Here is a 143,128-nt window from a genome sequence, read left to right on the forward strand (position 1 = left end):
TCGTTACAATATACAACTATATTTTTTAGGACCTTGTCCATATTGGAGTAAGGCAACTTTATTTTTTTAATCGATGTAAAAATATCTGGATATTTTTTCAACTGTGACTTTTTAAAATGTGGTTATATGTGCCGATAAAAAAAGTCTATAATTTCCTTCAATTTTCATAAAACGCGAGTTGAAATTTTTAGATTTGAAACTAATAAATAATTTCCATTTTTATAATAGTTTGTCTTGAAAAAATCAATCAAGAGGTTTATAAAATTGGTATTTTATTATTAACATTATATTTAAAGTAAAAGGGGACTTTTGTGGACATGGGGGACAAGAATAGACCACATGATTAGCTTTTTTTTTCCTAGTCAAATTTCCTCTGTGAGATGTCGTAAATCGGTAACATTAACGTACAGTTAGAAAAAATAGGACCACCCCGAATAACTTTTGATATAATAATCGGATCTTCACGATCTAGGACTCCATCTTAATAGTTCGAATGTGTGTCCTCAAATATGCTAATTAATTGGCGCAGATTATATTATATTTTAAGTTACGCAATCAGATACAAAAACATGCTTCCTCTGAATAAACATAACTTTTGTTCCAAAGTTTGGATTCCCAAATGTCAATTTTATTTTTTCGTATTTCGCCATAGCTCGAGAGATTTTTAAGGAAATTTAAAAAATTTTGTACACAATTATAAAATTCTTTTATCCGAATTTAATTCCATGCAAAAAATAACTTTTAGTAATTATTTATTATTTTTCATTTCATAATAGTCTGAAAAGTTTGTTAAGCTATAACCACATTAATGATACACGTTATTATCTATTTTGAGGACAAATCAATTTCAAATTTAAGCATTACCACTTGCTTATTTAATAGTAGAAGCAGGGCCGAATTAAGATCCAAAGACCCCCTAAGCACTTAAAAATTTTTGATGTTCCTTAAATGTAATTAAAAACATCAATACGAATATAAAATCTTTTTCTTAAATAAGTAAATTAAAGAAAGAAAATAATAAATTTATATCACCGTCAAATTTAAAGCTTCTTGCCGAGGATCTGATGGAAATCAAAATTTTTAAATTAATTCTTTGAAGGGTTATTACTTGTGTTGGTCATTATAAGCAAAAGATAATTTAGAAGCGACACAGTGATTTCGAATTCGAATCGTAACATAAAAAATTGTACTACAAACGCTGCTTGAGAATCTGGACATTTGCATTGAAGTTGCCATTAGAGTATTGTTCTTTTGCCAGATGTTACGAAGTATGAAGTAAGCAAGTTCAATTTTCTTTTTTTTTTTTTTCTGATCTCCTTCTTTAAATTGTTCAACCTGTATTCCTTTATTGTTTAATTAGAATTACATACATTTGCAGGCTTATTTGCTCAATTTAGGCTAATAAACCTTTGTCAAGTAGAAGAAGAGATAGAACAATTTAGAGAAGGACATAACAAAGAATACATCCAGGGTTACGGTGGAATTCGAACTCGCCACCTCTACGCTTTGCACAACATTTCATTGGAGATAACGCTCGGCAAGGGAGGCGCCAACTTGTATTCCATTTTATAGAAGTAGCAAGAGGGTGTACGCGCGTTGCTTTAATCCTACCATCAAATCTAATTTTACAAGAAACAATAAACTTCTTAAAGTCATTCTTAATAATTTAGATTTATTGCTATACTAAGAAGTTAATGAAATCTTACAAATCTTACTTAAATTAAAATATTCGATGTGATTCTTTATTTCTTCAAAGCAAATATATATATATTCTTAGAATAACTGCCCACGGTGCACTGATCGTTAAGACCCGGTTCCCTGCAGATCACGGAAGTCAAGCATCACCGGCTGCGGTCAGTGCGCGGGTGGGTGACCACTTGGATCAGTCTGCGTAAGGACAAAAGGGTGTGCGATATTGGTCCTCGTTAAATTGTTCTACCGTAAAGTGCTAGATTTCACGTGTAGGTCGGCGGGCTATCGAAGCGGGGGTATCATCCCCTCTGTAAAGGATCAAAATACTGAAGGCATGTTTTTGGATCATCCTCGGGAATGTTTCTCAGACCGTCGCCAATAGCCCATTGCGCAGCTCTAGTGTGTCGTAAATGAACTACAACAGCAGCAACAAAAATATGATCATTAATTTAGATTTTAGGAAGAATTCCGTATTTTTGCTATCTCGATTTGTTTTTCTGTTTTCAACAAACACTTGATGATAGATTGCGATTTGATACCATGAAACTTTTAAATATAAAAAGACGCTGATCGGGAGAAAAGGTAATTGATAATTTTTAGAATTTGAGGACTTATTTTCCTCAAAGTTTTTCAGCAATAAGGTTATAAGGTTAGTAATATTGGTTAGGCAACTTAACATTTGTCAGCTGTCCATTATTATTTATACCGACGAAAATCGATTTTTGGATTATGCTGATAATCCTTCTGACCTGTTTTAAGCAGAACCTTTATAGTTAATTTAGTCCTTGTAAGTACACTATTTTCGTTTTTTAGCGATCCCGCAGTTTACTGATTTCAAAGACATGGCTACCAGTAGAACACCTAAGTCAAGCATCACTGACTGCGGTGGGTGACCACATTGATAAGCCGGGGGTGTGCGGTACTGGTCCTCGTTAAATTGTTCTATCGTGAAGTGCTCGAATTCACGAGCAGGTCGTCGGGCTACCAATGAAGGGAAGCCATCCCCTCTGCAGAGCATAAAAATTGCGAGGCATGTCTTCGGTTTATTCTCAGGGATGTTTCCCAGAACGTCGCCAATAGCCTATCGTGCAGCTCCAGTGTCGACGTAAATAAAATACCTACCTACCGTTTTTGAGTGTTGAAATGATTTAGCAAGTCAGGGGTGCAAATCTACCAACGATTTCAGTTTGTCACCCAACAGCAAAGTCACTAAATTCTATGGCTAATAAAATAGTTATTCTAAAAAAAAAATTCTGCTTTGAATATATGAAAAATTCCAGCGAATATTTTAATATAAGTAAGACTTGAAACATCTCATTAACTTCTTAATACAGCAATACTAATGATGTCTTAGCATCTGGGCATTTTCCTTTTTTATGATACGAAGACAAATCAGACGCCTTCGTAAACTACACTTTTTTGGTACTAAGCTCACAGTTGTCGAATTGATCTTGAGCCTTAGTTCCTGCTGCATCACGGTGGAGAAGGTCGCAGGATCGAGCCACGAAGTTTCAACCCAATTCCACCACTTACAAATATGCAAGTAACCGAGTGATCTGCATAAAAACTTTATTTTGAAATATAAAAAATTGCACCGCAGTGTCATGTTGTGTTTCTATGTCTTATAATTAAACAGTCATGTACTACTAATAAATATTCGTTGTACTTATTGGGTGAATTTGGATTATAAACGTGTGATCATCTTTATTGTAGTTTGGGGCTTCAGCTTTCAGACTTTTCCAGTCCCAGAATTTTCTGCGGTTAAACTTTAATGCGATACGACTTTTCATTATATAAATCTAAGTTATTAAGAATGACTTTAGGCAGTTTATTAATTCTTGTAAAATTACTTTTCATGGTAGGATTAAAGTAGTAATGAGAGTACATCTTCTTGCTACTTCTATAAATTGGAATACAGGTTGAACAATTTAAATAAGTAGATCAGAATAAAAAAGAAAATTGAACTTGCTCTCTTTATACTTCGGAACAATTGGCAAAAGAACAATACTTTGATGGCAACTTCAATGCAAATATCCAAATTCTCAAGCAACGTTTGTTGTAAAAAATTTTATGTTACGATTCGAATTCTGAACGACTGCATAGCTTCTGAATTACCTTTCGCTAATAATGACCAACACAAGTAATATAACTGTGACCATGGGAAGAAAATCTATTTAAGTTCTCCAGCCACCTCGTAGCGTGCTCTAATTCAAAAGTTTAGCTAACTGAGTATTGTCATCTCAATACGCTCTTACGAATTAACCTTCTAAATTTTAGGAATTTTAGCTACGGCAGCTTTAGCTATATTTGGTAAGTTTTATCTTTGTAGCTCTATAGAATTTTTAGTAGTGTAGAATAAAATTTGGATTGTTTTAGAATTTTCTTTTATTAAAAAATTACTATTTTTGAATTTTTAAAGAAATTGTGATATTTTAATTTTTAAAAATTAGATAGGAAATATTAAGCGATCTAAATTTATCTAAAATTTACTGTAATTTTTGTTCCATGAGTTACAGTTTTAATAAAACTAGTGTTTGATTATGTCTGCGTTAATAAAAGCCGTTACTTAGAAATTATAATATTTTTAACCATTTGATCACACACTGAATTTTATTAAATTCATATTCTGTTTTCTCACGGAATGCCAAACGATATTTAATGAAGTTTGGTAAGCATTGCTTTTTAAATGTTCTAAAATAAATGGCCTAAACATTTCAAACCAACTTCATTTTTAATTCAATAACATAAGTAACGCTCATAAACAAAATATTTGAAATAAATGATATTTTCAAGTGAACTTATACTCGTAAAAATAAATGCGTATTCACTGTCGAACACACATTGATTAATGCGATTGTGCGTAAAAAATGAAAAGAATGAAAAAAGTTAAAAATCAGTAAAAATTTTAACAGATCAAACAAGTAGTTGAATCGACAAATTGTTAAACTACACTTGTGTAAAGTTTTCGTTTATCTTGTATTAATTTCTAAAGTTAAGCGCAAATTAATTTGTATAAAAACTTGTCGTATATGACATTGAATATTTTAAATGCGAAATTTTAGTTAAATTTTAAGTCTGAATAATTAGTTATTTTGCTTTACCGTAAATGAATATTTTTAGATTTATGTGAAATTTAAAATTCTAAATATTTCTGTGTCATTATAGGTTAATCGGCAATTGCATCTACAGTAATTAGAACCGCGCATTACAGACTGGATTTATCGACCACGCATTAAAGACTGGATTTATCGACCACGCATTAAAGACTGGATTTGTCGACCACGCATTAAAGACTGGATTTGTCGACCACGCATTAAAGACTGGATTTGTCGACCACGCATTAAAGACTGGATTTGTCGACCACGCATTAAAGACTGGATTTGTCGACCACGCATTAAAGACTGGATTTGTCGACCACGCATTAAAGACTGGATTTGTCGACCACGCATTAAAGACTGGATTTGTCGACCACGCATTAAAGACTGGATTTGTCGACCACGCATTAAAGACTGGATTTGTCGACCACGCATTAAAGACTGGATTTGTCGACCACGCATTAAAGACTGGATTTGTCGACCACGCATTAAAGACTGGATTTGTCGACCACGCATTAAAGACTGGATTTGTCGACCACGCATTAAAGACTGGATTTGTCGACCACGCATTAAAGACTGGATTTGTCGACCACGCATTAAAGACTGGATTTGTCGACCACGCATTAAAGACTGGATTTAGAGCAGTTCCTATCAGTAAGAGTATTTTATCCTTCTAGGATCTTCATTTCAAGACACTCCCCTTTTTATCTATCAATAGGTTACTCAATATTCTCTCAAAGTTAAATATTTTGTTAAAAATGTTAGATAATCAGATATGTATGATTTATGCAACAACGTAACTTTTTATCCTGTTATATTCAAAATTTTACTTGTTTTGTGTAAAATTTAGGTCAAAATTCTTAAATTTTTTAGCTTCAAAGTTAGCCGCTCTTTTTAAAGTTTATTTAAATGCAGTTTTGTTACAACCTATTTAAAGTATTTTAATTAAATTATTTTAAAATATAATTTGAGAACAGATTATTGCGAGAGAAAATTATTAGCATACTTATGAGCAATTAGAAAACTTATATTTTGATCTCTTGGTTTCAATTGAAATTTTTATACGATTAGAAATTTAGAGGTTGAGATTTTAAATCTGGTATTACACTTTACTCGTATTTTCTTTATCGCTAAATTTTAAAATTCTAAATCCCTCAATTTTATTTTTTAAAAAAATTACAACTTCAAATTGAACGGATAAGTGACAAATTTACTGGATGTTTCAAAACTGCGATAGATATATGAGAACTGACAGTTACTATTCAAAGCAATGCAGTAAATTATATGTAAATTCTACGTTCTAGGGATAATCAATAATATGGTAACTATACCAAATCTTTAATTTTACATTGATAGTGTCGGATGTCATATGGTTTGTTACGGAATAGTCACCTTGCTTTGTATAAGTTTGAATATCATAATAGATTTTAATACTTTGTTATATGCCAGAAATAATTTCAAGCATTATTATTTAAAAACTTGTTTGCTTAAGTATATATCAATATTGTCTAGCCTCAAAAAATATAATTGTGTGTTAGCAAATGATTTTGGTTTCCTATTGAAATTTCTGTTAAACCAAATATTTCAGGAAGTTTTCAAGAAATAGTTGATTAGTTTTTACTACTATAAGAGTCGGTGCAAATTTTCCAGAGAAGAAAAAAACTTTCACTAATAAACATGTTATATTCATATCTACAGATCACTTTGCGACTGCTTTCACACGCTAATTATTAAAGTATTTTATCTGTTTAAGCATTATTATACAAAAGAATTTGCTAAAAAATTTATTTTTCAAAGAATCTGGTGAAAATCTCCTGCGTATGAATTATAATGAACGAAAATAAAACGTATATAGACATTGTAGTATTTTTTTTTTTTTTTTAAAAAAAGACAAAATACCGTTTGTGTTAACTGAAGTTTAAGAGTACTCTAGATTCTATTCCTTCTACACAGTGTAAAAATACCTTTAACTTCATAGTCTCGGGGCATACAGTTCAACTAAGTGGTAAACTGGGTTGTATATTTGTCACTGTTTTTCGAAGCAGACACTCTATGATCATATTCATTAAATATTCTTCGTTGCTAAAAAATTTAATATTCGTGAATCCAGTTAAATAAAAATACTTTACACTCACTTGAATAGTATTGTAAGTTAAAACAGAATAAAGTGCATTATTCAAATTGGGTGTCTTGTTACTCTTAACAATGGAATTTTCAAAGCTCTATATCCAAATTCCTTTTCAATGAATTCTTATCTTTCAAATTTATTTATTAAATGATGCATTTTAATAATTTTCTGTTTTCATGTTTCGTTTAAAGTGTAATTTTACTTATTGCTTGGTTTCTAAGGATGATTGCGCACAAATATAAATAAAACAACCTATATAACTTAGATTCAGCCCATAATTAAACATTGCATATGATACTAAACACAGCGTCATCTGTTTTCTTAATTTCTGCAACAAAAAAATTTCAGAGGTCTGAGAGGAAATTAATTCCTTTTCGGTGATACAGAATTCAATAATTCTAATTTAATGTAATCACTTTTAAAGAAAAGTCTAAGCGTTTTAATTTTAAATTTTGCGAAGGAAAAATTCTGGATCATTTTTAAGAAGAGTATGTGGGGAAAAAATGTTTTTAAGTAAAATATTTAATATTTTCTATCCTAAATACGCACAACTTAGTTTTTACAGATTTTCTTTTCTCTTTTTTTTTAATATCACTTTTAAAAGTAGTGTAATTGTATTTTTCATGTCTATTATTGTAAATTAAAAACAATTTTCGAGGATTTAATTTTAAAAAGCGAAATAAATATTATTTTATCGGGAATTGTAATTTGAGAAACTAGTTAATATTGCTTAAAATTAGGAAGAAACTGTTTAAGACTCAGTATTTCTTCCAATATGGTATTCATGAAATCTAAATTATTTTTATTTACGTTGGAATATTTCATTTCTTTCGCATTGCTTGTGAAACATCAATAAAATATCTCAGTATTTAATTTTATTAAAGATAAGAAACTACCAAAACGGCGAGTAATAAAATGAATAAGTATTTTGGAAAACCAATTATTACAGTAAGTAGATGACTTTGATACAGGTATTTTAAACTGGTATCAGCAACACTGATGATACACTGCTAAATACTTTGATGCTAATAACATTGACTTTTACTAAACACTAGCATTAATACTAATAATCTTAACACCGAAAAGTATTTAGGAGTGTTGTCAGTAACATGAGGGGTCTACAACTATCTCAAATATCGGGCATTTGGTCGCTACTGCGTCTAAAAACCTATAGCAGGCCCAAAAAGTGAAACAAAAGCAAAAGTCTTTAAGGCTATTTTATGTTCTAGAGCATGCTGGGCTTTTAAAAATTTATACTGATTCCTAGAAATTTGTATTTTTGTAGACCCCAGAATATGAAACGAGACAAATTTATAATCTTGCAAATAATATGCTATGAAATGTTTTAATTAGTTTTTTATATAAAGTATACAAGGATGTATACAGTCTATGTAAGTAGTGCAAATGTGTAACAGTAAGTACTTTTTTAGATGCAAATCAAGCAATGCAAAAGAAATACTTATTCTAATGTAGTTTAAAATAACGCAATACTTTTAATATGAAATTTGATAAAATCTAGTGTAATATGGCTTCAGGTACGAAAATAGTGTTGGAAACTTCCAGATTATGAAAATTTTTTATCGGAGTAATTTTTTATAAATGGAATAAAACATGGGATGAAATAGCCCGGGAATTTCATCTTGAGTTTAATTCCAGAAAATAAACTTTTCTCAGTAAATTTAATTCTTACTTTGATTATATAATTAAATGTATTAATTTCAGTATGTTATTGTTAATAGTAACTAAATTTATTTCTTCCCACAGACAGTCCTGTTCAGAACTTAATTTAAATGATTTTTAAGAAATTAAAAAATTCACTTCTTACTGATTTTACTTAAGAATTTAGTTATTTCAATTTATTTTCCACTGTTTTCTAGTTCTAAGCTAGCTTATAACAACCGAGTTCTCAACGGAGCAAAATTACATTATTAAATTCTTTGCTAGTTTTAATTTATCAACAGTTTAAAATTTTAAATTAAATGCAGTAAATGTATCTAAACAAGTTGAATCAAATATTAAATTCAGGGATCTGTTTACGAAGTAAAGGAGCAATTTGTAATATTGTATTTCAGGAATTTTCAATATGAGATCTGAAACTTCGCGTTCATTGAAAATATTATTTTTATTTAACCGAACGTAAACGTTGACCAATTTAAACCTTAGTGTGCAATAGATTTTTAAGCTAATTTTAGTTATTTTCTAACCTAAAATATTTAAATCTATCAAAATAGTTCGATTTTAATTCGATTAAAAGATAATTATATCATAAAGTAGTTTGAGTTCGTGGTGAAAGAATTTAGATTACATTAATTTAAACATTTCTCCCATTTTTAAAATATGCTTTAAATTTTATAAAGATATAAATTCGTTAAGATTGGAATTTTGTCTAACATTGTAAATTAGTGACAAGTTTCAAAATGAACTCTCCTTACGAACTTCAGTTATCACAAATAAAGTATTTTTGTCTGCAGATGTATGGATTAATTAAATGATACTTGAATATACAGCACAATGGCAGTATAAACAGATATTTTGTGTTTAAAATTTCCTCTTTGTATCTCATATTTTAAATTTGAAGGAAATCTTAAATTATTTAACACAATGAAGTTGTAATTCCTAACCTTTGTCCTATTTAATTTTTATGCTTATAAGTCTCTTTTTAGTCAAAATCAATTTGTGTTAAATTACTATTTTTAATATACATTTTTTGTAATGTTATGTTTCTTTAAAAATAGCACACTTCCTTAACGAGGACAACTTCAGCAGAAATGAGTTCTCTAATTTGTTACGAAATACTGAAATCCGTTCAATTTCTACAGTGCATTTTTATCCCAATTTCATATATACTCTACAATCTTAAGCCTATATCCAAAATACTTAAGGGAAGTCACCAATTTAAGTTTAAGAAACACATTTTTACCCTATGTAGCAAAAGGTGACAATTCGGTCATCTGCTCGCGGAATTCTGAAAATGCTGAAACAATCAGGGTTAGTTCAAATATAATAAAAATTAAATGAAGGTTTTCAGATTTTTAATTTCCCATTGATAAGAAAGCTCAGTTTTAGCAATAAAATTTTTAGTGGCTCTATATGACTTTAGGATACAATTAAAATTGTGTAAATATTTATTTTTTACTAAACCAATCGGGTTCCTAATAGGATACTGGCAAATATACGCGTTTGAATAATGCTCTAGAAATGTGACGGGAAAGAATAAGCTGTGGGTAATAAAAAGTATAGTATTTTAATTGAAGAAACTAAAACCAAATGTTTTTCATTTGACCCCTACTGATTGATTGATTTATTTGTATGTATTGCTATGTTTCTAGAATGAAGTAAAAGCAAATTCTTAAAATAGTGGTACTGTTCGTTTTCGAAAGGAATATACTACACCAGGACGATTGTCATAGAGAATGAGTAATTTGGTTGTATACATCCTGAAATAAGCGCGGCACACGTCAAAGACGGACACTTTTTTTTTCACTACACCCATGCATTTATGAAATCGAAGTAGTCCTGACGCATGCGCAAATGTGCGGAATGCTTACCGATTAAAAATATACAATACTACCATTCCAGACAGTGGTAAACTAAAACTTTAATAAGCAGTTAATTTTTTTTTATTTATAATTCACTGGGAGTCTCGTATTTAAGACTGGATTTATTGACTGGGAGTAGCCACGCATTAATGACTGGATTGAGAGCAGTTCCTGTCAGTAAGAGAATTTTATACTTCCAGGATCTTTGTTCCAAGACACTCCCCTTTTTATCTATCAATAGGTTATTCAATATTCTCTCAAAGTTAAATGTTTTGTTAAAAATGTTAGATAATCAGTTAGATATGTATGATTTATGCAACAACGTAACTTTTTATCATGCTATATTCAAAATTTTACTTGCTGTTTTGTGTTAAAATTTAGGTCAAAATTCTTAAATTTTCTAGCTTTGAAGTTAGCCACTCTTTTTAAAGTTTATTTAAATGCAGTTTTGTTACAACTAAGTTTTTCAAAGTATTTTACTTAAAGTTACTTTAAAACATAGAGAGCCGATTATTGCTAGAGAAAATTATTAGCATACTTATGAGTAATTAGAAAACTTATATTTTTAATCCCTTGGTTTCTATTGAAATTTTTATACGATTAGAAATTTAGAGGTTGAGATTTTAATTCTGGTATTACACTTTACTCGTATTTTGTTTATCGCTAGTGGTAAATTCGAAGCAGCATTGATAGAATGTAATACTTGCGAACTTTTAATGTATTCAGCAAATCTTCATATATTTTAAAATTCTAAATCTCTCACAATTTTATTTTTTAAAAAATTACAACTTCTTCAAATTGAACAAATTTACTGCATGTTTCAAAACTGCTATAGATATATGAGAACTGACAGTTACTTTTCAAAGCAATGCAGTAAATTATATGTAAATTTCATGTTCTAGGGATAATCAATCATATGGTAAATATACCAAATCTTTAATTTTACAATGATAGTGTCGGATGTCATATTGTTTGTTACGTAATAGTCACCTTGTTTTGTATAAGTTTGAATATCATAATAGAATTTAATACTTTATTAGATTTCATTGTAAATTATTTCTGGCATATAACAAATTTTAATAAAAAACAACCGATTATTGACATACTTTTATTAGTCTATACGCAAAATGTTTTCAAGCATTATTATTTAAAAACTTGTTTGCTTAAGTATATATCAATATTGTCTAGCCTCAAAAAATATAATTGTGTGTTAGCAAATGATTTTGGTTTCCTATTGAAATTTCTATTAAACCAAATATTTCAGGAAGTTTTTAAGAAATAGTTGATTAGTTTTTACTACTATAAGAGTCGGTGCAAATTTTCAGATCAATTTGCGACTGCTTTCACACGCTAATTATTAAAGTATTTTATCTGTTTAAGCATTATTATACAAAAAATTTGCTAAATTACTTTTTCAAAGAATCTGTGAAAATCTCCTGCGTATGAATTATAGTGGACAAAAATATAACGTATATAGACATTGTAGTATTTATTTTTTTTTTTAAAAAAAAAGATAAAAATACTGTTTGTGTTAATTGAAGTGTATGAAAGCTCTAGAATCTGTTCCTTTCCTTCTACACAGTGTAAAAATACACTTTATAATTTAGTGATATACGGTTCTCTTAAGTGGTAAACTGGATTGCATATTTTTCACTTTTTTGAAGCAAACAATCTAATTCATTAAATATTCCTCGCTCCTAAAAAAGTTAATATTCCTGAATGCAGCTAAACTAGAATACATTAACTTGAATAGTAGTTTAATTTAAAACAGAATAAATGACATTATTCGAACTGGGCGTCATGTTACTCTTTACAATGAAATTTTTAAAACTGTAAATCCAAATTCCATTTCAATAAATTTTTATCTTTGAAATTTATTTATTAAATGGTGCATTTTAATAATTTTCGCTCTTAATGTTTCATTTAAGGTGTATTTTACTTATTGCTTGGTTTTTAAGGATGCATGCACGCAAATATAAATAAAACAACAAATATAACTTTCATTAGATTCAGCCCATAATTAAACATTGCATATGACGCTGAACACCGCGTAACTTTTTTCTTAATTTCGGGACAAAAAATTTTAAGAGTTCTGAGAAGAAATTAATTCCTTTTCGGTTGAGTATACTTTCAAAACAAAATATTATGAAATATATTTACAAAATTGTTTTAAAAGTGTCATTGTTAATATTTTTTGATGCAAAATTCAATAATTCTAATTTAATAAAATCAATTTAAGAAAAAGTCAAATAAGCGCTTCATTTTTAATTTTATGAAGGAAAAATTCACGCTCATTTTTAAGATAAGTATGTGGGAAAAAATGTTTTTAAGGGAAATATTTAATATTTTTTCTCCTAAATACGCACAACTTAGTTTTTACAGATTGTCTTTTTTTTCTTTTCTTTTTTTTTTTTTTTAATTTATCACTTTTAAAAGTAGTGTAATTGTATTTTTCATGTCTATTATTGTAAATTAAAAACAATTTAAGAGGATTTAATTTTAAAAAGCGAAATAAATATTTTATCGGGAATTGTAATTTGAGAAAATAGTTAAACCGTTTCTTCCTAATTAAAACCGTTTCTTCCGTTCCATCCGAATTATTAAGACTCAGTATTTCTTCCAATATGGTATTCATGAAATCTAAATTATTTTTATTTACATTGGAATATTTCATTTCTTTTGCATTGCTTGTGAAACATCAATAAAATATCTCAGTATTTAATTCTATTAAAGATAAACTACCAAGACGGCGAGTAATAAAATGAATAAGTATTTTGGAAAACCAATTATTACAGTAAGTAGATGGCTTTGATACAGGTATTTCAAACTGGTATCAGCAAAACTGATGATACACTGCTAAATACTTTGATGCTAATAACATTGACTTTTACTAAACACTAGCATTAATACTAATAATCTTAACACCGAAAAGTATTTAGGAGTGTTGTCAGTAACATGAGGGGTCTACAACTATCTCAAATATCGGGCATCTGGTCGCTACTGCGTCTGAAAACCTATAGCAGGCCCAAAAAGTGAAACAAAAGCAAAAGTCTTTAAGGCTATTTTATGTTCTGGAACATGCTGGGCTCTTAAAAATTTATACTGATTCCTAGAAATTTGTATCATTGTAGACCCCAGAATATGAAACGAGACAAATTTATAAACTTGCAAATAATATGCTGTGAAATGTTTTAATTAGTTTTTTGTATAAAGTATACAAGGATGTATACAGTCTATGCAAGTAGTGCAAATGTGTAACAGTACGTACTTTTTTAGATGCAAATCAAGCAATGCAAAAGAAATACTTATTCTAATGTAGTTTAAAATAACGCAATACTTTTAATATGAAATTTGATAAAATCTAGTGTAATATGGCTTCAGGTATGAAAATAGTTTTGGGAGCTTTCAGATTATGAAAATTTTTTATCGGAGTAATTTTTTATAAATGGAATAAAACATGGGATGAAATAGCCCTGGAATTTCATCTTGCGTTCAATTCCAGAAAATAAACTTTTCTCCATAAATTCTTACTTTGAAATATTTATTGCAAATACAATTTGTGCAGCAATAAACACTAAATTCGAAATTTTGCAATGTAAATATATTTCTACGTCAAATTTATGAATTTTTAATTTTCGTGTGTATAAAAAGTCCGTAGGTAACAAAATTTCTTTCTTGTAGATATAAATTTAGTGTTTCAAATGTCCATTAGTTTTTTTGAAAGAATGATTTTTGAATATTTTATTTTCATAATTAAAGTTTTCCTAATTACAAATATTTTAATTATGTCTTATAAATGTTAGCATGTAATAGTTTAGGGTAACTAATTTTTAACTATTTTTTCCCTTATAGTCTAATTTAGTTTCTAAAAGATAATTTTAATGATTGTTCAACAAATTCCCAATAATTCACTCCTTTCAGATTTTACTTTAGAATTTGGTTATTTAAATTTATTTTTCGTGGTTTTAGATAGTTCTAATGTAGTTCGTAACAAATTGGTGCTTTATTTTGCATTGTTGGGAACAATTACATATTTAAAATCTGCACGTAATATAAGAGATTTAAAAATTAAAACTTTTAATTCAATATAGCAAACGAGCATCTGAGCTAGTTAAACCAAATTTTAAATCTGGGGATCTGTTTATTAGGTAAAATAAGGAACAACTTTTAATATTGAATTTGGGAAATTTTCAGTACGACTGGGAATTTTCAATACTGTAACTTTGCATTCATTGAAAATATTTAATTTATAACTTAAAACTAAACTTAAATCTTGACCAACTTAAACCTTAGCGTGCAAAGGAATTTTTTAAAGCTAATTTTAGTAATTTTTCTAGTCTAAAATATTTATAAAATACAAGATTAGAACTATTTTGATAGTAAATAATATATTCTGTTAATTATAAAGTAGTAACAGTTTTAAAAGAATTTAGATTACAATAATTTCAAAATTTCTCCTTTTATTTAAAATAAGCTCTAAAATTTATCCAGATATAAATTCGTTAGCATAAGTTTCTTAATTATTTTAAATTCATAAGTTTTAAAATAAACACTCATTACATACTTCAGTTATCACAAATCAAGTATTTTTTGTCTATAGATATATTAATTAAATAGTACCTAAATATACTGCACACCGAAGCATAAATTGCTGCTTTTCGTTTTAAATTTTTACATTTTATCATTTATTTTAACTTTAAGGAAATAAAATCATTGAGTTATTATCATTCTTACGAGTTAATAAGGAATTTAATTTTGAAATTCGTAACCTTTGCCCGTTTAATTTTTATTCCTTTTCAGTCAAAATAAATTTCTATTAAAGTCACATTTTTGAACTTATATTTTTGTAATGTAGTGTTTTTATATTTACATGCTTACTTAACGGGGCCAATCTCTGCAGAAGTAAGGTCTCTTAATTTCTAATAAATACAGAAATCCGTTAAATTTAAACAGAACCTATTTATCCAAATTTCTTTATAGCTACTCTACAATGTTAAGCCTATATCCTCAATACTTAAAGAAAATCTCTAACCTAAAGTCAAAAAAATAAACTTTGACCCTATGTAGCAAAAGGTGACAATTCGGTTACAACCCATGCGAATGCTCGTGGAATTCTGAAAATACTGAAACAATCGGGGTGGGGTTACTACTAATAAATAAATGAAGATTTTAAAATTTCTAATTTCACAAGCATGCTCAGTTTTTATTAATTCCTAAGTAAAAGTGGCCCTATACAACAATACTTATACAAGTAATCACTTCAAGGCAAAATCGGGGAAACGTAATGTAAATTTTTTTAAATAAGCAGTGACGAAGATTATAAAGCCTCCAAAAGATAATTTTAAATGTCCTAAATTTTTATGTACTGTCAAGTTCCTAATATGACCTACTTACTGGCTTGAATAATGCTCTAGAAATATGAGTCATAAATATGATAATAAAAAGTATAATATTTTAATTTACAGAGAAATTAAAGCCAAATATTTTTAATTTGTTCCCTTCCTATCAATTCATTTGTATGCTTAGTTTCTGGACTTAAGTTAAAAGCAAATTCTTAACTTAGAGATTCAGTTAGTGTCCAAAAGGAAAAGATACTACTACAGGACGATTTTCTTCGGTACTAGGTAATAGGTACTTCCCGAAGAACGCGCATAGTACTACAAAGTAACCAAACTATTTCTCCACGCCTATTTTTCGATGAAATCGAAGTAGACCTGGCAAATGTGCATCCATGTTTTCCGATATACAGTATTAGCATTCCAGATAGAGGTAAACCATTTACTTTTTTTATACAAATAAAATAAACTACGCGTGTTAAAACTACTCTCGGCAAAAATGCATCACACGGTGTTGAACATTATGTGAAATTCAAATGTTCTAAAATTTAAAAAAATCGTACTTCCAGTTTAAATTTCAAGTGATTTTTTAAAGTTAATTCAAAATGTTCCTTAGACATTTAATGTTACATTAAATAGAAAGACTAGCGAGTAAAATAGCATGAATCATAATTTTGCAGTTTATTACCGAACTTAAGTTGAACTGAATTAACTTTTCTTTATGCTCTAATTTGTTCTCAAATTGATATTATTCTGTATTTTATACAATGTGTTATGAGCGTAATCAATTTTATGTGCTCATAACATTAAGATACTAAAATGCCAAAAATTCATGAACAGACTGCATTAAAATAAGCAAAATTTTTAAGTACATATTCAGCACAATAAAGTATAAAATATATATATTTTTAAAAATATTAGATTCGAAAACTTCCTGTAATTCTTACTAGAGTGTCGTTAAATCTCAGTGATTGCAACATTTTCGATTGTAGAATATAAATTCAAGTTTATTCATTAATGCACACTGCGTGGTAATTTAGTATAACAAAAATAAAATTATGGCAACAAACAATGTAAATAAAATTTGTATGAAATATAAGTTTATTTAAATCCGGTAATTTTTTTTTGTTTAAAGTTACATTGTGCTGAATGCAGTTAAAAAAAAATTTTTTTTTTTAATTAAAACTTTGATTTTGCATCTAAAATTTATTTTGAGGACATTTTTTAATGCTTAATTCAGTACTATTATTCATATAGTTCTTTTAAAGTAAATTTGTTGTCATTGTTTTTATATTTTACCCATATCTGTACTAGAACAAAACTGTTAGTAATCCGTAATGTAACAAAATCTGTTAACTGCTATTAGGCTAAAAGTAACAATTCGAACAAACCATGACAAAAAGGTCAATCAAAATCATTTAATAAAAATAGGAGAAAGAGATAATATTGAAGCCGTGGAAAAATTTCATACTAGTTTCTTATCGAAAATTGCAGTTGACAAATTTTGAATCCAGTTCTTTATTGTAAGACCCAAAAGATGCTGCATTTTGTTGTATTTTGAAATTACAGCATTAAGTGTAATTGTATATTTGGCTTAAACCCGAAAATTAATGTATAATTTATGAATTTAGAATTGAATAAAATTTATTATAAAGCGTGATGTTGTTTTTAGTGTTTCTCACTGAGAAATTTATCCTTCTTACATTGTTCTGACTCGTCTTTTGCGTACATAGTGATTGCTAGATGTTACCGTGTTACTTTAATGTTTTCAGAGTGAGCGCGAAATTTTAGCACTTAACTTTACTTGAGGGAATTTAAGTGCATTTCTCTTAACCTACATCGATATTTTGACATAAGAGGAGAAATAAATGTTTTTAATTTGTAGACCTAGTCTAATAATTAATCAGAGGAAAGTCTTGTAGGGTTAAGATAGTGGCATGACTTCTTCAATCCCCATAGCATAGCATATAAATGAATTTAGAGAAAATTAATTTTAAAAAGAAAAGGAAATTCACTGAACAGTTATTCCGTTAATTAACTTTAAAAAATTTTGATTCAAAACTGAAATACAATGATATTTAAAACGTAAGTGAGATAAAATTTTTGATTTAAGAAATAATCAAAGAAAATTTATTCATTTGAAAGAAAGTGTGTTAATTCATAGTTAAACAAAGTTACATGAATTACTAACTAAAGAAAATAAAATTTGATATCAGATTATAAACTATATTATTGGGAATCATTTGGGTAACATTCTGGAACTTTAAAATTTCAGAACGTAAAGAATTATAGTAAATTAGGGTACTTGTTAGTCAAAAACCCTTTCATTTACAGGTTTATTAGTCCGGTGGTATTCGCTGAACTTAAAGAGATCAATCACAAGACTAAGATTCATCGGAAAATATATTTTGCCTGATAAAGATAGTTCCTTGACAACAATATAAAGTATCAGTATGCGTCGGAACTAGTACTTGAATACATAAAACTCCTGTACTTTTTGAACTACAGTCGCACTTCTATTCCATTTTCCGATTTTTTTTCCCATTCTTCCATTTTGCAATTTTTTTTTCGAGGAACTCAGAACATTTTGGAAATTTTTACGTAAAATAACTTCTAAATAGTGAAGTGAGTTTTTTATTTAACGAACTTTTCTTTGAGATCCACTTTCCCTATTTCCCAAAATATTTCTGAACATTTCAAACTTGTTAAAGCATTTTATGGGGGATATTAATAATTCAAATCCATTTAACTTTTAGAGAACGCACTAAAATCCCTTTCCCTTTTTGTTTGCATTTCGAAAGAAAAACTCAGACAAAATTAGCGGATTCATGAGTAGCAATTAAATTTAAGAACGCATGTGGTAATGTATGTTTAAAATTAATTTTAAATTAAATGCAGTTATAATTTTACACATAAATTTAGCTTTTTTTTTAGTCGAAAATGTATGTATCTTGATACTGTAACACTGTATAATGTTCTGTTCTTGCTTTCCATGCAGATTTATGTTTAAGATTTATAAAACAAATAGTAAATACTAGTTTACAAGATAGAGGTGAATCAATTACTATTTTAATTATGTCTAGTGTTGATGAATTTAAAACCTGTTTTGTGTTTAAGTATTTTAAAAGTCGATTTTCTATTTAACGAATTTTCCATACAGCGAACTTGTTATCGGATTTAGCGACTTCGTTAAATAGATTCGTTAAATTCTCATTCAATCCATCATAAGAAATTGTACAGAAAAATTGCGTCACTTGTTTAGGCAGGGACCGATCAAGGCAAATTCAGGCCAAAGGCCCTCCAGATTTTTTGGGCTCTTTACAGAATGCTTGAAATTAAATTGCTGAAGAGTAGTCCTAGCAATTAAAAAAGAATCTATTAAACTGCATGATTCAAGAGAAACATTCTAAAAAATTTTAAAAGCAGACAATTGAGGATTTTTTTTTCGAAGAGAAAGTTAACGCATCTATATATTAATACAAAATATGTTATGTCAAAATAGTTTGGTGACCACAAGCAATTGATTTTAGTGATTTTTGCTAACAGTCACTGATTCGCTGAATTATTTTTATTGTAAGCTGTATTTATTTTTTATTTAGTATTTAAATCAACACAAAGCTAGCCCACCTTTCATTAGATATAAGTACAAGTTCAGCACGTATTCTAAGATATTAAGGCTGTTAATTATAATTTTTATTAAATACTTTTCAACACATAAAAAATATCCAAAAGAGCCAAAATATAGATAATGCTCATAGATAATTAAAAACTCATTTAAATAATAGTTTATTCAGATGTAACATTTTAAAAAAATTAAAATTCATATTTAATGAAAAAGTTATACTAAAAATATTCAAACATTTAAAAGTATTCAATACAATGGATTTCTTTAAAAAAAAAAACTTTTTAAAAAAAAAACATTTTTTTCAGCAATTTCGAGAATTTTAAAATCCTTTTCTATAGTAATATCTGATTCAACTTATAAGATAAAATTTTAAATAAAATTACTTAAAAACATTTGGTGGCCACTAACAAGAACTTTTGCTGCGTCACTAAGCTGCAATTATTCATTACGAACACAAAGCTAGCCCATCTTACTTTCGAATCTGATTAGTGCAATTTTTACGTGAGTTTCGTCATATCACGATATAAAGAAAATTTGAAATAAAGAAAATCTATTCTTTTTTTTTTAGAAAAAATGTCTCTTATAGTATTTAAAAGAAATAGTAATGTTGATTACATTTTACTAATTTTCGTGGCCCCTTAGAAATTTTGGGACCTAGGCCCATACCCACTAGGCGATAATAAGGCAATGTGTTTAGGTCAGATTCGTAAATACTTATAGTACAATTTTGTACTTAAAACGCTTATAACTTCTAAACTATTAGTATGATAGTTTCGACATTGATTTCATTCTTTACAGGGAGAAAAATACGAAGGAAAATGCGTCACTTGCCGTAGTTTTGTATTTCAGGTCTCGGCTATTCACTGACTATATAGGAGGTCTGTTACATTGGTCATTTGGTGATGGGATACTGTAAATTCAGAACTTTCTTTTTCGTGTCCGCGTGATTGAAATAATTATAACGCAATATCAAATTAGTTAAAACCATGTAAGAACTTAAAAATCGAATTAAAATGTGTAAAAAAATATTCCTAGAAGAAAGATATTTTTTTCATGTTTGCTTCGTGGTGCCCCCTTTACCTCTGGTGCTCTACGCACGTACTTAGTATGCTTCATGGTTAATCCAGCCTTGAGTAGAAGGCAACAAATTACACAAATCTACAATGTATTGATAGATATAATTTTGTATCGTGATCCGTCGCTCCTCAATTACAAGTTCCAGTGCACCAAACTTAACTTACAGCCTTAAACCTAAAAAAAAAAAAAAAAACACGAAGAGTCTACCCGGTAGTTACTATGAGTAATACCTCCTGAAGTATTCCTCTTTATGATGTTTCTATTTCACTGCTTTCCGGATGCTGCTTGGAAATTTCCACAAAAAGGTAATCATTCTACTGCAAATTATAATCTGAAAATGTTTTCTTGTATCGACATCGACAGGAAACATGCCATTTGCACCACAGTAAAAGGCACTGGAATTAAGAACTGCCTATGGAAGAAAGGTAACAATATGTGTTAATAGCTAAAATAAAAAGAATACTCATTTAATGAAAATATTAATTTGCATTTCTTTTGCTGTTTCCTTTTTGCGTTCGTATGCAATGACAGCACATTTTTCGTAGCATTGTAACTCCATCAAATTTTCTGAAAAAGAACTACAAAAGAAAATTTAACAAATCCTTTATAAAAATTTTAAAAACTTATGTTACATGATTAATCATCTTAGATTATGGCAACAGTATTCTCGAACATCGTGAAAATTTTTGAGACTCAGTCTTACTAGGGATATTTCCGTATCGTGATCTGTTGTGCAAACTACAATCGCCAAGGTGAAAATAGATTTTAAACTTGCAATTAAAATAAAAAGCATGTCGATGTTTGCCTTTGGGTGGCTACGAGTTATACACTTCTAGTTGGTCTCTTTTTGTGATGTTTTTTTTAGTTTCTTGCGGGCCACTGCCCGGAAGTTGCCAAGACTTGGTGATTATACTGCCACAGATCAAGATACGGAAATCTCCCCGTCTAGCAGATTAACCCAATACATTATTTAATGCGTAAAGGAGTCTTCATACCCAGTGGCGTATCTAGGGTATGGCAGGCATGGCGAGAGCCATGGGCGCATTATTTGAAAAAGACGCAAAATCAACCAACATCAACGTCTTTCTTTTTTTCAATTTTTCAAAATATTTTGATATTTTGCTTGTTTTAAAAAAATTAATTTAACATACATACAAATACAAATTTTAAAAACAATAATACAAATTTCAAAAAAATAAATAAAACATTGAAAAGAATCATTTAGAAAACTCTCCAGAATGCAGAATAAAAACTTCCAATGATCTGATCCTCAGATAAATCTTTCTTTTTCCCGTACCACAAGGAAAAAGACAAGATAAACATCTCTTCATATCACATTACTAGGTTGTAAAAGGCCAATTATCTGGGGATGAATAGAACACCTGCAGGCATAGAGAATAGCCCTTTGGTGGTGACAGAGGGCAAAGAGATGTGAAAACCATGGGGTGTCCCTGTCCAGTTTAGCCCAATTATCATACCCTAAAATGCTTGTGGATCTTAAATTTTATCAGGGGTGAAAATCACTTTAAAAAGCGGCTTTCGAATTTGTTGAATATACAAATAGAACCCTTGCTGTAAATCAGCGTAAATCCTTTCAAAAAGGGAGGTTTTGCCACACATGGTGGGAATCACTGTCACAAAACATTTAAATACTAAAAACAGGAGGTGTCTCTGCCTTGCTTAAACCAATGGTAATACTCAACAATGAATAAACCTCATCTATTCTTTTTTTTATGAGAAAAAAAAAGACAGCCATAAGTGTAATTTAAACAAAGTATTAGGATTTTCTTAAACTCAATGATTAAATTGTAAGTAATCATTTCTTATATATTGAAATCATGCTCACTTTATTATTTCACATTATATTTTGTAGCGATCGCTATACTTTCTAGCAATGCCAACTGCTCCACTTTCTCTAAAATATTTTATTCAGTGGTAGTTAAAAACGAAACCATGCAGAATTTAAGATAATTCGGGTAAAATTTATAATTCTCACCTGAAACAAAATTATGTTTCACATGATTTTTTTCAATAATTTATTATTTATACGTAGAAAGGGAAAATGGTTTTACATTAAATAGACAAAATGTAACTTTTGCACTCAATAAAAAATATTTTTCTATACGGAGCAGAGCAAGTTTGCATCTCTGTATATGTAGATTGAGAGGGGCGTTTACTACATTATAATATTTTGTTTTAGTATATAATTATTTTTATAAAACAAAATCATTTAATATGCACAATGATATTTTTGTAACAAAAAGTGAACTTCGTGTAATTAAATGCTCGTTATTGCATTATTATTAAAAACAATGTCTTAATGGGAAGAAAAAACGAATGTTAAAATTTGAAATGTTGGAAACATAATTTTTCAAGTTTCCTGAAAAATTATTGCAACAATTAAATATTTTTATGTAAATTACGTAGCATTGGCTCAGTTAAGCGTGCCAACTATGGAGAAATAGATTTCTTTTCACTCATTAAAAGATAGATTTTAGGTTTAAACACTCATAAAAGTTCAATTTATTTATTTTTAATTGATTAATTTATTTATTGAATGAATAGATTAAGGAACGTATCGTTAATTGTTCAAACTAATCTTTTTTTTTTTTTTTTTTTTTTTTTTTTTTTTTTTTTTGCTTTTAAGTCGCAGAAATATTATTCACACACAATTTTAATTTTAAATTAATAACTAAGCTCAAGTTTAAATAATTCTTTTGTTTACAAATTGAGAAAAAAAAGAGTTGTGAAATTTATCAAGACCTTACTTAGTATTTTTTTTAATTTCAAAGCATCTTATTTGTCCATTATAATTAAAATAAAATGGAAAAAAATATCATTGAGGCTATAATATATATTTTATAACTATCTATTAAAGCAACACAATAACAACAATACTTCTTTTTTTCATTAATTAATTCCCTTTATTTTAAGAAAATAAGAAAAAAATAATGATAAACATCTTATAGAAAAATTTGAGCTTGTTTATTTATGAAACATATGCATTTTTATAAAAATTCAAAAAGCCCTCTCTCCTCAAAATATTCAAAAGATTTATATTTCTCCTTTTTTTTAAAAAAAAAAGAGCATTTTAAAACTAATTAAATTCGATTAATTTTGGAAAGATTTATTCGGATAATAGCTTTGTCAAAAAATATCGATGGTTAAATCCTTTATTTTATAGATGAATTAATTATTTGTTGCTTGCAAACTGAAGTTGCATTTTAATGTAAAGGTTCTCGATTGGGTAAATTTTTAACCGCTTAAAATTTTAAACTTACTTATTACCCCAGACAATATTTAAATTTTAAAAAAATGTCTGTGCATCATTAAATGTTTAAACGAATAACCGCTAAGGCAAAAATTTACTTTATTAATAATTATGTATTTGTCGATCTATGTGTTAAGATTAAATTTGATCATATGAACTTTAAATCATTTTTTCTGTAAACGTGCATTTCGTCTCTACCTTCTTTCTTTTTAATATTTTCAACTAATTGCCGCTTGAGTGCAAATTTTAAGAAACGACATTTTTATTAACTAAGGTTTAACGTAGTAATTTGGTCACATAACACCCTACTTTGGTTTTAATAAACCGTAACTATAGAAAATTCTCAGAACTATTTAAAATCTTTAATAACAATATTACGTTACCTTCCTTTAAAAAGCATTTTATGCCCGCTCAAAATAATATTTTTTTTAAAACTAATTCTTCTAACAATTTTATTATCATATCTTTTATGGATTTTTTCAACAATACCCTTGGTACCTTAGCCATGGCCATGTTTGGAAAAATAAGATTATTGTAAAACAGTTTTAATATATTGCATTAATTCAGAATATTTCTTCTTAGAAATAAAGCTTTTGTCCTCCATTTTATTTATTTATTTATTTTGTGAAATATGCGAAAATTGTATGACAAATTCAAATATGAACAAATTGGAATCAATGTGTGTTTTTAACATTTTAATATTAGTGCAGATTTTCTAAATGTGTTTTCAGTTATTATTGTACTTTTGTTACTTTTTTGTCTCTTTACATAAAATACTTTACTCAAATTTAAAGGAAATATATTAGGGGAGGACCTGTTTTCTAGTCTAAGGTTCTGGGGAATACGAAGATCAAAAACCTAAATTCGATGAAAAAATGTTTTTATTAAGGGGAAGTACGTTTTTACATTTGATTTTATTGCTCAAGTTATTGTATGCACTAATTTCTATGGGTTTAAAGAAAAATAAAGTAACTTACAATTCAATCGTAATATTTTGTAATCTTCTATATTATATAAAACGCTAATACGTATGTATCAATAAAACCGATGATATTTCTTTTCTCGCGTTGGCAACAGTTTTCATTTTTAATTGATAGGCTTCGGTGCGCAAGAGCACGTAGTGAACATCATATGTCTAATCGGGTGAATTCTCAACGAATTATCAAAACAATTCTCACAAAATTATCTTCATCGAAGCCGATGCTTTACATCCGGCGTTCAGTACTATTTCATATTGTTTTACGACACATGGTTTTAGCCCACTGGTGGGAAAGACTTTAAAACAAAACTTACAAAAGTTACTTTTCTCAACAACTGAAATTTAGAATAGTGTGATTAAGAAAAATATGTGAACTGTTTGCAATTTCAAATTAATATTGAAATGCGCAGGTTTAGAATTGTCTACAGTGAAAAGTTTTCGGAACTTCAGTGTTCAAAAAAGTATACAAAAGCTAGACGTTAAGAACGTATCCAATGAGCGAGCAAAGCGAGCATCGGATTGCAAAGTAATCCGAAATGAACTGCGAAAGCAGTTCCGAGGGTTGGCGAGCGCCAGCGAGCAGGGGGCGAAGCCTCCTAGTTTAAAATAAAAGATTTAACGTTTCCCTATCGAACCATTAAAATTGTAATAATACATGATTATCTGATACTAATAATTAGGATTATCAAAGATCAAAGGTAATTCTTTTTCTAATTTACTTGACGGGTTCCAACCACCTTCGGACTTATGTGTATAAAATGATCAAACAAGAATTAAAGATAAGAATTTTTAATTTAAATATACAAACTTTTAATTAAATATTTAAATCTTTTGAATAGTTCCAAGTCTACAATACGATTTTTAAAAAAAATTTTATAATCCTAAAAAGAAGAAAAATTCGAAACGAAACTAGAATGTCTATACTTTAATTACCTTTATTTTCTTTTTAAAAATTTCAACCACGATGCCGCAAAAATATGTTCATAATAGTTTCCATTTCCTCTACCTACTTTAACATTAATTATTAACAATATCATTAAAGAAGATTTTTCTTGAATTATCACTAATAATTACTCGAGTTTAGAATATATTAAAGATAATAAAATTAACTCGATTGCGACTTTTGATTTCCAGGATCTTTTAAATAGCATTCCCCTTTTTAAACTAAAAGATGTCTTTTTGAATTATTACTATGATTTTAAAAATATCCTTAATTGCGATTTTCATTGTATTTTTAATAGCTACCTTAACAATGGAAAAGAATATTTTTTCAAATTGATGGAATACCACAAGGATCTAATCTTTCATCTCTCTTAGCTAATTTATTTTTGCACTATTATGAAGAAAAAAATCATGCACTTATTTTCAAATATGTTTTTAGATTTATTGGTGATTTAATTATCTTTAATTTTCAAGGCTATACAATTTTATTAAATAATATTTACCTTGCTCCTTTTATCTTGCTTTGTAATCATGATGATAACATTAATTGAAATTTTTTAGATTTGCGTATTATAGAAGAAGAAAATATCTGCTTTGTTGATTTAAACGATGAAAGAAATGATTTTAATGTAAATAAACTAATTACTTAGAATTTTAATGTTTTTAAAATATTTATTTAAATACCATGTTTAATCAAATGAATAGAATTAAAAAAACATAAAGTAATGTATTTTTCTCCCAAAGAAATAGACAAACTCTTCAAAAACTTGAAGAAAAAAAAAACAATTGATATCCAACTAAAGTGGTAAAATTCTATGTGAAATCCTTAAGTTAATTGTATGTTATTATAAATAAGTTAATTAAAAACTTCTTGGTTAATTTATATAAATTTTACCACGTGCAAATCTATTTCGGGCAAATCTGTAGCTTAAAATATATGCCAAACGGCAATTCATGCTTCTTACTCTCTCTTTTTCTTCTTAAATAAATGTTATTTTTCTAAAATCATTAAAATTGTATAATTAAATGTCAACCTATTAATTATTAACTTATCCAGAATAATATCAACTCGCGTACATCCATTTTCGAGCCAATCCTTGGTAACTAACAAATCAAACGCGCTTATATATATATATATATATATATATATATATATATATATATATATATATATATATATATATATATATATATATATATATATATATATATATAATATTTTAAGAAGGGGCGCCGATCAGGAGGATTGCCATAGGCGCCATTTTCTCTAGATACGCCTCTGTTCATACCGACTGCAACAGGAACAAATCACATGTTGCAGAAGTCTTATGCATGGGCACTTCTTCCCTTCTCCCGTTGTTGCAACTGCCAGCTATTGCCATCGCACTGGTTTCAAGAATTGGATTGAGTTTTATTTTCGCAGTTTTTGCAGACCCGGGAGCCAATCAGATTTGTTTTATTTCGCTACCCACAATTCTCAGTAAAGCGAAAATCTTGAATTTTACTTCCATCTTCATCTACAGTTTCTTTACGCTTGAGACTGACTGCTGTAAAATTTCTTTAAAGAAAAAAGAAAAGAAAACACGACAGAAGGTATTATCAACTTCTTTCAAGAATGTCCATGGTTATATGATGCTAGCAGAGCAGATTTTGCATCATGCGGTGTGAAGGTACTTGAAATCGCGTGCAACACAGGAGAAAAATCTTGTTTCGCATCACTGTTGCGTTCGGCCTGAAGCCTCCTTAAAACTGATTAGCAATTTTTAGCTTTACAGAACAGTAGACCCACTATTATTCATAGCCACCCCAGAGAAATTACATTATTGAATTTATCTAACAAGGAAAAAAAATAATAAAGTCTTATAAATCATCGTGAATTGAGTGCTTGCAAAATTGGGGAGACTTCCGTATCCTGATCTGTGGCAACTTCCGGGTCTTGGCAACTTCCAATCGCAAAGTCTTGGCAACTTCCGGGAAGCGGCCAGTGAAAAACTAAAAAAAAAAAAAAAAACAATACAGCAAGGGACCACCTCGAATTGTATAACTCGTAGCCACCCCCGGGCAAACATCTAACATGTTTTTTTTTTTTAAAATTTGCAAGTTTAAAATCCATTTGGCCTCTTGGCGATTTTAGTCGGCGCAATAGATCAGGATACGGAAATATCCCTGCAAAATTAAACATAGTAACGAATTTTCTTAATAGAAATTCTTTACTTACTGAACCTTTGCATGTGCATAGAAAAATATAATAATCGAGTGATTTTAAAAAATTAACACTTAGACAAACAAATGAATAATAGGAAATAAAATACTTGTAAAATCCGACATTATAAATATTTAAATAAGATTGGTAAATAACAAAAGACAACTCACGATTACAGATTTCACAGCGTGAGTCGAATGCTTACGGAACTTAATACAATGAGGGGTCCCAATCAAGGGGGAAGGTGGGCGCACGATGAGCCCACTTGAAGCTGGGGGGGGGATTTTTACACTAAATAAATATATCGATTCTAATTTAAAATGGAAAACACATATTAACAATTTAGTTAAAAAATTGCGTTTCGTTTTAGTTAAATTTTATCACCTTAAGAATAAAATTCATTTTAATTTTGTGAAGGCACTCTATTACTCCTGGTTTTATTCTTTAATTAATTATGGTGCGATAATATATGGCGGTGAATATAAAACTAATTTACTTCCCTTAATCTCAGTTCAGAATAAATGCTTCAAGATTATTAATTCTCTAAATATAAATAATTCAAGTGTAACTACTACCAATATATATACAAGAATTAACCTATTACCATTTCGCCATAATGTATTTTTTCGTATTTTACTCTATTTACACAACAATAAATTAATATGCAAATTAAAAACTAATGTGTCTGAAAGGAGACCAACTGAAATGTATGAGATTCCCCTCTTTACAAAAGAAATTTCACGAAAACAGTTTTTTTACTTAGCACCTAAATTATATAATAAATTACCATTTCAGTTGCAAAACATCAAAATATATTCTTCTTTTAAGCGTGCTTTATTTCAATTTGTGATGAACATTGACGATTTAGATCTCTATTTTTCACTTTAAAGGAAGCATTTGATTTTTTATACCAGTCTTGTGCCAATCCAAATGAATTTCTTATGTTACCTTTGTTATTTTTTTTATTTATTTATTTATTTATTTATTATTTTTTTTATATGGATGGGTGGTCTAATGTAAACAATAACAAGCGTCCTTAAACCGGAAGAAATTTAGAAAATTTCCGGTGTATCCCTCCGCTTATGTTATGACTACGAGGCGATGTGTGAACAAGCCTAATATTCTATGCAGTTTTGTTATTGTAATTTGGGCTCAAATCTAAACATAATTGTACCATTCATAAGAGCTTTCAGAAATGTATTGATTCTCAGCAGTCGTAAGGCCAAAAAAAATTTAGAAAGTTAATATCTCATTGAGAATAATTCTTAAGGTTTGCCATGTTTTGTATTTTATCCCTTATTTGACTACATTTGAATAAAATGTCGCCAAAAATATCTTTTTAAGTTAGCCTAAGTAGAAAATATTCTAATGATTATAATATTAATATGATAATGATGAAGTTTAAAGGCTGAAAGAAAGAACTCGGTACATGTGAAATACTGCAAAAGATATGATGCAATAGTATGATGGCGCGTTTTTTCAATCTCCGGCGTAAAAATATATCGGAAGCAGTAACCCGGAAGTCTTGAAAGAGCAATTTTACCACTAGCGCCACCACCCTTAGCTTTACACGATCACCCATCCATATACAGTTTCATGCATTTTTTTTTCTATTATTACAGTGTTCAACAATATATGACGTCTTATGATGAGCAAAATAATTTATGATTGTAATACCCCCTTTTTTTTCTTTCTTTTTTTTTTAATTTCTATTTTAAATTTATTGTATTACTTTTCTTTGTCGCCTGGACAGGATTTTCCTCTTGACGACGAATATATATTCTTTGTATTTATGTGTTTTTGTTCTCAATAAAGTTATATTTGTTTGTTTGAAAAAACGAATAGTCTGGGGGGGGGATTTAGAATTTACCCAAGAAGGCGCCCAAGAGCTTGGGGGGGGGGGGATGGGGGCTACTGAATACAATAGCCATTTACACGTGCATAATAACCAAGCAATTACAGTGTTCAACAATAAAAAGTTGAAAATTCAAATATTACAAATAAATAAACTTACTAAAACAGAGTTGATAACTACTCTAAATTTATAAAAAATAAATATATATATAAAGAAAGCACTGATTATTAGCGTGTGTTGCAACTGCTAGAAACAACGCATGACGAAACCACTAATTGGCTACAAAGAAGTAAATAATGTCGCCACAAGGAATAAAAATGGCAACCTTACACTTGTTGCCACCGGAAAAATAGGACCTTCATTTCTTTTTAGTTTTAGGCTAATTTCTACAAAAATCTTTAAAGAAAGGTAACCTTTTTAATGTTGCCAAAAGACAAAATATTATTCTACTCTTCAGGGGTTCCTATTTTCAATGAAATTCTTTAAGAATGGGCTTAAGGAACATTTTAGGTTTTAGAGGTATTGCCACAATTCGAGAGTACTTTTCACTTCCTTACGGCCTCGTCTTGGGAATCTGCAGCACTTAAACTTGATTGGGGAATTTCGAATCCGAATTTGTACGTATTGTTTACTCAAGTTTGTCGAATAGATGAACTTGAGAAATTATGCAGTATGCTTTTTCGGAACTTATGTGTATTCCTTCTTTACTCAATTGGTTCGTGTACTGATTATTATGAACTACTTGGAATTTCTAAAGATGCCGACGATCGGGAAATCAGAAAAGCTTTCAAAAAACTTGCATTAAAATTGCATCCTGATAAAACTCAGGTGAGGCACGATTGCCTTAAATCAGTGTCCTTTTTATTTATGAGTTATATTATTATTAAAAATGCATAAAAGGATAAATATTGCACTCTCAATGATACATATTATAAATTAATGTTGATAAATGCACATTTATGGAGTTATATTAGAATATTTATAGCAGAGTTTTAATGCGCTTATTTTTGAAAAATACTTGCGCAACGGCATACCTAAGGATAGTTTAATTAAACATTAAGGAAGATTTTCTTTTTCCACCTTCGCTAAATTGATGAAGAATGTTTCTTTGCCGATAGTGAAGAAATTTATCGACTTGGTTGCTTGTATGTTATTACATCACTCTGCCTCAAATTCAATGAACACTGCAGACAGCATTTATTTTTGGTTTGTTTTTGGGAGATATTTCCGTATCCTGATCTGTAGCCCCAACTACGATCGCCAATTTGCTAAATAGATTTTATAAACTAGTAAATTTAAAAAAAAAAAAAAAACATGTAAATGTTTGCCCGGGGGTGGCTACGCGTTATACCTTTCGAGTTGGTCCCTTTCTGTTTTTTTTTTTAAGTTTCTCGCAGGCCACTGCTTGGAAGTTTCCAAGACTTGGCGATTATTTAGCCACCGATCATGATACGGAAATCTCCCAAAATATTAGTGTTTGGAATATGGCTATTATTATTAAGTTTTTTATTATTTTTAATAAATGTATAAAAAAGGGATGTGAGTGCTATTGCTGGCTTACACAAAAAAATTTTTTAAGGTGAAGTGACACTGTTCTGTATATTGATATATTTTTTAGATTAAGTGCAATGATCATAAATAGCGCATTGTGAAACTAATGAAGTCGCTGTGTGCTGCTTTTTTAAGAATAGAGTGTAGTACGATACAAAAATTGGTAGTTTGTAACAATTCATGGTATCTAGGTACTTTTAATATGAATTTAGAAAATGTTCCTATGTCTTTAAAAAAATTTAGTGACAGTTTTTTTATAATAGGATTCTTAAAATTGTTAGAATTAAGGAAATATTGCTTATATATCAGTTCTATCTACATTGTTGTTAATATGCGTCACACAGTTTTTTAGTTAAAATCAGTGATTTTTCTACTAACTTTCACAAAATGGAAAATGTTATAAAACCCATTGAACCATCTCTTTCGACAGGAAATAGAGGACAATCGAAATTTAACGAAGCTATTTAATTGAAAAATAATGTTTAGATTATTAAGATTAAAATTTCTGTAATTTTTAGTCATTATAATGGTTATCATTAACTTAAATTTATATCCCACCCGAGACTGAAGTAAACAAATTCCAATTAATTATATATCATATTTACAAGTTAAGAACTGCATAGAATTCTTTATTAAAATGGCAGCTTCAAAAGTGAGTCAAGTTACATTTATATTACAAACAAATTCACAGAGTTTAGATAATTTGTAATTGAGTAAAATCATATTTTGCTTTCGTGCAATTTATGTCCGACACCAACATTTTAATCCATTTAATTTTTAACTTATCGAATCAGTTTTTATAAAACAAATTGTTTTTTGATAGGTTATGATGTACTAAATATTTGATATAAAAATTTTATAGTTATAAACTTATGTTTCATGAGGGAGTTTTTCCTGGAATTTTCTGTTCAGTTCATGGAATTGCCCAGTTCTAAAAAAACAAAACAATTAACTAATTTAATAAATAGTCACACATAAATAGTCATTTGATGGTCAGCTGTTGTTATTGCTGGGCTGTTGTAGAGGCTGGGAATCATGCTGAGGAATTCCATAGCGATTAAGAGAATTCACTCGCCTTGGCTACTCTATTCTGTACTGATTTTGGAGAATACATTGTCTTGGATTATCATTCCAGTGTTGTTGAGGAGGAGATATATTGAAGGCACTATTTTCATTTTTTTATAATTTTTAGCAAAACTTAGTAAGTTCTTCAACAGTACTTGGAGAAGCTATACTAAAAAAATTACGCAATTTCTCAGGTGTGTCTGCTTTAATGGATTCTAGCACAACTCCTTATCTACGTTTAGATTTTAGGACAATTTCCACTTCTTTGTCGCATATTCTGAAAATTTCTTTTTGAAGATGGCTTCATAGATAAGAAAAGTTCATACTTATCTTTCATGTAGTTTTTCCTCAAGCTTGGTCTATTGTATAAAAGTGCTTATTTTTGATTTTCTTTTTTTAAAAGCCCTTAAAGGTGCTTTTTTTATTGTGTGTTTTTAAAAAGTGCTTAATTTCCCTTTTCCAAAATGATATTTTTCCTTTACCATGTTGATTTTTGCTATGAATTATGCAGAAAAACGCTGTTCACATTGTTCTATTCAACGTCTTCGCAATTAATTCAAAACCCCAATCTATTTCTGCTTATCGTCAGACCGTAGCGTGTGAAAACGCCATTCGATTTACACGATTAAAAATTCTTGACAGTTGTCAAAAACAATGCCGAAAGTTTTTTTAAAATTTTTTGACATGACGGTTAAAACTGTCAGTTGTCAAAAACTTTCCAATCCTACCTAATTGTGTTTCTTTTAAGTGCTTAAAAATACTATCTGAGTACTTGAAAGGTGCTTATTTTTTGTTGAATAATTTGGCTATGCACCCTGTATAAACAATAGTTCTTTTAGCATGTACCGATGTATACACTTTATATTGCTATCCAGACACTATCTAAACATGTAATGTAAATTTTCCGATAAAATTTTTCGTGCAATTGTATGAGACCAATCCGAAGATCACCGGATTACTACTTCATAAGTTGAAAGTGTTTTAAGCACAAAAAATACAATTTTGTACCTGATCATATTTACACATTTTATAATGCTAAACGAACAAGTGAGGTACTGTTTCCTATTCATTTTTTCTCCTTTAATTGAGTGAGACAATACACGAATTTCAAAAACTATTAGTTCGATCATCTCGGGATTGGTATCATTCAATTTAGTGTGAAAAATATATTGTAATAACTGCCTTACTTGCCTGTTTAGAAAAAATTCAACTCTTACTCTAAGATCTCCCACATTTCCCTCAAAAAAGGGGAAAACGTACAGAAGAGAGTTGGGCAGTGTACAGGTATCATTTATATAACAGCATTTTTCCAAAAATGTCTTAAGTAGTACTTTTTTGATAAAAACACCTTTTTTTCTGCTATAACTACTGGACTATTAGATCAGAGTGCAAAAAAGGAACTCTACCGTTATATTTAGAAAGAAATTTCTAAGATAAATGAAATAACGTGTGAAATGAGTATTCGAAAGGGACGCGACCACTGATCAAAAGTAACTCGGAACAAAAATTTTAACACATTAGTTTTAAAACTTTGTATTTTAACTTTTTTCAGTCTATATTACTAAAACTAATATTGTCATACATGTTACCCTGCTCTAAATCTTAATGAGAAAAATTGTGAGAAATGTATATATATACAGTAGGGAACCGATTATCCGGAACGATCGGGACCATCGCTATTCCGGATAACTGATTTTTCCGGTTTTCTGAATCGATACAAAAAGCCGTTTTAACCCAACTAAAAACAAAACAAAAATAGTTGGAAATAATCTTAAAAAGAGGAAAAAACGATGAAGTAATACACTAATGATTATTTCCAAAATGATGGTAAGGTAAACATCTTTCAAAAAAGAAAGAAAAGTCCTAAAATCTTATGAGGAAAAAAATTTTTTTTTTTAAAAATGGTGGTAAAATTTATCGAATTTCGTCCCGGTTTTCTGATTTCCGGATAATGGGTTCTGTACTGTATATGTATAATAAGATAAAAAGGGGCAAATGAAATATGATGTTCCTTCTTTCCAATGAAATTTGTAGATAGGTCATTGGTCTCTCTTCCCTTTTCTTATTATTATATTATATAATTTTTTTGTTTTGTTTCAAAAAGTATATTAATTTTTGAACATTTTATACGCAAAACATTTTTGTTCCTAAAAAATATGCGCATAGTCACAGAGTTAAAAATTTAGTCCTATCAGCTTCTTTTCTCTTTCTAATTTCTTCTTTTTTCTATGGCAAAATATTTTTAAAAAATGTGTTGATTTTACAAATAAAAAGTTTAAACGTGTATTGATATATTCACACTGAAAATATTCTTAGAACCTGTTTACTTGAGCTTCTGGTGCTAGTCAATTGATAGCATAATTAAAAGAGTTTTTTTTGCATATATAATCGAAATAATTTTTGCCATAATGTTACATTTCTATTTTTAAATCACCTACTTTTAGAAAGGGGACAAATCTGCAAAATGGACATAAAATTCTCAATAATAATGAAAAAAAAGCTAAATTTTAAATAAAATATTTAATTTACTCGTAATGCAACGAGTTAAGAAGGAAAGCAAATCTGTCTATGGTGTAACAAAGGGAAGTTTTTTTAAAAATTTTTTTACAAAAATTGATTCGGAAAATTATAAATATAATCATAGTATCGCAGACACTATTAATTAACTATTAAAATTAAAATGTTTAAATGAAACATGAGTCAAGGTTATCAAGTTTTAAGATTTTTAGAAATTAAAAAATTATCGCTGAATGTCCCACACATTACAGGACTGGGAAAATTATTTATGACACTCTAAGGGAATGAACTCCAGTGTCAATTTTCTATTCATTGCAGTGATTTCGTGATGTTATGTTTAATCATTACAGTTGAACACCTTCATTTTCAATTCATGTTCATATATTATGTTCCAGATTTTATTGTCCTGCCATATAGGGCATGTAACCTCTATGAATTTATTACGGAGCATTCGTGCTGTTGTAGTTTGGAGCTCTGTAGACGCAGCACATTTATACCCATGCAATCCAGGGTCATTGTCGGGGTTGCTTCATTTGAAGGCCTCCTTTGTTCATGACAATCTATTAATTTTCTTGTACTGATAAGACACAGACTTATATATTCTGCAGATACCCCCTATTAGCGCGGGGTTAAATTAAATTCAACACAGTAAAGAAAAGCTTGCATTTAAATGTAACTTCAGTTTTCAATATTACTTTGAATAAGAAGACTTTTGTTAGTTTTCTCTTTTAAATTAAACTGAAAGTGAAACTAGTATATGCTCTAATCATCCCTTGGATGCCTTGTTAAAAATTTCACTGTCAAAAATTTTGCTATTGTAAGTCTTTTGTCACGAATTTATAAGCATAAGCTTTATTTTATAAATCATTCCTCCCCCAAAAAATCCAATTAATGCTTATTTTGTGCCAGTTCAGCAACATTTTTTAACAATAATTTCACTTTAGTATTAGTAGAATCAATGTATTTCCTACTATATTAAATTCACTGAGTATTTTCTGTTGAATCCTGGAAATGGTAAGGTCTAAACCCCTAAGTTACTTACAATTTCTTTAATTTTAATAATATTTTCGATTTAATTAAAAATATTCTAACAAAATTCTTGGCAAGATAACATGAGGTTTTTCTAAGACACAGTAAAATATGATTGATATTTCCATTTATATGCAAGGAAACTTAAGTAGTTTTGGAATTTGAGGAAAAAATGATTGTTATATTTTGCTCCTATCCCCTTAACTCATTTGACTGCTTTACAAAAAGGTAAGACATATTGAAAATATGAAATTTTAAAAGTATATGAACATTTTAAAAATATATGACTAAGATTAAATGAGTAACTTTTAAAGTAAGTATGAAAGAGAATAAAAAACTTTTCTAATGTTTGATAACATTTTTAATAAAAATTTGTATGAAAAATACTTTTTAATTGTTTTATTAGTTATAATTGCTTAATTTCAATCAGGGTTCGTGATTTTTTTGATTTTTTTAAAAAAAATCAAAAGAATCAGATTTTTTTGATTTAAATCGGATTTTTTTGATTTTTATTCATACACATTGTAAGAACTTTAGTTTATGATTAAAAATACTTTATAAATGTTTAATCAAAATTAAATTAATATGAAAGCAATATTATAACAATATTTTAGAAGCTCTAACTTACTAATATAATTTTTCATTATAATACATAGTTTTGAATGCATAGCAACCATTTTGAAACAAATGCATAATTGAAATTTGAAGACTAGATGAAATAGAGAATTTAATAAAAGGGGTCTGTCTAGGTTTTTCTGAGAGGTATTTATTTTGTGAAAGTTTAGACATAATTTGTGAAAATTAAAAATAACATTAAAAAATCAACACAAAAATATGGATTTATTCGTTTCTTACAAAACACAGAAATAAAATTTTTTAAAAAAAAGTATTTTGTGAAACTATCGTTTTTCCTAAAGTTGAATTTGTGAAGGTTCCCTAAGCAGTAGCAAATTTGGCTTGGGCAGACTCTTTAACTATTAAATTTAAGTATCAATTAGCAAACCATTTTAAAATTGTGCTTTTTTTTCTCTTGATTTTTAATATGACAAAATAAATGTAACAGATTGTTCTTATAAATGTAGTCACTCATCAATATTTTTATATTAAAATATTCATTTTTAATTCTATATCAAAATAGACCAGCTAAAAAAATTTTTTAAAAAATCTATGCACTCATTGGAATTTTTTTTCACAAAATTTCTTTATAGAAAATCTGATAATATTAAAGATACTGTAAACATATTATGAGAAAAAAAATACCAGTTACCAGTTAATAACTCTACTGCCTCAAATAGACTTTGAAAGGGACGAATGACACTATATCAGGAAAAAATATTTGAATTCATTATCCTTTTTTCTTTCTTTCTATTTTTGGCATATTAGGGTATAATTCTTTTTAATATAACCCCAAGCTTTAGAAATATACATTTTTCTCCAATAAAATATAATGTAGATTTTAATATCATGCTGTTTCAATGAAAAAGTGGAATTTTAATTAAGCTTATTCGCATTTTTTTTTCCAAAATTCCTGTCTATTAATTACTTTGTTCAGCTATGCAAGTCTATATTAAGACAATATTAAATGCGTACTTTAATCTGCACTTTCAATCTCAAGAATCAAAAGATTTTTAAAAATGTAATTTCAAATGTGTTGGAATTTAACACACACCAAGAAAGAAAGTAATTTCGTTAACTAAAATTAATTATCGCAGCAATTTATTTAAAATAAATTTTAAAACTAAGAAAAGAAAATAATAAAAGTATCAATAATTTAAAACATTGTTTTTTAACTTTTAAAATCAATATATATATTTAAAAAAAATCAGTTGATTTAAATCAATGATTTTTTTAAAAAAATCATTTGATTTAAATCATGATTTAAATCGTGATTTAAATCAAGCTGATTTAAATCAACGAACCCTGATTTCAATTGTGTGCAATATAAAAACAAATATCAAAAACTAAATTCTAGTATTAGGTAAAGAGTAAACATTTAATCTAAAATATAAAATGAAGATTTTTATGATGTTACTTTAAACTAATACTTTATTAAAATAAATTTGTTATCTATTAAAGTATTTTTGTTCATCGTAGCGTTTAACTTTTTCATATAAATATGTGTTCCACGACCATTAATATGCAATATTAACTATTTTTCCCTTTCATTATGTTTGCTTTCTCCATTATTTTAACAATGGACTTAAATTTAACTCTATTTGATTGTTTTTTATTGAGTACGTAATAACATTTGCGTTTAGAGCAATATTGCCACTTTCATCTTTTGTGTGATATTCTGTACTTTTAAACATAATAATGATAACTTTAATAAAAGGAAAATACAATAATATACGAAAGGATATAGTCCACTAAATTAAAATATAAGTGTAGTTTAAAATGTACTAAAAGTTTTAAAGACAACCAGAGAGTTAAAAAAAAAAAAAAATTTGAGATTATCATAGTAAAAGTTTCCAGACTGAAATGTCGAAAAAGTGTTTGATTTTAGGGTCTTTTTAAACTTACCTGTAAGTTAGAACTATTTTTAGAACACCCTCTATCCACTGGCTATATCTCATTTCAATCTTAAAAAGGCACTCCCAAAATTCTAGGAAAATTTCTTTGTGAAGCATTTATAAATGAATTCAAGCCTTAAAAATGATTCCCCATAGATTTAGATAAAGCAGGGTAATTTAATTCTGTAAAAATTTCCCTACAGTTAAAGAGGAAACGGCTAACATCGTAAGTAAAGATGGGGAGATACATGGGTATGGTCCAGAGTATTGCATCCATGTGAGAGAAGAACAAATATATGACATTTTTGAACAAGGAACAGTCTCATATCGTATCGATGTAGTAAATTTATTATTATTTTTAAGTGTTGTTTTTTATCTAATAAAATCAATAAAACAATTTTTTTTTAAAAAAACTATTAAAAAAAAAAAGAATAGTTTGAGAAAATATTGCCATTTACAATGGGGGGTGTTTGAACCCCCTAAATCCCACCCTTACCTACGCCCCTGGATTTTACTTTTCTTGGAGATTATTTTCAGCAGGGCTTGCATTATTTTGCAATCGCTACGCATTTTATTTCGCCTGGATTTACCGTTTCTTGCAAATTATTTCCAGTGAGACTTATGCTACTTAGCGATCGTTTACTTGAGCATTATTTTGCCGCTTTTTTTTTTTCTTTGTCAGTTGGGATTAAACGATTCTGGTAAATTATTTTTAGTAGACCTACTGTTACTTTATGATCGCTGCATAATTGCTGTTATCTTAAAATTTTGTTCTATACTCAATCTATTAATGTAAGGAAAATATCAATAAAAAAAGATTCTTCATTGATTTTTTTTATTATTTTTCATTTTATGCGATATAATTTTATAGGGGTATTTTGTATATAACTTTGTTATTTTGTATTTAACTTAGTTAGTTTTTTTTAAAATTTATTTAATGCATTTACTAATGAAAGATTCTTTATCTTCAGTCATTTAAAATTATAAAAAAATTGGAACAAAGCCTACATGTATTTAATTTGCATCTATTTTTGTGAAAATTAAAGCAAAGTTTGCGTTATTTTTATTTTTTTTTTTTTTAAATTAGGCTATTAGTTAAAACAAGTAATTTTTCTTTAACTAAATAAAAAGTTAAGCAATGTTTTGACGCTTTTTAACAATAGTACTAAGTTTTTTAGTAATAATCAACAGTAATATACTCATGACATTGGCTTAAATGTTCACAGTTTTCATTCACCTAATTAATGTAATTTCTTTATTATATATGTGGTATTGTAAATTCTAAATATATTTTTTCTCATTACAGAATTAATAAGGACGGAGATTCTGACAATTCTCTCTTTTCTTTTTAGGGGAAAGACACACATGATCAGTTTATTACAATTAATAAAGCTTATGAAGTTTTAAAAGATGAAAGTACTCGAAAAAAGTATGATTTGTATGGAGAAGAAGGATTAAAAGATGATTTTGGTAGTTCTTGGAAAGGAAATTATCGAAGTTGGAATTATTATTCCGAAAGTTTTGGTATATTTAGTTTCTGAATTCCCTTTTTCTTGTTGAATTTCTTAGAATCACCTAAATATTATTAAATATAATACTATATATAAATTCTGAAATCGGTGAAATGCAATTTCGATTAAAAAATTACATTCAAATGAGTTTTTCAAAAACTTTTCAACAGTAGAAGAAACTTTTTTGTTGACCCAGCTTTGATGAGAACTATGGAGTACTTAAGTGGATGGAGTACTTATAAGTGGATGGAGTACTTATAAGTGGATGGAGTACTTATGGGAAAATCTGTTTGCAAAGAATGAAAACAAACAATACAATTACAAAATATAACCTGTTGTAAATTTTAAGAAAATTTATAGACTGTTGTTAAATTTAATGGTCATAGCTTCTAAAGAAAACATTTCTAAAAATTTAATATCATTAAAAGTTATTCTAGGTGTTAACTTTTTTTTAGGGTTCTGTACATGATCTTTTAAAGTTTTTTTAGCTCTTAATTTTCTCATATTAGTGCTACATGTGAACATTTATTTTTCAACATCATTTTATCACTTATAAGCAATTTAAATATTTATAGTAAACCGTCTTATTACTACTTGTAGGAATTTATGATGATGATCCAGAAATAGTTACACTCAACAGACATAATTTTGGTAAGTAAATTTAACTTTGTTGTAAATTAACTAACGATTGAAAAAGTAACTCAGTCTAACATCAAATTATAAAGTTTAATAATGTTTAAGGTTGGCTGGTTTAAACCAAATATTTTTTTTTCTTTAACATGAATTTTACAGTTTTTAAAATCTTTTTTTTTTTGAATTTTTTTTTATGTGATGACTGCTTGCAAAGTACAATAAGGGAGAAATATGTAATTTTTTTTCAATTTATATATTCTTTCATATATGCATAAAAACTTATATCTTTTGTGCTCAAAACAATAAAAAAAAATCAAGTATTAAAAAAACAAAATTACGTTACAAAAAAATTAAACCCTCCTCCCGAATCGGAGTAACATCTGTGGATAGTTAAAGAAAGTGTAGCTCATTCATATTGCATTTTAGTTTAGCTGCTTCAGATAATAACTGCAGATATTACCAATTTTTAAGAGACAATGCAAACAATAGGAACTTAAATTAAAATATTCTACAGTTATGAAATTTTGATTCAAATGAACTAGACTTTAAATTATTTCTTTTTTTTATTATTTAGTATCAATGTTTATTTAGTGTATAGTGTATTTTGTTTTTTAAAATGCAATAATTTAAAAGCATTATTTTATTTAATATTTCAATTTTAAATGTAAATTATTGTATTTATTTATGCTTTACCTTTAATTTATAGAATGATGTTTTGGCACTAAATCAGTGCAAACTTTACACAAACAGGGCTGATTGTGCTCCGAAAAAAATCCGGATTTCCGGAATTTTCGCTAACAGTGATCCGGAAGTTTCCGGAAATTGAAGATCCAGACGTTTCAAAAAATCATTGATCACAGAAGTTTCCGGAAATCAAATTTTCAAAGGTGGAACTTAAAAACACAGTTTATTTTATTTGTTTGTAAGGGAGAGCTAGAGAGATACTTTATAAGCTTATATTCATGATTAATATCAATTTTTTATCAGTAAATAGTTGTTATAATCATGAACTGAAGAAAGAAAGACATATTTATAAATTTTAATTACTTCTCCAGGTCATCATAGGTATGTTTAAATGGTATAGGTATGTGTAAAATTTTAAATATAGTTTAAGTAAACTAAGAAATATTGAAAAAGGAAAAAAAACCCTGTTGAAATATTTTTCTAATTTTTCAATTTACCCTTTTTTTTTTTAACTCAAGAAATTTTCCGGAATTTTAACTTGGGCTCACAATCACCCCTGCACAAATGAAGATTATTTATCATAATTTTTTCAGCTTCATCATAAATAGCTCTTGCAGGTTATACTACTGATATTTTAATTTATATTTTCATTAGGGTTTCCTATTTACAATGATGTTGTCTTTTGAATTATTAACAGGGCTGGGAAAACCTGGAATTGTCAAGGAATTTTATTTTAACACTGAAAAGCAAGGAATAATCAGGAAAAGTTGCAATTTTTTACAAAATCCTGTAAAATTCCTATATCATACCTGGGGAAATAACCAGTCTTAGAATTGTCAGTAACAGTAATAAGTTATTGAGATATCAGTTAAATAATTCTGACATCTATTACAAAAAAATTCATTTTTTAGTGAAACTTTTCCATGTTTCCATTATCATTCTATTCTATATTTTTGCTCACAAAATCTCATGTTGGACAATACAAATGAAAAAATTTTCTGATCAAAAATTGCACGGTATTGATAAAATATGATATGGATTTTCATTGAAATTTATCTGATTTACCTGAAAAAGTGAAGGAATTTTTTTTCTTCTGAAATTGAGTGGGAACCCTGCTTTAAGTTTTCAAAAAATAGGAAGAAATCTTGATTTCTCAAAAAAATTATGTTATAAATGTTGCAAACGATCTTAACATTTTTTCCTAATCTATTAAAATAAGAGTTATTTTTGTTCTCACTAATAAATGACAGGGCACACGCTAAGCATTCGCCAAATCCGATAAAACCCTAAATTCAGTGAAACAACTTGCATTTTGGCGAAAGATTTTTTTCTACCATCAAGAATGACATTGATTCCCGCAATCTTAAAAATTACATCAATATGATTTTTTCTTAACAAATCTTGTATTTTTCGTTCAATTACAGTAATTTCCATGAGATATGTCTCATAACTATTTAAAATTATATTAAAGTCCAGATAATCTAAGCAACAAGAGTGATTTTGCAGGCATAATATAGACCTTAAAATTCAGATTAACACATTTGATGCCGGATCACGTGATATCACATGACGAAACTCTTTCCTACAGTTTTTGTCAATAAAACTGGTTAAATGGTAGCTAGATGCATATTATCATCCCACTATTTTTGTAGAGAAATAAAATAAGAAAATTTTACTTTTATTATATCTTTCTAGGTTACCACTTTTCAATGATATAGTATAACCGCCTACACTCCGCTGGCAATGAAAGTGTTAAACCCCCGCCGAAATCACGATGGCAAAGAATTTTTGCCAGTAGTCATCAGATTAAAGCAGAGAATTAAATTATTCAAATAACTTATCTTCTATAGTGAATTTTTTTTTTATGATTGCATCGCAACAGTAAAAAATAAGTGAGACTAAAAATTTTATTATTGAAAAATAAGACTTGAATGAAACATTTTATTTAAAATGAAGTATCTATATTTAAAAAAAATAGTTGAAATCCTAAAAAACGCCAAATATTGCGTTAGGTTTATCTATATATTCTACTCTAGTCTAAGAAGTTATCAAAAATTAACCCCATCTTATTCTTATTTATTTTCTCAATGAAAGAATCTTCATTTTTCATCATATCTTCCATTCATTGCTCATTTTCTCCTTCCCTACTGTTAAAATGACTCTTGATTTGAATTTGCATTTTACAATAATATAGTTCAATTAATGGTAAATTTGAATTTTGATTTAAAGTTTTCAATGGGATTTTTTTTTTTTTTAAGATTTTCCTTTGGCTAATACTTTTGAAGTTTAGTAATACTTTAAATATTTGGCTAATTTACTGGCTAATAATTTGAAGCTCCTAACGTGGGCCCTGAATAAAGATAAACCTTACTGATTGTTGCATATCAATGTTCTATATTTGAAATAGATACAGCTCTGAGGGAAATATTGAAATACAAAAATGTATTCTTACTTTTTAATTTTATAAATAAAAGCAATTTTGAGCTGTTGTTTATTAGATAATGTTATACAGTAGAGAACCAATTATCCGGGATGCTCGGGACCATCGCTATCCCGGATATCTGAATTTCCCGGTTTTCTGGATCGACCAAAAAGTGTCGTTAATCGATGTTTTATCGAACCCGAAGTACAAGGAAAAATTGTAATGCATAAAGTAAGAAAAAAAAGAAAGGTACTCCTAACTTTAAAAAGAAAAAAAAATGGTAGAAATATAACATTTAAAAGAATAAAAAAATTTGCAAGTTTAGGCAAGAAACTCAAGTTTAAAAAATACAAAATTCTCATATTTATTTTTTAAAAATAATTACAATTCCTAAATTAAATAATATAAACAAAACCAATGATTAAATAACGCAATATATTTCATACCTAATTATACGGGGAAAAACGATAAAATAAAAGGAAAACTTTTAATTCTAAATAAAAACACTTGAAAATTATCGAACCGAAACGATAGTTAAAAAAGGCACTAGCATAAATATTAAAACAAGGCAAGATCAACGGAATTCAAAAAAAAAAAAAAAAAAAAAAACCTAATGATAAAATTTATGAATAAGAAGAATTAATTTATTGAGTGCGAAATTTATCGCGAAAAGAAAAAAAAAACAAACGTAGTGGAATCAGAAAAACAAAACTGTAATCTGCTTCATAAAACAATCCTATGTTTAAATTAATAAACAATTCTCCTTTTATTTTATTTTTTTTTTTGTTGATTAAAACAAGATTTTTAATTACAGCAGATGTGATTCCACACCAAAAAAAAACTTGCAATTGATACCGCACTTCCAAAGAATGAGAATTTATTCAAAAGAAAAAGATTTTATTTTTATTAGTCGATGTCAAATAAATATATTTTTCTCTTTTCTTTTTCTGTTCACTGATATGCTAGCAATGCATTTTCCCCACCCCCCTCTTAAATCAAGCAGAAAACGAAATCAGCATGCCACACCCTTGAGTTTGATTGACGGCCTAAAGTAAAAAATAAAACATTCCTCCCTTCCCTGTCTTCAAGGTCACGGAGGAAATGACGTTTCTCTGGGTAACCGGGGAAAAAAAATTTCCCCTTCCTTACATTTTCCTCTACTCAACTTCAAGGATGAGTCCAATTTCCGCTTTTTTCGTTCTAGTTTAAAATGGCGGGAAAATCGAGCAAAATTTTTCCCGGTTATCTGGATACCGGATAAATGGTTCTCTACTGTAATTGATTTTGAACAAATTTCTTTATATCTCAAATGTAACTAATCTGAGTTTAAATGGATAATTATCAAATGTGAATAACTAAATAGTTACTTTTTTTATTCAGCTCAATCTGTTCTGGAATCATCAGAACTATGGTTTGTGAATTTTTTCTCACCACAATGTTCACATTGTCATCATTTAGCATCAACTGTAAGTATTTTGTTTGACATTATCTTTTTTTTTTTTTTTTTTTAATACATTCATTGAAAATTTCAATTATTTTCAATTTATAAAAACTTTATTTTTTGTTCTAACAAAAATAAAATTAATGAAAGCATAACTACATAAGTTCAAATTAAAATAAGCTAGAAAATTAATTTTATGATATTTATAGAATAATATTTATTTCAGTGTTTAATTTTCTATTGATTTTCATTTATCAGTGATGGTTAACTCCCGGGATATTTCCCCTCAGGGGGTTCGTATTCCTTTCCCTTTACTCCTACTTTCTTCTTTTCCTTCCCCCTTGTGGTGTTTGCCAATTTACTGGTTAGGGCTTTTCATCTGTGTTTGATTACCACCCTGTCATATCGGACCCTCATGGGAAGAGACCACCTACGTGTTTGCCATGTGTGGAGACCCGTGTCCCTGGAGAAGGGGATCCTGGTAGTTGAGGGGCTTCTTGGTACCCTAATACACAGCTTCGGCCTGTGCTTCAGGTAAACAGGAGGTGCATACTGACTGGCCTGTGTGAATCAATCGGCTAGTCATGAACGTCAACTGTTGGCTATTGTCAAGCCCGGGGTCACCTACTGGGCACCTTGTTAAGGGTCGAGGCTGCCTCACGGTCATATAATTATTGGTCAGTATCGGTGTTAAGTAACAGATTCCATACTGTTACTTGCATCACTTTAGTTGGACTGCGTGGTTGGTGATGCCGCTGGTAGTCGCTGTATCATTACGCTCACGAACCCAGAAAGTAAGCAACACTTCATTTACCAAAGTCTCATCATTTTTAATTCACAAAGTTCTTCTCTCAGTACTGGGAGAGGTGGCCTCTGTGAAATAGTTGCGTTCTGGTGATCTTATAGTTGAGGTCTCCCCAAAACAGACTACTATCTTATCTAAATGTACCAATATCATAGCTGCCAACTGTTTTGAAGTTTTTGGATTTGTTCCTAATTTTTAAATCAAATCTGAAAATCTTATATTTTTATAAAAAATCTGAATTTTCGTAAAATTGCAGTATATTTGATTTTAAACCAATCCCTTATTCTGATCGCTGCAACCGCGCTTCCTGTGTTTAATGTGCTGAAGTAATGTTTATTAGCTTTTTATTAGAAGGTACTATTCCAATAGCTGTTGCTGATCATTTCACTAAGATGAATCTTTAACAACTATTATTATTTTTTAAAAAATTTATTGTAGTATTTTAACACTTGCATCAGAAATATTTGTTTATGATGTAGATTATTATTTACTTGTGTCTTATAATTTTGAGAAGAATAATTATATATCAATATGTAATGGTTCTTTTTAAATTATTATAATGGTATTCCTAATTATAAAATATTAATATTATTAATTTCCCACAAAAGATAGTGTTTCTAGTTTTGTTTTACTAATTTACATACAGTATTTAAATATATGTCTATTAATGTTGTATTTAATAGTTAAATTTTGGTCTTACTCTCGTAATTTTTGCTTAGTATTTTGGCGCATATAGTGTTCCTAATTTTTGATTCCTAAGATTGGCAGCTGTGATATCTGCTCTTTCACTGTTACAGTATTACCCTATAAGACTCTTAACACCTCTCGAGGTGTTATATCAGAATCTGAATTCCTCGATGATACAGAGGAAACAATTGTGGAAAATTTGAAAGACCAACATGTTACTGCTGTCTGTAGGATCAAGATTAGGAGGGATGGGAATCTCACCCCCCACAAAACATCTGATCCTTACTTTTGGCACACCAAAATTACTATCTTCGCTTAAGCTTGCCTGGTATAACTGCACCATTTGACCATATGTGCCAAACCCATTAAGGTGCTTTCTGTGCCAAAGGTTTGGACACTCTAAAGCATCTTGTTGTAGCGAGCCTATTTGCTCTCGATGCTCTGGTTCTGACCATGGTGACACTATCTGTGAGTTTCCACCCCTCTGCATTAACTGCAAGGGTGCTCATGCTGCATACTCCAGGAGTTGTCCAAAATGGTCTCAAGAGAAAGAGATACAAAGTGTCAAAGTATTACAAAATGTGACCTTCAATGAAGCCTGCCGAATAGTCACTGCCCGCACTCTTCTTCCGGGTGTGTCCTATTCCGCAGCTGCCAAGACTTCCTCTTGCTCTGTCAGTACGCAAACAGATCTTCCACCTTTGTCTTCTACCTCTCATCATCAGATTAAAACTAGAGTCCAAAAATCACAATTTAATTTTAATGCACCATCAACATCAAACAGAACATCTCCTCCTCCTAAAAAAACCTTCTGAAATTGATAGCTCAGAAAAAGACGAACCTTTCCCCAAGCAGCTTGCAACAACAAAAATACCCCAAATTAAAAAAGCTGGCATATCTCGGAAAAAAAAGACGCAAAATATGTCAATCAATCTACTTCTTCTGCTCAGAAGAAGATGGATGTTCACGTAGAATTGTCTCTTCTTCCTTCCGATTGTGAGAATTCTTACTTGAATGACCGAAATCTTTTGACATTACAATTCAACTATATATTTATCCATTTCATCCTGTCAATAAATTTTATCTCATGGAACTGCCATGGCCTAAGAAATTAGCACTTAAATATTAAAGATATCATATCTAAATATCAACCTGCATGTTTTCCACTGTCATCTCATAATTTTAAATTGCGTAACTACTCTTGCTCCCGGCATGATTTCAATCATCCACATGACGGCGTTGCAATCTTAACTTCGAATGCATTACCATCTACTCATCTTCCATTATCAACATCATTACAAACTTGCGTCATCCAGATTCATATTAATATTCTCCTCACAGTATGTTCTGTTTATCTACCTCATCATGCAACTGTTTCCTAATCAAATTTCAACAGTTTAATTTCCCAGTTACCTTCGCCTTCTATTTTACTCAGATTTTAATGGTCATAGTGAATTGTGGGGTAGTTCCGCCTCCAATGACCGGGGGCATAAAATTGAACAATTTATCCATGATCATAGTCTCTGTTTGCTTAATCAAGGCGAAGAAAGTTACTTCCACGCACCTACACAAACCTTTCATTCCATTGATTTAGTATTATGTTCACCAACTGTCTTGCCTTTTAAAAACTTTTCAGTGAGCAATGATTTTCATAATTCATTTCCCTCTAATAATGTCATATTCTGCTTATGTTACCATGAGCCCAAGACCATCAGCTTTTATATACCATTGCCCTAATTGGCCTCTATTTGCTCAGCTTTTTGAGATCACAGATGATATGCTCACACACAATACAATAAGTGCAGCTGTTGATCGTGTTATGTCTGTTACTCTACAAGCGGTAGAAGATAGTATACCCAAGCTGTCAAGTTCGCTTCCACGCCATCGTAAACCGTGGCGGAATGGGCTGCTGACGATGTCTGTAATATTCTTCGTGAGACATTTACTGCTGTCTGTAGTCCAGGGAGTTACAGCCCAGCATTTCAACACCATAAGCAGAACGTCAAACGCAATAACATCAACTTTAAAACACGGCGTCTCTTCCGCTTAAACAGTAATTTTAATTTCGTAGAACTGCAGCGAGCATTTTATCTATCGGTCTCATAACACAAGTCCCAGGCCTGATGGTATCACCTATCACATGCTCCTCCACTTAGATTGGACGTCGTTGTCAAATGTCCTCGTTCTATTCAATAGAATATGGACGGAAAAAACGTACCTGTCAGGTTGGAGTGAAGCAAGTGTAATACCCATCTTAAAACCAGGTAAAAACCCTAACGATCCAATTAACTATTGCCCTATAGCGTTAACCAGCTGTCTTGGGAAGACGTTAGAGCAGATGGTCAACTTTCGCCTAGTATACTACCTATAAAAAAAATCAACTCATGCCTGACTTCCAGAGCGGTTTTCAAGTTGAAAGATCGACGGTTGATAACATTGCTGCTCTAGAGTCGCGAATTCGCAAAGCCTTTGTCTGATGTAACCATTTTGTCTCTCTTTTCTTTGATATTGAGAAGGCGTACGCTTGGACATGGCGATATGGAATTCTTAAGACTCTTTACGACATGGGCCTTTCTGGAAATCTTCCTCAAAAACTTTTTGTCGAAGCGCTATTTTCGAGTAAAACTGGGAACTACATTTTCTGATCTCTTCATTCAGGCTGAAGGCATTCCTCAAGGCAGTGTTTTAAGTGTCATACTTTTCATTATCCATGTTTTACACATTTTGAACATACTGCCACCTTCTGTATTTGGTTCACTTTATGTTGACGATCTGAATGTGTCATGTACAGGCTTTGACATGTGCGTTATTGAGCGTCAACTGCAGTTGGCTGTGAATAAAATTGTGGAATGGTGTGAGCAAAATGGCCATACCCTTTGACCTACTAAAAGCTCTTGTCTCCAAAAGTAAAAAAAAAATTCACTTGATCATTTTCTGATGAAAAGTTTGAAAGCTTGCTTTTAATGTAAAAGTAATTTCTCTTTTAACTGTTATGAACAAAACTTTGATAAAAATTTCCAATGCAAAGCCAAATCAGCTACTTACGTTCAAAATATGACCATATAATAATTCTGTAAAATAATTACTTAGAATTATGTAATTTTTTTTAATCTTGAGTGTTTATACTTAGGTGGTTTAAAAAATCTTTGGACTAAGATTTATATACATATTTTTTGCTGTGTTAAATGTAATTGCTTATATTATTTTAGATTTTGCATTTCTCCTTCTGACACACATGTATGTGCATGATATATCAAAATTTTTCATGTAGCCTAAAAAAAATTTCTAGTAAAATCTCCTTTATTTTATCTCTCAATAGTTGGCATGTATGTCCTTTATTGCATCTTTCTATTCTTTTGACTAATGAGAGTTCACTGCTTCTTATGTTTTAGGGATTTCAGTGAAGTACATCATAATGCTTAGGAATTCTTAAATTTTTAAATTTTTTCTGGATCTCAAACTCTAAGCGGAAGCTTCCTTTTCATCTGAATTTTTAAAATTGAGATTTAAAATGAATGAGATTAAATTAATTAAGATTAAAAGTGAGGGTTTAAGATGATAAATTTGTAGTGATAATTCAAATTTAACTTCCCAAGCTTAAAGTTTAGTAAAATTTTGAGATGGATATTGAACGTTTGAAATTTAGAAATTAACTCTTGATTTTGAAGGATTGTTAGTATTGTAGTGCAGACTTTTAAAATTTTAAGGTTTGATAAGTGTTATTAAAGAAAATATTTGATTGTAAATTTTGAACTTGTAAATATTTTTATTGATTTTGAAACGTGACTGTAATTTTAAGGTTGTGATTAAGAAAGTTCGAAAGATAAAGTTTTAAATTTAACTTTTTGGAATTGGTGTTAAAGCTCTGTAATTTTAAAATTTGATGTATAATGCTATTGAATTTTAAATTTCGAGTTATCAAATTTGAAATTTAAGTTGCAATAGCTTTAACTTGTTTTGATAGTTTAAAGGTTTACTGCTGAATGTAGTTACTAATAGTAAATCTGTAGATAACTTCAGGTTTTTGAAACGTTAAAAATTTTGTAATAGACAATTTTTGATTTTTTCTTTGGGAAAAACTGGTGTTAATAATTTGTTTCTTAAACTTGTTGAATTGTCAAATATTTTTCTTGCCTATAAATTGTAAAATATTGTCTAAAAATTTGATTGCTTTTTCTAGTTTCTGAAAAATAAGTTTAAATATATGTTGTTATGCATGTGTTCTTTTCACATAACTTATGTTTGAGTGCTTTTCATATTGACTTTTTTTCTAGTGACTGTGAGGTAATAATAATATTTATATTTGAGTTAAAATTTTTAGATTGTTTATAGTCAAATGTAAATATTAGATTAAATTTTCAGGCATAAGATTGGATAAAATTAACATGCAATTATAAATTTAATGTGAAATTCTATAATTTATGATTTACAAAGATAACTTGGGAATTTTTTGAAAACTTAAAGTTTTAGATGTTTGAATATGTTGAAATTAGAAGTGTAATTTAATTGAAATTTTAATTTTGATCTCTATATATTTAAGATTTAAATTTTAAGGGGAAAGTTTCTTGGAAAAATTCTAAGTAAATGTGCATGTTTTTAGTACTTGGAATTTAGTTATAGAAATTTATACAGTTAAAGCTGTGAGTTGTTTATTAAATTATAATTAAAATGTCATTAAACGAAGGGAAGATAAACAATAAAAAATATTATGTGTATAATTTGATTAAAATTTGATGTATGATGAATTGATAACATAAGTTTTCTTAATTCATCTGTGCTAAATTGTAGATGTTATGAACAGATTTTTTTGTTGCTTCAAGTTAAGTTTTGAGATTTGATGAATTAGTATCATAAATTTATTGAATTCATGTATAGTTGCCTAGTAAGCTTAACTTTGCGTATCTAAATTCTTGGAATTCTGTGTGAGCAACCTATGAGTGATCATTGTATATAATGTCTACTATGAGGAACATGAGTAGTAAATTTTCTTAAAGTTAGTATTTGATGCCTGATACCCTCGTGGTATTTTATACTAATATGTAATTATATCCAAGCTAGGACTTATATTTGTAGTCTAACCAACTATACTGTTAAACTAGGTATTGTGAGAGAATCATAAAATAGAATTTTGGGATCCATCATTTGAAGTTTTACTTGAATGTATATATTCATAGTAAGAAAATTTAAAATTAAAGTTTAAGTAAAAGTCTTAGAATGTGATAGGGTATAGGAAATTACGAATTTTAATTTCTTTGCTTTGGCTTTTACAGCTATTTTAAATGTATATGAATGAACTCATCTCTACTGCACTCACTCTTTCGCTGTTTTAGTTTTCAACAGCCTTTCTAACTATGTAACTCTGTCACTGCCATGGCACGTGAATATTTGTCATGCTGTTTTAAGTTTAATGTATAGCTTTTGTGACTTGCAGGTTAGGTTTTTAATAATTTACAAAAGCATAACATTTTAATTATCTTCAAACCTTCATCTGTTTGTTAGAAATAACCACTCTTAGCTACCAACAGCTAATGCTGAAGTGCATTAGATAAGTTCCTTTTCGTAATTTTTTCTTATAACAGCATTAACATGCAAATCGCATGCAATGAGAATGTTTCTTAACTCTATTTATCACTCACTTTTCATAGACTAAAAGATAATTAATTTAATTTCTGTTTTTTTTTTTAATTATCTTATTTGCATTATTGCAGTGGCGAGAATTGTCTTTGAAATTACTTGATGTTATCCATATTGGAGCTGTAAACTGCGAAGAAGATTGGATTTTATGCCGACAACAGAATGTACATTCTTATCCATCTCTCATACTGTATCCTAGAGTGAGTAATTTATGAAAAAAAAATTTCAAGTATATAGTTTTAAATTTACCAATATACTTATTTGCTACTGAGACATATTTGTTCTAAAATATTTCTATCAAGGTTAGTAACATACAAGAAAATAGATTCCTTGAGCAGGAAAGCAACCAGATAGTATTCTAAACTGTGTTTGAGGTTGACAGTTGAAGGATCAGTTTTTTTCAGTTAATTTTTATTATTAAACATAAAGATTAGAAATCGGATAAGAATTATTTAAAATTGGAACAAAACAGTACTTTTTTTTTAACAAAATTAGATTTTTTAAAAAAAAATCTGTTTTCTTCTTTCACTTTTTAGAACCATTTTAATCAGAGGTGGGTTTTTGGCATCAAAACTGGTTTTTGACATGACACGTCAAAAACCTGGGACATGTTTTTTTTTTGTCATTGAGGACATTTTGTTATATAGTAAATTATACACAAAAATTGCATTATATACTGCCATAATTATTATTTAAAAATATATATAATGTATAAAAAATATAGCCAAAATTATTGAAACTATTAATTGGTTATTATAAAAACATGGCACTCATAATACTTTAAGATCAATATTATCTGCTATATTAGAACTATTCAGTTTTTATTACAGGTAATAACTGAGTTGTTAATTATTATCAATCTAAATACTGATTTTAATTCTTTATGTCACAATTTAGACAGACTTTTCAGATTGAGTAAAACTGATATATGGGGAAGCAAAATATGTTCAATCATGTGAGCAAGGTTTTGGGACAAAATTGAGGCATCCCTGGAGAAATTTTTGATTTGAAAAATTTCCTACAAAATATTTTGTTAAAAAATGTGTAACATGTCATTTTGAGTATTTATTAGTTATAATTCTCAAAGTTTATGAGTGATAACTTAATTTAATAAATTATTACTTTTTCATTATATTTTGGTTTCCATTATTTTTAACACATATGCTCATCTATTCAAGAATTGTGTAAAAATCAAAGGGATTTTTTTCTTTGTCTTTATTCCGAAATATTTTGAAAAGTTAATTGTACTAATAGTTAATTGTACTAATTTAATAGTTAATTGTACTAAACGGAAAAAAAATTGTGAGGAAATATCAGGCTCTAAGAATATTCTGTGCTCTTGCTTATATGCGCATGAATATTTCTAGTAATATATAACTATTATATATTCCCTGATAAGTAAACTATTACAATCAAAGAGTTTAGTCGAAGAACTGGCTAAATGACATTTTTGTGAACATGAGTAAGTGAGCTTTAAAGTTTATTATTTCCTTGTTTTTTTTACTTGGCTTAATCTTTATGTTTTTATTACATATAATATATATAATTTTAGTATATATAATGCAAGTAAAGATAAACTATTAACCTGAACATTCATAAAGACTGCAATATTCTTTTCTTTATCAGATGTGTCAATCAAGATAATTGATTTTATTTATTGTTTTTACTTTAAAAAAGCCTTTTGCAGCTGAATGAACACTTTCTTTCAGGGAGAGAAATATCAGGGCTTAAGAGATATTGATAGTATGATGGACTTTGTTTTAGAAAACCTTCCTGATTATTCCATTAAGTTAACATCTGATAACTTCATCAGTACAGTTTCAAGAAATCATTTTCCTGATTCATGGTTAATTTTTTGTTGTGATAACCCAGAAAGTTCAGGTAAGGATTAGGATATTTTGTTGAAAGTTTTGTGTACTGATGTGATGTTTTATTACCCTTACATTTCAATTTTTTTATTGAATAAAATATGCAATTATTCATCATTAAATTGCTAATGTGTGTTATAGTTCTTACAAGATTAAATAAAATGTTAAATGTGCAATAATAATAATTATAATATTTTTGTTTATTGAAATCAAGTGTTAATATATTCTAGAGCTTATAATTATTTATTTTTGACTTTCTTTTACTTTTTGCTTTTTTTTTTTTTATATAATTGTTAACTTTACATTTGATTTAAGATATAAATTATTTTTATCAAAATATTAAAGTCAGAAATTTAAATCATTTAATGAAATTGAAACAACAATAATTAATGTAATTTTATTGAGATTTCAAATTGTCAAAAATTTCATAAATCGTTTAAATATTTCAAAATATTTTGTTATAATTAATATGATTTAGTGCAATAATTGATAAATATATGAAGATTACCTTTATTTTTTGATAGGCATAAAAATTTGACTATTTTTTTTAAATAAAAAATAATGAATTCTCTAAATGTGGCAGGGTATTTATTGGTCCCATGTTTCTAATCAAACTTTTAGAATTTTCTTGTGTAATTTTTTATAATTATTAACTGAAAGGACAAAAACAGAAAGTATATAAAAAGAGTGAATCCTTTATTTAACAACAGGGTTCCCACGGTCCTTAAAAGTCCTTAAAAACTGCTTAGTTTTTATTTTGAAAATTAAGGGCCCTTTAAAGTACTTAATTTTGATTCACGGTCCTTAAAAGTCCTTAATTTCTAGTATAGCTAGTTGGTAGGAACAATTTTTTTATCTTGGGAAAATATCCACAATTAAAAAGTACGTCTTTCGCCTAGAATGAGACCCTGCATTGAGGGTAGAATATTTTGAATGCGTGTGAGGGTAGGGGTTACAAGCAAGTGGAAGAAAACACGTCCTTATTGTTTTTTTTTTCTTTTATTAATTTTTTCATTAAAATATTTCTTTCTGGATCACTCTGAACGAAAAAAATTTAGTGTAAGGAGAGGGGAGCGTGATACTGCAGGTGGGTAGAGGTCTTGACTTATTTTTAGACAGTACTTAGAGGTACTTAATCAGCTGAAGACCTGCATTGACCTTCTACAGCCATAGGTTCGAGAAATTCATTCTTCTGATAGCACACATGGTAGCTTTGATACTTCATTCAAATGTGAAATGTTAGAAATGCCAGGAAAGTGTGTTTTTTATAATTTATGGACACTTGATGAAAAATATAAGGAATGGATCAGCATCTAGTGATCGTCGCAAGGCAAAGTGGATTTTTTTCATTGTATCAGGTTTTCTTCTGAAATTGAATTTTATAAATGACTCCATTTTTTTAATATTAGGGATATTACGAATATTCGGCAAAGTATAATTTTAATCAGGAAAGTCATTTTCGTCGTTTTCTCATCGACACTTTTTTTTTTAAGAGTGAAATGTTTACTTTCTGTTTTCACTTTTGCTGGGTTTTTCTTATTTTATAGCGCGGCATTTTAACAGCGTTTCTGATATATTTTATCTCCACTTTTTCTTTTAAAGTTATACAGATAATTAGATAACCAGTAAAATAGAAAATTGATTTTCTACGTTGCAAGTTTTGTCTTAAGAATTTAGGAAAATTTTCTGTTTCTCTTTTGCTTTTTTGATTAATTGTGTGTTTTTATTTTTATTTTGATAGCATATTTTAAAGAGCTTCTTTTTCGTCTTTTTTTCTAAAAATCCGGCGATGGGAAGCACTTAAAGTGTAATTTTCAACGTTAAATTTTTCTTATAAAAATTGAGAACGATTTTTTGTTTTTATTTCGTTTGGCTTTCACATTTTTTTTTTTAAATGATGCGGCAATTTTAAAGAGCGCTACTCTTAGACATTTTTAAATCGATGTATCGAGAATTATCGACTTAATGCACATATCGGCAAGCCGATATAATTACTTTTATCTTAGGTGATGCATCAGGAATCTGATTTAAGGCGCTCGCGATTTAACGTGAGAGGGTTCTTGCCTAATCAATGTATCGCGAATTATCGGCGTAATGCACATATCAGCAGGCCGATATAATTTCTTTTATCTTAGGTAATGCATAAGGAATCTGATTTAAGACGCTCGCGGTTTAACGTGCGAGGATTCTTTCCTAATCGATGTATCGCGAATTATCGACGTAATGCACATATTGGCAGGCAGATATAATTTCTTTTATCTTAGGTGATGCATCAGGAATCTGATTTAAGACGCTCACAATTTAACGTGCGAGAATTCTTGCCTATGCTAAGGCTCCTATACTATCAGAGCTGACCTATCAAGCAATATTGGAACAAACAAGATCGCAAGTTAACGTTATGTTAGTATAGTGCTTATGTTAGCTCTTTGCTCCAAAAATAGATGATAAGTCGGCCTGTCTAATTCAGGGGCTCTAGCCTATGCTAACGCTATCAACGCGCTGACGAAGACTATTTTGATTTCATCTCGCTGCGAAGATGTTGATTACATTTTTAGCTACGAAGATGAAGTAACGTTAACGCAAGTTAACGTTATGTTAGTATAGTGCTTATGTTAGCTCTTTGCTCCAAAAATAGATGATAAGTCGGCCTGTCTAATTCAGGGGCTCTAGCCTATGCTAACTCTATCAACGCGCTGACGAAGACTATTTTGATTTCATCTCGCTGCGAAGATGTTGATTACATTTTTAGCTACGAAGATGAAGTTCGTTTCGTGATATTGAATAACGACGAGTGAGGGTCAGTGTTGAAATATAGAACGCGATGCATAGTTTCCTTGTCATTTTTGGCCAAAATGCCTTCCTCGCCATTTTGCCATTTTCGGCAAGGATGCGCCATTTTTGACCTTGGGATTTTACGTTTCTTGAAGATTATTTTCAGCGGGACTTATCTTCCTTTCGCTGTTCGTTTTATTTAAACTTAATATAACGTTTCAAGTAAATTATTTTCAGTGACACTTCTGCTACTTAGCGATCGTTGCGCATTATTTCGTCACTTTTTTTCTGTTTGGATTTAACGTTGTCAATTATTTTCAGCAGACCTACTGTTACTTAGCGATCGTTGCTCAATCGCAGTTATCTTAAATTTTCGTTCTGAACTTAATATATTACTGAAACGAAATCATGAATTAAAAAAAAAGATTCTTTATTGATTTTTGTAAAAGTGATACAATTTAATATTTTATATATTTTGTATTTAAGTAATTCATATTTTGTCATAAAAAGTAATTTTTTTTAAAAAATATATTTAATTCACGTTGCACCCCCGAGCCCAAGGTTAAGAAAACTAAGATGGGCATAGTAGGCCTTGGCCCTCTATGGGCTGTCGCGCCATTGAGTTTAGTTTTTTAAGTATAATAATTTGATTAGCTTTTAAACCAATAAATCTTCAGTCGCTTTTAGTTTTAAAAAATTAGAACAAAGCCTACATTTAATTAATTTGCTTTTATTTTTGAGGAAATTGAAACAGAGTTTGTGTTCTTTCTTCCTTTCTTTTTTTTTTTTTTTTAATTTGGTTGTTAGTTAAAATGACTAAATTTTTTTTAAATAAATAAAAAGTTAAGCAATGTTTTAACGCTTTTCAATAATTTAGCAATAGTGCTCTTAAATATAGAATATATATCTATATTTTTTTAAAAATTCCTTCAATACATGTTCGTTAATAATTTGTCAGATAGTGAGTATTATTTTTAAGTATTTAAATCTTTAGTCTATTTCATTTTCAGAAAGGAAAATAATAATAAATAAATAAAAAAACTTACATTTAAACCATTTGACCATTAGTCAATACAACTTTATTATTTTAAATAAGTAATTAACAAAAGCCTAACAATGTTTCAAAAGCACATTTTTTTTTCAACAAATAATTTAAAAATTTTTTATTTAAGTGGACATTTTCTTTTTTTTTAAATTTGTAATGTTTGTAAAATATTTTGTAACAGTTTTATTATTATTTTTAAAAAATCTAAGTCGTTAGGTACTGAATATATTCTGATTTTAATCATTAAATTTTTTATATTTTGTGATTTTAATATATCTTTAGCTTATTAGAATTAGGTTTTACTTGGTTTAAAATAATTGTCTTAACCTCAATAAACTTATATTTGTTAGTTTCTTTTTGTCTTGGTTTAGTATCAGTCACTCAAAATAATATTTTTATTAATTTAATGAATTTACCATCTTAATTTATATATTTCTATCTGTTTACATAATTTCTTTCTATTTTTAAAATAGAAAATTTAATGTTTAATCAGAATTCTTTGAGTTTTTCTTTATATTCTTAAAAGCTATGTGAGGTGATTAAATGCAATTTAATCTTAATTAAATATAGATTATTTGTATTGAAGATTTCTTTATTTAGTTTTTTTTTAAAATTTTTTTAAAGGATGACTGAGTTGAAGAGAAGCTATTCCATTTTTTTAATCTATTATTATTAATCTATGATGTTTTATTTGATGATAAATAATCATTTTTAAGGTCCTTAATTTCTACAAAAAAAGTCCTTAATTTTTTTGATAAAAGTCCTTAAAAGTGCTTAATTTTTGCTTTGATAAAAGAGTGGGAACCCTGAACAAGTGAGTTAATTAATTAATTATGTAAATTTAAAGTATGTTTAAATTATCTTAAAATAATACAATAATGCAGGTTATAAAAAATAGTATATATATATATATATACACACAGTCAGACATCGATATAAGGTCATCCGCATATAAGGTCACCCCGCATATAAGGTCACTTTTTCAAAGTCCCGGCTCACTGAATAGGAATTCTTTGTTACAGATTATCGGATATATGGTTAAGTTTTCAAAATCGTTATCGCTTATAAGGTAATTTTTTTCTGAGGCGAGGGGAGTTTTTTTTCTAACAAAAGCCTATTTGACTTTCTTACAAGGCAATTACCCCTCTCGAGTTCTAGAAAAATGTTGCAGCCTACGAACAAGCTACAATTTCTGAAATTGTTTCACAAGTTTTGGACAATGACAGTGATCCTGAGACTGTATCTGTTACCCAAGTAGAAGCCTTCAGTGCCATAAATGTTATACGAAATTTTTTTAAAAACCATTAGGGAGCTGAGGAACATTTTGAGAAGTTACAAAATCTAGAAAACATTGTTCGAAAAATGAAACTAAAAACAAAACAACCTGCATAAATGATTATTTTAGATAAGGTAAGATGTAATGTATGTATGTACACTTTGAGGAAATTTGTAAACAGCTTTATTTTAAATAAAAGATTTTTTTAAAAATCTAACTTTCTTTAATTCTTTACTAATTCTGTTAAAATTTATTGACTTAAATATTAAATTTATTGCCGATTGTTTCGTTTGTACAGTACAGAACCTTTTATCCAGAAATCATAATACCGGAAAACCGGAACAAAATTCAATAAATTTTCCCGGCATTTAAAAAATAAAATTTTTTTCCTCAAAAGATTTCAGAATTCTTCTTTCTTTTATAAAAGATGTTTACCAGCACTTTAGAAATAATCATTAGTTCCCTACACTGTCAAAAGAAGTAAGAGTTTTTTTAAATTATTCTAAAGATATATATTTTTTTTAGTTGAGTTTGACAATAAAAAAAGTTTTTTTGTAGCGATTCAGAAAACCAGAAAAATTAGTTATCTGGAATAGCGATGATCCCGATCCTTTCGGATAATCGGTTCTCTACTGTATTACCATTTTAAAAAAATCATAATGTGTACTATTTACGTGCTTAGTTACGAACTGCTAATGAATTGGTCAAAAGGTCACCCCGTTTATAAGGTCACTTTTGCGATGTCCCTTAGGGTGACCTTATATTGAGGTCTGACTGTATATATATACTGTAATTTCTGGTTATAAGCTGCACCCTACCTGTATTGAAAACTAAAAGTATTGTGATGTGCGCTTTGTGCGACAATTTCATTTTTCTGCAATCTTGGATTGGTTCATCATGGATTTAATCACAAATAAATGTTTACTTAAAATGTTCTAAAATTGCAGAGCAATATCAATTTGCTCAGAAAATGGTACATTTTTCTCATTTTTAGCTATGTTTTTTATTATTTAAATATGACGGGGTAAGACAAGTTTTTGATTGATGATGGACTGTATGACGTCAATTACGAATGTGCCACACAAGCCAATTTACAACTTGATGTTTGTATTGATGAAATCTTCAGAGTCATATGATTGGCATGTTGTGTTTCACTTCTATCCCTTTTTCTTGCGATTTGTTCTTAGGAATGGATGAAGCACGTTGTTCGAAAAAATCGAAAGCGGAAGAAAAAATTTTGCTGTTCTTATTGATTACGTCAACAGCGTCGCACGATCAATTCGCAGTGTTTCACTTCCATTCTTATTCTTTCAACAGCAGCCAGTTAGCAGTTTTGACTCTCTTTTTACACCATGACGTTGGTGTTTTTAAAGTTGAATGTGGGATTTTGAGCTCATGTGTTTTACTTTAGAATTTTTTTTAGTTCACTTTCATATGTGATACATCATTGCCAAATTTTGTTTTCTTTCCTTTTTATACTTAAAATGTATTTTTCCCTTAAAAGTGGCTAAAATCTGTCATGCTGAAATTAATATTACAGAGTATGTGACAGTGCGGCCTATGCAGTGATAATCGTAAATTTTATGTATGTTATTAGCGAATGCGCTATGTACATCAATGCGGGATTTTAGGATTACATGTTAAATAAATAAATGTTAAAAGAGTATAAAGTTCGATCTTCATCAGTCGTTTAAGAGGACAATCTCATGCATTCAACTTACGTCGGTAATGTTATGGTCTGCGTTTATCGACCAGTTTCTTTTCATTTGCTGTTGGTCATTCTCACGTGGATCATGACGTCATCAGTTATCTGTTTAAAGAGTATTTAAGCTTCTGTTGAAGCAGATTATTTTGTGTTCATTCTTTTCCTTAGTCACTCTGTTTGTGACAGTTTGTCAACCAATTTAGTATGTTTTTTATAATAAATTTATTGCTTTAGAAGCTTCGTTTTCTTATTTGTTTTGTTGAGATACAATGATATTCTGCATCAATCTCAGAGATATCATGGTTATGGATTGTGTTTTAGGCACAACCGGGATTTATTTTCTACCATCCTGAATTATCAAATTGCATTAGCCTGGATTTAGCCAGGCCATTGTCAACTTCAAACGGAGAAACTGAAAGATGGGGGCCGTTCCTACCCACTATTTTTGCAAAGTGAATCATCAGCATAAATTTCAAGTTTGTTATGGTGTACTTGAAGATGCCGTGGATTCTAAAATAGTAGGACATTTTAAAATATGACGCTTTTAAGGAATTTTTTTCCAGTTGACAAAACTAACAGTTAACTTTTTTTAAAGAATTTTAGTCCAGAATACAAGTCTACACATCTGATTGAGAGTACTAGTGTCATCGAGTGAGTCCGAGATTAATGTACGAGTAAATCTGTGACTGTGATGTAGTGAGATGTGTGGTGATGCAATTTATACTTGCATGAGAAAATTACATGTTTGTATTGTGCAGGTTCACCATCTGAGGTAAATATGCAACTGAGATAAGTTAAATAATTGAGATAACAACCGTGTATTTATGTCTTTTCTGAGCAACATCAATTAACAGCAATGTCTTTTTTGAGCTGAAGGAGAAAAATTCATTAAATAAAAAACTGATTGCTTTATAAAACATCTTTACTTTGTGGTTAAAAAATTTTGTAATAATTATTATTGAGAAAAAATTATTCCAGTTATTTTTCATGCTCTGTGAATTTGAAGGATATGTGTAAAAAAAAAAGAAAAAAAGATTGGGGTAATTTTAAAATAAATTATTATTAAGATTTTTTTTGGTTCTCTGTTTGTACAATATGGAATTAAGTGATGTTATTCTTATTTGTTCTCAGATTGCTTTAGCAATAGCGCAAATGATTTGAAAATGCTTAGTGCAATTCTGGTAAGTTTTGTAATTAAAACAGTTAAGTTTATTTTTTGAAATAATTTCTTATTTATTTATGTATTAAGCAAGAATTCTTAATTTCAGAAAAATTTGGTAAATGTAGCAAATGTACCATGCTCTGACACAAAACTGTGTGAAAAGATTCACTGCAGTTCACGTGCAGCTTTTTACTCACACTTCCATTCAGATGGCTCCTGTGATGGATTTCAGGACCTTAGTGCTATTGATCTAGAAATTCAAAGTATTGCGAAAACTGTATTAAAAATGCTTCCTGATCCTGAAGAACTTTCCGAGGAGAAACTTAAGGTGAATTAATAGATTTAAGCATTATTTCATGGAACTCATTTTTTTTTAACTGAATCTCTGTTCATTTAAATATGAGAGTGTGTTTAAAAATCTTACAAATGATTTTTCTTAATTTCTATCTGTATTTAGAAGTCATTATTATAAATTGGTAAGAACATGTAAAAATAACTGCTTAACTAAAGATTTGAGTTTCGAAACATATTTTTTTTATCATTATAAGAAATATATATATCAATATATTAAAAAAAGCATATCTAATCGAAAATTAACTAAGTTTATGGCCTAAAAATTGCATTCGTGCAAAACTATTTCTTAAAAAAGAGCAAACGTGCCAAGTCTCCCGAATTCTTAATTCTTCTCCCACCCTCCGAAATTGATACGAAAAGCTCCCGAATTTTACCTCAATTGATGGCCAATTTCAAAATTATCTGATTTTTCCGCGAGTGTGTAAGTTTTTTTCCCCGTGTTAATTCCGTCCCCTCTTAACAAACTACCATCTGCCTAAAGCGTAGCTGCAGGTGCTTCCTTTCCCCCTCTTTAACACTCCTATTTGACCCGCCCCCTTACACTAGGATTCTTCGGAATTCTCCTCCTCTCCTTTCCTGTGGAGTTGAATGCGATGATGTCATATGACGATATGCAGTGACGTCAGAACCGAAGTGGATACTCCTACTCTCGATAGTTGGAATCGATATTGTATCTTGCTGTTTTTATAATTTTTAGTGCGTATTTTTCAACGGTTGGCAACAATTGGATTGTTCTTTTTTTTTCAACCGCTGGCAACAAACTTGTAAACTAGTTTGTTTACCAAATCAACGTGATTTTGAGCTCGCCGCACTTTACTATACTCAACGTGATTTTCGTTATTCGTTTTGTCTTCCTTGGTATATTTTTAGAAAATGTCTAAATCGAAACTGAAGTATGTTACCAAATTTAACAAATCATATACTAATGAGTTTCCTTCAATAATTGCATCACGTAAAGGAAGCACTTATGCTTTTTGTTCCGACTGTGCATGTGATATATTAATTGCTCACGGAGGCAAGAATGACATTTTGCTCATAAATGGGCAAAAGCACAAAAACACTGAAATTTTTGCAAACTACACAAAAAAAAAATTTCCCGCCGATGACGATTCGGTCATAAGGGCTGAAGCCTACTTGACTGCAATTTTGATCGAACACAATCTGCCCATTAATTGTGCTGACCATGCTGGACCATTGTTCTGCAAGATGTTTCCAAACGATGGTATCGCCAAAAAGTATGCTGCTGGCAGAACAAAAACAACAGCCATTATAAACGAAATGGCTACAATGGAAAAAGAATCTGTTGTAGAAATTTTAAAAGAAAGTCCATTTTCAGTATCAACTGATGGTAGTAATAAGTCTGATGTTAAATTGTATCCCCTTGTTGTTACATATTATAATGAGAAAAGTATGATAATTGAGAGCACTTTAATGTCTGTGCCAAATTTAGAAGGAGACTCAACTGACATAAATATTGCCAATTTGATTTTAAGAGAATTGAATGCAAATGATATACCATTTGAAAATTGTCTTTCTCTTGGGGCAGATAATGCACCAGTAATGATTGGTGAAAAAACTGCCGTCGCTGGTGTTTTGAAAAAAGAAATTGGACATTTGGCAGTCATTGGTTGTGCTTGTCATTTGATAAATTTGGCGACCCAAAAGGGAGCAGTTGTCATTCCTGACAAGATCGATGAATTTCTCATAGATATATTTTTCAATTTAGAGAAAAGTGCCAAAAGGAAATATGGCTTCAGGAATTCCAAGCTTTGTTCAATGCTGAGCAAAGGAAAATCCGGAAGCATGTGTCCACCCGATGGCTTTCATTGGGACGGTGTTTGGATAGATTAGTGCAGCAGTGGGAGCCACTAGCATCATTCTTCAAAGAAGAAGTGAATGGCCAACACTGTAGGAAAAGAAAGCGAGATTCTAACCCTCCTCCTACTACATCAGCAAGGCAGAGTATATTGAGTAGAGAAGAAAGGATTTTCCTCTTTCTATCTTCAGATTTAAATAAGGCCTTGTGCCAATTTATCCTTAATGTTTTACCAATATTTGAGGTATCAAATGCAACGCTGCAATCAAGCACTCCCCATATCCATTTGTTGAGAAAAATTTTAATGGATATGTTGAAAGAACTGTTTTCCAGATTTGTCCAGCCTAGTGTGATAAAGTCATCTTCTCTTTTAAATCTTGATTTTAATGAGTTGGAGAATCAAAAAAGTGATACTGATTTAGTCATAGGCGAGAGGGCTTCAAAGATTTTGGAGAATTTACCGAAGATTTTTTTCAAAACTGTACGTTTATACTATGTTAGTGTTTGTGACTACATGGTAAAAAAATGCTGAAGTGGCCTCTCGAGAGAGGATTGATGAAGCCTCATTTTCATCTGTAAAGTACTTTCTGGAACGTTATCCTATATTACTTTCACCTAACACTGGCAATATTTCCAGTGTTGACGTTTTGCAAAGGCAGTTTTGTTCTCTGCAACTTGAGACAATACCTCAGGAAATCCTGACAGAACGAACTGATAAGGCTTGGGCCTTGATTGGCCAAAGGAAGGATATGGGAGGAAATAACAGATTTGATTTATTATCTAAAGTGATGTTAGGGATTCTAACTCTTTCTCACAGTAATGCTGCATGTGAGAGAATATTTAGTTTTATTACGAAAAATTGCACACAATTTAGATCAACTATGTCAACGCAAACACTTGAAAAACTATTGATGCTAAAATCAACAATGAAAGGAAATTGTCACAAACAGGACTTCAGCAAGACTTTGTTGCGAAGAGCTAAATCTGAAACTGTTAATTCTTTAAATTCTGTTTAAAATGTGTTTTTAATGTTTTTATTTCAAAGCTAGTGGTTCATATTTATGTCATATTTCAATTTTTTTTTATTTGTTTATAAAATAACCTTTTTAAGTTTCATTCATTTTCTATATTTTTTGATCATAACATTTCAATTAATTTAACAGTTTAAATAATTTTATTTGTCCTAGATCATTTTTTTTAACTAGTTAAATTTTTTATACATACTGACATTAGTTCTGGGTTGGTTTTTTAAAATTAGAGTTCTTTGATTTATTAATTTTTTGAAAGTTTTTGTACCTCTCTATTACAGTGTCAAGGTTTTTTGAATAATGTTTTATAAAGGACATGGTATTAATTTTTTAAATAGAGAGTATCTGCCCAATGTAGTTTTGTGTTGCTATGTTTGTGAAATGTAAAGTAAAAATGAACTAATGGATTGAATCTGTGTTTAGATGATTTATTTCCATTTAATATTTGTTACATTTAATATTCTTCCACAATTTGTACTCTATTAGTGTGTAAAATTTCTTGTATTCTTATATTTAATAAATGTTTTATTTAAAATTCCTTAGAAGTGTCAAATGTTGCATAACATACACCTTTTTTACCACTCCTGAATTCTTGTTGGAGAAACTCCTGAATGTTAATTTTGCTAGGTTGGCACATCTGAAAGAGTTTTTCTATAATAATTTGTATTGGAAAAAAATACTTTCACTGTTTTGGAACACTCTTATTTAATGTTTCATATATTTTTTCTATCTTAATGCATTTTTCTTTTCTCACTCGACAGAGTGTTTTAATTTTTATTTTATAGTTTTCCTTAATAATTTGTTATTGTTAAGCTGCATAGCTTATTATAGCCTCCACCAAGGGGATATCCAAGCTTATCTTTAAAGTCTTATTATAAAATTAAGTTTTTATCACTCTAATAAACAAAACAACTAACACCTTCTGGTGATACATTCAATCATCTAAAAATTGGCCATCCTGAGTTTGAAACTATATCTGGTTTTGAGAATCTTGAATCTTTTGCTAATGAAAAAATCGATATCACTGCTAAAATCCAAAATTATATATAACTGTCTAATGACAGTTTTTTGGACTTCATACTTTGTTAAGATTTGAATTTCTCTCCATAAAAACAAAGTTTCTAATTCATAAAAATTATCAAGAATTTAGAGATGACACAACAACAAGTGCTAAATTTGGTGCAAAATATAGTGGAAAGAAATTGAAAAAGGGTGACAGGGATGATTGTGTTCCAGAAAAAGTCCTGATTTACGGATTTTTCGTTTACCGTGAGCCGGTGATTTTTGTGAGTCCAAGGTCCAGATAATTCAAGAAATCATCGATCACATTTATGTAAAAAATTCTTGTATATTTTATTTAAAAATATTAGAACTAGAATTTATACTTGGCATCTCTTTCATTTGTAAATATTTTTTTCTGGTAGAATAATAAATGTAATTAAAGATAAAAGTAAACTTTAAATACAAAATTACTAATTTAAATTATGCTGCATATAATTTCATGTTGTGAAAATATCAATGATTTAAATTTATAAAAACTTTAATTTTTTGAAATGTTTCATTAATGATTTTACTCAAGAACTTTTCAGGATTTTTGAATTGGGCTCACAATCACCCCTGGGGTGATAAAAGGCCTCAGATGGGGAGTCAGATTTAACCTTTAACCCTTAATGGATGTCAGATTTAACCCTTAACATCAAATAATGCTAAAATGATTAATAGACTTCGTAAGACCAGTGATTGTATGAAAGGTATCAATGTTATAAGTTTTCACTTTAATAAACCATGGCACATTGGAAAATTTTGCCCTGATTTCCCTGACAGACTAACCACAGCAAGTATCAAAACAGAAATTTTCTTTGTAAATACTCATTGTAGTGCATTTGCCTGTCAAGAAGATAATCATGGTCGAAATGCGTTACTTAAAGACGAAGGAGCTAGAGCGCATATTACAAATTCAGCTGAGTACTTTCAGATGTGCCATCAATTCGATAAACTGTTGGTAACAACCAGACTATACTGGCACATGGCTGTGGTGACATAGACATGTGTGCAACAGTTGGAAACATAGAAAAATATATTGAGTTCAGTGATGTTGCTGTAGGCACCTGAGTATAGCAAAAATTTATTATCAACTTCAAAGGCAATGAAGCAAGGAATATCAAACTCATTTGACTCGCAAATAGACCCAAGACAACATTCTATTAGAGGTTCCATGCTCATCAAATGGACTTTTTGTACTGTACCCAAAACCAGTGAAGCCTCAAAGGGGTTCTGCTGCTACAGCACACTTGGTTGAAAATGAAATCACAACTCTTGTTCCAGAAACAGTAATGACAACAACTTCAAGGTTTCCGCTATCCTTTCGGCATCAGTGTCTTGGGCACCAAGGAATACAGTATGTGAATAAATATTTGCTTCAAAATGGTATTGATTTTTTCGATGATGGACTATTTTGTGAGCCATGTACATATGGTAAACAAAGCCAACGAACATTTAAACAAAAGTGATTCTAAACCAAAAAGTCTGGGAAAATCATGCATGCAGACATGCTCGAATCACCAGTCTTATCAAGAGGTGGAAAGAAGTACATGTCAATGGTTAAGGACTATTACTCTAAGTTTCGAATTGTAGAATTTCTAAGACATAAAGATGAGGCAAAGATGGTATAAATGTCAAAGAATTAGTTACAGATGGTGGTCGTGAGTTTGATAATACAAAATTGGTGAAAATGACTGATGACAGGTATCAAGTTGCGAATCATTATACCATATATAGCAGAGCAAAATGTTTTGATTGAAAATGAGAATCAATGCTGTATGTATGATGCTCAAGGAATCAGGCTTACCACAATTCCTATGGGCAGATGCAGCTGTCTACATTTTCAATTGCATTGGCATAAGTAAAACCATGGGAAACCATTTGAAGAATGGTTTGGGTGCAAACCATCAATCAACAACATTTCAGTTTTTGGATCAACTGCATTTCTACATGTACCTGATGTCAACAGAAATAAGCTAGATGACAAGGCTATAAGGGGCTATTTTGTAGGTTGTGATCATCATATTTTTATACCTTCAAAAATGATACAATAAAGAATGCCAATGTTGTTTTCTATGAAAATCAAATTGGCCCAACTTCTCAACCTATAGAAGTGACATCTCATACTAGTCCAGTAAACAGTAGGGAGTTTAAAATTTTGGATACTCTTGATGAAGCAGGCTCACAGGAGTCTGATGATTCATGTACTGATAAAGACAAACCAACACAGACGACAGTGCATACATTGTGAGACCATCTAAATATCCAACATCTTGTCAGATTTAATGACTATGAAGTGTACAGCAGTATTCTGAAACTGGAAAAATCCAAAATATATAATGATGCTATAAAATCTCCTGCATATATGATGTCCAGCATGAAATGTGGAAACTTGTTGATCCACCTACCAGATGCAAAATCCTCAACAATCATTGGGTTTACAGAGTGAAGACAAATCCAGATGACTCAATCGAGAGGTTCAAGGCTTGTCTAGTAGCAAAAGGATACACACAGATGGCAGATATTGATTATGGAGAAACATTTAGCCTAGTGTGTCGCTGTGACACTATTCGAGCTACCGCAGCCAAAGAGAATCTGAAGTTATTTCAAATTGATGTAGAGATAGCTTTCCTTTATGGTGAACTGAATGAGGAAAATTATATGCATCAACCTGAAGGGTTGGATGACAAAAGTAGTTGTGTATGCAAGATGCTTCGACATGTATTTGGCTTGAAATAAGCTGGACGATGTTGAAATGTCAAGTTCACTGATGTTCTAAAGAAATATGGTATGATCCAAAGTAAATCAGGCAACTGTCTGTTCATACGAAATGATTACGAACATAAGATGCTGATGGCGATTTATGTTGATGATGGCATTGTTGCTGTGCAAGACGAAACAACATTTTTCAGATTTATAGAGAACTCAAGCAATATTTCAACATTAAAGTAACAACCTTAAATTGTTTTCTTGGGCTGCAGGTTGAATGTTTAAATGATGGCTCCCTCTTCTTACTCCTAGAAGCATTTACAAGAAAAATATTAGGTCAATTTGGCGATGCTGAAACATCATCTATCCCTGTTAAGAAGTCAAGTCTTAAAGTCAAATATGGTGAACCAAATGACCACCAAGTACATTAACAATAAAATGTCCCTCACACGAGCAAAGCGCATCAACCAAAAAATATAAGTTTGTCCGAGATGAATTCTCAAAGGAACATTTTGTATCAGACTATGTCAGAAGTGATGAACAGCGAGCAGACATTCTAACGAAGGCACTTCCAACACCGCAGTTCCATTCTGAAAAGAGTTTACTTAGTGTAAAAAACTGTAAATATGTATGAGTAACGGTTTAACTCATATGGTGACCATTTTCATGCTCGAAGGATGCTGTTGAAAATCGAGCAATATTCCTTTTCTTTTGTTTATTAAAATCTTACACTTAAATAGCCATGTTTCTGTTTTGTTGATTTTACAGCAGTGTTCGTATATTAACACTAGCTCGCTGCTGCTGAAAATTCTGAACAAGATATCACTATGTTGTTACACATTAAGCCTACAACACGGACTTTCAGATGATCATATGAAGCATTAAAGAATAAAATATTCAAATAATTGAATGAATACTTGATTATTTTCATAGTTATTAATAGTAAAATAGTTTTTTAAACACAAAAAGTAAATTGTCTCTTGAAATTTTAAACAATGGCAACAATCAATACCAGGATGGAACCATCTGTAAAAGAATAAAAATAATGTGAAAAAATTTATTTAGAGAGCAGTAGAATAGACAGTTTTTCACTGTTGGTTGTAAATTGTCTTAACTTTGCATACTTGTTTTATACACAGTATTGTGGTGGTAAAATTTTCTGCTGAGTAATGCTGAAAATTGAAACATTTTATGTAGACTTTTTTTGTTAAATTGCAAAAGTGTTATGCAAATTTTTGTTTTAAACTGTGTGTTTTTTTAACTATTTTAAGTTCTCTAAATTATTACTCCTTTAAACTAAAGTGTTCGCTTAAACACTGAGTTAGATCATTAAAAAAATTTTATTTGCATATAAACATGCAGAAATAAATAAATGTATTGTTAATTTACAAATACTCATTTTTTGTCTAAATTATTATCACAGATAAATTCTGTTATTACATCATATTTATCTCTTAATCAACTCACTCACCAAGCACGTTTTTACCTGAAACATGCTTATATCCTGAATGGCCTACGAAACTTATGTATTAAATGTTTGAAAGGATTATAGTTAAAAAAATTTTGTTAATTCAAAGCAACATTAATAAACATAAGATCTTTGAAATGTCAGGTCTAAAATGCTTTAAGACCTGATAATAAGCATATTACAATAATGTAATTAAATAAAGAATAACTGAAGATACGTGAAAAACTCATAGCATTCATGAATAAAATTTGAAGCATTCTGCAACTTCGCCAAAGAAAGTATTTATGGCGCTGGCTGATGTCCTTTTTTGGAACTTGTGTCATTAAACCCTACATTCAATTCAAGGAAAGTATTAACATCTATCAAGAACTTCTATTTATGCTTTAAGTGAATAGTGATTTCAATTGTAATTAATAAACAAAAGGTTAAAGCATTTACAATACGCATTAAAGTTTGATTGGACTAGTTTGTTTTTATAATTATCTAAACATAATCTAAGAAATTTCAGCTTATATGAAGAAAATTTTTTTTTAAAAAATACAACAAATAAATTTTTTATAAGCAATTTAAAATAATTTTGCACATTTTTTTTTTATTTAACTTTGTATAATATTATGATTTAACATAGAAAATATGCATTCGAAATTTTAAAAAAAATTAATTTAACCGCTTCTCTTACCAATCTTTTAAAAAAATATGCGAAAAATCCTTTTTTTTTTAATTTCATTAATAAATACAAGGAACTAAAACAAAGCATAATACACAAGTTCTAAGTTGAAATTTTATTATTTTTTTTACATGTGAAAATATTTAATTTACCATTAGTTTACTATCCCAAATTATCTAAAATTAAATATTAGTCTTTGTATATGCTCACATCTTCATAATCTGAAAAATCATTTGCATTACTTTCTCTTTTGCTCGTGAACGCCATTTTTTTACTCCTTTTTTTCTATGTAAATCCATCAATCACCATATATACAGAATTGTACAAATCACGTCTGCAGTGCCGCAAATAACAAAACTCCCAAACAAAAATTGGCAAACTTCCAATCACAGCAGATTATTATTATTTTTTGTTTTGCATCGGGCTGAATAAAAACGTGATAAAACAAAACATATTGACAAATTCTGCTATGCCCGAGTTTACTCTGGATGATAAATATTCACAATATATACATACCTGGGATAATCAGGGAAGGGTTTAAAATAAAATAATTTTAAAAACTGCTGAAAATTCTGAACAAGATATCACTATGTTGTTACACATTAAGCCTACAACACGGACTTTCAGATGATCATATGAAGCATTAAAGAATAAAATATTCAAATAATTGAATGAATACTTGATTATTTTCATAGTTATTAATAGTAAAATAGTTTTTTAAACACAAAAAGTAATTCAACACCATTTAAGCTTTTCAACAAATACATACCGTTTCTTACTATTGCTATCCTTATTACAGCATCTATCTATGCATGGGCCGTGAAAAGCTATAGCGTTTATGATTTTTTTTGGTGTTTACATATAATTCTTAAAAGGTATTTTTAGCAAACAGGAATTATTTTGGTCTTTTAAGCATTTTTACTTAAATTTTATCACTAAATTAGCTTCTTATTAAATAAATTAACTAACAGGAATAATTTAATAACTTCTTATGAAATCAGGTCATCGATGAATGTCGTACAATATTGTAATCAGGATGTCACAAATGAAATGCCTTCGATATCCTTAAGTGTTCCCAATGTCAATCAATATTAATCAGTATCTAACAATATCCCTGCCCTCCTTGGGTTTGCTGTATCTCTAGAACTATTTATTATGAAACTGGTTTATCCAAATTCAGTAAGTTTATACAATATGTCTTGTTTTATGTTTGTCCAGAGAAAGTACCTTGTAATACCTAATTTCATATTTTAAATTTTCACCTGCTTTGATTAATTAACATATTTATGCCTACCCTGTATATTATTACATGCATTATTTTGTATGGTTTTAGTTTAATGTAAAGTTTAACTATTTGTTTTATTTTAGACTGTTTTAGACTTCAAAAATAAAGAATCAAAACCTATGCTGGTGCAATTTACAAAAGCTCATATTAAATCATCAGTTGTGGACATTGAACTAAAGCGTTTGAAAGCTCTTTTGCCTGAAGTGTGGCTAGTATATTTTGATTGTGCAAAATATCAAATCATATGCTCATCATTGTTTATAAAGAAGTATCCTACCTTTATTCTTTTCAAAGGCGAAAGTTTATATGAATTTTTTTATGGTAAGTAAAATAATTTTCAAGGTCGAATATTGGGTGCTCAATTTTAAGAAAAACCTAAATTCTCAAATATTTTTCAGCAGCTAAAATAAATGTTTTCCTTTTTTAAGAAGAAAAAATTAAATAAATTGTTGAAAAGTCCTTTTTTTTAGCCATTTTTTAGTGACAAATGGTAAACATTTACTAAATACTACTTCTGATTTACGTACTGATCAGACCTTTTTATCTTGATTTGATTGTTTGATACAGTTGACTGATTTCAATCCAAATTGAGAAAGGTAAATTGTTTTTAATATTTTGGTTTTTGTTCAATATAAATGTCTGAATTTTCCTCTTCCTTTGAGGTAAACGTTAGCTACCATTTTGAACTTATTGAGGAGGTCAAAAGGAGAAGAACGTTGATGTCTAAACAAGTGATGTATTGCTTCCAATTAATTTTTGTATTTTGAATTAAACAAGACTAAACCAAACTAAGTTTAATATTTTTAGAAAGTTAAAAAGTTTTAATTTTATTTTTTATTAATTATTGTCATTCCTTGGGTTTTATCATTTTATTTTACTCTTGTTTTCTGATATTCTATTTTTCTAAAAATGAATTTAATTTATTAAAGAGTTATTACCTTCAAGAAAATTCATTATTTGATCCAAAATACAAAATGATACAGGTTCATGCATATTTCACTTATTTTATATTTGCAGAATATTCCAAAGTTTTGCATCTTATAAAATTGTTGATTTTATAACCCGGCATATCAATAATTAGATTACAAGAGGTAGTTTCAAAGTTTACTTTTAATGTACTTTTGAAAGTACATTAAAAGATAAATAAATTACTACATCTATATTTTATTTAAAGATTTTGCATTTCATTTAAGATTTTGTATAAACATTCACAGGAAAGTTTTAATATATTGGGATAGTGTTGTTTGATTAGAAGTAGCATTTGAAATTATTATAAAATTAACTCAACATCTTTGAAAGTTCGTAAAAGGTTTTGTAACTTTTGGTATTAAAATTATTTGGTATTAATGAAAAGGATATATTCAAATACATTTTGAATTTATCATTAAGTCTCAAATATTTTTATTTATGCATGTAGCCAATATCAATTTAAATTTTGAATCAAGTTAAACATTACCTACATTGAACAAATTGCATACTCTCAAATTTTGACTAAAAACTTAGTAAAACATTAAAACTTTGTTAGAATGCATGAACTCAACACTCATCTATATTTTTTCTAATTGAACTGGGTAAAAAAAATATTTGGTGTTTCTTTAATTATTAAGCTATTTGACATATTATATGATTTGTTTAATTCAGGTCCCAAAAAAAGTCCCTAGTTTTTAATTATTAGGTCTCTAAGTACCTACTATTTTGGCCCTGTGATCATTGACATTGAATGATTAGAAAATAGTCAATATTTTTCTTAGTTCATAATCAGTTTTCATTTATATTCTTTTATAATCTCCTCTTTGTTTTTTATTTTTTTAGTCTGACTTTTCAATTTCCTCAAAAATAGTTCTCCTCACCTCCAGCTTAGTTTCTTTTAAAGAAAAATTGTCCTTTTTTTTTTTTTTTTTTTTTTTTTTTTCATTTTTAAAACATTTTCCAAAAGCTTCATTTTGATATCATAAAATTGTGAAAAGTATTTTATTTATGGATGGTTTCAGCATGCGTTGTTGTTTTACTGTTTCTATATTTGCATATTTGATTTTAGAAAATGGCTAATTTTATAATCTAGTGATTTTATTTTTAGTCAGTCTAAGTTTTATTAAACTTATTCAAATTATCTTCTTTTGGGAGAACTTACAACTCAGATTGTCTGTTTCCAGACTTACTGAAACTTAAATGCTTGTGGATAAAAGACTTTCTACTGCAGTTATAATCTTGATTAATTTTTTTCTTGCTATTTGTTTTTACTTGCATTTTAATAGTACAGTAGAGAACCATTTATCCGGTATCCAGATAACCGGGAAACCAGAAAACCGGGAAAAATTTTGCTCGAATTTCCCGCCATTTTAAACTAGAACGATTTTAAACTAGGACGAAAAAAGCGGAAATTGGACTCATCCTTGAAGTTGAGTAGAGGAAAATGTAAGGAAGGGGATGATTTTTTTCCCCGTTTACCCAGAGAAACGTCATTTCCTCCGTGACCTTGAAGGCAGGCAAGGGAGGAATGTTTTATTTTTTCCTTTAGGCCGTCAATCAAACTCAAGGGTGTGGCATGCTGATTTCATTTTCTGCTTGATTTACAAGGGGGGTGGGGAAAATGCATTGCATGCATATCAGTGAACAGAAAAAGAAAAGAGAAAAATATATTTATTTGACATCGACTAATAAAAATAAAATCTTTTTCTTTTGAATAAATTCTTATTCTTAGGAAGTGCGGTATCAATTACAAGTTTTTCTTGGTGTGGAATCACATCTGCTGTAATTAAAAATCTTGTTTTTATCAACAAAAAAATAAAATAAAAGGAGAATTGTTTATTATTTTAAACATAGGATTATTTTATGAAGCAGATTGCAGTTTTGTTTTTCTGATTCCACTACGTTTGATTTTTTTTCTTTTCGCGATAAATTTCGCACTCAATAAATTAATTCTTTTTATTCATAAATTTTATCATTAGGTTCTTTTTTTTTTTTTTTTTTTAAATTCCGTTGATCTTGCCTTGTTTCGAGTTTTAATATTTATGCTAGTGCCTTTTTTAATTATCGTTTCGGTTCGATAATTTTCAAGTGTTTTTATTTAGATTAATAAGTTTTCCTTTTATTTTATCGTTTCCCCCGTATAATTAGGTATGAAATATATTGCGTTATTTAATCATTGGTTTTGTTTATATTATTTAATTTAGGAATTGTAATTATTTTTAAAAAATAAATATGAGAATTTTGTATTTTTTAAACTTGATTTTCTTGTCTAAACTTGCAAATTTTTTTGTTCTTTTAAAAGTTATATTTCTACCATTTTTTTTTCTTTTTAAGGTTAGGAGTACCTTTCTTTTTTTTCTTACTTTATGCATTACACTTTTTCCTTGTACTTCGGGTTCGATAAAACATCGATTAACGACACTTTTTGGTCGATCCACAAAACCGTGAAATTCAGATATCCGGGATAGCGATGGTCCCGAGCATCCCGGATAATTGGTTCTCTACTGTATTTGAATTTTTTTTTTACTTTAACAATGTTTTATTTTAAACTAATGTAATTGTTTGATGTTAAGAATGTTAACTGTTTTTTTTTCTCACATGAACAAATTTTTTATTTTTTTTAAATCAAACTTTATTCTTTAACTTGGTGGTGAATAACTCTGTGAAGCTTATATTCAAGAAAAGGCTTGTCAGGCAAAATTTTTTAAAAATTTTGAGTTACGGTTTCCAAAAATATTATGGAGATTTCCAAAGATATTGTCTTATTTTCTGCTTAAAAATTACCATGAATTTCAATAAATAAATAAATAGAAACTTATATTAAAAGAAAAAATAATAATTTTTCTAAATTATGGCAAAATTAATTTTCTTCTTTTTCAAATAAATATGCCTACTAGTAATCTAAGGTATGCAAAACAAAATTACTCAAAAATATGGATATGCATGAACTAAAACTTTTGCAATAGGGAAAGACATGGCAAAATTGGAAAGGGAAAGTATTGTTGGTTGAGATGGTTACCAATGGTAGTGCAAAACTGACTACAAATTATAACCAGTTTGAGTGACTTACCATAATGATGAATTACTACAAGTAGAAACGTTCTTGTGTTCACCAGTTTTAGCATCTGAAGGTGCTGGATTAAATATTGCGAATTTATTATTGACTGCTCTAAGTGAAAATAATATGGACGTTGATAATTACTAAGCTCTAGGGACTGACAATGCCTCTGTGATGATTGGGGAAAAAATAGCGGTTGCTAGCGAATTCTCAAAAAAGTTATTGTCTGCCTTTGTCATATGCTGCAGAGAAAGGAGTAGCTGTGCTCGCTGTATGCATAGAGGAATACCTAATTGATTTTTTTTTCAGTCAAAAACTCTAAAAGAAAGGAAGAGCTGAAACAATTTTAAAGCTTCCATGAAATGGAAATTAGGAAGTTATTTAAACATGCTTTAACTAGGTGGCACTCACTAGGTCAGTTTTTAAGTAGATCCCTAGAGCAATGGGGTCTATATCTAGAAGAAGTGAAAATTAGGCCTGGCACAAATAGTGCATTGAAAGATTATAAAATTCTGCAGAAGTACTATTCTAAAGCAGGTTGTTCTAAAATTTTACTATCTACTGGTTTTAAAAAAAAACATCTGTTAATTGTGAGTCTAGTTCAAAGAAATTTAAATTGAATAAAGATTTTAAAGTAGAATGGATATAAAGTGGGCATTGCTTAAATAAAAAATATAAGCTGTTAGATGCTCTTTTCACCTTACATACATTAGCAATGCAAGCTGCGAACTGATTTTTCACAAAAACTGTTTCACTCTCAGTTATCAAGTGAACATTCAGAAAACTTATTGACTGTAAAATTAGGAAAGAGAGTTTCTTGTTTTGAGTAAAAATTTAGTGATATATTTTTGAAAAAAGAAAAAGTTTGCGCAAGAAAAGTTTTTCAAACAATAAAGAGTTCTTGAAAATGATGATTCTAAATTTAGTTTTATAAATAAAGTTATGTGTTTTTATTTATATTAATTAAAATTATATATTTTAATGTTACGGATTTAACGTAATAAGCATTAAAAAATAATTTGAATATATATATTTTAAATATATATTTATTATTTTAAACTAATTTTAATTGGCACCTATAAGTTATTAAATATTCTTAACATGTATATAAATTTAAAATTTTCTTCTATTATGCTATATCATAGTTCCAAAAAAAAGTCCTTCTTTTTATTTTGATATGGTTGGCAAGTCTGGAGTAGTTAGGATCATCTACCTATGTGGTGACAGTTTTGTAATGCTTATCACTGTTTATTTTCTACTGCAGACAACTCTGAAAAAAGGAAGTAGTGCTGAAAACAATATTAAAATTTCAGTCTTTTTGCAAAAAGCAAATGAAGTTAACATACTTTTTTAATAATTGTTGCTTTTAATATTTTTTACTGAATTAGATGACTTTTATATTTTCTAAAATTTAAAAAACTATTAATTTTTCTTTGAAGTTTTATATCTTATGTTGATGTTTCAGAAGCTTTTGTCTGGCTTTGTTATTAACAAAACAATACTTATTATGTAGAAATGAAATGTTGGATTTCTAATAACTTTGATAAATTTTTGTAAAACTTTTTCGTTCGATTATATGCCAGAATATTTAATTAAAAATACTTAAACTATTTAATTTAATTATTTTGTACGCATGTTGAATAAAAGACTATTGCTACAGTTTTTTCAGGAGTATAGATTAAGTTTCCACAGTTTTAGAAAATTTCACAAGTTCTTCAAAACTTTTATTTGAGTCTACTATCACTCCTACTTTCAAGTAAATTTCACTTCAAAGATATTCCATAATTTTTTAATGCGTTATTTCAATTGAATTTTCTGCAAAAGATTTATCATTGGATAACTTTAGTTTTTTTCTCGACTTTTTTGTACTTTTTCTTTTATAATCTGGAATTGCATTATAAAAATGCTTTAATAATCTTAATTTGAAATTAATACAAATGGTCTATATTTTTTTGTCTTATTTATCTAGCTGAAGAAACATTAAAACATTATCAGATTACCAATGAATTTTGAATTTTATCTGAGGAGATACATCTTAGATAGGATGTTCTAGTTGAAGTTTAATATGAAAATTAACCTAATTTTAAGGTGTGTTATAATATATTCTGATCATACATTTATCGATGAAATGTGTTTCCTTGCATACTAGAAAATTTTGGGCATTTTTTATGATTTTATTTTTGAATACTATTAAATCAGTTTAACCATGGAAATTTCATAATTTTATTGCCAATTTAAAAAGAATCCTCTTCAATTTTGGCTTCATTTTTAAGGCATAATTTTAATACAAAATTTAACTTCAGGATTTTAACTTTTATTCTCCATCTAGTTTTATTATTGATTTGTTCCTTAATTAATATAGCAAATCTCTTTTTTCATTGACCTTTGTATTTAGTATCAGTTTTGAATTGGCAAATAAATTGTTTTTGCATTTCAAGTGATAGCTATTTTAAGATGTACATAAAGTAAAATGTTTATTTAGTTCTTCAGTCTTTAAATGTTGCATAATTAGAATTTTGAACTGATTTAAATTATTAACTCATCTCCTTGTAAAGCTAACTTAATATGTGCAGACATAATTTTTACACAATTCAAAACTAGACTTATAAAGATTTTTTTTAGTAACCTAATTTCCTTCTTTATTTATTTTACAGGAAGAATATCTGTTCATGATGTTGTTCAGTTTACTAAAGCAGTATTATTAAGTCAAGTGCATACTCTCACACCTGCTAACTTTCCTGGTGTTACCCAATCTCAGGACATTTGGTTCATTGATTTTTTTGCTCCTGTACGAATCATAGCCAATATTTTTAAGTTTATGCTTGTTTATTTCCAATAATAATTCATTGTATTACTTTTAGTTAGAGGTGCATAACCTGCGGCCCACCAACCCTTAAAGTACAGCCCGCGCCAGCAATGTAAACAAAATTTAAAATTTTTTTTTTTTTTTGAAAAAAAAAACTCGTAAATTTGAAATGTACGCATTTAAGTTTTTGATGCACCCAATCTCAATCAATTTAGTTTTCGATCACCTTTTTATTTTTATGGCTAACGCTACAGATTTAAGCATAGTTTTGTAAATCCTAACATTTTAAATACATCATTATTACAATACACTAATTTTAATTATCACTTTTGACGTTCTTCAAGTATACCGATTTCATCGTTAATCCAATGAATCTTAAGTAGTTATTGCTACCTATTTTTACAAAGTTTCTGAAATCGCCTTTCGATCACCTTTTTATTTTTATAGCTAACGCTACAGATTTAAGCATAGTTTTGTAAATCGTAACATTTTAAATACATCATTATTACAATACACTAATTTTAATTATCACTTTTGACGTTCTTCAAGTATACCGATTTCATCGATAATCCAATGAATTTTAAGTAGTTACTGCTACCCATTTTTACGAAGTTTCTGAAATCGCGATTTTTGAAAGTTGCAAACGCTTTATTTGCGCAAACTTCATAGCAAATCTATATGACATTTGATCCTCTTTCCGTCAGTTACTGCTAAGCATTTCCGCATGGTTTTTAATCGTTCGATATTTTAACACTATATTAGTACGATGCTCGAGTAAGGACTCGCTAATTTAGATAGCCATTTTTTGACGTGGTTTATTTGTGCCGATTTTATCGCAAATCAAATTATTTTTCAATTGTTGTTTTGGCAATTATTGCTACACATTTCTACAAGATTTTTGAAGTCTCGATATTTTTTTATGCCTTATTGCGACATTTTAATTTTGAAACCCGCATTTTAATAATCACTTTTTTACGCGCTATATTTACTTCAATTTCATTGCAAATATAAAAGGATTTTGATAGTTTTTTTTGTGGTTATTACTACATTTTTCTCTGATTTAAAAAAAATTCTGATATTTTTAATACTAGTCAGACAGCACGCGAGTTTTGAATCGTGTATTAAAATAATTACTTTTTACGCGCTCTATTTGTGTCGATTTTTACAGAAATACAAGAGATTTTTCGAAAGTGTTTTTTTCTCTCCCATTATTGTGATTTAGAATATCCTGATATTTTAACACAATATTACAACATGTGAAACTCGATTCAGTTTTAATTTTTTTTTGTAACTTAAAAGGTAATTACATATCTTAGCAAAATCGACAACTTCCTGAAGAGAATTTAAAAAAGAAAAACAAGATGTTTAATTTATATAAAATACCTAAAATTTATACAATTGACCCTTTTGCAAAAGAAATAACTCAAAACACGTGTAATTCTTTTTTAGTCCCATGAACATGTAGAAGTTTAATAACACACACTCAAACTATTATTTTTATTGTCATATGATTACAAAATCATATAACCCGATTCAAATTTACGCGTTTTAAAAATCATAAGTTTTGATTCTTCTTGCAATTTAAAAGTCGCACCGTAATTTGTATTTGCGTGATATTAAAATTGCACATCGCATTTCGTATTAACATTAACGAGATTTAAAAATCATTCATCGCAATTTATGCTCTGGTGTTTAAAAATCATACGTTGTTCTTCTCGCTATTCAAAAATCATACACAGCGATGCATATTCAGGCTATTTAAAAACCACATACCGCAACTAATATTCACGTGTTTTAAAAATCATACGTTGTGAGTCTTCTCGCAATTTAAAAGCCAAATATCTCTATTTGTAGTCACGCTATTTGAAAACCTTGCATCATGTTTTTTATTTGCGAAATTTAAAAATCACACATAAAGATTTGTATTAAAACAATTGAAAAATATCACATCGCTATTTGTATTCACTTCAATTTAAAAATCAGGAAAGGAAAAACATTTGGGACAGATTTCGAAACTGATGAAGTTATTTGCCATAAGTTTAATACTGCCCACAACAACAGCTTCTGTCAAAAGACAGTTTTCCGGAATGAATTTGAAATGTTCAAAATTATAGAGCAGTCTTTTAACAAAATCGTTACAATTTTTATTTAATAACTTGAAAAAGCTATCACATGATCAAGTAGATAAAATAATCACAATAATTAAAAATGTTGCAAATTACAGGATAACCATTAACAAATTTTTTAAACCATTTTCCTCCTACTTAGACCATTTCATATAATTTATGATCATATCCTGGGAAATGATTTGTATATCAATAAATTTTAAAAAAGTTAATCAAATTAAGTTTCATAAAGTAATGCAAATTTTAAAAAAGTGTTGGTTGCAAAAAGTTGTGAACAAGTATCTTAATAGTTTTTTTAATTAGTAAGCAAAATAATTCCAAAATTTTGGCATGCGGCCATCCATTGGTCAATCTGCTGTGCATGTGGCCCTTCACTCAAAAAGGTTGTACACCCCTACTTTTAGTAATAAATTTATTTTTATTGAGAACTAAAAAAATCATTTAACATTAAATTTAAAAATTTGTTTATATTTTAAATCAATTTATTTAAAATATTTATACTTTAAATATCATTATATAGTGCTGTTAGTAAATAGCCTGGGTTGGCAAGCTTTTGATACATCTCAGTTTTTAAAGGTGATAATGGATAAAACTATTTTTATGTATTCATGTAAATAATAGTATATTTTAAATAGCTTAACTACAACACCAGTGCATGACCCCGCATCTATAACCAACATAAGACAATAATAAAAATAGTCGTGGCCGGAGAAAGTAAAGTCACAAACAACACTCGCCCATCCTAAGACATCCAACAATTGGTACTAACCCTAAGATTTGGAACAGCTGCTCCAAAATGAAATTTGTGTTCCAGCTGGCTTAAAAATGTCTTTTTTCCCCAAAATTGCTCCAAGCTGTTCAAAACCTCTAATAATATTCATTTCGAATAACTCACTCCCTAAAAATTGTGCGCAGAAATAAGTTTCGTTGCTCCAAAGCAGCAAAAAAATTTCATTTTTCACCTAAATGCCTATTAACATGATTAGTTAGATGTATATTTTTCTTCATTGGATAGAGCATGGCAAGAAGTTATTACTAAAATAACAAAAATCATTTGTCCATTGATTCTGCTTAAGCATTTAAGTACAGCAAATACACTTGACAATTGCTGTGTCCGGAATAGCCTGGTTGGTGGGGCACTGGGCCCATGTCCCTGTTCTCCTTTGGCCAGACTCCCCATGTAGTAAATGGTGACTGATGCATGTAAAATCTGTCGAGTCACAAAGTCCTCCATGTTCTCATAACAAATCATACCTCTGGGTGTACTAATCCAGGAGTTTCCTTGTCATCTGGATTGGCTCAAAATTACAAAGCTACGGAGTTGAACATTAGTAAGTCATAAACCAAAAATTGGGTCGGCTGTTCAACGAGGGATATAAAATTGCCATGTACATCCAAAACATCATTTTTCGTTGGAAACCAAGCATACGTCTGCACATCATGATTTTTTTTTTTATTGATTAATTTTGTTATTAACATGTTTTTTCCAGGTGTGTTTTTGTTTGATTACTGTAATTTTTGACTATCAATTGTTGATCTCGTGCAATAGAATTATGCCAAACGATACTGACCATTGTTAATCTTCATTCTGATAGTACGAATTTCTAAAAACATGTTTTGCTTATTCTAATAACGTAAGGCTGTTAGGAAGAGAAACAAATAATAAATAAATAAAAAACCTGGTATTTTTTAAAGTTAATAATATCCGCATATATCTCTCAATTTTGTGAATGAATTCATATTACCGATTTATTGATTATTTAATTTTATTTCTACCAGCAAGAAAAAAGAGTATTCAGCTAGTAACAATAAAAATAAACTAAAATATTGCTTAAGTACAAAATAATTCAAACATGCACAATTATATGCAATATAGAATTTAATCGGCAATTATATATATTAAACATGCACCATATCTCCAATTGATTTCTTATTGTTCATTCCTAAGAGCAACTTGAAAGATATTTTTCCAAACTTGTGGATAAGTTAAGGAATTTTGTTACTTTAAAATTTTTAAAATTGGAACTGCAAATTTTTTTATGCTTTGTAACAACTTTGTTTTCATTCAAAAATGAATCTAATCGTGAAGATGAAATTTCTGTAACCAATGCTAAAGATATTCATTGAAGTATTTTGTTCAAAGTTATTGCATTTTTCAGCTTAGAAATCCGTAGCAATTACAGTGGAAAGTCATGTATCTGGAATCGGTGGGACTTCCGGAAGTCCGGATATTAGATTTTTCCGTATAATAGACCCCAAGGTAAACAAAGCTTAAAACGATCTAAATCTAAGAAGCAAAAATTAAATAAACATTTTTTTGGGCAATAATCTTTTAATATTAAAATGATATCTAATCAATCGGAAATAAAATATTAGTAAAAATAATATTATTGCTTAAAATATAGAAAAAAATTTGGCAGTTATGAAAATATTAATTGCTCTCTCCGCCATTTGAACTAGAACGATTCAAGCAAAAAGGGGAAATTCCCGTCATTCATTAAGGTGGGTAGGTGGAGGAGAAAAATTCATTTCCTCCTTATTTGTCATTTAAGTTGAGGGCGGGGAAGTGAAAAATTCTTATTTTCTCTCCCATCATTGGCTATCAATCAAGCATAAAGGCGCAGCATGCTGATTGGGTTCTCTTAATTTTTTCTTGTGTGACTGAGAGTGACTCCCCCTCCACGTTTACGTTTGCTGCGTTTACCCCTTTTCACAGTATTTCTTTCCTAACACTCTAATAAAAAGGTTCCAGGTAATGCCTCTTTTAATAGCCAGCTGCATAGGAAAGAAGGAGGGAGGGGACTCAGTTTTGCTCTTTTGAAAACAAATCTCTCCCCTTTCCTGCATTCAAGAGGAGGAGCGTCACTATACGGTCTTGGTAGATCTTTTCTTCCCCTTTCTGTTCATTTATAGGTTCAATGCATAAATCATTAGAAGCTAGAAACAGAAAAAACGTGTCAAAAGATTTTTTTTTTTAAGAGAGGGGAAGATGAAGAGATGTTTGTTTATTTTGATTGTTAAAAGGTGTCCTGGAAATAGACTCTTCCGGAGAAGGGACGTCCGGATATGGGACGTTACTCTGTAATCCATGCAAAAAATAACTTTTAGTTAACACTTATCATTTTTCATTTCAATAGTCTGAAAAATTTTAAATTGTAAAGTATAAAGTTTTTTGTATCATTTTTAAAGTATCTAATTCCACATGGAAAAATACAAAATTTGAGAGAAATTGGCTTAAATAGTTGCTGAGAAATCAAGTTTTATATGTACAAGTTTTTTAAAATTTAATTTCTCAGGATTAACTGATTTCGCTCAAATGTTGTATTTTGCCGTGTTTAAAGCTTACAATATTTTGTAATCCAATTTATATGTGAACAAGTAGCTTGTTTTCATAAATACATTCTCTAGCATGATACATAAATATCCAAAATGACAGTTAGAGATGGAGTACAGACAGTTTTTGAAAGGGCCCCGTCCAAACACTTTTGCCCCAGGGCCCCAAGGAGTGAAGTTACGGCACAGTATATATATATATATATAAGTGAATGTCTCATACGAGTCTTTCTATATGAATTCATGGATGAAAGTAGATTCTCTTATTAATTTTAAGACTTAAATATCATTCTTTTACTAAGAACCATAAAAAGTCAAGATGCCAACTAAAGATTATTTTCTGAAGTTCATGGGTAATAACTCTTAGTAATATACTTATTAAGAAAATACCCCAAACTCCCTTTCATATCTGAACGCTTCATGTTATTGAACAAATCAAAATCTGTAAATTTTTCCATTTGAATGAAGTTTGATTAAGTTAAGGACATTCTTTCAACCAATTACTTTTCAGAATCCGTGGTTAAATAGCTGGAGCTGTCAAAAATACGTGGCTTTTTCATATTTTCATGGCTAGATAAATCGAAGCTAAATCCCAACAGTCCAACTATGGGAAACCATCATTCTAATGTATGGAAATATTCAATTTAAACTGTTATCTAAATTAATAAAATGCATATTTATTTGATTTAGCCAATTTCTTGGAACTCTAGTCTTTTTAAAGGCATATTATAGATATACATACAAAGGAGGGGAACCCTCTTTCGCTTGAGATACTTTTGCGGTCACTGATATTTATGCATACTTGTCTTAATAGTTTAAATATTATTATAGTGGTGTCCTCCTTGCATGGAATTATTGCCACATTGGAGAAAAGCTTCACAATCCATTCATCACAGTGTAAAGTTTGGAACTGTAGACTGTTCAACTCACGTTAATCTTTGCCGCATGGTAAGCTTCATCAATTGACTTTAATTGTATGTATTTTAACATCTTCCTTGAAGTGATAATCTATCTGAAGGATTTAATCAAATCTCTGTTTTTATCATCTATCTGCTACATTTATGTATCAGGGTATGAAATTTTAGTTCTAAAGATGCGAGCCAGGCAAAAAGTTTTGCTTGCTACTATTTTGCATTCATGAAAAATTTTAACAATTTTCGAAATGTTAACATAAGTAGTACAAAGAACTTTATGGTGACTGAAAGCATAAAAGATTTTAAAACTTAAAAATTGAAACATATTTATTGCAATAACAATTGTATTAAATCAAAATAAGGTTATCTTAAGATTTCTACATTTCAATGTTTCTAACCGCAATGATTTCATATGTGAAATGTAGATGACTCATCATTTCTTACTCTAAATAAGAAAAATGGAGTCGCTTGATATCAAAACACTTCCATTCTTCATTTCACTGAGGTATGGGTGCCACTCTTTAGTCCTGGGGACTGAAAACAGTCTTGAGAAAAAATCAGTGGTCTAAATTCCATCAATTATTTCTTTCCCAATTGTTTTTTAAATTAAATTTTCTTTTATCTTCTTAAAAATATGAAAGATATTTTCTGTTAAAAGTAAAAAACTAAAATAAATTTTAATGAAAGCGTTATTTTACATTTATTGTAAATTATCAAATGTCTCACCCCAATGAAGGAATAGGATTGATTGAACTTTAACATTTGCTGGTGTAAACAAAACTTGTACTATTATTGAATATAAATCTGATTTAATTTACACTTTCCCCCATCGTTTTGAAATGCTAGCCACAGTTAATTTACAATAACTTTTTTTTTTCAAAGAAAATAAATTTATTGAGAAAATATAATGGTGAAAGGAAAAACAACAGAAATGAGTGGCTTTCAGAAAAATAAAGTGGTTTATATCAGTGATTTAACTTGGTGATTAGTGTGGAAAAAGATTATTTTTTTTCAATAACAGCAGGCACTGAATTCGCCTTAGAGGATGACGGAAGTGTTGCTCATTAATTGTTACCCAGTTGGCTCCTGTGAACCATAGTCACGAAGGCGAGCAACATTACCCACGCCACACTGCCACAAATACCTGTTCATAGGGTGGGCCACATTCACACATCTAAAGATTACAGAGAGAGAGAAACATCCATGCCCAGAGCGGGATTTGAACCCGCAGCTATTGACTTCGCAGTCAGACATGTTAACCACTCGGCCACCTGGCCGGTGTGTGAAAAAAAGATATACAAGGTTAGCTGCAATTTATTTTTGTCTTGTTTGCTGTAAAAAAACATTCATAAAATAGAGAAAAATATTGTTCATTTTTTTATCTGAATCCCCCAATTCATTTCCCCCAATTTCATTTTGTTTCGTATATCTGAATTAGAAACAAAATCCCCACTCACATTCATATTTTATTAAAATATAAAATGTTTTTATCATGTTCTTCAAAAATTATGGTGTTCTTTCATAAAATGAAAGAAAAGTCATCATTTCTAGAGCAAATTATCTTTTAAACTTCTGTGATTTCAGAATTTTTGCTATTTAATTTTTTTATACTATCAATTAAAAATTCTAGCTGAAGCAAGCCAGTCATAGGCGAATTTTTTTAATTCCAAAATGAGAACAGAAAAATCAGATTATTTCTTTCCTTTCCAATGAAAAAGAAAAGTATCTATAGATTATAATACTGCTAAAAAAAATTAAAAAAATTTATTTGCTTTTGTATTTTTTTCAGCTATTTTATTGCTTGAACTCTTTCTTTACTCTGTTTTTTAAATTTAACATTTTTAAGTATGAAGATGCAGAGTATAACAGTATTACCTATTAATACCTATCATTTCAATTATGTTATTATTATACTTTTTTAAATTTATTGTTGTTTTTTTGTTGGAGAAATTTGTAACTTCTTTAAGTCATGAAAAAATTCTTGGAATTATAAATCTAAACTGTAGCAGGTGCCCTGTATCTAGTTTAATTAAGAATAAAATTTTTTAAAAAATGAAATTTATTTGCAAGGCTTAAATATTTGGTTATATATATATACCATGTTTTTTTTCCGAAAGCATGCAGCTCTATTGAAAAAAAGTCTTTTTTTCCTTCAATTGGCACTCCCGACGATAAAAAATTTTAGTAGCAAAAAAATTTATAATAAAGTCTACAAAATATGTGCCTCAACCGCGATCTGCTACAGAACAATCACCAACTCTCAGCAAACTTTCTGCAGCACCCTGCAAGAAAATAAACAAAATAATAATTAACAAAACATCGCATAAGGAGACCAATTTAAAACGTATGCATCTTACATCCACCCTCAACTTAAAGAAAGATCGCAAGCTGGAAATCCACTTTGCTCCTTGGCAATTGTAATTGGAACAAACAGATAAGGAAGTAATAAAACCCCAAATCCGGCACTCATGAAACCAACGAAATTCCGTATTTCGGAATTTGCCGAAGTTCAAATCTCTTTCGGAAATTCCAATATGGCACCATATATTACTATAATTCAGTTATACTGTTAATTTCAGAAAAACCAATAAATTTAGTTAAGTTTGGTAATAATTTAGAAAAATAATATAAATTTGGAAACAGTAAAGAAAGATTAATGGTTTTATTATGTTGTAATGCAGATGGATAAAAAAACACTCCCCTTTTATTAGTGGCAAGTCAAAAAAGTCTTGCTGTTTTAAAAAAATAAAGCGACTTCCCTGTGAGTAGCAAGCAATAGAACAGCCTGGATGACTTAAATGTTTTCTAACCTTTCTTCAGTCATTTGAGAAGAAAATGGAGAAAGATAACAGTCCTCCTTTTTATGGATCAATGTCCAGCCCATTCACGAGACTTGGCAGTTTTTGAACATATCAAAGTAGTGTTTTTTCCTGCATACTGCAGGAGCAAGTTACAACCTTTGGATTTAGACATTATCTGTTCCTTAAAAGTGCATTACAGAAAAACATTGATTCGTTGATATCTTGCAGAACTGGAAACAGGCAAATCAGCAGCAGTCGACGTAAAAATTTAAATTCTTGATGCTATGAATATGGTATGTGCTGCATGGAGAAGCAGTGGACAATCCAGCATAAGGAATTGCTACAAAAAAGTTGGATTTCTATTTTCAGAGGAAAATGAATTTCTGGATTAAATTAAAGAAGTTTAAGAAGATTGGGATATCGATCTTAGTGGTAGCAAATAGAAAGTTGTATCTAATGGTCTTGTTTCTTTTAGCGAATTTATTGTCTTTGATGATAATCTACTAACAACGGAATTAAAAGACATTGATGACATCACTAATGAAATGGACGATGAGAATGTGGAGGATGATGAAGTTCCTCCAAATCACACAGCAGTATTAGAAGCTTTAGACACTATTCGTGACTATTTACAATTTAATTCTGCTGCTGAAACTCTCTTATCCCATTTATATGAACTGGGAAAAACTGTTTTTGAAATACATCAGCAAAAACAAATATAAACATGTATTAAGGATTATTTTGTAAGAAAATAAATTGTCTTTGGGTATGCAAAACTTTTGCTTTGTATAATTATAGTAAATACCAAAACAGTATAAATATTAACATTTAATCTTTATAAACATATTTATTCATAATGTCACTGCAAATTGTGAGAGTTTACTGTGGTTTAAATTTTAAAAGTGAAAAGAAAAAATAATTGCCACAAACAACCTAGCCTTATTTTTATTATTTTTGTTAGTGGATTAGCAAGTAAAATATTTTCACTATAAGGTAGATTTTTAATCTTTTATCTTATAGCTGCTGCATTAATTGCTTGTATGCAGAATTAATTATGTGAATTAATTTTGATACAAAAAAAATATAATTATTAATTTCAAGTGTTCTTAATATTAATTAAACACTTCTTCTGTAAATTATTACTGATCTTCTAAAAAGTCTCAATATTCCCCTGGAAGACATTCATGGAAGAAATCTATGCCCTAGTGCGATGAAAAATAATTAGTCCTTTAAGTGAATGGGAATTAGAACCTGGTGTTGTTTTATAGCACCAAAGACCACGATTTCTTAGAAAACAAGTACAAAACATTATCGTTTGGTACTTTTGATCATCTATTTCAAGGGCTCTATTCCACTTTTAGTAAACTTTTGTTAGTGATTGCATTGTTATTTCTTGAATATCAAGTAGTCTTTTGAGTCTAATAACCAAAAAATTTCTATGTTATTACATACAAATGATTTTGTTTTTTAAAGGTAATAAGCAACTGATTACTTTTATCTCTGAATTAAGAAAATGAGAAGCACTGTACATGATTTCAAAAATGGATTTTTTACTGTAGTTTTTTAATATCTTTACACCTGTCTTTCACACTTTCAAATAGTTTATTCTTAAATGCAAGTATTAATCTCTATTATAAGACTAAAAAACATTCAATTGGAAATAAAATAATTTTCATCTTATTAAGAATTAAGTTTTAAAAGTATATTTGGTTGCTCACTAATTTATCTTTTCCTTTTAGTATAATATCAATTCATATCCAACTACGATTCTTTACAATAATTCAATTCCTCACGGATACAGTGGATTACATTCTCATAGTCACATTCTAGAGTTTATAGAAGTAAGTCGCTCTTTTATATTTCCTGCTTTTAAATAATTTACAAACTTGTATATGGATGGGTGATCGTGTAAAGCTAAGGGTGGTGGCGCTAGTGGTTAAATTGCTCTCGCAAGACTTCCGGGTTACTGCTTCCGATATATTTTTACGCCGCAGATTGAAAAACGCGCCATCATATTATTGCATCATATCTTTTGCAGTATTTCACGTGTACCGAGTTCTTTCTTTCAGCCTTTAAACTTCAGCATTATCATATTAATATTATAATCATTAGAATATTTTCTAATTTGGCTAACTTAAAAAGATATTTTTGGTGACATTTTATTCAAATGTAGCCAAATAAGGGATAAAATACAAAACATGGCAAACCTTAAGAATTATTCACAATGAGATATTAACTTTCCAAAAATTTTTTTGGCCTTACGACCTCTGAGAATCAATACATTTCTGAAAGCTCTTATGAATGGTACAATTATGTTTAGATTTGAACCCAAATTACAATTACAAAACTGCATAGAATATTAGGCTTGTTCACACATCGCCTCGTAGTCATAACATAAGCGGAGGGATACACCGGAAATTTTCTAAATTTCTTCCGGTTTAAGGACGCTTGTTATTGTTTACATTAGGCCACCCATCCATATTTGTTAATTTTGAATAAAGAACTCGTTATCTGAATTGGATTTTGTTTTTTAGCTATTTTTACTAATACAATAAATAAAGTATATGAATAAAAATTTTAGGAGCATGTTTAAGAGGACAGCTAAAAATTGTTTATCAATTAACTACTCTGCTGGCATAGTTTATCATAATAAATTTAGTAACCACTCATATAACTTATATAATATATATTTATATATTAAAAACACAAATTTTCTATGAAAAAAGCTTTAAATAAAATTTTTATTTTATTATGACCCTTGATATCTATTCCAAATTTTACTTATTTTTTTTAATAAATGGACAGATATATTGCATTTTTTTATTCTTATAATTTTATCTCAAGTTACTTTATGTTCACATTTAAATATAATAGAAGATATCTACATAACATTCACTTTCCTTTTTTTCCCTATATGTTTTTGCTGTCTTGTTTTCACTCTCATGAACACTTTTACTCTAAGCTCTCTTATTTAGTAAAGGCATGAATTTCTAATAAATTTTTAATCTTTTAATCTCTGTAATATTTGTGTTTTGATTTTTTCTGTGTGCTTACAGGTCAGATCTTTTTTCATTTGCTTTCTTTTTAACAAAATTTCTATTATATTTTAATCAATATAAAAAAAAGAAATTAGAAAAAAATATCACTAAAAGAACAATCTTATCCAGATGTTATACTTAGCATATTTTATTTTTAGAAATATAATTTTATTTAGTTGAGAAAATAAGATTTTAATTACTCTTGAATTCATAATATTAGTTTCTTTTGTGAGATGATTAACTATTTTTAAAAGATTTTTTTTATGAATTAGTATCTGTGATGCAGAATATCTCTGAATTGCAGATATTCTAATGAATTTATTAATCCTTATTTGCATTTATTCTTATTACCAATTCTGGAAGAATCTCAGACAAATTAAGTTAACTCTTTATTTAATTTGCCTAGCATATTATTATTAGTCGCAAGTTAATCTTTAATAATTATGATTTATTAATGAAGTGGGAGTATTTATTATGATTTTATCTCTTCAGTATTTTTAAATGTATGCTGAAAAATAGCATTTTATTTTAATTTACTTGACTCGAGATACATCCCTTTTTCTTTAAAAATTTCTTTCTTGTTATTTTTGCATCATAGATTTAAGAAGTATAAAATTAAATTAAACAGGGATATAGAGTTAAACAAAATGTAATCAGGGATTTTTATCAGAAGTGCCTGCTATTGACTTCCAAATTGCAGAATTCAAATAAAAATTATTTTTTGTGTTGACTAAGTGAGACTAAATTTTATTATTTTCTCAAATATTTTTGTTTCTCTGTTATATGATACCTTTCTTTTGTCTTTACAACCATTTTTCAATGTATTGAGGTGTTACATTTTTTTATTGAAATGAAATATACAATATAATGTATAAATTATGAAATTTTATATTTTGTGGTTTATTGTATATTTTGACCACAGCACTGTCAGTACATATTGCAATATCGAAAAAACTACAGAATTACAATAAAATCTGTGAAGTTTGAGCGCTTTTAAAAGTGGTGACTTTAATGGGCGATTCAAAATTTTTGATCTTTTTTTACTTTTCATAAAGGAATAAAATTCTGATAGTTTTTTTTATTATGTTCAGATGCTGTCGTGGGGCGCAAGTTTTGCACCCCTAATATTATTCATTTTTGTTATATTTTTAAAGTAAAACTGTAGTTTATTTTTAGTGCTAAAAATTATAATAAACAATCTAGAAGTTCAACTATAATGAAAAACAATATGCTCATTAGACCTTTAAGCCTTTGTAATTCAAAATGAACAAAAATAAAGTTGGTTTACTTCCATTATTCAAATAAGGCCTTAATATAGCTCTAACTGAATAAAAAAAACTGTCTGCCATTTATTTATTTATTTTTTAAGTTGGTGATACTCAATGACTTTAAAATGTTCCTTGAATTAAAAAATTTTATTAAAATATATTTCTAACATAAAAAAAAATGTGAAAAAATATTAAAATTTTAACAAAAGGTGTTATAATATAACCTGAAGTTAAATTGTTTTTTACTCATTTATTCATTCTGTGCATCATAGTGAATTTCTTATCTTTTTTGAAATATTTTTATTCCAAAATCTCTGTATAACACTCCAAGAAAATTTTTTCCTTAATATATCTTACTGGTCAAAAATATTTTTTTGGTGAGGAATTTAGAGCAGATTTATGTTATTTTAAAATTATTATTCATCGTAGCTTAATTTTTAAAATTAAGCTTAATATATTTATTAAGCTTCACTTTGATTTTAGTTATTGAATCATATCATGAAACTAAAATTTATACATTGCTTTTTTATATTAAAAAAAATTAATAGTTAAATGTGTAATTTTTAAATAAGAGCAGAAAATAAAATAAAAACATAACATTTACCTGAATAATAAATAATCAAAACATTAAAAATAGCATGATCGTCTTTCTTTTATTGCACTCTTTCCTACCAAATCAATTGATGAGAAATACATGCAAACAAACTATGTAATTAATTCAAGGTCTATTACTGATATTTAATAAATTAAAAGAATAATCTTACTGAAAATTTTGATGCATCTTTAATAACCTTTTCCCATATCTTATTGAAGTAAATTAGTTATTTTATTGAAGTTAATTTGTTTTCTTCTACAAGTGTGAAAGCTGAAACAGACACAATTGACTAGCAACAAAATCAAAGCAGAAAGTTTTAGGTTATAAAGTTTTGTGCAAAGGTAAGTAAATAAAGAGAAAATAAGAAGCTAGTTGGGCTACCATCTGACTCTAGTTATTTACAGAGCAACTATTTGTCCAAAATGCTCCGAAATTTCGAGCCTTTGGACAGGTGCAGCTGAGAAAGGGATAACATTCTTTTTTGAACTGAATGCTAGTTCATGTTGGAGTAAAATTAAAGAGAAAAAATGGACAATTCTCGACAGTTCATCGGTAGCTTGCAATGATTTTCCAAGTCTTTCAACTGGTCATTTGCAAAATAAATACAAAAAATAATCTTTAAAAAGAAAAAATTTTGGAAAATTCTGATTGATCTATTTTTAAATAGTCAGGTTTCTCTTTAACAAGCTTTCTAATTTTACTTAATTAACCATTATAATTAATTTATTTCTTAAACAGATCTTAATAATTTGAAAAAAAATTTAAAAATCCCAAAAAAATTACAAATTTTCTAAAAACAAGCATTTTTTTTTTAATTTTAAACAATTTATTAACAAGGACTGACAAAAGTTGTAAAATTATTGTGACTTTATGATATTTTTTTGCAAAATAAAAAACTAGCTAATCAAAGGCATACATGACTATTTTTTTAGTGATATGGGTCATATTGGTAATTCTCTTTATGCAGTAAAGTAGTCAAATATTTAATTTTTTATTTACATTATAAGAAATCCTCCTGCTTGTAACAAATAATAATAGTATAATATACTGGAAAAGATAGTCACCTGGTCGTGAGTTTCCGATTTGTCAACTCTCTCATTTGTTTATTCTTTTTTACTTTTTTGACACTGATATCTATGATTAAATTTGATGTAATGATTCCCATTCCCAGTTTTTGTGCCAAAAGTATTTGTATCCAAACAATCGTACTTTGTTTTGACACTTTTTTGTAAATATTATGCCCCAAATGATAAATTCCTTTATGCGTATTAGCCAATTTCACAGCTTTGGTCACCAAACATTAAAATTGTAAAGTATATTTATGAGGTGAACACAATTTTGATTGAAGAAAACTTTTTATGATTTGTAAAATAAAAAATATAACATTTGTATAATTTAAACAATAAGCATCAACTTTGACATTCTCATATCAACTATATAACAATATAATGACCATCTGTTTATTTATTCCTAATTCAGTAAAGACTTTATATATGACAAGATATTGAGTCAAATAAGAGAATCTTAACAATTTTTAAATTTAACAATTTACTTTAAATAAAGAAAGTAGTTTTAAAGCAATTGAAAGGCTGAGAACTTACTGTCCTCTAAAACAATTAATCAATGTTATGATAATAAAACAAAACTCTAACGATCAGTTATCACAGCAAAAGTAAGATTTTTATTACCAAGTAAGAAACAATTATTACCATTCTACAAGGCACAGATAAAATAAAATATGTCACAGTTTTCATATGCATAGAATGCATAACAATCTAATAATAAATGTTTGAACTTTTGAAGCGAATTACAAACAATAAAAGCTATTATGTAAACAAAAAAACAAAAAACAAGTTGTTACAAATGAAACTATTATATGATTCTAGCAACTTAATTCTTTTGAAATTTTAAAAACTAATAAATACTTCAAAAATAATAACAAAAAAGTTTTCTATGTCTCAATTTTGAAGCAGAATATAAATTAAAACATACATCTCACTCTTTTTGATCCTGCTTTTCTCTGAATCGTTCTTGTTAAAATGGATGAACTGTGTTAAATTACGTTACCTTAAGTTAGTAAATGTGTTTTTGTACTGAGGGGGAAAAAAAGGCCTCATTTTAAAGTGACAATAAATTTAATAATTTTCATAGTATTTTTTTTTCATATCTTATTTAGAAGCGTATAAATTGAATTAATAAAATTTAAAATAATTAGACCAATTGTTGAGTTACAGAATCGAATAAGCTAAAGTTGTTATAAAATTATGAGTAAAAAGTTACAAGATAGATAAGTTATGAAATTAATGAAGCATAACATGAAAGGATAAGTATATAACAAAATATATGATAAATTTAATTAGGAAACAAATAAAAAGCAGGTGAATAATTTCAGATATACATAAATAACAGGGTTCAAAAGCGGAATTTTCCATGACAAATTTAGGATACATTAAAAAAAAAGTTTAGCAGCCACAATTTTAAGTTTTAAAAACTATGATTTGATGTTATAAAAAAATTAATTAACTATACGAAAATGGTAGTGAATATGTCATACATTTGTTTCTTTATGTCATAGCTTTATGAAAAATTATTTTTTCCTCTTGTTTTCGTAATAGCACACATTTTCTGTAAAATATTTAATCAAATTTAATGGAAAATTTTTTCTAATTTTTTAAGAACTCTCTTATAAAGAAAATATTTTCAATCAAAAGTTGTTCAGTATAAAAGATATGTAATTTTTTTTCAAGATATTGTGAGCATTTTGAAGAAAGGTGCATATTTTTTCTAAAATGGAAATAAAAAACTTCTGGTAAAAGTGAAGGAAATGAGAAGAATTGTTTTTCAAACTACGTTGAAAAACATTTGTGATACTTTTTCTTTAAAAACATGAACACTTCATAATGTGATGATTTATATAGGAGATTATTGTTTTAACTTAGTTTATTAATTAAGATGTTCAAAAGAAATTGATTATTCTAAAGATATAAATATTTTATTTTTCCGCATTTTTATTTAATTTACAGGAATAGTTTCTATTTGAAAACTTATTTAGAGCGAAATAATTGTATAATTAACTGTAATAATTGTGTGTATGTAATGTCATTATATGATATTTTGGCAAATTTTTCTTCCTCTTTCTTTATTGAAAGACGAAGTATTTTTTCTCGTTACTTGAATTTTTCTAGTCTTAAACGAGGATAAAATCTTCACTTAACTCATAAAGCAAGCTATAAAAATATCCATGAGCGCGAAGATTTGTTTACTATTTTTGCGAGTGCTGTATTGCCTGTCAGTGAGGGTTACTAGATAAGGCAATGAAACAATTGTCTAATAAAACCGCGACAAGTGGAGGTGCCTGGGAGTCGACATTACGGAAAATAGCCACCTGGTCAACCTAGCACCCGGATTTGATAGTTCTTGTTTATTTATAAAAAAGATTCTTTGACACTCTTTCTGATTGAAACTTATAAGCTCAGTAATGAGCATTAATAACTTATTAGGAATTAGTGAAAAAAGGACTTTGCTACTATAAAAAAAGGTATGAAATCCCTGAATATTTAATGAAATAATCTACTCAATTTTCTTATGTTATTTTATAGTAAAGATTCATATTTAAATTTTTATGAAAATGTTGCATCGAACTTTTTATTAAATAGGATATCTTACATCCATCCATTGTGTCTCTTTCTCCCCAACTGTTTAATGATCTAGTGCGTTCAAAGAGGATGAATGAAATCTGGGTCATAGATTTCTATGCTCCGTGGTGTGGACCTTGTCAACAACTAGCTCCACAGTGGCAGAAACTGGCAAAGGTTTGTATCTTGTAATGATCCCAAATATTTTTATTGTGGATATTCTTCATTAAATTTAGGACTCTGTTTTATACAAAATTATAAGGTGCCTATAATTTTTTAGGTGAACTGCTTACAGACAATGTAAATGCAATATACAATTATATAAAATATTCTGTTACAAATCTTTTAGGAAAATGCACACACTGGCCTGATCTGATGATAGTAACAAGATTTTTTATTTGCATGTGGTAATGAATTAAAATCCTGAAGGTGAATGATATGATCTTATACTGTCTGAAATTTGAAAAGCAGGTTTAACTCTATCAATTGAGACAGCAGTACATTTACCATTAAGTTCTATGAGACATATGTTTTATCTTAACATTATATTACCAAATGAGGTCCTGTATGTGGAGGATTTGAAGCTGGTTTTACACTATAAATTCGTAAAAATACACAAGAACAAGTTTGTAAAGATTTATGTACATAAACAGGATGTTTGCCTTGATGAATTGGTGAAACAGGACTTACAGTATTCATTCTGTGCTTGAGTTGTGCTACATAATCTTCTGTTGGTGATGTTAGAGTGTTAGCACAGTTCAAAATGTCTGATGACAGTCTAAGTGTGTTGCCGTACGAGAGTTCAGAGGGAGAAGCATAGATATCAGACTTAATGGCTAAACTTATACCAAGCAACACAACGGCTAAAATTTCCGAGCATTTCGGTGTATTATGTGCCATGTCTTTTCAAATGACAATGGAATCTTTCTATGATTCCATTTGAAATTGGATGATAACTAATAATTCCATTTGAAATTAGATAACTAATGATTCCATTTGAAATTGAATTATGGTAATTATTACTATGAATTTTATGTGTTCCAAGAATGCTAGTAAGTAAGTTCTCAGAATAGTTAGGATTCAAAATTTTGCACTTGATCAATAGTAATGGTAATTGGGCATCCGAAGCGAGATATCCACCCATTAACACATGATTTACAAGTACAAAGTCCCCCTGTGGCGGAATCGTGGCGACATTGTAGCAGAAAGTTAAAGAGTTCTTGCAAAAAGTTTTTTCCTTTGGGAAGTAAAAAAATTTTTCTTTTCTGCAGAAATTTTCAAAAGATTTTTTCTTTTCTTCAGTATTATATTCCATAGATACTTTTCTTGCTCATGGGAGTGACAAAAAATTATTGTGATTTTTCGGTTCTCATTTGGGAATAATAAAAAATAAAGTGTAATGAAGTAAAAAGTTTTTCTTTTCTGCAGAAATTTTAGTTCTCTTTTTTATGCAATTATTACTATTGATTTACACATAGCTTTTAAAATCAAATATTTTTAATACTGTATTATTTATTACAACAACTGTATCTCAAAATGAAAACACGCATATTTAGTAACCTCTTTTTGAAGAGTTCGAGAAATTGCTGTCGCTCTTTTTTTCGGTAGTTACTGTTACAGATTTCATAATTTTTTTTTAATGTTATGATGATTTACAAAAGACGAAAAAAAAAACTAATTAGTGTCTTTTCCCCCTACATAATGTAGAATATTGACATATTAGAATAAAAAAAATATTACATATTCAATTAAAAAAGTTTTTTTTTCTTTGTAGTTGTTGCTTCTATTACTTTAAATTAGTGCCATGTATATTTGTTATTTTCAAAAGTATCTTGCAGAAAGATATTAGTATTAGAGAGGTTTGTTGCAGAAAGCCCAAAAAAATTCTGCCACAAGGCAAAGTCCCATATCTATACATCCATTTAACAAAAGGGTCTCTTTTCCAGATACTTTTTAACAATCAAAATTAACAAAACTCTTCAAAATAATTTTTTTTTTACCTTTTTCGAGTTGTTAAAAAAGTATGCAGGGATAAGAATTCTCTGGTTTTTCATTAAATTCCCTTAGTTAATCACTTTTACCCAACTTTTTTTTGTTCAATTTGAATCTGATTTCCGCTATAATAGAAAGGAAATTGGATATCACATAAATGAAATCCATCATTTCACTGCAGCTCAAAGAAAAGGCTTACAGATATTTTCTCACGTTTCGCATAAAAAGATTATTAAAACGAAGAATCGTGCACAAATTTCACATTTTGGAAAAATTGCGGATTTAAGATAAAATTGTCGCTGCTAAAGTGATTGTTCAAAAGTGCGCTTCAGAATTTGTGTAATAATATTATTTTAAATTTTTAAGAACTATGTGGAAACCCCTAACTCGGGAAATGCTATAGACAAAACCACATGGACAATAAAATCCTCAAAAATCGAGTACATCAAAAGTTTTTTCCTTTAACGGGAAAAAGTAGAGTGGTGGAAAACATAACTAAGATTAAAGACTAAATTGAGAGTATAAATCAAAATTTATTCATCTCCAAAACTTTCAAACAGTTAATTAAAAACTTGATAAACTGGTTGATACTATTAACTACATATTTGCTCTCCGGCATCCGACTAGGTAAGCTACTGTAAAGAGTACGACCAACGAAAAAAAGGAAAGAATGAAGAGAACCTTAAGGACCTTGCGAGCTCTACTTAAATTGAGGCTATCGAATCAGATGTTGGTAGTGGTGAGAATCGTAAAATGAGTTTTTAAATAAAGGAATAAAAGAAACTTTAGTTGCCATATTTGGGGATAAATGAGTAACTGATCACATTCAAAGAGCTTAGTGAAAGAGAACATGTTTGCAAAAGTCAGTTTTAGAATGTATAGAAACAAAGGAATGCTATTTGCAAATCATGCTTATTCAAGAAAATCATGTAACCTAAATATTTGTCAGAATGAAATAACTTTTAATAATAATAATAAAAATACCAGTAAAATTTACTATTATATATATATATATATATATAATATATATATATATATATTATGTATATATAATATATATATTATATATATATCAAAATGTCTTTAAAATGCCACTTAAAAAGTTTTTTCAATTTTATCGAAAAGAAATACTGTAAATTTTATAAAACCTTCCGAATGTGCATCAGAATCGTTATCTTTATGTGGTCCTCCAAATTTTATCCTGGATGTTTTTCTTTTCTTGCCCTTACCTAGGAGACTCGTACTGAGGTGTAAAAGCAATTAGCACTACAACTTTTCATAAATTTATAAGAACTTATGTAAATTTGGTTTTAGTACAAAATTTTCACACAAATAATGTTAAAACTGCTTTAAAAAAAGTTTTAAAAAATTTCAGATAATAAGTTCAACGTTCAGATTTTAAAATCTTGGAAAATCATAAATCATTTATTAATCCATTCAAATTTTATTTTAAAAGAATTTTTAAAAAAGCTCTGTTTTCTTTGAAAGTAGATCCAAAAAATCTCCACTTGGTTGCTTGCTCCGCTTGGTTGTCATTCCTTCAGTTTCTTTATGGTTGTTTTCAAATGTTTCATTTTCTATGGAAAGATAATTTGGCATTATTAACTTTCGCCGTATATATAGATCTTTATTGCGACCCAATTTTTTCGAAATTTTATCTTCTATATTAAGAGTCAGGATCCCAAATATGTAAAAAAAAAACTTTATTCAGAGAAAGTATGTTTTTGTGTCTCATTTTGTAACTTAATTAATAGTTGGCACTTATTAATTAGCATATTTGAGGTCACCCCCAGGAACCATTAAGATTCACACTTAGTTCATGAAAATCCGATCATTGAAACGTTATTCAGGGTGATATCTTTTTTTTCTGCCGACTGTACATACAGATATACTTCACTGCATTACTTGAGCAAATGCGTGTTGCAGTATCAATGAAAGGGGAACAGTATTTGAAGATTCGAAATAATTCCCCACTCCGAGCATTCACAGAGAAAAAATTCAAAGACTTTGGTTAGCAGTATTAAAAGTTGTTCCAAGCAGCATGTCTGGTACGAAAGGACGCTAGCTAATATCAATGACCACTTTAGAATTCATTAGCTTCAGCTTACACATGTAGGTAGACAACATGAACTGAGAATCTCCATTGTTTGAGTATTTAAAAGAATCATCTGCACGCAGGATTCTGGCCAAAGAGTGAAGCAATTTCACCTATTATTCAAGAGAAATGAATACCTAGTTGCATATATCCTACTATCTAATCATTGATGCCAATAACTAATGTTTGAAAATTACATAAAAATAAAATTTATGCTAATGACATGCCCTTTGGCAAATTATCCCATGATTGCCAAAACAGGTATAGTCAAAACCTCTGAAAGACAAAAACCCCAACTTTTGATGAGCAACTTTTGTCAATTGACATTTTGAGTCTGTGATAGGCAGAACAGAACAAAGCTAATTTGTAAGGGTGGACTGTGTACTTAATGCCACATGCTTTATTTGAAATGCACACACTTCCTAATGAATAAGAAATTGTTGTGTTATTTAATGATAATCAGACATTTAGACAGAGACCTTTTAGACATTTTATTATAAACCTGATAAGTAGTAAACATGTTGGAAAAAAGCATGTACACAAACAACACTAATTGATGGATTGAGTGAACAGTATTGCCAAAATGATAAAGTGTATAGCATAGACAAATTTTACCAGAAATAGTAAATATATATATTTAAAAAATTAACACACTTCTTTCTATTTATTTTTATACCAGAAAAATATAACTGCATATATATTAAGAAGACATAACTTTTAAACACAAAAACAACACTTATAAGAAAACATTATCTTTAATGCTAAACAAAGTCTAAATGCAATTTAACTTGCTTAATTTTCAAACTAAGCCAGACTTATACCAATTTTAGCTTTACTTTGAAGTTAAAAAGACACGAATTTTTCTCAAAACTGAAGTAAAAATATTAGCAATATTTGAATCTGAATCTACCTTAATCTCAATTCAATATGCTTAGAAATTTTCCATATTTAGCTATATTAAGAGCTCCAGAATTATCCTCATAAACTATAATGGGTTGTTAAATCTCAGTAAAAATATTCTTAATAACATCTCTTAAAAAATTATTTTTGTTACAGCTTCAGACAATGCAATATGTTCTGCAAAAGTAAATGACTTAGTAACACAGTTTTTTTAAAAAATTCATTTAATTATTTATTTTTTCAATTTCCAATAAATCAGATTTCCAAATCATTGAACTACAAAACCAGTAGTTCTTTTTCTGTTAAAAATATCTCCCGCCTAGTCAGCACCATCATAAGAATTCATATTTAATGTGAAGTTTAGTTTCTTTTATGGGAAATGTAGTTTTATATCAATTATGTAGTTTGTATTATCCAACTATCAGATTTTAAAACAACACTTTTATTACAAATTATACATCAAACTTATTTAACAAATAGATATACCCATTTTGAATATTTGGAACTGTGCCAGAATCTGCTAATATCAGGATTCTTGATCACTCTATTTTAATATTAAACATCGATTTTAGTACTTACCTGACTTTTAAATTCTTATACAAGTTTACTGTTTTTAAGAATCAAACAATCATGACAAACATTACAACTATTCCAACTTGCCCTGCATTCATAATCTATTTAATTTTATTTATTTTTGATATTTTAAAAATCTTCAGGGTAAATCCTCTGTCAGTTTTAGATTATTTCTGACTCTCGGTTAAATAGGTGTCTTGAAATATTGTAATTTTATAGAAACATGGGAAATTTTAAGGATAATGATACTAGCTTCGGATGAACACCTATGCTTCTCCATTCAGCCTAGAAAAATCTACTATGAAAGAAGTCCAAGTGGGCATTGGGTTATGAATGATGCCACATAATGGAAGTAGATGTCTTTGGTGACTTCTTAAAATCATAGAGCAGCTTATCTAGAAAATCAGACCAGCTCATTCAAACTAGGACTATCATTAAAAGTAAAGTATAATATAAATGCAGAAATGTTTCAAGAATTATGTAAGTATAATTTTTTTCTAAAAACCTTTTAAAGTTTTTAAAAACTATATTTAAGTGACTTAATTTGTAAGTTTCTATAGGTAATGAAACTGGTAGCACCATCTTTGAGATTACTGATTTACTACGTCTTATCTGCACTCAAATGCTTTAAAATTAAAATTTTAAGAAGAGAAGGAACTTTGCTTCTTTATAATTATACTTAGATATTCTCCTAAATTTTTGAAATTATTTGCAAAGCTGGTCTGATTTTCATGAAAGCATTTGAAAAACGGGCACTGACACTCATCTTTAAAAAAAACTGATTTGAGGTCCTCCAAACTCTTTTTTTTTATTTATTATTATTTAAATCCTGAATGTAAGGCTACTATGTGCTTACTGCCTCTCAAAAGAGAGTAGAAAGTAATTTATTTCCACAGTATTGAAATTAATTTGACTGTTTCTCTTTAAATAAATATATTAGTATATTTTAGCTTTTAAAATGTTATTGGATACATATGTTTTATAACAGATTGAAATAATCATGTCATAGATACACATGACTCTCATATATTTCAATAGTATAAGAAAAATCTCTGAAATTTTTAAATGTTGTGAGATTTAAAATGGGAAAAACTGCTATATTTCTTTTTCACAGATTAAAATAAAAACATACCCTTGTTCATTGGGTTTTCCTAAAGTGTTCTTAATAAATGTTTTGTTTGCATTAATTAGATGTTGAAGTCGTTATCCTTTGTTCATATTGGTGATGTTAATTGCCAGCTTCATAGTTCCCTTTGTGATGAAATGAATATTAACAGCTATCCCACTATTCTTTTATATCCTAGAGAAAGTACTGGAATCAAAAAATTCGTGTAAGTAAATTTTTTTTTTCAGAGTTTGTTATTTGTATTATAGTCTGCCTTTGACTACTTCTGAATGTTTTCAGCATATATGCTTAATATATATTTTTCCTTTCCAGTTATGATAAATCAAATATTTTAATAATCATTTTTATAATATGTTTTAAAGCACATTCAATGGAAGAAGTAGAGATGCTGCCTCTCTTCAAGGCTGGATTCATGATTTCTTGCCTTCAAAAGTAGAGTCTTTGGGAAGTTCAACATACAAAAATGTATTATCTGATACTCAGCCTTGGGTTATTGATTTTTTTGCCCCTTGGTGTGGACACTGTCAAATGTTTGCTCCAGAATTTGAAAAAGTTGCTCAAGTAAGAATACTCGTTATTTTTGTAATTTTCAATAATCTTTTAAAGTAAGAAAATTGTTTTCAATTTCTGACTCAATCTGTCATCAGAGCTGAAAAGTGAGTAATAGCTTTTCTTAGAAATTTTTGAAACAACAAAAATAAACATTTACAATGTTCAATTAATCTTAAATGCTTAAAGAATTTTTGCAATTACCAATTTTTTTTTATCTATAATAATGTTCAATTATAAATATCTGCAAAACTTTAGTAATATTTTAAAGACCAGAACCATAGATGCTTATGGCTTTTATCTTGCCAATACTATAGGCTTTTAGTACATGAAATAAATATTTAGTTTTTCAACATTTATATAGTGAGTACAATATTTTGCTGTCTTGTATAATATTGTACATAAATCTATGCATAATACCATAATCATTAAACAGTGTGATTGCACCTGAAATGCAAAATTTTAATTTTCCTTTTTTTAACTTGGAAAATTTCTAAATTTTACACATTTTATGTGATGAGATAAATCATAGTACTGTTATAAGGTATGATGAGCCCATAAAAAAGAAATAAATAGTGCTAAATCTAGCTCTGAACAAAAAATCTAGCTGTCATTGCTTCAGCTAGTAAAATAATGTTTAATTTAGCGCACAAACCATAAAAAGTATGGAAAAGAATTCATGCAGTTTTAAAACTATTTATAACACATATAAACAATGTAAACCCTATTCACTAACACATTCTGATATTCAAGCACTTTACTAAAGTCCCTTTTCTTTGACAAAATCTGTCAAAAAGTCTGTAATTACCAGCAATTTAACCTTATATTTTTTTAAATTTCCAATGACTGAAGCCATAAACAAAAATTAGAGCAAGAATAATTTAAACAATGAAACACCAGAACAATAAAATCAAAATTTTCTTTAGAAAACCTATGATTATTGCTCCACAAGTCCTGTCACTTCCCAATATCTTGACGATTCTGTATTTCCATGGAGAGCTTTACAGATCTGCATGTAACATTTGTCCATAGGTTTTTTTTCTTCTTTTGCACAGGTGGGAGGCAGCTTTAATTAGAGTAATGTTGCAATCCAGATTAGACAAAAAGTGGTGACTGCTACAATGCCAATGTGATACAGATAAGTAACAAGGCAATTGTGTCTGGTAAATAGATGAAAAGGGATGGCTACCTGCCATTTAGGTTTGTCAGTTGTATCTTCCATATTTGGATTCTATCCTAGATAAGAATTTACACTGATGCATAGACTGCATAACTTGTTTAAGGTATTACCATGTGTTATTTAATTTTGTCTTATAATGCAAAATATTATTTGTGGAAAACCCTTCAGTATTTTGATTTTCTTTTAAAAAGTACAAAAACTACTTAGAAAATTGTCTAAAACTTTTAAAATTTTTAAGATATTCAAATCGAACTACTTTCATTCTATGCTATATATGATTCATTACAAAATCATGAAAAAAAATCATTACATTTTTCTGCGCATGCACAGTATAAAATAACTACTTTAATCTTGCATAGTTTTCAATGAATTTTATTCAAATGTTAAAGAAAAAATTTGTTTAATTTTATTGAATATTTTTATAGTTTCAATATTCTTGAGTCAACAAAAAATTCTCACCAAATTTCATTCCTTTCTGTCAGTCACCAAAATTTTTACACCCTTTCTGGAATTTTATCAGACTGATACACCTTTCATGCCATTTTGCTGATGATTTGGTAAAGCTAATCCAAGCACACAGAAAAAATATCGGCTTTACAGCTGTGTGAAGTAGAATTTACTTAACTCTGAGGATCAAATAAGTTTGGGTTTTCAGGGATGAGATTTTTCCGCTTTTTAGCGGATTTCCGCTTCTTTCACTTTTATCTCTTGAATTTCAGCTTTTTTTTTTTTTTTTTTATCAAAAATTCAGATTTTCTAAAAATTTCACTTTTTTTTATAAGCATTCCGCTTTTTCAGAAAATTCACCGATTTTCAAAGAGAAACAGAAAATTCAAACTACATAGCTACCAGTCCGTTCTCATTTTTACTTATTTTAGCTATTTTCACCCCTTTTACACGCAGCAGATAAGATTTTCCGAATTTTTTACCCACCTTGCTGATAGATCCGATTTTCGTAGTTCTAACGACGCTGGTTCTGACTAGCCTTTTAGAGGTCCCTAGCCTGGAATCTGCTAATATCTCGATTCTTATTCACACGATTTTAATATCAAGCATAGCTTTTCATATTTGCGTGTTGCGATTCTTATTCACGCGATTTGAATATTGTTCGTTGCGATTCTTATTTACGAGATTTAAAGAACCGATATTGTGATTCGTATTTACGCCTTTTTAAAAACCTATGTAGCTATTCATATTCACGCAAGTTTAAAATTCAGTGTCTTGATTTGCTCATGCGGTTTATAATATCAAACATTGATTTTCGTATTTATAAGTGATTTTAAAATAAGGCATTAGGATTCGCATTCACGCATTGTAAAAATTATGCATCATAATTCTTATTTATGCAATTTTAAAAAATCACGCATCATGATTCGTATTTACGCAATCTAAAAATTATGAATCGTGATTTGTATTTACGCGTTTTAAAAATCCTATATCCCAGTTTGTATTTTCTCATTTTCAAAATCTTATATCTAGTTTCATATTCATGTGATTTCAAAATCCATAATTGTTATTCATATTCACGCAATTTTAAGATCAACTATCGCGATTCTTGTAAGAAGTAAATTTTTTAAAATTAGTTACTATAAAGACAACTGTTTTTCTAACGATGATTATTAGTATATGTAAGTGTTACAACATCAGAGAAACTGGAAGGGAATATATTCAAACTTACATTCTGTGCTTGCAAAGAAGAAAAAATAGGATTTGTCTCAAGATGTTTGAAGATGGACCAACGACTAAATATAGCAAACATAAAAGATATAGCAAACAAAAGCAATCACTTAAAAAGGGATTTAATTATATATTTTTTTTTTTTGGAAGAAGAGTTGATTAACTCATCATCAAAATTTTATTTATAATTGCTGTTATTTATGCTTAAAAATGCAAAATTCTTGTCAAATAAAAAACAATTATCTAAACAGTTGCTGTTTGTCATGAAATTTTTCAAACTAAAATAGCAATTTTTGTATGTTTAGAAGTTACTATGTATCTCTACTTCACTGTTTTTGATATGTTTCAGAGGGCTCTAGTTAGATTTGACTATAATATGAACATAATGATTCGGTCCATTGTTAAAGTTTTTTTCCCAATATAATTTAAAAAGTAATATTACTGATATATTTGCCATAAATCACATAACATTATTTATTAAAAGAAATGAAATATTAATGTATATTCTCAGTAGTTTTAATTTGCTAAACCAGGTAGTTTTTCAAGTAATAATTGTGTCTTATGTGAACTGAGGAAAAATATAATTTCCAGCTTTATTTTTTCGATTGGTAATTTTTATTTTCCCTAAATGTTAAGTATCAATGTTATCATTTATATAATAATAGATTAGTACACAATTGTATGTCAACACATTATTTATTACCTTAAACTGTCTGGAATTTATTATTAAAGGGTTGCTCTTGCATAAAATTTACTATCGTGAAAATTCAGCTTTTTTGCCTTTTGGCTAATCTCATCCTTGGGTTTTACATCAGACAAGTTTCTAAAACAACTATTGTTAAAAAAGATCATTGGTGACAAAGATGCATTAATGTTAAAGCATAATTGCCAACAGTTTGTGATAAACATTATTTTTCATTGATTGAAGAAGTGCTCGATCAATTATATTTTAGTCAAATCTTCTTCCTATTTTGATCCCAGAAAAATATCTTCCAAGCCTTTTAATTGTGAAAAGTATTTTATAACTTTATTAAATTATTTGGTTGGAAATAACTTCATATTAGATAAAGATTGTTATTCCATCATATTAGAATACAAGAATTTTTTGATTTGTTGTCAAAATTCATCCCTTTTCTTTTCAAAGTTATTCCCCTCAAAAAAACTAGGCTGGACACCTTTCTAAATGAATTTGTCAGCCAAGATATTGAGTCTTATAAAAAATATGGAATATTATGAAAATAGTAATGACACTCTCCCATGGTCAGGATGTATGATGTATGTCATGGTCGATGTTGAACGAGGATTTTCTATTAATTAGCAGTTAGAGGTTGAAAACTTACAAAGTGAATCATACGTTGCTTAGAGACTTATTGCTGATGCAATAAACACTTATAGTGACTTTTTAAATATTCTCATTACAAAAGAAATGAGAAAATGTGTGTCATCTGCAAGGCAAATATATATTTTAGATTTGAAAAAAAAGAAGAAAGAAAACACTTCAAGAAACTGGAGAAAAAAAAAGAAAATTAATTTCCGATGAACTCAATGATCATAAGTTTAAAAAAAAAGTGTGTTTAGAGAAAGATATTTTAGAAATGGACAAATCCTGTAAAGCTTTTATTGAAGAAACTGCAAAGAAGGATGATTTATCATTATTCAAGAAATCAAACTCTTTGAGATAAGCAGTCAAAGAAAAAAAATTAACTGGATAATATTAAACCTAAAGTTAAGAAGAAATGCAAAATTGTTCCGAAATATTTTATTTTTAAGAACATAAAATGAAAAAAATGTTTTTTTTTTTTTTTCATTATTTTTAAGTATGATTATTTTTAAAAATAAATAAAAATCACATTGTTTTATATTACTATTTCTAATCTGTAAATTCGCAAAATTTAGTTTTATCATATGTTTTAAAATTGGCAATCATATATTACATTAAAATTAAGAAATTTCAAGCCTTTTTTTGTATTTAAATTTAATATATAATTTTTTGTCAACTGAGCATTGTGCTTTTAAAATATGCAATTTCTGTTTCAATTAACATCTGGTTGACATGTATATTAGCATATTGCATCTATTTTAGCATATTGCTAGGTCCTTGAAAAATTTGATTTCAAGTCATTGAAAATCTTTGAATTTTTTTTTTTTTTTTTTTAACATTGAGTGGGAACTATATATATATATATATATATGTGTGTGTGTATACATATATAAGTTCAAAATGAAGATAAAACCAAGGAAAATTACAAACATACGAAAAAAGGGGGAGAAAGAAAAGTTATAATAAAATTTAAAAAATAAAGAACTGGGGAAAAAAGAAAGGATAAAATTTTATTAACAAATCCGGAAAATAAAAGCTATAATCTTTTCATCAGCCCCCACGATTATATCCGCAATACTTGCGCAATAAGTGAAACTTATTGTTTTTCTTAATTTTCTTCATTTTTTTGTATTTATTTTGTTATATATATATATATATATATATATATATATATATATATATATATATATATATATATATATATATATATATATATATATATATATATATATATATATATATATAATTTATGGTGAGAAATATAATTTTGTTTGATACTGCATTTATACTCTTAAAATGTTCTAAAAAATTCCTGCTGTTTCTATTATTGCTGCTGAAAACCTTACTACAATGTTTCCAGGTCTGGATTTGGTTTGCTCTCAGCCATTGCAATTACTTAAAAGAATCAGTCAAAAAGTATATTTACAATGTATGCTATGGCTTGGTTGTTTTATTGAATCTCATTGTGCATTTTCCCAGCAGCTATACCTTCCTAAACTTAAGAAGGATTTAAGAATTGAAAAGTAGGTTACTGAATACTGCTAGTTTTTGGGACATATTTAAATTGTTATTAGCTTTAAAGTAAAATGTTGATTGCAGAAACGTAACACAATAGCCTTTTTTAAACAACAGTTTATTTATTACACATTTTCAAAACTATCACTTTTGGCAGAAAAGCTAAGATTTTTTTTTTAATTACATTCATTAAAATGCCTCATTCCATAAATATTTTTGTCTTTTTGCATAATTGTAAGGCTGATAATTATCTTTTAGGTTGTTGAGGGACAAGTGAAGGTTGGTAAAGTAAACTGTGATCATTTTCCAGATGTATGTAAAATGGCTGGAGTTCAAGCTTATCCAACAATTTTGTTTTATGAAGGAAGAAAAGGACATGCCACTCAGGTATAAATTAATTGAATGTTGTTCTAATTAGATATTTAGCATACCACTTATTTTAAGGACTGGGTTCTTACAATATTATAATCTCATATGCATTGATTTGGTTTTAAAGTTGTGGTGGAGGGATTATATTCATCAAAATCAGATTGCATTATAAATTTAAACAGCTTAAAAGGAAAATAAAGATATCGTTATAATGGATAGGTATGATAAATCTTAAACATATCGAAGTAATCCATAAAACTAATGTTATCAACCAGCATTACGTAATATTTATAAATGTTTATCAAAATAAAAAATACTTCAAAAGCTATGTGAAACATTGTTTTATTAAGCATAAAAAGATGCGTGTAAACTAAAATTTTGTAATGAAAAAAAAAAAACTAAATATTATATTTATAAATAGTTATAATAACAGAAATATTTCGAAAAATAGAAAGAAGTATTTGACTCTACCATATTTTAATCAATTAATTATGCAATAAAATTATTGAAATTCATGATAAACTATTGAGACAACGACTAATAAATTATAAAAATTTCATTTCATAATTTTCCATCTATTTAAAATCTTGGTAAAAATAAATTAGACGACTAGAATATATGAAACGAGTAAATAAGTAGAAATAATATCAATATATAGACAAAACTTTAAAGCACAAATCTGGGATCTTTTCCTGAAAACGATGAAATCAAAATTCAACAAAATATTACTGGGGAAGTTAAACTGAAATTATCAAACCTGTTGAATTGCCAACGAAAATAGAGAAGAGTTGAATGAAGATTATTAAAAGCATTTCCAAGTACAAAATGAAATAAAAGTTTTTTAATGTTTTTGTATTCATAAATTTTTCATATTTTTAAACGATTACAGAACAGCATTACATAGAAGTTAGAATCAGTGAAAAATTATGTGTCCTAGACAATAAAATATAAAATGTTTCATGTAACTAATACAATTTTTAATGTGAAGAATTAATTTATAAAACAAATTTTACCCAACTAAGGTGTTATTATATTAATGCAATACTTTTAATGTATTTTTGTTGTTATAAAAAACTTACTTAAAAGTCTTATTGTTTTTGTGTCTGCTGACTAAAATACATTACAAATGAGTTTAATGAAACTTCTTGGGATTAATTACTTGTTGGTATCCAACGGGAACATTGGCCCTTCAGAATAGAATTAATCTTCCAAAGTTGACTACATGTATATCCACTGCAACACACGTCCCATTACTTTTTAACTCCTTCAATATCTGATTATACCCCTGCTCCCAATGATAGTGGGGAACACAATGAAGATGAACAAAAAAAATTTAAAAATTGGAGGATAAACCTACAACTGATCAAGAGTTTGAAAGCATAAAAAATCTGAAATATAAGTTAATATAATCCATAAAGTAAATTTGCAAACAATATGAAGTATTGATAGGGTTATTATTAAAATAGTATCTAGAAGCAGAAAAACGTGCAATGATTACGTATTTTTTCTTGTAGTTCACCTCGTAAGTGTAAATCTTTGAAAAATATACTTTTCCCCCTGTTTTTATGTTATCTTGCTTTGTGCGTTTTTTAATGCTAGTCTGACGGAATACGTAAAATCCAGGTTCCCCTATCTATGTATATATTTTCTTGTAAAGCAATTTTTCTCTGACTATTTTATAATCCCATTTTCAAAACAGCGTTTATTTTTAATCTAATTTATGTATAATTTTTATCACTTGTAAAGCAGTTTGTCTCTGAATATTTTTAGAATCCCATGGGTGAAGAAATAGAAATTCTTTCATACAAAGGAGTTTTTTCATTTTTGAATACAAGGTTGGAATTAAAAAACAACAAGGTACTTGCATTTTTTTATTGACTTTTTCAGCAGCTAAATCTTAGAAAATAATAAATTTAATCTAGTTATAATATATTTATTTTCAAAACATTTTGAATTTTCTTTTTATCAATTATAATAACAATTCTGTTCCTAATGTAATTATTTTTGCATTGAAAAATATATTCTGTGATTTTTCTTAATAATTTGTTTTAAAAAACTGCTTTAATGTAATTGTTTTTTTATTAGTTTGGTATAGATATTATAATTTATAAGAGTTCTGATTCTTATTAAAGTAATTTTTCATCTTTCAAGTAGCTCGATTCTCTCAATAAAGTGTCTTTTGCGGTATTAAAATTAGGGAAGAAAAAGGTTATTTTTATTGAAATCAGTAAAATTCTTTTTGAAAAAAAAAAGCATTTTTAAGGTGTTTAAATTTTAAAATTCTGTTTGCAACATGTTTTTCCTTCTATCGAAATTATAAAATTTGAATTTGCTTTTTAATAGAGGCTTCGAGAAAGTTGAATGGAAAATGAAACTAACTTCAGTCATTTTAAAAAACAATAATAACTAGATAATACTGTAATTGGAAGTAATATTTATTGTAATAAGTAATGGAAATAGTTAAAGTTTCTGATTTTAATATATTGTATGTAAAATGTTGTTCATTAAATCTGCTCAAACTTTTTTTCAGACAATTGTGTCAAACTTGACATTTAAAAAAAGAAAAAAAAATTCATAAAATACTATACATTTTTAAATTTAGCTGATTTTTACTATTTTCTGTTTGATATCGAATGCCTTATTTACTTCTGTGTAGTAAGACAGCACACAGTTGACATAATCATTTTACAAAGTATTTGCATCAGTCCCACTGGGTCGTGCACCACTGTTGTGGAGGAGAACAGAAAGGCGCGGATTGGTATGGCAGTATACGAAAGAATATGGAACAAGGCTTTTTAGCTGTTAACTGTCTCGCTTAGGAGTTGGAACTTAGCAGTCGAAGTGAAAATATGATGCAGCTCTCTTGTTGTTGGAAGCAGCTAGATACAACAAGCAGTAAATCTTAATTCATCGTGTTTTTATTCTTCGGCAAAACTTTAAATATTTTTATATATTTTGCAATAAATTTAAATTAACATAATTAATAGAGTTGTTCCAAGAACCATGTTATGTGTGTTCGATGTTGACATTTCTGACATCTGAGATTGTCGCAGAATATCATTGTATCTGTATGTCAACAAAACAAATAAGAAAACAAAGTTTCTATAGCAATAAATTTATTTTAAAAACATATTATTCTGGCAGACATACTCTCACAAGCAGAGGGACAAATAAGTAACAAAAAGAAAGAATGAATACAAAATAATCGACTTCAGCAGAAGCTTGAATACTCTTTAAACAGATAATGAATGACATCATGATCCATGCAAGAATGACCAACAGCAAATGAAAAAAAACTGACCGATCCCCACAGACCATGATGTTACCGACATAAGTTAAATGTATGAGATCGTCATCTTTAGTGACTGAGGAAAATTGAACCTATAATCTTTTGTTATATAATCAATCAAAATAGTAAAAAACCCTTTTAACATTTATTTATCCAACAATTTCTACAGTTAGTGACTTAGGTAAAGTGAACATGTGGACTTTTTTGAAATTTCTTGAAGCTGTTTCTATGGTTCTGTGCTGCTCACTGGATTTTTAAGTGGTGTTCAGCTCTTATTGTGCCGAGTGCCTGTGAAATAGCAAATTTGTTTTTGAATTGGTTCTAGTGATGCCTGGGACTTCTGAAGGTCAACACAGCACAAATCAACAAGAAGCTTTTAAAAACTTTGTTTTTGCAGAGGTTACCTACCAAGGTGTGACAGATTTTGGCCATTTCAATCAACAATCGGGTTAATTAGTCGAAATGTCCGAAGGAATCATGTCAACTACATCTGGTTCATCTTCAATTAACATGGCAGTTTTAACAGATCAGCTAGATTTGCGGACAATGTTTAGTAAAACAACTTCTCGTTTGGAGACCGTGTATATGACCATTTGAGGGAGTGTAGTCAGCAACACTCAGAAAGCTGAACCCGACAGGATAAGAATTCTTAACACTGCTAGTACCACAGAAACTTCAAACAGCGAGCGACTAAGTGTCGATTTCCCTGTACTTTCCAGTCCGAAAATTCCTAGAGCCGTCATCTGGCGAAAGGGGTGGTGGTGAGTCAATGATTCAACGTTCATATCTGACTGGTAAAGCATCTTCTTCATGGTATCTCATTGATACTGGAGCAGATATATCTGTTGTTCCTCATTCTGCCCATAAGCCCAGCAGCAACTATATACCGCAAACGGAGCAGCTGTTTCAGCCTTCAGTCATCACCTGCTAAAATTAGATCTATGGATAAGAGAGCTTAACTTGCTTTTCATCATCGCTGCTATGTCACATCCGATTATAGGTGATAATTTCTTGCGTAATTTTGGACTGTTAGTGGACATCAAAAATGGTGTTTTGGTTAAGTCATTGACCAAGTTGCAAACAAAAGAAGCCCTATATGTTAGATATTCTATTATCTGTTAGATCAAGTATTGAAGCCTCTAAATTCTACTAATTGCTAGCAAAATTCCTTACACTTATAAAAGCAGGCATTACCCCAAATAGAATTGTTCATAGAGTCAAATATTGAAGTTAAAAATTCTTGAATTAGCTATCGAATTTTAATTTCTTTTTTATTCCATTGTAACCCATGTGCAATTTTCTACATATCTTAGTTATTTATATTTCAGATAATATATTTTGATACTGCAAGTGAGGATCCTGTTAAAATTACTAGGTCCTTTTACAGCGTGATAAGTTATGGAACTAATTTTTTTAAATAGTTATAATTATAATTAATAGTTATAATTATTTTCTTATTGTTTGCACTTTATGTATTTATAATATATATATAATAATACATACATATATTTGTATAGATATATATAATATACATATACAGCAGAGAACCAATTATCCGGGATGCTCGGGACCATCGCTATCCCGGATATCTGAATTTCCCGGTTTTCTGGATCGACCAAAAAGTGTCGTTAATCGATGTTTTATCGAACCCGAAGTACAAGGAAAAAGTGTAATGCATAAAGTAAGAGAAAAAAGAAAGGTACTCCTAACTTTAAAAAGAAAAAAAATGGTAGAAATATAACATTTAAAAGAACAAAAAAATTTGCAAGTTTAGACAAGAAAATCAAGTTTAAAAAATACAAGATTCTCATATTTATTTTTTAAAAATAATTACAATTCCTAAATTAAATAATATAAACAAAACCAATGATTAAATAACGCAATATATTTCATACCTAATTATACAGGGGAAACGATAAAATAAAAGGAAAACTTATTAATCTAAATGAAAACACTTGAAAATTATCGAACCGAAACGATAATTAAAAAAGGCACTAGCATAAATATTAAAACCCGAAACAAGGCAAGATCAACGGAATTCAAAAAAAAAAAAAAAAAAAAAACCTAATGATAAAATTTATGAATAAAAAGAATTAATTTATTGAGTGCGAAATTTATCGCGAAAAGAAAAAAAATCAAACGTAGTGGAATCAGAAAAACAAAACTGCAATCTGCTTCATAAAATAATCCTATGTTTAAATTAATAAACAATTCTCCTTTTATTTTATTTTTTTGTTGATAAAAACAAGATTTTTAATTACAGCAAATGTGAATCCACACCAAGAAAAACTTGTAATTGATACCGCACTTCCAAATTTATTCAAAAGAAAAAGATTTTATTTTTATTAGTCGATGTCAAATAAATATATTTTTCTCTTTTCTTTTTCTGTTCACTGATATGATTGCAATGCATTTTCCCCACCCCCCTTGTAAATCAAGCAGAAAACGAAATCAGCATGCCACACCCTTGAGTTTGATTGACGGCCTAAAGGAAAAAATAAAACATTCCTCCCTTGCCTGCCTTCAAGGTCACGGAGGAAATGACGTTTCTCTGGGTAAACGGGGGAAAAAATCTTCCCCTTCCTTACATTTTCCTCTACTCAACTTCAAGGATGAGTCCAATTTCCGCTTTTTTTCGTTCTAGTTTAAAATGGCGGGAAATTCGAGCAAAATTTTTCCCGGTTTTCTGGTTTCCCGGTTATCTGGATACCGGATAAATGGTTCTCTACTGCATATATATATGTATATAATGTATATATATATATGTGTGTATTAATCTTCAACACACTAGTCAAACGTGCAGAATAATGCTTGTTTAGTTCCTGCCGTCTAAAGTGTATTGAAATAACCAACATTTCAGAACAGTGTCTCTCAAAATATATGTAACTTTTTTCTTTTTATTGCCTTCAGGATCCTGAATACTTAATACGTAAAGATAATCTCATACAGTCTTATTTTAAGGATTTTTAATGTTTCAGAAATTTAATTTCAGAGAAGGATTAAGATATTCAGATAATATATAATCTTAATGTGTTATGTTTTATAAATAATTTTTTTTTTGTAGAAATCATTAAATAAGCATTATTGCATCATGAAATTTTCCATGAGAAAAAGAAGGTTAATATCATATTATTTAATGTATAATAATAAAATAAACAAAAAATTAAAATAAAAGTAATTACAATGTTTTATTTTTAATTTTGGAAATAATTAAGTTTCTGGTAAAAATATTTATGTTTTAAGAACCTTAGTGCTCGTTTAAATTAAACTCAACATATACATACATTGAAATATTTCAGTCAATGCAAGTCTTATTTCTAGTGTGTTAAGGCTAGTGCAGTATTAAATACAGTTCTGAAGCTTAGCATTATAACGTTTGCATTAAAAGTTGCTTTTTATTTCAGATAGAGAAAACATTTCTCAAGAGTTAAAAAATTCTTAAATAAATAGAATGCATAGTTTAATTTGTGATAAAAAGTTTTAAGAACAATGTTAACGTTTCACCAATATCTTTTGAAATCAATTGAAGGATAATTTATACAGAAATTATAATTTTGGAGAAAGTCGAAACGATCTTGAAACCAAAACTAATAACCAGTCCTTAACTTTTTTTTAAAATTTAATTGCTCTTAAACTAAAAATCAATGATGCTATTGCATCAAATCGATTATTTCTATCCAAACTAGCTCCTTAATGTAATTACATAAAGTATTCAGTTATTAAAAATTGACAAGAAATCACGTTACATTAATAGGAAATGCCATATTAAGGATTTAGCTCAAGATAATGTTTGGAATGCTGAAGGGGAAGGGATGATGGTCGACGTCTTGATTTTGTCATCACTGCCCCCGTCTATTGTGACAGATGCGACTCCCACCTGATTAGATAAATTTATGAACAAGGTTAAAATTGCAGTACAGATATATCCGATCAGCTTGGTCTTACTCTAGCTTCATTAAACCTCGACAAAACTACGTTTGAGCAATGAAGTATAGTTTTTTATTTAGACCAGGTTTACGTATACCGCGAAACCGAGGTCTAAACTACTCAGTGCGTTTTGACAATTCAGTTATATAATTTCTGGGGTTATTTAAATTTTATTCTTCGAGACCATTTTTAGAAGAACAACCTGTGCAAAAAATTTTATCTCTGTTGATATGCAATTAAAAAGGTTCATAAAATTCTTTAATTTCATCTTTCCCCATGGTTGCTTAGCTACGGGCTTGTCCTTAGAGAAATGTTAGCCATTCGTCTGGAACAATGGTTGTGATTATGAATACAAGGTATAACTATTTCAAGTAGGAATGTTGGGTCACTGTTTAGGATAGTTTGGGGCTCGGGTCAGCGAGAGAACGGGAATCTTTTTCGTCAGTCTATGGTATTAGCCTTTGAATGAAAAGAACTGAGCATTCGATGCTTCTCACTATATCAAAAGCTTCTATTTTAGAAAAATTATTTTTAGAAAAAAAACTTTTTCATATTGAACAATAAATTTTTTGTTTCTGCTTATTCTTGTCTTTGATGTTAGTGTAAGAGCTGGCAAAAGGGGTATAGGCCCAGAGATGAATACTTTAGAAATGACAATAAGAAATTCCCATGGGTTCGGAGCTAAAAGAGATAAATTACCTATTTTTCATCAGTCTGCAGTAAAAAGGCTAATAGGCAACCTGCAGTTCACAATAAAGAATATCCATCTCATTGTACTATTTATAAACGTCAAACTCTTAAAGGAATGTGATCATTTACGTTTACACATCTTAAGACCTTTTAAGGTTTTCCACTTCTTTCAAATGATTTTACGGGAACTATTGTGTTTTCTCAAAAGAAACATCAATATATTCAATGGGTTTTTTTCCTTCTTTTTTTTGTACTTTAAAAGCAACCAATTGCATAAAAAGCATCATTTTAAATAAAGAGAAATCCACATGAATATTTAAAAAATTCCTAAATCTGATTGAATAAGTCTAATACTAGCAGCAGAGTCAGCCATTCTGATAAACTTCCTATCTAATCTATCACCAAAGCTCCCCTCTTTGAAAATGTGCTATTCTTGTTTCTATAACAGCAGACAGCCTTAAGTGGAGAGAGAAAATCTTACTCTAGACCAGTGTTTCCCAAAGTGTGGTACGCGTACCCCTAGGGGTACGAGAACAGTTTAGCGGGGGTATGCGTTCTTAGACAAAATATCTTGCAAAACACCAACATTTCAAAAGATTTTATTTAAAAACAAAGGTAACCATGAAAATTTACGATTACATATTTTTCTATTGACTAATTTTTTTCAGAGTTAACAGTTAATAATTAGTGGTGTCAACAGCCAGTTGTGGTTTTTAACTTTATTCTCCATTTTAAATGAACATATTTTTTAAAAAAATACATTCATTTTTTTGTTAGTGGTACACAGCGTTACGAAAAATTTACAAAGGGTACACAAAAGTCATAAGTTTGGGAAACACTGCTCTAGACAAACAATATTTTATGAAACTGTTCATTTCTTTGCTTATATTCTCAGAATGCCTTTTTTAATTTCCTCCTGCATTAGAAATTTGGGTCAGTAGAGTTATTTGCATCAATCATTTCATATTTAAGATTTCTCCAGGATAAATTTTCTTTTATAGAGCACAGTATTTTACAGTAGCCAATTAATTAGTTATAATTTATTCGGCAATTGTTATGGTTAATGATGCATTCAAAAACATTTTGTGCAATTTTTAAATTTTTTTGCTCTTATGATGTTTCCATCTTTTATAAATAATGATCTTTTTTTTTTCAGGAGCATATTCCTAAAGATGAACTTTGATGGTATGAACTGGATGCTTAACTATTAACATGTGATACTTTTGGAAGATTTCCTGTTTCTGTGACATGCATTTTTATTTTTTGTATTTTATTTACTTACATACTTGTAACATATTTTATTATATAATAAATATGAAAATGTCTGATTTATGAATTTTTTGGTTGTTTTCCTATCAGATTTTGCACTTTTGTTATTTTTAGAAAGTGGCTTTATACTTATAAAAGAATTTTTTGCCACCTATTTCATTTTTGTAAGCCCTCCATAAAATAAAAGCATTTGATTTAACTGACAAAGAGGTAAGTTTTCATAGGTTGGATTTGGGTAAGTTTGCATAGAAACTTCTCCTCAGCTTGTAACTTTCTCATTGAATAACAAGGGGGAAACTGATTTTTCGTCAAGAAATGCTCAGTTATAAAAGTTTAATTTTGATAATTATTTTTAAAATTTGAGTTAAGTGATAAGGTAAATTTTCACATTAACATTTAATAAAGAACGTTTAGTTGAGTTTATTGCCAGTAAAATGTTTAAAGATCAAACTATTACAGCAATTGACCTTAATTAAAATCTAGAAAACCAAATATAAGTATGTTACGTAATATTAATTTTCTATAATATTATTTCCATATCCATCATTTGTAGCCTTATTTGTAATATTGTGTCAGAAACTTTATTATTAACAAGTATTTTTTAAAAATAGTCACTTCTAAAAAGTGATACATGTATTTTCCAACTGTACAAAAACTATCAACTTGTTATACCAAAAGATGCAATTTAATTATTTTGAAAAATGAAATATTTCCTATTTCTACACTGAAGAGCCAAAAAAACTGGTACAGGCATGAATATGCAAATAAAGGGGTATGGCGCCAATCAAAGTACAGCGCGGCGATCGGCAACGCGTATATAAGACAACAAGTGTCTAGCACATTTCTTAGATCGGTTACTGCTGCTACAATGCCAGGCTATATAGATTTAAGTAAGTTTGAACGTGGTGTTATAGTCGGCGCACGGGAGATGGGACATAGCATCTCCGAGATAGCAATGAAATTTGGATTTTCAGGTACGAGTATACCGTGAGTATTGGAAATCCCCAGACCTGAACATTATTGAACATATTTGGTATGCCTTGCAATGTGATGTTCAGAAGATATCCCCTCCCCCTCTTACTCCCACTGGTTTATGGATAGCCCTGCAAGATTCATGGTGTCAATTATCTCCAGCACTACTTCACACATTGATCGAATCCATGCCACGTCGTTTTGCGGCACTTCTGCGTGCTCGCGGGGGCACTACACGATATTAGGCAGGTATACCAGTTTTTTTGGCTCTTCAGTGTATATCATAACTTAAACATAATTGTAGAAAATCTCAAGTTTAACTATGCATATTCATAATATATTAGTATTTTTTTATGATTGATGGATAAGCGAAATTTGCCTGCATTGATACTGACTGTATTAGACCTTGTGGTATCTTGTTATTTTCCCATAAATGACTGATATCTTACTACCTTTTCAGTTTTCTGTATGTTTCATTATCTTTCTGATAATGAGGAAATGTAAATTTGTGCCATGACATTATTTTTAGTTTCAAAGCACTTGCAAAATCTTCAATTCTGATCAACAGTTAAAATTTCTATAAAATGGTTCATTTATTTTTTTGAAATTTAATTTGGTTTCTTGTTTTAGGCAATTGTGGAAAGCAATTTATCTCTGAAAACGTGTCTTGACTTTTTTCACTTAATACCAGGTCACAAAATAATATTATCTTACATTAGATGGATGCAATATATCACTGGCATACTAGAAAATGCTTGACTCCTGAATCTTATCTTCTAATATTAGAGCTTATATTATCTAAGATTAAATAGTATTCAATCTAAATCTACTGTTGAGATTATCAGGATTGTTTAAATCACCATCACTTGTGTCACTTCAAAAACATTTAGTGTCTTTTTATATTTTTAATAAAACCAGACTGGAAATAATCATAAATATATGATAGTACAGATTTCATTTATGAAATTCCTATTGAGTTTAAAGCTGAGAGTTGAATGCTTTAAATTGTATCTACAACTACGCTATTTCAATATATATTTACAATTGCGTTCTTAAAATTCTTTCAATGTTTAATCAGATCATAAAACAGGGCATTTAAATGCTCTTACAATTCTTTATATCCATTAATTTCGTTCCACAAAAACAATGCTTTTTCTTTTGCATCGAAGTTAATTCAGAATTTATATGTAAAACTGCGTTCAGTTAGTTTCCAAAAGAATAAAAAAATGCTGAAGCTATAACAAATTTTTTTTCTAGCAATAATCCGGACAAAGTATTTAGATTATCGCCATTGTTTTTATTACTTTAATTTTAACAAAATAGGGCACAAAAACGCACTTTCCCAAATGAAACCATTTTTTTTCTACATGATTCTGTTTTCTTGATGCTAAAAAAATAAGGAAATTTTATAAATACGCTGCTCACAATAGTTTATTTATCCCTTTAAATTAAATTGAAATTAGATATAAGTTTTAATTAATTAAATTTTGAATCCCTTAAATTTGATTTTTTTTTTATTTCACACTCTCTCAAACTATTTAAGGAAATAATATTTTTTGCACACAATAATGAAACTCTTTTTAATTAAAAGTAATTGCTAGCAAAAAAATTATTTTTTGTTTATAAATTTAAGAATGATAAAAAAAAATTTTGATTGTTAGGTGTTGTATTTTTACTCCAGCGCCACCTACAGTAACTTTTTTGTAACACTCAGAGTAGCAATAAACAAGCTGTCATAAGGTTGTAATGGTGCTCTCTCTCTTGTCGTATTCCAATGTTAGCATTTACCAGATTTAGAAAAATTACTAATTTTAGGTCTTATCAGCAATATTACAGTCCACATTAATTAAAAGGGAATATTCATGGATAAATTACCCCCCTTTTGTTACCCCGCATTAACAACATAATGGTCCGCTCAGCACTGCAGGTAAATAATTTTGCAGTATATAATTAGGTATAATCTAAATAAACTTTCAAATTTATTGTATTTAGTAAAAGTAGTATCTTACAATTAAAACATTCTGTATAGAATTTGGTAATCACAAATACATTCGTATTGTTTTGTTTTAAATTGTTCATCTTACTTATTCATATTAAAATTTATTACAATTGAGGAATTTCTAAATTAAAAACAAATAATAATGGAAAAAATTGAAAAATTAAAAAAGAAACGTACCACAATTCGATCAAGTATTTCAAAAGCAATAACTCGATTAGACGCGTTTATGCAAAATAAAGGTAAACAAACTTATGAAACAAATGAAGCGGAACTAAACGAGTTGCAGGAAATTTTAATTAGTAAAAAATTCGACATTAAAGTCTTAAATTCAGAAATTGAAGAGCTTATAACAAATGCAACGGAATACGAACAAGAAATCGCAACAAGCGAAGAGTACAATGACAAATTACTATACGCAACAACCACCAGAAAAACGTGTTTCAAAACTCTAAATCAGTCAAATTTAGAAAATACGTTAACGCAAAACCCCTCAAAATTTAAAAGAAAAAACTGCAAGTAAACAAAGCATAAACTTCCTGAAATACCCATGCCAAAATTCTCAGGAAGATACGATGAGTGGCAATTATTTAAAATACAATTTGACAACATTATTACGTCAAATGAGCAGTTAAATGATATACATAAAATGCATTACTTAAATTCTTCTCTAATAGGAGAGGCAAAAAACCTTCAAACGCTTGACGATACATTTCAATCATTATTCAAAGCGTTGTGCAGAAAAATATTTATGTGCAGAAAAAATTCGCCCAACAGTCTATTGTGAGCCAGAGGGTCATCGATATTAAGACTCCACGATTTATGACTAACGAGGAGTGATGGTGAAAATAAAATTAACATTGTGCACCTACCGCCTTTATTTCCCTGACAAGCTGGTACCCGCCCTACAGCAGGGTGGATTCAAAACCTAGACCCACAGTTTTTTTCATCATATCTTTGGAGTGAATTTAAGAACATTTTGTTCACAGAACTCGATGTATAGTGTACAAAATAAAAGCCAGACCACCCTGAATAGATTTTGATCTAATGATTGAATTTTCACGTCTTATAAATCAATCTTAATATACCAAACAATCGTACCAAAGGAAATTTTAATACACTAATTAGGGGACACATAATGGGCCAAAATAGATTTTGTTAATTAAACGGAAGGAAGTTCTTTAAGCTATATATTCGTGGAATAAACGTGTGAGTCGTGGTGCGGTTGTTAGCGCTATGGGTAAAGAAGTTTGTTGACTCGGTGGTCAGGGGTTCGGACCTGGTCACGGATTAATTTTTAATTTTTTTTTCTATTTACTTTATTTTACTTTTTAAAATTTATTTTCCGATATTTCAATGTGAATAAAGTGTTATATATATAAAAATAATTATTTTTCTTTGGAAAAGAAGGAATAAAAGCTGAAAAACGGATAAATTTCGACTCCGGAGCTACGCACACGACACACTCCGTAACTCCCTTTAGTATTAACTTATAATTTTCAAACTCTGCCAGGAATTAGAGTTTTATATACCACACAATCGTACCAAAGGAAATTTTTTATACACTAATTAGGGGGCACAAACTGGGCCAAAAAATTTTGTTAATTAACCGGAAGGAAGTTCTTTGAGCTATATATTCGTGGAAGCAACGTGTGAGACGTGGTGTGGTTGTTAGCACCACTGGTAAAGAAGTTTGTAGACTCGGTGGTCAGGGGTTCGGTCTTATTCACGGATTAATTTTTAATTTTTTTTTTCTATTTGCTTTATTTTTCTTTTTAAAATTTACTTTTCGAAATTTCAACGTGAATAAAGTGTTATATATATAAAAATAATTATTTTTCTTTGGGAAAGGGGGAATAATAGCTGAAAGAAGGATAAATTTCGACTCCGGAGCTACGCACACGACTCACTCCGTAACTCCCTTTAATATTAACTTATAATTTTCAAACTCTGCCAGAAACTAGAGTTTTATATACCAAAAAATCGTAATAAAGGAAATTTGTATACACTAATTAGGGGGCACATAGGGGGCCAAAATAGATTTTGTTAATTAACGGGAAGGAAGTTCTTTAAGCTATATATTCGTGGAAACAACGTGTGAGTCGCGGTGTGGTTGTTAGCACTATGGGTAAAGAAGTTTGTTGACTCGGTGGTCAGGGGTTCGTTCCTGGTCACGGATTAATTTTCAATTTCTTTTCTATTTACTTTATTTTTCTTTTCAAAATTTATTTTCCGATATTTCAACGTGAATAAAGTGTTATATATATAAAAATAATTATTTTTCTTTGGGAAAGAAGGAAAAAATGCTGAAAAACGGATAAATTTCGACTCCGGAGCTACGCACACTACTCACTCCGTAACTCCCTGTAATATTAACTTATAATTTTCAAACTCTGCCAGAAATTAGAGTTTTATATACCAAAAAATCGTAATAAAGGAAATTTTTATATACTAATTAGGGGGCACATAGTGGGCCTAAATAGATTTTGTTAATTAACGGGAAGGAAGTTCATTAAGCTATATATTCGTGGAAGCAATGTGTGAGTCGTGGTGTGGTTGTTAGCGCCGTGGGTAAAGAAGTTTTTTGAATCGGTGATCAGGGGTTCGGTCTTGGTCACGGATTAATTTTTAATTTTTCTTTTCTATTTACTTTATTTTTCTTTTTAAAATTTATTTTTCGAAATTTCAACGTGATTAAAGTGTTATATATATAAAAATAATTATTTTTCTTTGGGAAAGAGGGAATAATAGCTGAAAAAAGGAAAAATTTCGACTCCGGAGCTACGTTAACGACTCACTCCGTAACTCCCTTTAATATTAACTTATAATTTTCAAACTCTGCCAGGAATTAGAGTTTTATATACAAAACAATCGTACCAAAGGAAATTTTTATACACTAATTAGGGGGCACATAGAGGGCCAAAATAGATTTTGTTAATTAACGGGAAGAAAGTTCTTTAAGCTATATATTCGTGGAAGCAACGTGTGAGTCATGGTGTGGTTGTTAGCACCACTGGTAAAGAAGTTTGAAGACTCGGTGGTCAGGGGTTCGGTCTTGGTCACGGATTAATTTTTAATTTTTTTTTTCTATTTACTTTATTTTTCTTTTTAAAATTTATTTTTCGAAATTTCAACGTGATTAAAGTGTTATATATATAAAAATAATTATTTTACTTTGGGAAAGAGGGAATAATAGCTGAAAAAAGGATAAATTTCGACTCCGGAGCTACGCACACTACTCACTCCGTAACTCCCTGTAATATTAACTTATAATTTTCAAACTCTGCCAGAAATTAGAGTTTTATATACCAAAAAATCGTAATAAAGGAAATTTTTATACACTAATTAGGGGCACATAGTGGGCCAAAATAGATTTTGTTAATTAACGGGAATGAAGTTCTTTAAGCTATATATTCGTGGAAGCAACGTGTGAGTCGTGGTATGGTTGTTAGCGCTATGGGTAAAGAAGTTTGTTGACTCGGTGGTCAGGGGTTCGGTCTTGGTCACGGATTAATTTTTAATTTTTTTTCTACTTACTTTATTTTTCTTTTTAAAATTTATTTTGCGAAATTTCAACGTGAATAATGTGTTATATATATAAAAATAATTATTTTTCTTTGGGAAAGAGGGAATAATAGCTGAAAAACAGATAAATTTCGAATCCGGAGCTACGTACACGACTCACTACGTAACTCCCTTTAATATTAACTTATAATTTTCAAACTCTGCCAGAAATTAGAGTTTTATATACCACACAATCATACCAAAGGAAATTTTTTATACACTAATTAGGGGGCACATGCTGGGCCAAAAAATTTTGTTAATTAACCGGAAGAAAGTTCTTTGAGCTATATATTCGTGGAAGCAACGTGTGAGTCGTGGTGTGGTTGTTAGCACCACTGGTAAAGAAGTTTGTAGACTCGGTGGTCTGGGGTTCGGTCTTATTCACGGATTAATTTTTATTTTTTTTTCTATTTGCTTTATTTTTCTTTTTAAAATTTACTTTTCGAAATTTAATCGTGAATAAAGTGTTATATATATAAAAATAATTATTTTTCTTTGGGAAAGAGGGAATAATAGCTGAAAGAAGGATAAATTTCGACTCCGGAGCTACGCACACGACTCACTCCGTAACTCCCTTTAATATTAACTTATAATTTTCAAACTCTGCCAGAAACTAGAGTTTTATATACCAAAGAATCGTAATAAAGGAAATGTTTATACACTAATTAGGGGGCACATAGTGGGCCAAAATAGATTTTGTTAATTAACGGGAAGGAAGTTCTTTAAGCTATATATTCGTGGAGGCAACGTGTGAGTCGTGGTGTGGTTATTAGCGCTATGGGTAAAGAAGTTTGTTGATTCGGTGGTCAGGGGTTCGGTCCTGGTTACGGATTAATTTTTAAATTTTTTTTCTTTTTACTTTATTTTTATTTTTAAAATTTATTTTTCGATATTTCAACGAGAATAAAGTGATATATATATAAAAATAATTATTTTTCTTTCGGAAAGAGGGAATAATAGCTGAAAAACGGATAAATTTCGACTCCGGAGCTACGCACACGACTCACTATGTAACTCTCTTTAATATTAACTTATAATTTTCAAACTCTGCCAGAAATTAGAGTTTTATATACCAAACAATCGTAATAAAGGAAATTTTTATACACTAATTAGTGGGCACATAGTGGGCCAATATAGATTTTGTTAATTAACGGCAAGGAAGTTCCTTAAGCTATATATATTCGAGGATGCAACGTGTGAGTCGTGGTGTGGTTGTTAGCACCACTGGTAAAGAAGTTTGTAGACTCGGTGGTCTGGGGTTCGGTCTTATTCACGGATTAATTTTTATTTTTTTTTTCTATTTGCTTTATTTTTCTTTTTAAAATTTACTTTTCGAAATTTAATCGTGAATAAAGTGTTATATATATAAAAATAATTATTTTTCTTTGGGAAAGAGGGAATAATAGCTGAAAGAAGGATAAATTTCGACTCCGGAGCTACGCAAACGACTCACTACGTAACTCCCTTTAATATTAACTTATAATTTTCAAACTCTGCCAGAAATTAGAGTTTTATATATCAAACAATCGTAATAAAGGAAATTTTTATACACTAATTAGGGGGCACATAGTGGGCCAAAATAGATTTTGTTAATTAACGGCAAGGAAGTTCCTTAAGCTATATATATTCGAGGATGCAACGTGTGAGTCTTGGTGTGGTTGTTAGCGCCTTGGGTAAAGAAGTTTGTTGAATCGGTGATCAGGGGTTCGGACCTGGTCATGGATTAATTTTTAATTTTTTTTTCTATTTACTTTTTTTTACTTTTTAAAATTTATTTTTCGATATTTCAACGAGAATAAAGTGATATATATATATAAAAATAATTATTCTTCTTTCGGAAAGAGGGAATAATAGCTGAAAAACGGATAAATTTCGACTCCGGAGCTACGCACACGACTCACTATGTAACTCTCTTTAATATTAACTTATAATTTTCAAACTCTGCCAGAAATTAGAGTTTAATATACCAAACAATCATAATAAAGGAAATTTTTATACACTAATTAGGGGGCACTTAGTGGGCCAAAATAGATTTTGTTAATTAACGGGAAGGAAGTTCTTTAAGCTATATATTCGGGGAAGCAACGTGTGAGTCGTGGTGTGGTTGTTAGCGCCATGGGTAAAGAAGTTTGTAGACTCGGTGGTCAGGGGTTCGGTCCTGGTCGCGGAATAATTTTTAATTTTTTTTTCTATTTACTTTATTTTATTTTTTAAAATTTATTTTTCGATATTTCAACGAGAATAAAGTGTTATATTTATAAAAATAATTAACTTTCTTTGGGAAAGAGGGAATAATAGCTGAAAAACGGATAAATTTCGAATCCGGAGCTACGCACACGACTCACTACGTAACTCTCTTTAATATTAACTTATAATTTTCAAACTCTGCCAGAAATTAGAGTTTTATATACCAAACAATCGTAATAAAGGAAATTTTTATACACTAATTAGTGGGCACATAGTGGGCCAAAATAGATTTTGTTAATTAACGGCAAGGAAGTTCCTTAAGCTATATATATTCGAGGATGCAACGTGTGAGTCGTGGTGTGGTTGTTAGCGCCTTGGGTAAAGAAGTTTGTTGAATCGGTGATCAGGGGTTCGGACCTGGTCACGGATTAATTTTTAATTTTTTTTTCTATTTACTTTTTTTTACTTTTTAAAATTTATTTTTCGATATTTCAACGAGAATAAAGTGATATATATACATAAAAATAATTATTCTTCTTTCGGAAAGAGGGAATAATAGCTGAAAAACGGATAAATTTCGACTCCGGAGCTACGCACACGACGATGTAACTCTCTTTAATATTAACTTATAATTTTCAAACTCTGCCAGAAATTAGAGTTTAATATACCAAACAATCATAATAAAGGAAATTTTTATACACTAATTAGGGGGCACTTAGTGGGCCAAAATAGATTTTGTTAATTAACGGGAAGGAAGTTCTTTAAGCTATATATTCGGGGAAGCAACGTGTGAGTCGTGGTGTGGTTGTTAGCGCCATGGGTAAAGAAGTTTGTAGACTCGGTGGTCAGGGGTTCGGTCCTGGTCGCGGAATAATTTTTAATTTTTTTTTTTATTTACTTTATTTTATTTTTTAAAATTTATTTTTCGATATTTCAACGAGAATAAAGTGTTATATTTATAAAAATAATTAACTTTCTTTGGGAAAGAGGGAATAATAGCTGAAAAACGGATAAATTTCGAATCCGGAGCTACGCACACGACTCACTACGTAACTCTCTTTAATATTAACTTATAATTTTCAAACTCTGCCAGAAATTAGAGTTTTATATACCAAACAATCGTAATAAAGGAAATTTTTATACACTAATTAGTGGGCACATAGTGGGCCAAAATAGATTTTGTTAATTAACGGCAAGGAAGTTCCTTAAGCTATATATATTCGAGGATGCAACGTGTGAGTCGTGTTGTGGTTGTTAGCACCACTGGTAAAGAAGGTTGTAGACTCGGTGGTCTGGGGTTCGGTCTTATTCACGGATTAATTTTTATTTTTTTTTCTATTTGCTTTATTTTTCTTTTTAAAATTTACTTTTCGAAATTTAATCGTGAATAAAGTGTTATATATATAAAAATAATTATTTTTCTTTGGGAAAGAGGGAATAATAGCTGAAAGAAGGATAAATTTCGACTCCGGAGCTACGCACACGACTCACTCCGTAACTCCCTTTAATATTAACTTATAATTTTCAAACTCTGCCAGAAACTAGAGTTTTATATACCAAAGAATCGTAATAAAGGAAATTTTTATACACTAATTAGGGGGCACATAGTGGGCCAAAATAGATTTTGTTAATTAACGGGAAGGAAGTTCTTTAAGCTATATATTCGTGGAGGCAACGTGTGAGTCGTGGTGTGGTTATTAGCGCTATGGGTAAAGAAGTTTGTTGATTCGGTGGTCAGGGGTTCGGTCCTGGTTACGGATTAATTTTTAAATTTTTTTTCTTTTTACTTTATTTTTATTTTTAAAATTTATTTTTCGATATTTCAACGAGAATAAAGTGATATATATATAAAAATAATTATTTTTCTTTCGGAAAGAGGGAATAATAGCTGAAAAACGGATAAATTTCGACTCCGGAGCTACGCACACGACTCACTCCGTAACTCCCTTTAATATTAACTTATAATTTTCAAACTCTGCCAGAAACTAGAGTTTTATATACCAAAGAATCGTAATAAAGGAAATTTTTATACACTAATTAGGGGGCACATAGTGGGCCAAAATAGATTTTGTTAATTAACGGGAAGGAAGTTCTTTAAGCTATATATTCGTGGAGGCAACGTGTGAGTCGTGGTGTGGTTATTAGCGCTATGGGTAAAGAAGTTTGTTGATTCGGTGGTCAGGGGTTCGGTCCTGGTTACGGATTAATTTTTAAATTTTTTTTCTTTTTACTTTATTTTTATTTTTAAAATTTATTTTTCGATATTTCAACGAGAATAAAGTGATATATATATAAAAATAATTATTTTTCTTTCGGAAAGAGGGAATAATAGCTGAAAAACGGATAAATTTCGACTCCGGAGCTACGCACACGACTCACTATGTAACTCTCTTTAATATTAACTTATAATTTTCAAACTCTGCCAGAAATTAGAGTTTTATATACCAAACAATCGTAATAAAGGAAATTTTTATACACTAATTAGTGGGCACATAGTGGGCCAAAATAGATTTTGTTAATTAACGGCAAGGAAGTTCCTTAAGCTATATATATTCGAGGATGCAACGTGTGAGTCGTGGTGTGGTTGTTAGCACCACTGGTAAAGAAGTTTGTAGACTCGGTGGTCTGGGGTTCGGTCTTATTCACGGATTAATTTTTATTTTTTTTTTCTATTTGCTTTATTTTTCTTTTTAAAATTTACTTTTCGAAATTTAATCGTGAATAAAGTGTTATATATATAAAAATAATTATTTTTCTTTGGGAAAGAGGGAATAATAGCTGAAAGAAGGATAAATTTCGACTCCGGAGCTACGCACACGACTCACTCCGTAACTCCCTTTAATATTAACTTATAATTTTCAAACTCTGCCAGAAACTAGAGTTTTATATACCAAAAAATCGTAATAAAGGAAATTTTTATACACTAATTAGGGGGCACATAGTGGGCCAAAATAGATTTTGTTAATTAACGGGAAGGAAGTTCTTTAAGCTATATATTCGTGGAGGCAACGTGTGAGTCGTGGTGTGGTTATTAGCGCTATGGGTAAAGAAGTTTGTTGATTCGGTGGTCAGGGGTTCGGTCCTGGTTACGGATTAATTTTTAATTTTTTTTTCTTTTTACTTTATTTTTATTTTTAAAATTTATTTTTCGAAATTTCAACGTGAATAAAGTGTTATATATATAAAAATAATTAACTTTCTTTGGGAAAGAGGGAATAATAGCTGAAAAACGGATAAATTTCGAATCCGGAGCTACGCAAACGACTCACTACGTAACTCCCTTTAATATTAACTTATAATTTTCAAACTCTGCCAGAAATTAGAGTTTTATATACCAAATAATCGTAATAAAGGAAATTTTTATACACTAATTAGGGGGCACATAGTGGGCCAAAATAGATTTTGTTAATTAACGGCAAGGAAGTTCCTTAAGCTATATATATTCGAGGATGCAACGTGTGAGTCTTGGTGTGGTTGTTAGCGCCTTGGGTAAAGAAGTTTGTTGAATCGGTGATCAGGGGTTCGGACCTGGTCACGGATTAATTTTTTTTTCTATTTACTTTTTTTTACTTTTTAAAATTTATTTTTCGATATTTCAACGAGAATAAAGTGATATATATACATAAAAATAATTATTCTTCTTTCGGAAAGAGGGAATAATAGCTGAAAAACGGATAAATTTCGACTCCGGAGCTACGCACACGACTCACTATGTAACTCTCTTTAATATTAACTTATAATTTTCAAACTCTGCCAGAAATTAGAGTTTAATATACCAAACAATCATAATAAAGGAAATTTTTATACACTAATTAGGGGGCACTTAGTGGGCCAAAATAGATTTTGTTAATTAACGGGAAGGAAGTTCTTTAAGCTATATATTCGGGGAAGCAACGTGTGAGTCGTGGTGTGGTTGTTAGCGCCATGGGTAAAGAAGTTTGTAGACTCGGTGGTCAGGGGTTCGGTCCTGGTCGCGGAATAATTTTTAATTTTTTTTTCTATTTACTTTATTTTATTTTTTAAAATTTATTTTTCGATATTTCAACGAGAATAAAGTGTTATATTTATAAAAATAATTAACTTTCTTTGGGAAAGAGGGAATAATAGCTGAAAAACGGATAAATTTCGAATCCGGAGCTACGCACACGACTCACTACGTAACTCTCTTTAATATTAACTTATAATTTTCAAACTCTGCCAGAAATTAGAGTTTTATATACCAAACAATCGTAATAAAGGAAATTTTTATACACTAATTAGTGGGCACATAGTGGGCCAAAATAGATTTTGTTAATTAACGGCAAGGAAGTTCCTTAAGCTATATATATTCGAGGATGCAACGTGTGAGTCGTGGTGTGGTTGTTAGCACCACTGGTAAAGAAGTTTGTAGACTCGGTGGTCTGGGGTTCGGTCTTATTCACGGATTAATTTTTATTTTTTTTTCTATTTGCTTTATTTTTCTTTTTAAAATTTACTTTTCGAAATTTAATCGTGAATAAAGTGTTATATATATAAAAATAATTATTTTTCTTTGGGAAAGAGGGAATAATAGCTGAAAGAAGGATAAATTTCGACTCCGGAGCTACGCACACGACTCACTCCGTAACTCCCTTTAATATTAACTTATAATTTTCAAACTCTGTCAGAAACTAGAGTTTTATATACCAAAAAATCGTAATAAAGGAAATTTTTATACACTAATTAGGGGGCACATAGTGGGCCAAAATAGATTTTGTTAATTAACGGGAAGGAAGTTCTTTAAGCTATATATTCGTGGAGGCAACGTGTGAGTCGTGGAGTGGTTATTAGCGCTATGGGTAAAGAAGTTTGTTGATTCGGTGGTCAGGGGTTCGGTCCTGGTTACGGATTAATTTTTAAATTTTTTTTCTTTTTACTTTATTTTTATTTTTAAAATTTATTTTTCGAAATTTCAACGTGAATAAAGTGGTATATATATAAAAATAATTAACTTTCTTTGGGAAAGAGGGAATAATAGCTGAAAAACGGATAAATTTCGAATCCGGAGCTACGCAAACGACTCACTACGTAACTCCCTTTAATATTAACTTATAATTTTCAAACTCTGCCAGAAATTAGAGTTTTATATACCAAACAATCGTAATAAAGGAAATTTTTATACACTAATTAGGGGGCACATAGTGGGCCAAAATAGATTTTGTTAATTAACGGCAAGGAAGTTCCTTAAGCTATATATATTCGAGGATGCAACGTGTGAGTCTTGGTGTGGTTGTTAGCGCCTTGGGTAAAGAAGTTTGTTGAATCGGTGATCAGGGGTTCGGACCTGGTCACGGATTAATTTTTAATTTTTTTTTCTATTTACTTTTTTTTACTTTTTAAAATTTATTTTTCGATATTTCAACGAGAATAAAGTGATATATATATAAAAATAATTATTTTTCTTTCGGAAAGAGGGAATAATAGCTGAAAAACGGATAAATTTCGACTCCGGAGCTACGCACACGACTCACTATGTAACTCTCTTTAATATTAACTTATAATTTTCAAACTCTGCCAGAAATTAGAGTTTAATATACCAAACAATCATAATAAAGGAAATTTTTATACACTAATTAGGGGGCACTTAGTGGGCCAAAATAGATTTTGTTAATTAACGGGAAGGAAGTTCTTTAAGCTATATATTCGTGGAGGCAACGTGTGAGTCGTGGTGTGGTTATTAGCGCTATGGGTAAAGAAGTTTGTTGATTCGGTGGTCAGGGGTTCGGTCCTGGTTACGGATTAATTTTTAAATTTTTTTTCTTTTTACTTTATTTTTATTTTTAAAATTTATTTTTCGAAATTTCAACGTGAATAAAGTGTTATATATATAAAAATAATTAACTTTCTTTGGGAAAGAGGGAATAATAGCTGAAAAACGGATAAATTTCGAATCCGGAGCTACGCAAACGACTCACTACGTAACTCTCTTTAATATTAACTTATAATTTTCAAACTCTGCCAGAAATTAGAGTTTTATATACCAAATAATCGTAATAAAGGAAATTTTTATACACTAATTAGGGGGCACATAGTGGGCCAAAATAGATTTTGTTAATTAACGGCAAGGAAGTTCCTTAAGCTATATATATTCGAGGATGCAACGTGTGAGTCTTGGTGTGGTTGTTAGCGCCTTGGGTAAAGAAGTTTGTTGAATCGGTGATCAGGGGTTCGGACCTGGTCACGGATTAATTTTTAATTTTTTTTTCTATTTACTTTTTTTTACTTTTTAAAATTTATTTTTCGATATTTCAACGAGAATAAAGTGATATATATACATAAAAATAATTATTCTTCTTTCGGAAAGAGGGAATAATAGCTGAAAAACGGATAAATTTCGACTCCGGAGCTACGCACACGACTCACTATGTAACTCTCTTTAATATTAACTTATAATTTTCAAACTCTGCCAGAAATTAGAGTTTAATATACCAAACAATCATAATAAAGGAGATTTTTATACACTAATTAGGGGGCACTTAGTGGGCCAAAATAGATTTTGTTAATTAACGGGAAGGAAGTTCTTTAAGCTATATATTCGGGGAAGCAACGTGTGAGTCGTGGTGTGGTTGTTAGCGCCATGGGTAAAGAAGTTTGTAGACTCGGTGGTCAGGGGTTCGGTCCTGGTCGCGGAATAATTTTTAATTTTTTTTTCTATTTACTTTATTTTATTTTTTAAAATTTATTTTTCGATATTTCAACGAGAATAAAGTGTTATATTTATAAAAATAATTAACTTTCTTTGGGAAAGAGGGAATAATAGCTGAAAAACGGATAAATTTCGAATCCGGAGCTACGCACACGACTCACTACGTAACTCTCTTTAATATTAACTTATAATTTTCAAACTCTGCCAGAAATTAGAGTTTTATATACCAAACAATCGTAATAAAGGAAATTTTTATACACTAATTAGTGGGCACATAGTGGGCCAAAATAGATTTTGTTAATTAACGGCAAGGAAGTTCCTTAAGCTATATATATTCGAGGATGCAACGTGTGAGTCGTGGTGTGGTTGTTAGCACCACTGGTAAAGAAGTTTGTAGACTCGGTGGTCTGGGGTTCGGTCTTATTCACGGATTAATTTTTATTTTTTTTTCTATTTGCTTTATTTTTCTTTTTAAAATTTACTTTTCGAAATTTAATCGTGAATAAAGTGTTATATATATAAAAATAATTATTTTTCTTTGGGAAAGAGGGAATAATAGCTGAAAGAAGGATAAATTTCGACTCCGGAGCTACGCACACGACTCACTCCGTATCTACCTTTAATATTAACTTATAATTTTCAAACTCTGTCAGAAACTAGAGTTTTATATACCAAAAAATCGTAATAAAGGAAATTTTTATACACTAATTAGGGGGCACATAGTGGGCCAAAATAGATTTTGTTAATTAACGGGAAGGAAGTTCTTTAAGCTATATATTCGTGGAGGCAACGTGTGAGTCGTGGTGTGGTTATTAGCGCTATGGGTAAAGAAGTTTGTTGATTCGGTGGTCAGGGGTTCGGTCCTGGTTACGGATTAATTTTTAAATTTTTTTTCTTTTTACTTTATTTTTATTTTTAAAATTTATTTTTCGAAATTTCAACGTGAATAAAGTGTTATATATATAAAAATAATTAACTTTCTTTGGGAAAGAGGGAATAATAGCTGAAAAACGGATAAATTTCGAATCCGGAGCTACGCAAACGACTCACTACGTAACTCCCTTTAATATTAACTTATAATTTTCAAACTCTGCCAGAAATTAGAGTTTTATATACCAAACAATCGTAATAAAGGAAATTTTTATACACTAATTAGGGGGCACATAGTGGGCCAAAATAGATTTTGTTAATTAACGGCAAGGAAGTTCCTTAAGCTATATATATTCGAGGATGCAACGTGTGAGTCTTGGTGTGGTTGTTAGCGCCTTGGGTAAAGAAGTTTGTTGAATCGGTGATCAGGGGTTCGGACCTGGTCACGGATTAATTTTTTTTTCTATTTACTTTTTTTTACTTTTTAAAATTTATTTTTCGATATTTCAACGAGAATAAAGTGATATATATACATAAAAATAATTATTCTTCTTTCGGAAAGAGGGAATAATAGCTGAAAAACGGATAAATTTCGACTCCGGAGCTACGCACACGACTCACTATGTAACTCTCTTTAATATTAACTTATAATTTTCAAACTCTGCCAGAAATTAGAGTTTAATATACCAAACAATCATAATAAAGGAAATTTTTATACACTAATTAGGGGGCACTTAGTGGGCCAAAATAGATTTTGTTAATTAACGGGAAGGAAGTTCTTTAAGCTATATATTCGGGGAAGCAACGTGTGAGTCGTGGTGTGGTTGTTAGCGCCATGGGTAAAGAAGTTTGTAGACTCGGTGGTCAGGGGTTCGGTCCTGGTCGCGGAATAATTTTTAATTTTTTTTTCTATTTACTTTATTTTATTTTTTAAAATTTATTTTTCGATATTTCAACGAGAATAAAGTGTTATATTTATAAAAATAATTAACTTTCTTTGGGAAAGAGGGAATAATAGCTGAAAAACGGATAAATTTCGAATCCGGAGCTACGCACACGACTCACTACGTAACTCTCTTTAATATTAACTTATAATTTTCAAACTCTGCCAGAAATTAGAGTTTTATATACCAAACAATCGTAATAAAGGAAATTTTTATACACTAATTAGTGGGCACATAGTGGGCCAAAATAGATTTTGTTAATTAACGGCAAGGAAGTTCCTTAAGCTATATATATTCGAGGATGCAACGTGTGAGTCGTGGTGTGGTTGTTAGCACCACTGGTAAAGAAGTTTGTAGACTCGGTGGTCTGGGGTTCGGTCTTATTCACGGATTAATTTTTATTTTTTTTTCTATTTGCTTTATTTTTCTTTTTAAAATTTACTTTTCGAAATTTAATCGTGAATAAAGTGTTATATATATAAAAATAATTATTTTTCTTTGGGAAAGAGGGAATAATAGCTGAAAGAAGGATAAATTTCGACTCCGGAGCTACGCACACGACTCACTCCGTAACTCCCTTTAATATTAACTTATAATTTTCAAACTCTGTCAGAAACTAGAGTTTTATATACCAAAAAATCGTAATAAAGGAAATTTTTATACACTAATTAGGGGGCACATAGTGGGCCAAAATAGATTTTGTTAATTAACGGGAAGGAAGTTCTTTAAGCTATATATTCGTGGAGGCAACGTGTGAGTCGTGGAGTGGTTATTAGCGCTATGGGTAAAGAAGTTTGTTGATTCGGTGGTCAGGGGTTCGGTCCTGGTTACGGATTAATTTTTAAATTTTTTTTCTTTTTACTTTATTTTTATTTTTAAAATTTATTTTTCGAAATTTCAACGTGAATAAAGTGGTATATATATAAAAATAATTAACTTTCTTTGGGAAAGAGGGAATAATAGCTGAAAAACGGATAAATTTCGAATCCGGAGCTACGCAAACGACTCACTACGTAACTCCCTTTAATATTAACTTATAATTTTCAAACTCTGCCAGAAATTAGAGTTTTATATACCAAACAATCGTAATAAAGGAAATTTTTATACACTAATTAGGGGGCACATAGTGGGCCAAAATAGATTTTGTTAATTAACGGCAAGGAAGTTCCTTAAGCTATATATATTCGAGGATGCAACGTGTGAGTCTTGGTGTGGTTGTTAGCGCCTTGGGTAAAGAAGTTTGTTGAATCGGTGATCAGGGGTTCGGACCTGGTCACGGATTAATTTTTAATTTTTTTTTCTATTTACTTTTTTTTACTTTTTAAAATTTATTTTTCGATATTTCAACGAGAATAAAGTGATATATATATAAAAATAATTATTTTTCTTTCGGAAAGAGGGAATAATAGCTGAAAAACGGATAAATTTCGACTCCGGAGCTACGCACACGACTCACTATGTAACTCTCTTTAATATTAACTTATAATTTTCAAACTCTGCCAGAAATTAGAGTTTAATATACCAAACAATCATAATAAAGGAAATTTTTATACACTAATTAGGGGGCACTTAGTGGGCCAAAATAGATTTTGTTAATTAACGGGAAGGAAGTTCTTTAAGCTATATATTCGTGGAGGCAACGTGTGAGTCGTGGTGTGGTTATTAGCGCTATGGGTAAAGAAGTTTGTTGATTCGGTGGTCAGGGGTTCGGTCCTGGTTACGGATTAATTTTTAAATTTTTTTTCTTTTTACTTTATTTTTATTTTTAAAATTTATTTTTCGAAATTTCAACGTGAATAAAGTGTTATATATATAAAAATAATTAACTTTCTTTGGGAAAGAGGGAATAATAGCTGAAAAACGGATAAATTTCGAATCCGGAGCTACGCAAACGACTCACTACGTAACTCTCTTTAATATTAACTTATAATTTTCAAACTCTGCCAGAAATTAGAGTTTTATATACCAAATAATCGTAATAAAGGAAATTTTTATACACTAATTAGGGGGCACATAGTGGGCCAAAATAGATTTTGTTAATTAACGGCAAGGAAGTTCCTTAAGCTATATATATTCGAGGATGCAACGTGTGAGTCTTGGTGTGGTTGTTAGCGCCTTGGGTAAAGAAGTTTGTTGAATCGGTGATCAGGGGTTCGGACCTGGTCACGGATTAATTTTTAATTTTTTTTTCTATTTACTTTTTTTTACTTTTTAAAATTTATTTTTCGATATTTCAACGAGAATAAAGTGATATATATACATAAAAATAATTATTCTTCTTTCGGAAAGAGGGAATAATAGCTGAAAAACGGATAAATTTCGACTCCGGAGCTACGCACACGACTCACTATGTAACTCTCTTTAATATTAACTTATAATTTTCAAACTCTGCCAGAAATTAGAGTTTAATATACCAAACAATCATAATAAAGGAGATTTTTATACACTAATTAGGGGGCACTTAGTGGGCCAAAATAGATTTTGTTAATTAACGGGAAGGAAGTTCTTTAAGCTATATATTCGGGGAAGCAACGTGTGAGTCGTGGTGTGGTTGTTAGCGCCATGGGTAAAGAAGTTTGTAGACTCGGTGGTCAGGGGTTCGGTCCTGGTCGCGGAATAATTTTTAATTTTTTTTTCTATTTACTTTATTTTATTTTTTAAAATTTATTTTTCGATATTTCAACGAGAATAAAGTGTTATATTTATAAAAATAATTAACTTTCTTTGGGAAAGAGGGAATAATAGCTGAAAAACGGATAAATTTCGAATCCGGAGCTACGCACACGACTCACTACGTAACTCTCTTTAATATTAACTTATAATTTTCAAACTCTGCCAGAAATTAGAGTTTTATATACCAAACAATCGTAATAAAGGAAATTTTTATACACTAATTAGTGGGCACATAGTGGGCCAAAATAGATTTTGTTAATTAACGGCAAGGAAGTTCCTTAAGCTATATATATTCGAGGATGCAACGTGTGAGTCGTGGTGTGGTTGTTAGCACCACTGGTAAAGAAGTTTGTAGACTCGGTGGTCTGGGGTTCGGTCTTATTCACGGATTAATTTTTATTTTTTTTTCTATTTGCTTTATTTTTCTTTTTAAAATTTACTTTTCGAAATTTAATCGTGAATAAAGTGTTATATATATAAAAATAATTATTTTTCTTTGGGAAAGAGGGAATAATAGCTGAAAGAAGGATAAATTTCGACTCCGGAGCTACGCACACGACTCACTCCGTATCTACCTTTAATATTAACTTATAATTTTCAAACTCTGTCAGAAACTAGAGTTTTATATACCAAAAAATCGTAATAAAGGAAATTTTTATACACTAATTAGGGGGCACATAGTGGGCCAAAATAGATTTTGTTAATTAACGGGAAGGAAGTTCTTTAAGCTATATATTCGTGGAGGCAACGTGTGAGTCGTGGTGTGGTTATTAGCGCTATGGGTAAAGAAGTTTGTTGATTCGGTGGTCAGGGGTTCGGTCCTGGTTACGGATTAATTTTTAAATTTTTTTTCTTTTTACTTTATTTTTATTTTTAAAATTTATTTTTCGAAATTTCAACGTGAATAAAGTGTTATATATATAAAAATAATTAACTTTCTTTGGGAAAGAGGGAATAATAGCTGAAAAACGGATAAATTTCGAATCCGGAGCTACGCAAACGACTCACTACGTAACTCCCTTTAATATTAACTTATAATTTTCAAACTCTGCCAGAAATTAGAGTTTTATATACCAAACAATCGTAATAAAGGAAATTTTTATACACTAATTAGGGGGCACATAGTGGGCCAAAATAGATTTTGTTAATTAACGGCAAGGAAGTTCCTTAAGCTATATATATTCGAGGATGCAACGTGTGAGTCTTGGTGTGGTTGTTAGCGCCTTGGGTAAAGAAGTTTGTTGAATCGGTGATCAGGGGTTCGGACCTGGTCACGGATTAATTTTTAATTTTTTTTTCTATTTACTTTATTTTTCTTTTTAAAATTTATTTTTCGAAATTTCAACGTGATTAAAGTGTTATATATATAAAAATAATTATTTTACTTTGGGAAAGAGGGAATAATAGCTGAAAAAAGGATAAATTTCGACTCCGGAGCTACGCACACGACTCTCTCCGTAACTCCCTTTAATATTAACTTATAATTTTCAAACTCTGCCAGGAATTAGAGTTTTATATGCCAAACATCCGTACCAAAGGAAATTTTTATACACTAATTAGGGGGCACATAGTGGGCCGAAATAGATTTTGTTAATTAACCGGAAGGAAGTTCTTTATGCTATATATTCGTGGAAGCAACGTGAGAGTCGTGGTGTGGTTCTTAGCGCTATGGGTAAAGAAGTTGGTTGACTCGGTGGTCAGGGGTTCGGACCTGGTCACGGATTAATTTTTAATTTTTTTTTCTATTTACTTTATTTTACTTTTTAAAATTTATTTTCCGATATTTCAACGTGAATAAAGTGTTATATATATAAAAATAATTATTTTTCTTTGAAAAAGAAGGAATAAAAGCTGAAAAACGGATAAATTTCGACTCCGGAGCTACGCACACGACTCACTCCGTAACTCCCTTTAGTATTAACTTATAATTTTCAAACTCTGCCAGGAATTAGAGTTTTATATACCACACAATCGTACCAAAGGAAATTTTTTATACACTAATTAGGGGGCACAAACTGGGCCAAAAAATTTTGTTAATTAACCGGAAGGAAGTTCTTTGAGCTATATATTCGTGGAAGCAACGTGTGAGTTTTGGCGTGGTTGTTGGCAACACTGGAAAAGAAGTTTGTAGACTCGGTGGTCAGGGGTTCGGTCTTATTCACGGATTAATTTGTAATTTTTTTTTTCTATATGCTTTATTTTTCTTTTTAAAATTTACTTTTCGAAATTTCAACGTGAATAAAGTGTTATATACATAAAAATAATTATTTTTCTTTGGGAAAGAGGGAATAATAGCTGAAAGAAGGATAAATTTCGACTCCGGAGCTACGGACACTACTCACTCCGTAACTCCCTCTAATATTAACTTATAATTTTGAAACTCTGCCTGAAATTAGAGTTTTATATACCAAACAATCGTAGCAAAGGAAATTTTTATACACTAATTGGGGGGTACATAATGGGCCGAAATAGATTTTGTTAATTAACCGGAAGGAAGTTCTTTAAGCTCAAAAGCGCAGCTTCATTCGTGAAAGCAACGTGCTAGTCGTGGTGTTCTTGTTAGCGCCATGGGTAAAGACGTTTATGGACTCGGTGGTCACGAGTTCGGTCCTGGTCACGGTTTAAGTTTTAATTTAGTGACTCAAATATGTGATCTCAAATATGCTAATTAGTTAGTGCTTACGATTTTTTAATTTACGAAATTAAATACAAAAATGTGTTTTCTCTGAATAAACATACCTTTTTTCCGACGGATTCAGATTTTGAACCCCCAAAATATAGGGGGTAGCCACTATCTGGGGAATATTCTCCCTATAGTTTGATCATGAGGGGATCCAAAATTTGGAATCCTTTATCTTAATTTTACATTTTGCTTACTTCACCATACATAGAGACCTTTTTAAGCGAGTAAAAAAAATTTTGAACATAATTTTAAAATTCGTTTATCCAAAGATAATGGCATGCAGAAAATAAACTTTAGTAAATATTTATTATTTTTTATTACGCTGTTAAATAATAGCTGGAAAATTTTTGAATTATGAGGCAGACAACTTTTTATACAATTTTTATGTACGTAATTTTACATGGCAAAATACAAAATCGAGCTAAATCTATCGAATTGTTCCTGTGTATATTTAAAATTCGATTTCTCTGGAACTATTCAACCGATTATGCTCAAATTTTGCATTTTGTCATGTGAAATTACATATTTTAAAAGGATGTTAAAATTTTATACCTCTCAATTTAAATTTTGTCACTGCTGTAATAGATTTTTTCGAAAAAGTTCATAGGTAAGCAGGTATGTTAATGTTCAACCATTCCTGAAATTTTGCACCAGTTTTTTCGTGTCACGAATTTTTTCTATACATTATCGGCAAAACATTGTTGAAAATAAAAATTTAAAATAAAAAAAAATGTAAAAGGAACTAATAAAAAGAAAAACAAGTTTTTCTAAAGGTCAGTTTAATATACGTGTTTAATATTCGTCTGTTTAATATAAGTCTGTTTAATATACGTCTAAAATACATAAAATTAAAATTGAAATGCGATAAATAAAATTTTAAACGAAGTTCTTTTAAAAACTAGAAAAACTTCTATTAGCCTTATTGTACCGAAACTTTGAGGCAATGCTTAATGTTCAAACTTCAATATTCTTATTCAATTAAAAATAATATTAAAAATAAAAGAAAATAAAAAAAATAAAAGAAAATAAAAAAAATAAAAGAAAATAAAAAAAAATAATCTCACTAAATTTAACTTTTGAAAATTATTGTAAACCCCAGATTCTCCTCTCTCTCAAAATACTGTCTTAAAAAC

At 29.3% G+C, this 143,128-nt stretch overlaps 1 protein-coding gene across 3 annotated transcripts; it reads left to right on the forward strand.

Moving 5' to 3' along the window:
* The first annotated feature begins 30,206 nt into the window (after nucleotides 1-30,206).
* On the forward strand, nucleotides 30,207-119,509 carry LOC107455199 (endoplasmic reticulum disulfide reductase DNAJC10). Of its 3 annotated transcripts, none has more exons than XM_071187559.2 (18): nucleotides 30,207-30,570; nucleotides 39,767-39,938; nucleotides 40,526-40,576; nucleotides 45,045-45,130; nucleotides 52,306-52,431; nucleotides 53,941-54,112; nucleotides 62,029-62,078; nucleotides 62,166-62,387; nucleotides 72,511-72,748; nucleotides 79,109-79,242; nucleotides 85,551-85,667; nucleotides 90,174-90,275; nucleotides 96,992-97,147; nucleotides 103,722-103,861; nucleotides 104,019-104,217; nucleotides 110,157-110,285; nucleotides 112,038-112,124; nucleotides 119,330-119,509. In XM_071187559.2, the coding sequence occupies exons 1-18, from the start codon at nucleotides 30,415-30,417 to the stop codon at nucleotides 119,354-119,356; spliced, it is 2,364 nt and encodes a 787-aa protein (XP_071043660.1). In that variant the 5' UTR covers nucleotides 30,207-30,414; the 3' UTR covers nucleotides 119,357-119,509. The 3 variants fall into 3 exon arrangements, with proteins under 3 accessions (XP_071043660.1, XP_071043661.1, XP_087010963.1); XM_071187560.2 differs by lacking the exon at nucleotides 119,330-119,509 and adding an exon at nucleotides 114,885-114,995 and having other exon boundaries at nucleotides 30,311-30,570; XM_087154837.1 differs by lacking the exons at nucleotides 110,157-110,285; nucleotides 112,038-112,124; nucleotides 119,330-119,509 and adding an exon at nucleotides 105,261-105,406 and having other exon boundaries at nucleotides 30,311-30,570.
* Nucleotides 119,510-143,128: the final 23,619 nt, after the last annotated feature.

This window comes from Parasteatoda tepidariorum, chromosome 11, assembly GCF_982258835.1.
Source record: "Parasteatoda tepidariorum strain Cologne lab strain chromosome 11, Ptep-v5.0, whole genome shotgun sequence".
In the NCBI taxonomy this organism is placed as follows: domain Eukaryota; kingdom Metazoa; phylum Arthropoda; class Arachnida; order Araneae; family Theridiidae; genus Parasteatoda; species Parasteatoda tepidariorum.

Coding starts and splice junctions, on each gene's coding strand:
- LOC107455199 (XM_071187560.2), top strand. CDS start 30,415: ATGCTTTTTCGGAACTTATGTGTATTCCTTCTTTACTCAATTGGTTCG. Junction 30,571..39,766: donor TGCATCCTGATAAAACTCAG/GTGAGGCACGAT, acceptor TTTTCTTTTTAG/GGGAAAGACACACATGATCA. Junction 103,862..104,018: donor ACTGGAATCAAAAAATTCGT/GTAAGTAAATTT, acceptor TATGTTTTAAAG/CACATTCAATGGAAGAAGTA.